Source organism: Chenopodium quinoa, unplaced genomic scaffold (assembly GCF_001683475.1).
Source record: "Chenopodium quinoa cultivar QQ74 unplaced genomic scaffold, ASM168347v1, whole genome shotgun sequence".
NCBI classification, from domain to species: domain Eukaryota; kingdom Viridiplantae; phylum Streptophyta; class Magnoliopsida; order Caryophyllales; family Amaranthaceae; genus Chenopodium; species Chenopodium quinoa.
The window spans coordinates 47,254-191,432 of NW_018743448.1; the positions used below are offsets into that span (position 1 = coordinate 47,254).

The following is a 144,179-nucleotide window of genomic DNA, read 5'->3' on the forward strand; positions in this document are numbered from 1 at the left end:
GGGGTCACTATGACTCCTCCCTCAGAACTTCCGGCTTTCAGGCCGCTTTGTTTCACTTCCACATCTGGCGCCTGGTCAGATGTTTCACTAATCGGCACCCTGTGGGAGGAGTCGTCTGAGTTTGAGATCCTGGCAGTCTTTTTTGTTCTGGCCATCATGTTCTGCAAAGACACAGATACAGTCGGACTTTGTATAAAGGGCAAAGATGGGTCCAGAAAAGGGCAGGCGGCACTCCTAGTCCTAGATTCAGCCGTCCCCGGTGACCGGCTGATCACTAACCTAGGTCGTGTCGTGTGCTTCCGTGGTGCCATTTCAAAAAAGAATAAAATAAAGAGAAAATTAAGAGTAAGAGAACCGACGGTGACCTGAACGAGTGACGATTGATGAAGTTCTGAAAATCCTTTGCAGTCGGCTTGTCAGAGCAGGCGGTAGGCAGAAAGTGTCCAAAATGTCAGAGCAAGTTCAGGGGTCCGAATGTTCTCTCACAAAGTATTCAAGTGTGAAAATGACCAAAGTCAACACTCCTTTATATAGGCGAAGTAAGAAGGCGAAGGGTCACTTCCAGAATTCAAAATTTTGGCGGGAGAATCTCTCGGCCTCTCGCCGAGTGACACCTGTAGCAGGCCGTCGCCTGTTACAGGGCGATACCTGTCACAGGTAACACGTGACCAGTCACGTGCCACCTGTGAGGGGCAAATTATTAGGGGATTTTTCCCCACCAATCACCATCTGACAAGTGGACCAATCAGGTTCCGCCATGTGTCCGTCACATGGGCCAATAGGAGCCTACCACGTGTCAAGCAATGATCTGTCCACCATGGACCAATTACGACACGACACGTGTCCTTCCCATGACACCTGGGATAACCGGTCACCTAGGCCCAACTTTCGAGGGAAGCCCAATCAGCCCAAGGTTAACCTAAACCTAGATTGGCACGTTTCCCGAGGTTATAAATACCTCCCTTAATCCTCATTAAGGGAGATAACAAGCTAAAAACGCAGATTACACACATTAAACACTCCCACCTAGAGAGACCCAATCACTTTAATTTCCGCATTAATTACTCCTTAATCAAGTACTAACTTGACCGTTGGAGGCGGAGCTCCCACCACCAGGAGTCTCCGTTGTTTTGCAGGTACAGGCGTCCGGTTCCAGTCTCGGAATTGTAACTCTCCCGCAGGACATCAGAAAACCCCGAAACAACTCTAGCTAACTAATCTTCCTCCTTCACCATTACTAAACACCCTCCAAGCTTCTTGCTCCAAATTCACACTAATTCTTTCCATCTATCCTCCAATTGCTCTAGGTGAACATGTAATTCGCCTCTAATAAATTTGTCTTTTAGGGTTTCTGAATTTTAGGGTTTTCAAATTTTAGGGTAAATGGATTATGATTTTGGTTGATTAAAATAGAGCTTTTGTTTTTTCTTTTGATCAAATTAAGCTTTCAATTATGCATAATATATGATTTTTCTTTAAATTAAGCTATCAACGAATTCTAGTGTGATCGTTTCTTTTCGGTCCTCCTCTTTCAGTGATCCCTCCCTTATTCTTCATTGCTCGAATTTCTGGTTAATTTTGCAAAGTAAACGATTTGTTGCTGAGCAGAAGGTTCGTGACACCAATTTGTAGAGTGTTTTTCAATGGAGGTTGAAGGTCAGACGGTTAAAGGGAAATTATGAGAGAGAAAGAAAGGAAAGGGGGTTTAAGTTTAGCTATGGTAACCATGGGTTAAGGGCATTTCAATTTTTCTTTATTTTTTGGGTCGTTTAGGGTTAAATGTGGGTTAAGGGGAATAGTGACGTCATAAATGATCTAAAGTGGAGTATGGTATTAAAATCAAATTTTAAAATTTTTTTACGGTAATAATTCACAAGCTTTTTAATTTCCGGTACTAATTTTCAAAATAACATTAATACGTTGTAGTAATTGAAAATTTTTTATAAACATTACGAAATGCATTGTTATTTCAAAAAAATCAAAACAAACAACATATACTAAGTTTGGGGGGTTTTTCATTCCATTCTTTCTTTAGTTCATTCCATTCCGTTTGCCCGTCAAACCAAACGCCCCCTTACTCTACTTGCATTAGTACAAAAATCGTGAATATTCAAACACCATTCTGTGATAAATTGCAAAAGAGGATATGAGTTATGGACACCAACATTGAGAAAGATACACCTTGCTCTTCTATTGCCGTTGAATCCATCGTTCGTATTGGAACAGTAAGCAATTTAGTTTATTTTGCTCTTCAATCATAATTTTGAACTTTTATTTTTATTTATCAATTTTCAATTTCTTCTGCATTCAATTTCAGGCAGGAGCACTCTGGGGTTTGTGTTCTGGATCATATGATGCTAACAAATTAGGTAATTTATCCAACAATTTGACAAATTGATCATGGGTTATTATATTTTTGATAAAATTAAGTATACCCTTTTATAAGTTTGTTGAATTAATTTGTTTGTTTGTAGTTGGATGGTTTATTTCTCTGATTTGTGTTTTTATTGTTGTTTTGGAAATTTGATAATTTAGGTCTTGCTGGCTATTCTCGTGCTTCGTTTGTGGTAAGAAATTTGATTTTGTTCAATATTAGAAAGAATGAAGAAATGGGCATTATGTTGTTTTTGTTCTGTTAAATTTATGCTTATATCATACCTCTTTATGTTTATAAATGCAGGCGAAATCGATTGGCGTAACTAGCTTTCAATGTGGTACTAATTCTATTTAAACTAAGTCTGTTTTTTTTTTTTTTTACCATTTAGAAATTACATTTTGATGCTGAATGTTTAAAAGTTGTTGTTCTTGTTTGTGTGTTGGTCTTTGTAATTTGGTTGAGTTAAGAGATTGAGATAAAGAAGGGCAGGATCTGGAATAGATGGTGGATGTAGTGAGATGGGAACCTTTCACTTCTTAAGAATTCCACGATGTTATTGCTTATTGCTTAGAATCAAGAAAGTTGCAAAGAAGGATACTAGTATATGATGGGTAGGGTTTTAGGGCATGTGGTTGTCTCATGATTGAAAAAGAGAGCTTTGAGAAGTAAATTCCTTGGGCTGTAATGACGACTCTTTTCTTATTGGTAGATTATTAGTTCACATTCTATGTTAGTTGATATAAAGGTTGTTTGATTATTACTTCCATTTCAGCGCAAACCTACAACTTTAGGTCTTGGGTAACTACATCGGGCATGGGTAATTGGGTATGTGTGTTTGTATCAGACCCAACTATTGTATGAAAGCTTTCCTTATAAGTGGTGTATAATTAGATGTCAACTGTCCGTAACCATGTTGGAGTATTGAGTAAAACTTCCAAGTAATCTAGATGCAAACATGATAGCTTACCTTGAGATGCATTCTTGCTCATAAGAATATAAGATATGGGTAAAAAGACTGAAGAACAATTTTTTTGCCCGATAACAAAAAATATATGATTAATTGGCAATGATGCGATGCTATCATGGGTCTGTTATGCTTAGTATAGTGATGATTCTCATAGGTTTCATGGGGTAGAGGTCTATAGTTACCCCCTTCTTTAACTATCGCGATAATTGAGATATTGTTCTTGTTAGATTTGTCTTGATGCACACCTTCAAAATACCTTTTATGATTTTACTTATTTATAATTGAAGATAATAGTGGTTAAAGTTGTGCATTGGATGTGGTGAAATTTTATTGTCGTAATAATAATAAAGGAACAAAGGAAGTATTTCTTATCCTCGTCATTGAGAGTTCAGATATTCGGTTGGAGTGTTTGTTGTGGAGTTGTGATACCTTTGATGATGTTGTGGACTCTTGGGGGACAATGAGAATCTATGTTCACCACTTTCTTGACTAATTGGTTTTGACTGGCTTGGTTTACGGACTAAAATTTACTTTCATGAAAAGCATGTGAGCTGGATCTTTGTGATTCACACTACATTGAGCTATAAGTTCTGAGAGGGCCAACTTTTTGAGATGAAGTATAAGTTTCTATATTAGCATTTTATTGATCCTTGTGTTCTACAAATCTGGGAAGTCTGTGTTTTTGTAATTAATGCTATTTGATTGACTTGTTAAATTATATAACCCTCCTTCATATGAATCAGTTTTCTAAGTTCTCTATAGTGTCTACATACCCTTTCTTTCACAATGTTTGTATGTGTAATGGGGTTTTTAATGATTAATGTTATTTGATTGACTTGTTGAGCTTTGCTATCCTCCTGATGATGAATCAGTGGGCTTCTGACCCATTCCTCTTTCTAATTAGGCAAAAAGCAGCAATTGAATCGTGAGAAACTAATTGTTAAGATTTATTTATCTAAAGATATGCAGACATATTTAAAAATAGCTCAGTGGCGCGAAAAAGGGGAAGAAATCCTATACATCCGTCACAGCCATTGTGCTGCAACAACAAATTTAATGTAGTAATTGCAGAGTTATTAAGAACTTTCCTTTGGTGACTTCTTAGGCAACAATGTCTTGCTTCTTGGAAGTTAGCTAGGTTCAGGAATATAATGACAACTTGGCTATGCTGCTGCTTTTTATGTCATTGATTTGAACTTGGCCTTGTTTTTTGATGTATTGATCCTTACTGTTTTCTGGCATATGATCCTTCTCAAAGCTTGCTAGTAATTTTTAATTAGTCTTATACTATTTTGTTTCCCGTTGGACTAGGAATGTTTGCTGGGGTTTTTTCCTTAACTCGCTGTGGAATCCAAAGTTATCGAGGGCGTGAAGACGTGGTAAGTAGTTTATGTAACATCAAATCCCATTAATTTCTCTTAGTAAGAAGGGTTAGTCCAAATTCTATTTTCTTATTTTTGGTTTCTGAAATCCATTGGATAACTAGATTTCAATTCATTCATTTATCAGAATGAAGTAGAAAATGTTACGGTGTACTTAACTTCAAGAATAATGACTGTTATTTCATTATTGGTTAACCTTTTAAAATGTTTTCTTATAGAATCTGCACCAATAAATCTTTTCAAAAAAGAATACTTATATCGGTCATGTTTTAAACGGAAGAAGGAAAAATCATGAAAAGTTATGTTGATATTTTCATTTTGGATAAAGAATCATAGCCTTATAATGTAAGAGATAAAGAAAAAGAAAAACACAAAACTTGTCAAGTGATTTTAAACTTGAGATTGCTGAACACTTGGATAGTTTAAATCTCTGGGAGGTTGGAATTCCTGTTCCAGTCTTGCAACTTACAACTGTATTAATCTTCCTCATGAATATAAACTGTGTAGTGGTTTCCTGTGGAAATATGTCTCTTCCAATTCTCCTGCCGTGGAACAAAATTTTATGTATGAAAAGAGCGGATTCTATTAGAAAAAAAATATTTAAGCCTGGTGGATGGCATGTCATCCCATATGAATTGACTGGGTCTTCACCTGCAGATAAATGCTGCAGCTGCAGGTGCTATAGTTGGGGCTGCTATTGCTGTCGGGACTCGTAGCAAGAAGGAGGTTGCTGGGATGGCTGCTCTTCTTTCCATCTTAGGTGCTGCAGCTGATTATTCCAGGACATTGTGACTTTTGACATTATCTTTCCGAGGAAATAAGATGGGTAAGGTTGAATTTTAAGTGTATTTTCCTTTCTTCCCTTTATTTTCTACTTACCTAATTGATTGTTATCTTGTTGAACATTAATTATTCAAGCTAGTGATTATCAATTTTTTTTAATTCAAGATTTTTACATCGACCAGTTATTATGTTAACTTTAACATGAATCGAGGTAACTGCATTTTCTTTAGTCAAATTAAATTAGATAAGAGTTAAGAGCAATGGCAGATCCCGGTTTCAAATAAACCCAGTGTATTATGTAAAGGAGATTAATAACAGCAAAACAAGCTATTGTCTGTAGTTAAATTATTAGTTCAAAGGTGGCTCATTGGTAAATTGGTAAACTTCCCGCATTCACGATGAGATTGACTCGTGCAAGTCATGTTCCCTTCTTCCATTTCTCATCCTCTATTTATCTTCTTTAATTGTTAAAGGTAAACAATACAATTTAATAATCAAATTTGTTTAAATAATTAATGTTCATAGAATGATAACATAGATGTAGGTGCAGATTTATTTGTTACATGGAAATTGCAACTATAGATAATACTTGGTAGTTGGTACGACAATAGTTTATATGAGACTAATTTCTAGTTTAGGGTAGTACTTTCATTGTATACATTTTTTTGGCTGATCTCGTACCTGCAGCTTGACTGTCTCTAATATGACACTTTGCTGCTTCACATTTGCACTATTTGCTTTCGCATGTCCCGTACTCCCAAAACAAATATCCAATTTTATTTAGGAACCCGATAATTTGCAGGACTTTCTCAAACTCGATGTTTTGTTGAAGGTCATGAAGGAACACATTTAAAATGAAAAATAGCCCAGCCTGTGCGGCCAATTGTAATTCACAGGTTGTTGTTCCTCTTACAAGAATCTAAGTGAATAGCGTCTTTATTTGCAAGCATTAGCACATATCATTAGTACTGTAGTTAGTATAAGATTAGCAAGTTAGCAATGTGTAAGAGCTGTGCTAAATTAGCATTTTACCGAAACATAACTGTCTCGGAATTTTAAAGCCTGAATTATCAGAGATTGAAAATGCTGTTGAATAAAAAGTCTATTACTTGATTAAGGCTATTGAAAATGCTGGTGGAGCAACACACTAGAAATTAGCATTCTGCATTTTACCAATTACTCAAATTAACAATTAGGCCCTGCCTGGATTGATGGTAATGGGCTGGAATAATACAAGGCTTAATAATTACTGACCATAGTACAACACCTGGAATAGGGGGAAATAATTTGGGCCGAATATTTTACCCCCAAAATGAGGGTAATACATTACCCAGCCTCCCCTTAGGGTAACAATTCAGGGGTTAAAATTTTTAACCAAACTTCATCCCTTTTACTGTTTTACATTGTAGCCGCTCACTCATTTTCTCTCCTTTAATTATTCTCTCTTTGAAATTCCTTTGTATTGTTTTTTTAAATCGAATTTCCTCAGTATTTTTTTTTTTTTTTTTGACGGGAATTTCCTCTGTATTTGGTTGAAGTTTAATAACTTTTCTTGATCATCAAATTCAAAGTTTGACAAATCCGTGAATTGTTATTTGATACTTGATCTGCTTCAAATGAATCATTTAGTTTCAAATTTATAAGATTATTTGGTTTTTGCCTGTTTTTTTTTTTTATTTGGATTATTAGATGTAGCTTTTTTTTTTCTTTTTTTTTTTTTTTGCATTGATGATAAATTTTAATATACTTCTTAACATTTTGATGTGATTTGTGAAGTTGCTCCGTACTATCCAGTTATATATGTCCAGAATTTCAATGCTACTAGTATTAATTTGATATCAAAGTATATTTAAATTTAATTAATTTTTTTTTAAGAAAAAGCATGTTCATATGAATCTTATTTCGAGTGTCTGAAAGAATTCATCCGTTTCCCATTATTTGTTTCACTTAAACTAAACCTTGTCTGATATTACTTCCTTGAAATCTTCTCCCTTAATTAGTCCTCTAGTATCAATTGCCCCCATACAATTTACCATTGTAATGAGTACCCCAAATACAGGCAAGGCCTTAGTGAAGCACTCGGATAGATAAGCAGCAATTGCATGTCCATCCTTTGTGCTTCAGATTATCTTCGAGCTGCTTGTGACATTTAAATTAGAATTACGGTGAATGATAAACCTTAGTTATTAATACAAGTGTAACCTTCGCAGGGAACTTATAGGTCGTTTACAAGAAGCCAAGATTAACGTCGAAGGAAGAAATTCAAGCTCAGCAACTGATGGATTAGCTAAATTTGCTAGGAGTTATCCTTGAACCAATAGCAGATGTAACTTGCTAACCACTCCTAGAGTGTATGGACATAGGTACTTGATTTTTACTATAATTATTATTAGAAATAACTAGTTTTAATCCCGTGCAATATTCTTCACGGTTTGATTTAATGAGGTTAGATGATTAAAGCATGGTGTATGATAATGTAAAAGTTAAAATGTTGCAATAAGAGGTAAATAGAGAAAATATTATTTATAGCAAGTATATACACATATTCGAAAGCAGTATCCTACATGGCTACATAATACTATAATAGAGGTGGTAAATAACTGGTGATTAAAGATCAGTCAGGCCTTTATACAAAATCTTGTGTCCAAACCCGCAAAATAGTGTTAAGAACTCAAGATTATCGAGCCAAAGTGAATTTTTGGGCCAGATTTGGATTATGAACTAAAAATACGTATTTAGGGTTGCCAAAACCCATACTTTTTTCAAGCTGGATCAAGTCATTATTGATAACCTTTAAATGCAGATTTTTGGTAGGATCCACCTAAAAAAAGATATTTTTGGTGAGCCCACCCTTTGAGTAACATACTTTAAAAATGGGTATTGGACTGTAGATGTTATTTTTGCCGATTATAAGACAATTAAGGCATTATTTTTTTTGTGGTGGGGGCCTTAGTTGACTGGCAGTAATTTCGTGACATGATATATCCGACTATCACTATCACATATCCAATCATATAACTAATCTATCTATCATATCATATATATATATATATAAAGTCGGTCTCACAGCCAGGTTACAAGACAGCGACATTTGACATTCTAGTTTTCGCCAAGTGTCGCGCCACGTAGACGACAAATGGGTATTATTGTGACACATATGATGCTAAAGTAAGAGATTTTTGAATATATTTTTTTAAGATAAAAATGTTGCACATAGTTTTATTATCACTATACTTCTAATATTTCATATATACACACAATTAATCATAACTTTTAATAAATATCTTATAACTCGGTTTTATTTCCATTATAAAATTCGTTTCAAAAAGTTCTTTAAAATAAGATTCATTTATAATATATTTAATTTAGTTAAAAAAATACTAGAGAATCAGTAAAAATAAGTTTTAATCGGTAGAAATAATTTTGGTTTGATAAAAATACTTTCAATTCAATAAAAACAATTTAAATTCAATAACAATAATTTCAAGTCAACACAAATTCTTATATGTGGCTGGCCACACGGTTTGACATGGATTATTTCGTTAGTGTTATAGTGGTTACTCAGTCCGTGTTATAGGGGTTACTTCGTCAATGTTATTGGGGTTACCAGATTAGTGCTATAGGGGTTACTTGGTTAGTATTACAGAGGTTACTTTATTGTTTTACAAGCGATCACATGGTATGGCTAGTCACACACAAGACGGGCTGTCAAGTCGTCATTAATAACATAGATATCTTATTTTATACTATTTGAATAATCCTTTTTGATAAATTAAATATATTTTTTTAAAAAAAAGTACACCATTATATAAATAAGCGATATGATAACGTATGTTAAATATCCTGTATTATAAAAAAGGATTATATGACCGTATTTAATATTCAAGCCAAAAAGTTTATACTAAAATTTTATAACCATCTAGGCATCGCCCACGCACAAAACTTGGCATTCCAGTTTTTCACCAAGTGTCGTGCAACCAGGTCACGAGACAACGACACTTGGCATTCCAGTTTTTCGCCAAGTGTCGCGCCACGTAGGCAACAAATAGATATAATTGTGACACATATGATGCCAAGTAAGCGAATTTTGGATAGATTTTAAGATAAAAATATTGTACAGAGTTTTATTATTGATATACTTCTGATATTTCATATACACAAAATTAATCATAACTTTTAATAAACATCCTAAACTATATTCTATTTTCATCATAAAATTCGTTTTAAAAAATTCTTTAAAATAAGTTCCATTTATAGTATATTTAATTTATTTAAAAAATAATAGAAAATTAATTAAAAAATAATTTTAGTTTGGTAAAAATACTTTCACTTCAATAAAAATAATTTAACGTCAATAAAAATAATATCAAGTCAATAATAATATAGATATCTATTTACAAACAAAACTACAAAAAAGTACACTATTATATAAATAAGCGATATGGTATCATATGTCTAAATATCTTGGATTATCAAACGGATAATATGATCATATATAACATTCAAGTCAAAAGGTTTATCCTAAAATTTTTCAACCATCTGGGCATAGCCCGGGTACAAAATTTGTCACTAATAAATAAAACCGGTCTCACAGCCAGGCCACGAGACAACAACACTTGGCATTCCAGTTTTTTGTCAAGTGTCACGCCACGTAGGCAACAAATAGGTATTATTGTAACACATATGATGCTAAATAAGCGATTTTTAGATAGATCTTTAATTTTAAGATAAAATTGTTGTATAGAGTTTTATTATCGATAGAATTCTAATATTTCATATATACAAAATTAATCATAACTTTTAATAAATATCCTATAACTCAAATCTATTTCCATCATCAAATTCATTTTAAAAAGTTCTTAAAATAAGATCCATTTATAATATATTTAATCACAAACTTTTATACGTAGCTGGCCAAACCGTGTCACCAACTATACAAGAGTTACTTCGTTAGTGCTATAAGGGTTACTTGGTTTGTGTTATAGTAGTTATACATAGGAGTTACTTAGTCACTGTTAGAGGTTACTCAGTTAGTATTACAAGGGTTACTTGGTTAGTTTTATAGGGGTTACTTTGTCCGACCAGATAGTGTGGCTAGCCGCATACAAAATACATTATTATTTAATTTATTTAAAAAAATATTAGAGAATCAGTAAAAAAAAATTTTAATAGGTAAAAATAATTTTAGTTCGGTAAAAATACTTTCAGTTGAGTGAAAATAATTTAAATTCAATAAAAATAATTTCAAATCAATAATAACATAGATATCTACTCCCTCCGTTCCATAATACTTGGGACGTTATGGTGGACACGTAGTTTAAGAAAACTACAAATGAGTCCATTTTAATTATTTGTTTATTGTATAAAAGATTATCTTTTATATTTTTATATTATAAGAAAACAACAAAGTGGGGTGGGAGTGGAGTAGGTGAGGAGAGAGAAAAGGTGGGAAAATATTTTTTTATTAGTGGTTTCATTCCATTTTTAGTAACGTGTCAAGTAGTGTGGGATGGGCGAAAATGGAAATTATGTCAAGTATTATGGGACGGAGGGAGTATTTACAAACAAAACTACAAAAAGTACACTATTATATAAATATAAGTCATATGATATCGTATGCCTAAATATCCTACATTATCAGAATGAATTATTTGACCATATTTAACATTCAAGTAAAAATGTTATCTTAAAATGTTATCAATCATCTGGGGATCATTGTTGGATAATTTAGAGTGTTGTAGTGGAGAGATCGCTCCACTTGTTAGCACGCTTGTGAAAAACAAGCGCGGACCGCTCCAAAAGCGCGACAAAATCGCGCTGGGTTTCTGGAAAATCTGTAAAGTTTAGGAGGCGCGCCCGCGACATGGTTTGGCGCGACCCGCGCCTAAACCGCGACAAAATCGCGTCAGGTTTCTGGAAAAGTTGGAATTTTGGAAGAACGAGGAGGAGCGCCCGCGCCCCATGGTGGCGCGCCCGCGCTGCTGTGGTGGTGCGCCCGCGCCTCCTCGCTCGTCTTCGGTTTTTGCGGTTATTTCCTTTATATCGTTTTCGATGTTTTGGTTTTTGACATACAGAACATAATATTCCTCTCTGAAAAACTCTCTCTTCTCTCTACAATTTTATTGAAGAATCTTGCAAACTCTTCTTTAATTTCTCCATCATTAAGTTTATTGATTGAGAATTTATTCATCTTATCACACATCTTTGTGCTTAGAGTGTGGTGTTGACTATTGTATCTCAAAGTGAGTTTCCGGTTTCAACCCAAGCACCGTGGTGGGGGAAATTATCACTTTAGGAAAGTGTATACATGCCTTAGTCAAGTATCCAGTATAGAAGACTCACGTGGTCATTGTTTTTCTCATGTTCTTGGTGGATATCGGCTTGGCGAGAGGCAAGTAAAGAACCATTCACATTAGTGTTATTTTTGTTGTAATTTCTGAATTATATTGTTAATTTAGTGCTTGGTTTGTTATAATACTTTAAGTATTTGGTGTTGTGTATTTAATTGAATTTTATACACATTGTAGGGTTTGTCCACCATTGTTATTTGATTCTAGTTGTGTAGAATCAAAGTAATAAACCCTAACAATCGCCTGGGAACAAAACTAGTCACTAATAAATAAATTAAAGCCGGTCTCGCAGCCAGGCCACGAGACAGCGACACTTGGCATTCCAGTTTTTCGCCAAGTGTCGTGCCACATATGAGATAAATAAGTATTATTGTGACACATATGATGCTAAGTAAGCGATTTGGATAGATTTTTTAAGATAAATTGTTGCATAGTGTTTTATTATCGATAAAATTATAATATTTCATATATAAAAAATTAATCATAACTTTAAATAAATATCCTATAACTCAATTCTATTTCCATCATCAAATTCGTTTTAATAATTTCTTCAAAATAAGATCCATTTATAATATATTTAATCACAAACTTTTATACGTAGCTGGCCAAACCGTGTCACCAACTATTACAAGAGTTACTTCGTTAGTGCTATAGGGGTTACTTGGTCAGTGTTATAGTGGTTACTCAATCAGTGTTATAGATAGTGGTTACTTAGTCAGTGTTAAAGGTTACTCAGTTAGTATTCCAGGGGTTACTCGATCAGTTTTATAGGGGTTACTTTGTTCGGCAGATGGTGTAGTTAGCCGCATACAAAATACATTGTTATTTAATTTATTTTATAAAAATTATAGAATGAGTAAAATAAGTTTTTATCAGCAAAAATACTTTCAGTTAAGTGAAAAAAATTTAAGTTCAATACAAATAATTTCAAGTCAATAGTAACATAGATATCTATTTACAAACAAAACTATACAAAGTACACTCCATATGATATCGTATGTCTAAATATCCTACACTATCAGATTGAATTATTTGACCGTATTTAACATTTAAGTAAAAAATTTATCTTAAAATTTTATCAACCATTTGGGTATCTCCCGGGCACAAAAGTAGTAATTAATACATAAAGGTAAACTTTTAGCCAGGACACGAGATAGCGACACTCGATATTTCAGTTTTTTGCCAAGTGTTGCGCCACTTAGGCGACAATCAATTATTAATTTGACACGTAGGATTTATTTGAATATATTTTTTTGCAAATAAGATAAAAAAGTTGGATAGATTCAGTAGGATAAAAAAATTATTTTAGATTTTTTTTAATAGTAAAATTTGGATAGCTTTAGGAGGATAAAAAAGTTATTTTAGAGTTTTGTTGTAAATAAAACTTTTGGTGTAGAATTTTATTTTCAATAAAATACCAATATTTCAATTCTATACAAATGACGGATCCAAAGAGGTATAAAAGGAAGAAAATAAAAAATCAAAGAGACCTGTTAATATATATAACCGTTCTCTTAAGTTTTAACATGCAACCAGCCTTTAATTTATCTAGATGTCCAGAGAAAATGAAAAGAGATGATTACAACTTTAGACAACTGTTCTTTTTGGTTGTATATTATTACTTCTATTTTTATTTAGATTTTCAAGTGATTATTAATCCATAAAATACCCATAAAAGGACAAGTCAAGTAATTATTAATCATGAGTAGAAAATTCAAATAACATATATATTTTAGATGAAAAGTTTTATTTTAAAATTCAATAAACAACCCGGGCATCGCACGGGCACAAAACTAGTCTATCTATCTATCTATCTATCTATCTATCTATCTATCTATATATCTATCTATCTATCTATCTATATATATACTATAACAAAGGGCGCCTAGATGCAACAATGACACATGTCACTCTGTCATTCAATATTTTTCCCACCAAAACAAAGGGCACCTAGATGCAAAAATGACATATGTCACTCTGTCATTCAATATTTTTCCCGCCTATTTACAAACTCCTAAATAACGAAATTTTTATAATATCTTTTAATTATAATTGCAATATATTTGACACCATTTGTTTAATTTTATTATTGATTTTTATCTTAAAATAATATCTTTCACATCTTTTGGCTCATTTTGGTAAGTACGATTATACTTTATTTAAAAAATAAAAAATAAAAAATTGTAACTCTCCCCATTTTTACAAAATGCAATCTATACTTATATACTAAAGTAATCCCCATTTTTACCTAAGTACATAAGCCAAAAAAATTTGTAACTTTTTTTTTGGCTATTGAAAGAAGTTTGTTACTCCCTCCGTCCCTAAAAGAACGACCCTTTTAGCCTAATTTTAGTCTCAAAATGTTCATCCTATTTGCATTAAAATACCCTCCATTTTGCAATAATATTCGTGCAAAATTAGCTTTTCCATGTAAATTTTGTCTTTTCCATGTATTTTTATTACTTTCTCTCTCTATTTTTTTACAAATCCATGTAAATTTACCTTTTCAATGTGCTTTTATTAGATTCCACATACACTTTGTACTTCCCACTTAAGTTTCTTATACCCGTGAAAAATGCCCAAAAGGGTTGTTCTTTTAAGGACGGAGGGAGTACTATATCTCATGGAGAAATTTTGGCCTTATTTTTAGGAAATGATGTCCAACAATAATAATTTAAACAAAATTAAAAAATATAGTGGTAAAGAATAATAAATGTTAAGTACAATTATAAAAATACTATTTAGGATTTCCTTCAAAAAAATAAAAAAAATAAAATACTATTTAGGATATTATCAAAAAGTATTATAATCATTTTTTTGTTATCAACAAGAATAACATGAATAATCAGTACTTTTTAATTAAGAAAAGAATATGCTTCATATTACAAATACTAAAATATTATTAATCCTTCCATCTCACCATTAATTGTATTGCAATTTAGACATTAAGATTAATCTTATGGTATATCACAATATTTATTGTACTTTTTTTTTACTTAATGATTTGTTTTGTACAGTTTTTAATAAACAAATAATATAATATTATTGTAAAACCGTGCATAGCACGGGTTTTGAACTAGTATTCTATTATAGTACGGAGTAGTATAGGATTTTTTTTTACTATTAAAGCTACAATCTACTTATCTACATCCCTACCAAAAAAATCAAGATGTGAAAGATATTATTTTACCATAGAATGTTTGACTAAAAGTATTATTGCACGGGCACATTTTATTGCATCTAGGCGAATATAATTTTTGAAGGAAATATGAAATAATTAGTCATATACTATATGATTATGTCAATATGGTTTTTTTTTTTTAACATATTATTAAAATTTTTATAAACATATATTATAAGAAATATATAAAAATAGATAATACTAACATATACCACATATAATAATTTACCTATCTACAATTTTTATAATTTTTACCATTTTTATAATAATCTACTTATAAAGTTATAATTGTAGATAATTGTAAAGATAATTGTAAAGATAATTGTAGATAATAAGTAATTATTGATAATACCTACATATATATATAAAAACCGGGGTGAGTAGAATCTCATACGTAGTACTTCATACTATATTACCCCCGTGCGATGCACAATTTTAATAAAAAAAATTATAGTATAGAACTCGTATATACAATGAATCCTTTCAATTTTGTCATTAATTCATTGGAAAGAGATTTCTTAAAAGAAATACAGTTTGAATATTTCAGAAAATTTCTGGAAGTTTGAATATTAGTGTTAAGGAATTGAGGAGAGGGAATGATAGATCTTTAAATCAAAAGAAAGGAATACAGTTGCTATTCAATTTACTATACTTCGATTTTCTAGATTAAAGTTGTTAAAAGAACTTAATTAGCTTGTTTACGAAGTATCACACAAAAAAAAAAAAAAAAAAAAAAAAAAAAACTATCACAAAATAATGACATCATAATCAATGGTTTAGGTGGGAAAAAATTTCATAAGAAAGCGACACGCATTCAGTTTTGAGGAGAGATGATGTCAGCAATGTTTTGTTTTATTATAAAATTATGGGAATTATCTACTTATAAAAATTATCTACAATTATAAAAATTTTAAGAATTATCTACAATTAAAATCTTTACAATTATCTACAATTATATGTTAGTATTATCTACAATTTTTATAATAATCTACAATTATAATCTTTACAATTATCTACAATTTTTATAATTTTTTTTTATAATAATCTAATTATCAACAATTTACTACTCCGTATTAACCAAACACATTGTATGGGTTTAAACCATTTGAAACCTATACCTCATGTATTTCATGAACCAAAACCCCCCTAATTAAATAGATATTCGTAACCTTTATTTATATATGTGTAACTTTTTTATCATTTAAGGATGATATACAATATGGACGATTGTAAACTTAATTTTAGGAATTGAGAGTGAAGGAAAGCTCAAGTGCTTATAATTTTTTAAGATAAGAAATTTAATTTAGAGTTTTATTTATAATAGGACTTCTAATATTCCATATGTATAAATAGATAAGCGAATGTAAAATTGATTTTTTAGGATAAAAAAATTATTTTAGAGTTACACTTAAAAACAAAAGGCTCTAAAATGAAAGTGTATCAATTTTTTTTAAAGGGGTGTATTAATTATCAATTTTTTTTAAAAGGGTATATTAAGTCAGCAAAAACATTTCGTATCTATAAATTAATTATAGCTTTTTAAAAAATATATCTTATAATTTTTATATATCTGCATCATAAAATTCATTTTAAAAGAAGTTCAAAACACCATTTATGATAATTTTAAATCAATTAAAAATAAAATAAAACTCATGATCAAATATGATTGTTACATTATACAATGTTGTTTCACTAACTTTTATATGTGGCACCATGGGGTTACAGGTTATTCTATCAGTGTTGTAGGGGTTACTTTACTATTTAAAGGTTACTTAAAGTATAATAGGGGGTTACTCCATCAGTATAATAGGGGTTACTCCATCAGTATAATAGGGATTATTCCGTTTTCTTCCAAGTGACCACATGGTGTGGCCAGACGCATAGAAAACGCGTTGATATTAGTTTGTAGATCCCAAAACTACTAAAGTTATATGTATATTTTTTATTTTACTAATACTATGTGCAGTACATTGAAATAATAATAACAATTAATAAAATTTGTTAAATCACACAAAACTACTTCACAAATATAATTATTTAGTGAGCATTAATTCATTAGTATTACAAAGAAATATATAGAAATTTCTTACATAGGAATTACCTCATTGTTTTTCTTTCCCACGAAGTATAATTCTATAATTATATACTAAAAGTGATAATTTGTCCTTTTATTGGATATGATGATTTGTATAAAAAAAAAGTGTTAATATTTGACGGTCGGGACAAAAACTTATTCAACAACCTTGGCAATTTCCCGGGCACAAAACTAGTTTGTTATAGATATTATATCCATAATTCATTCCAAAATAATTGATACTTGTATAATTTTTACTTTTTCCATTATTCACTTGTTTGATTTGATCGTATATTTATAATTCAGCCCTGTATACGTTAAAAAAATAATATTCAGTAAAAAAAAATTTCAATTCAGTAAAAATAATTTAAGTTCATTTCAATATAAATAATTCCAGTTAGTAAAAATAAGTTCACTTTAGTAAAAATCAGTAATTGTAAAGAAGAAATATAATAGAGAATCACTAAAAATAATTTCAGTTAAATAAAATTAATTTCAGTTAAGTAAAAATAATTTAATTTAAGAAAAAATAATTTTTGTTCAATAAAAATAATTTCACTCCAGCAAAAATAAGGTGAATTTCAGTTTACCTTAAAAATATTCCGTAAAAATTATTTGAGTTCAGTAAAATTAAATTATGTTCAGTAAAAATCAGTAATTCTAAAGAAGACATACTCCATAACTGACACAGTCAAGCTTTGCATACATGTCAATGCACTAGTTTGACCTTATTTTTACCTAGATAAATAATGAAAATTATTAAAATAAAAATTATATTAATTAATACCTATTTAACAACATATTTTATGATAAAATATGTTTTTATTATGTTAGTAAAAAAACCTAGTCAATGCTAATATATGAATAGTGAAAAAAGTCTAATGTATCAATTATTTTGGGATGAAGGGAGTATAAAAAAAAATCAGTAAAAGTAATTTCAGTTCAGTAAAATTAATTTCAGTTCACTAAAAATAATTTTAGTTTAATAAAAAAAAAGTTCATTTTAGTAAAAGTAATTTTAGTTAAGTAAAAAAAAAGTTCAGTTTAGTAAAAATTAGTAAATGTAAAGAAGATATATAATAGAGAATCAGTAAAAATAATTTATGTTCAGTAAAATTATTTCAGTTAAGTAAAATTAAATTCAGTTCAGTAAAAATAATTTAATTTCAGCAAAAATAATTTCAGTTCTGTAAAAATAATTTCAGTTCTGTAAAAATAATTTCATTTCTGCAAAAATAAGGTGAAGTGACTAAGACCAATTCACCTTATAACAAAATAATATTCGGTATAAATGATTTCAGTTCAGTAAAAATAAGTTCAGTTTAGTAAAATTAATTTCCGTTTAGTAAAATTAATTTCAGTAAAAATCAGTAATTCTAAAGAAGACATACTCTCTTTGTCCCATAATAACTGACACAGTCAAACTTTGCACACATGCCGATGTACTAGTTTGATCTTATTTTTACATGATTAAATATTAATGAAAATTATATAAAAAAAGTTATATCATCAAACTTTATATTAATACCTATCTAACAACCTATTTTATAATAAAATATGTTTTTATTATGTTAGTTAAAAAAGTACACTCAATGCTAAAGTGAAAAAAAAGTGCAATATATCAATTATTCTGGGACGGAGGGAGTATAATAGAGAATCAGTAAAAATAATATCAGCTCAGTAAAATTAATTTAATTTTAGTAAAATTAATTTGAATTCAGTAAAATTAATTTAAATTCAGCAAAAATAATTTCAATTCAACAAAAATACTCCCCCCGTCCCAAAATACATGAGACATTGGACTTTTTTCAATATTCATGTATTAGCTTTGACCATAATTTTTTACTAACATAATAAAACATATTTTATTATAAAATATGTTGTTAGATAGGTATTAATATAAAGTTTCATAACATAATTTTCAAAATAATTTTCATTAATATTTAATTATATAAGAATAAAGTCAAACTAGTGCATTAACATGTATGCAATGTTGATTGTGTCATGTATTTTGGGACAGAGGAAGTAAAGTGAAGTGAACATGGTCTTATAAGAGATTTTATTAAAGAGGACCTTATTGGACATATTTTTTATAGGGTAGGATCAATATGAGGTCAAAATCACAACCCAATAAGCTTATAAAACAATAACTATAAACATAAATAAATGAGAGTTGTATTCACTTATTAATATGTGCTCACTTTTGTCTATTATCTTTCTCCTTTTTCATTAATTGTTTATTTGTTCACTCACTATCGACCTGCCTAGCATTGGCACTTGCAATCTAATTTGTTATTTTGACATGTTACAAGTCAATTAAGGCCTTGTTCTTTTGAGTTGATTTGCTCTCCTCTGCTCTGTTGAGTCTTGATCTGCTCTACTGAAATCTGCTCTGCTTTGCTTAAAAATAATAATTATTAATAAAAATAAAAATTAATATTTAATAATAAGAATAATAATAATAATAATTAATATTTAATAATAAGAATAATTAATATTTAATAATAAGAATAATAAAAATAAATAATATTTAATAATACTAATAATAATAATATTTAATAATAGTAATAATAATAATAATTAATATTTAGTAATAATAATTAATTACTATTATTAATAATAATAATTAATATTTAATAATAATAATAATTAATAATAAAAATAATTAATATTTAATAATAAAAATAATTAATATTTAATAATAAAAATAATAATAACTAATATTTAAAGATAATAATAATAATAATAATAATAATAATAATAATAATAATAATAATAATAATATGTTCTGCTCTGCTGACGGCTGACCTCTACTCTGTTCCACTCTGCTTTTCCCAGAAGCTCAAAAGAACAGGGCCTAATTCATTACTAGACTTGCAATTGACCTTCATCGGTCCTTTTCTGATCCGCAAAATAACCATGTGTAGCTAGGGGTGAGCAAATCGGGTAACCGGTCAAAGTTTTAGAAATCGGACCCTGAATTGGTTGGGACCTGGTCCTAAAATTTGGAACCGGGATTGGAATTGGTTCAACCAGGTTCTACAATTTAGGATTTAGAATTGGAACCACATGGTACCGGTTTCGGTTCCAGGTATCCACTTATGTATATAATTGTTAAAATATAATACAAATTATAATACTTTTTTTGGTTTATATTCATTTTAGCGTATAATACTTATATGTATATATGCATTAAGCTATTTTATTTATGTTAGGTATTAAAAATATTTTTTTATATTACTAATTAGATACATTCAACATATTTTTGTTTTTTTTAAAAATATATTTAGTTTAATATATGTTGGGTAACCGGGTACCCAACCGGTTCCGGGTCCAAAAAATTGAGAATTGGAATTGGAACCAGTTGCAGCTGGTTCCTTAATTTATTACCCGGAATGGGAACCACTGGGTCCAATTCCGATTTCGGACCCACTGGTTTTTAGTTCCAATTCTGGATACCCGGAATCTTTGCTCACCCCCTAGTAGCTACGACACATGCATGAAACTTAATTAAATGACTTTAATAGTTATTCAACACACCAATTATAATTTTCCTCCTTTTAAAGATTCAAGTAAGGTAGTTGCTTTAGATTATTGCTCAATACAACTACATGCTCCAATAATGAAGCAAGTACTTATATTATATGTAGCAAGATAATTTCAAATTGCAACACATATCTACCATTGGAGTTACTCTAAAGATTGCACATTTTCCATTTATGCAATTTTTATTTTACAAATCTTCTTATATGTTCATGGTTTGTCTTTATATCTCGTATCACCTCATTAACTCTTTAAACTTAGGTCATGTTTAATGTGTTCACCTTATATTCAATTTTGTTTTTTCAGATTAGTTCAGATAAGGGTTAACAAGTTCATATATGATAAGTTTAATAAAAATAATTTCAAATGAGTTTAGATAAGTTCTAATTAAAGTTAATAAAAGATACCAAAGTTCAATTTACAGCTAAAATAAATTCTAATAAGATCAAGTTCATATAAGTTCAACTATGTCCGTATATGATCTGGTAAGTTCACTTAATTAAAATTAAAGTGAACAGAACACACCTTTAATTATAATAGTCACATTAGGCTAAAACAATTTGTTCAACCAAGATGTTTAATTAATAATTATCCAATGGCTAATAATTCAGATTTTGATGACACATCCACAATTTTTTATCGCCTAAAATTTCCAAATAAGTGCTGACACTTTTAAAAAAGAAGAAAAAAGCGTTTACGAGAAATTTATCAATTTTATTTATTTTTTTTATAAAAAAGAAAAGAAAAAATTAAAAAAAAAAAAAAAAAAAAAAAAAAAAAAAAAAAACCAACTTTATTTTTATACAACCTCCATTCCCAAACTCCCTCCCATTTTCCCTAAAAAAAAAAAAAAAAAAACTAAACTCTGCTCCCATTTTGATTTTATAAGACAATCATTAAAAAGAACATTTTAAAACGGAAAAAGTAATGAAAAATTTCACACCGTGTACGACACGAGACCAAACCCGTGTATGAAAGGTACAAAGACTAGGAAATCTTTGTAGCAAGGGAAGGGTATAATAAGTTATGGGCTCGTAGTCACCTCACCCCAAATTGGACATAACCCACCTGACACCTCACACTATATTTGGTTGTTTCTTTCAATAATCACTAGATTCTCTATGCTCCTTCCAAATTTCTATCCCTCGTTAAAAACTTCATATCTCCCACCCTCTTCGCTTCACATTCATCTCCAAACACTATTTTTTCTCTTCATTTTCTCCTTTTCATACCCTTAAATTTGTTAATTTGTGCATGGTTTTCTATTGATTGCCTGAAATTTTGACTATTTTTTGTTGGATCTTTCAAGATATGGAATTTGAGTACCAAGAGGTCGAATATTCTTCTTTATACAAAAAAATCTTGAATTTTTCCTGTTTTATGATTTTTTGAGCAAAATTTAACTTCTGGGTTTTGATTGATTTTGTGGTTTATGAAGTGGGTTTTGCTTATAATTAGATATAATGATGGTGTTTTGTAGGAGTACATTAGGAATTCAAGAGATGTCCAGCTTTTTACTTGTAGATGGTTGCCTCTCTCTCCTCCTAAGGCTCTTGTTTTCATCTGCCATGGTACTGCTACACTATTCTTTCTCCAAGATTTTAAATTTCACCTTCGATTTTTAATGTAATTCTAGTGTTTCGGAGTTCATGACAAAATCCCGTGTTGATCGGTATTATAGTAGTCTTCTGAATGTCATATTGAATATTGATGAGTGTCAGTTTTCTAAATGTCATAATTGGTATGCTGGTTTGCAGGGTATGGCATGGAATGCAGCAGTTTCATGAGAGGTAATTTAATGCTTTCTCACTATATTTGTCTCTGCTTTTCAGTGCAATTAAAGCTCAATTTTTGCTTTTGTTTTCCTTATTTATTTATTTTATTTTTTAAAAAATCATATTTTTGTTTGGTTGGCTTCCTAAATTGAAAGTGCACCATTCAGATATGTTTAGCACAATTGTTCTTGTTCTTTGTATTCTGTCACTGGGTTGGCCTGCCGGTTTTGACCTCATCATGGGTAGCTTTTTCTTCAACAACCAATTTTATAATATTAGACAACTTCTTTGTTCTTTCCTTTGTTCTTTTATTTAATTCAAAGATAGTGTTATTATACACTGATTTTCATATATGATGTGTATTTTAGCAATTGAAAAAGTAAAAGTGGGTTGTTATATACAACATGACTCAAGTATTTTTTTGTTAGGTTGGTACACACTTTTTTGATCTTGTAAGATCTAGTGCTTTCTTTCCATCTTTAAACTTTTTGAAGGACTTTTGGTCCTGATCCCATGGATGTCTAGTAGCTTCGTTGCATTTGGTTAGGATAAATCCGACTCTTAATTTCCTAACTTCTGGGATTTTTTTTTACTAACTAGGAGGGTGGGGAGGGGGGAACTAATGAGATATTAATACTGTATTTGATTAAGCTTTTAAAGGCCTATATCGAAAATTTGAGTTTTGAATCTTGTTCTACTTTTGTACCTTACTTGTGATTAATAAAGATAGAAAACTAATGGAGTCTCTAGTGAGGGAGGTGAAACAACAATTATGAAATGCTTATCCTGCTCTTGTTTAAGTTTCCAAATTTACTCTTACACAGATTACTCATACACACACGCGCACATATATTTAGATTTTTATTTTTAAAAATGGAGAAGAAAAGAAACCGTTGATAAGGGCTTAATGTCTGCTCTGATTATTTATATTGTATAAATTGTATCATGATATGTTTTCTTATAAAAAAAAATGAGTAAACAGAGTACTTTGTACATTTATGTTAGGGGTTTGTGTGTGTGCTGTAAAGGCTCTTATATGGCACATGTAGAATGGAACTTGGAAGTACATCAAAATGTGTTTACATCAGTTTGGTCAAACTGAGACATCAATCTAATATTTGATGAACTTCTTAATTCATGAGGTTGAATCCTAAAAACTTTTTCCAGTCTTTTATTCAATATTGATACTCTATGATGTACTTTGATTGACTTCCCCTCCGTTCCTTATAGATCTCCCCATTTGCATTTTGGTATGTTTCCCATATAGATATTAGACTTTTACATATTTAATTTCATAATTCATATTATAAAAATTTTATGTTTATATTTATGTTATGAATATTTACATTAAAAGGAATAGTAAATGGGAATATAAAAGTAGAATGGAGGGAGTACCCAATCACTGTTGTCTGTACTGTGTGTTGAATAAAATTGCAAAATGTGGTCTTGCTTGGAAACAAGGTAACATTAGGTATGATTTCATATGTATGCAATGGTCACCCATTATATTTTAAAAATTGAGCTAAAATTTATGTCACAAAGCGAGAATCACTAATTTTAAATTTGACTTTCCATACATACAATGGATTGCTAAACGATATTGAAATGGTTCGATATCAATGCATAGTTTTTGGCTTGTGAATCCTACTGTTATGTTTAACATACTATTTTCTTGTCAAAAGAAGGTTAATGTCCAACCTCCCCAGTCACCTAAATCTTATTAATGATTTTGTCCTGAATTCTTATCAAATTTGCCCCACCCCATTTAAAAAAAAGAAACATGCAATATATGTACATTTGAAGCTGTATGTAAACCACATACTGAATTGGGTACTGCATTTTTCACCTATTTGTGGTCAGCATCTTTTATAGGATGTTTTTTAAATGTAAATTGACTTATTTTCCTGATATAACATCCCCCAACCACCAGATTTACACCTTAAAAAACTTTTCTTTAGTAGTTGAGCTTTGTGTCATGATTCACATTATATGCTAGCTTAGAATTTTGTGTGGTAATTAATTGACAAATTTAATGTGTTAACCCTTTCTAGATTATCTTTGAATCACGTAGATATTTTTTCTTTTTCCCTCCTAACCATCTTAGTCTAGAAGCGAATTGTAAAAATATCTAAGCCAATATCTTTTTTTGACAAGTCCTTTTTTTGCAAATTTGCAACTATATGTATTGCCATCTTATCTTTTTCATTTCTCAATAATTGTTTTTCTCTTTGGTAAATTGACCTCTATTCTTCCTATATGTAACAGTGGGATGTTTTGTCCAACTTCAATTAAGTTCAGTGACTCTAGGGTGAAAGAACTTGCATTTGGTTGTGCTATCGAAGCTTTTAGGGCATTAGGGGTATAAAGGATGTTACAAAAATTGAAAAATGCTAAGCTTCAGTGCATGGGTTACTTGGTCATGGTGATTATGAAGTAAACTATTTACTTGATAAAAGCCTTCAAGAGGAGAAAAGATGGTAGAATTAGCCGCTTATCCTTGCCAAACTAGAGAGTATTTTCCTCAGAGACATGTATAACAGTACTAGTAGTAATATAGAATTGAATATTATAGTAATAGTGATATACCTTTTTGATTCAGTGTACTATCGGGTGAATCACAGTGGCTTTTCTCTTTTTAGCTTTTAGTCATTGCTGACATAATTAGTGAATTTTCATATCCTTGCATATTGCTGTTTGGTTTAAGTTGGTTGAACAACCAATTCTTGATTCATTAGACCAATCTTTCATGAGGCCCCACCAAGGTTTTTTGACTTTGAAACACTTGTTTTTACTTCTTATGGCTTTTTAGCCTACCATTTTGATTTTTTGGATTGGCAGGAAGGGAAATATGTTAGAGGAAATAAGTATTTTGAAATGAGGGAAGAAGGGAGTGGGAATACGACCGATTGGTTTTATTTAAGTAGACGACGTTATGTGCCACTCCAACTAACTATGATATGATATGGACTAATGACCTCAGAGAAATGATGCTGTCAATAAACTCAATATGTAATTATGTGATGTTATAGACATTTTACCAGAAATAAAATTTTCCTGTTGCGATTTTGAAAATTGTAGAATGGTGGTGACTATAGTTTTGTATTATGGTGACAGGATGTGGAATCAAGCTAGCATGTGCTGGCTATGCAGTGATTGGTATGGACTACGAGGGGCATGGAAGGTCCAAGGGTGCCCGCTGTTATATTAAGAAGTTTGACAATATTGTGAATGACTGTTATGACTTTTTCAAGTCAGTTTCTGGTAGGTTAACCAATTCCTTAAGTTGATCCATGCTCAAATTTCACATGATGTCTTTAATTGTTTTCAATGGTTCACAGAGCAGGATGAGTATAAAGGTAAACGGAGATTTTTATATGGAGAGTCGATGGGAGGAGCTGTTGCATTGTTACTTCACAAAAAAGACCTTACCTTTTGGCATGGTGCAGTTCTTGTCGCACCCATGTGTAAGGTAATGCTAGATTGCCATGGATGATTCATAATTACATATCAATGATGATATATGCTTCCTGTTTTTACTTGCCGCCTTAAATGATCTTTATATAAAACTGTTTCTCGTGGATCAGTTGTGCTTACTTTGGTTGTTAAACAGTTAAAGAATATTTGATGGTTTGGTATATGAAAGTATGAAACAGTGTTAACCATGAGAAAGGAAAAGGCCTTTCCTGTAAATTTTATTGGTAATCTAAATTGCAATGTTTCTAATACTCTGGTGAAACTGCCAGATATCAGAAAAGGTGAAGCCTCACCCTGTCGTTATTAATATTTTGACACAAGTGGAGGAGATTATACCTAAATGGAAGATAGTTCCCTCAAAAGATGTTATTGATTCAGCATTTAAAGACCCTATCAAGCGGGAAGAGGTTATCTTCTAATTCATTCTCTGATTCTCAAACCATTGGAAGTGAATGTGTTATATACACACGTTGTCACCATTTTTTTTCCTCCTTTTGAGATATCCTCTGTTGCCTGTTCTACAGATAAGGAGCAACAAGCTCGTATATCAAGAGAAACCCAGGCTGAAAACAGCTCTGGAAATGCTGAGAACGAGTATCAGCCTTGAGGACAGCTTACATGAGGTTAATATTATCTACTCTCAAACCATTCCTAAAACTTGCAAATTATGTTCTCATTCTTTGTCAGTCATGAGAAGACTTGCTAAGTTGCTATTCATACATTACTAAAAGGATTAATGTGATATTTATAAGTTATCCCTAATCTGAAGATAATTTTCAAATAATTCTAATAATGCAGCATGATTGATTGTTACAAACTTACAGGTAACCGTGCCATTCTTTGTACTACATGGGGAAGCAGACACAGTGACTGACCCAGAAGTAAGCAGAGCATTGTATGAGCAAGCCAGCAGCGTCGACAAGACCTTCAAACTATATCCAGGAATGTGGCACGCTTTAACATCCGGAGAGCCTGATGACAATGTAGAGCTTGTTTTCAGTGACATTGTTGCATGGCTTGACAAGCGCAGTGACATTGAATACAGTACATTGCACAACCAGTTCCTTGCTCATCGTGGGAGCGGGGCTCATGTTGTCAGATCTGCACCCACAACACCCTTGATGAACGGTGGAAGCAAAAAGAAGCAACAAAAACCAAGTGTGTACGGGAAATATTTATGTGGTTGGAAAGGACCTCGTATGCATCATCACTCGTCGATGTAAAGCCTCAGTTCGATTTGAACGGTCGTGTATGTAATTTCGTGTTTTTTGTGTGGGGGGGTGTGGAATCATCATTTAGTTGTAGTGAGAAAAGTCATAGTGAAAAGTATCTCATTTGTCACGAACTCATGATAAATGTCTGTAAAAATAAAAAGGGAAACTGAAAATTCTGTTAATATATACTGCTATATCAATTGACAATATGTAAAGCTCTTTGTTTATGTTTCTATAGATTATGTGAAGTAGTTAATACTAATTTCTAAATCCTAAAATTCCTAATGCAGTAATTGAATTGTTGACGACCTCCCCACCCAGAAATAAAAAGAGTAAAAGTAAATATGAAATCTCACAGTTAGGAACTTATGTCGTCTGGTTGATGAATGAAGAGATGGCACCCTAACTCAACTACTAGATGTGTACATCTTCCAATTTCGTACTCCGTAATATTTGTAGACCACTTAGCTAGGCGTGTTCCTGACTTTATATAGGCCTAGGGCAGGATAAAAAATTTGGGGCCCTTCAATCTAACCAATATTATCGAATATTTTGTCGCAACTTGTAACCTTTAGCATTTTCGAATTTTATATTGAATTATTATCAATTTTAAAAATCTTATCTAGTAATAAAAACAAACAACAACAATTATTCAATTATTCTTTTTTTTGAGGAAAATATATTATTATAATTTCATTAATTTTTCTTTCTTATAGATAATTTTCAAATGTCCATGTTTCCATTTTCCAACACAAAGAGTCAAGATAACTACGACTTTGCAAAGCGGCATGAGCAACATGAGATAAATCTCAAAATTTTGAGACAAAAATAGGGTTATCCAAGCTTTTTTCAGCTCAACATGGAAGTGATGGAACAACCTCAAGAACCTCTTGAACAAACCAACGCTGTTATTGTAAGTACTCCAAAACCATCCTTAAATTTATACATGCTTTTTACTGGCTAGGTGAGTCGATATTTTAGTCACGTTACTAGTTCAAATTACATTATCTATTTCTGGACTAGGGGAGTACGAGTATTAACCTGTATGTGAGTTTGATCCTATAATGATACATACAGGTGTATGAGAATGAAGAGAAAAGGCTCAAGCACTTGGATTTTGTGGAAGCAACGGTGGAAAATATGGTTGTTTTTCTAACAAAACTATATCAACTGAGCAAGGAGCATAGTGGTCCGTTCAAGGCACGAGTTGAGGCCATCGAAGAATTCGTGTTGAGAATCGTTGGACCTGTCTGTGACAAGTTCCACCATGTCCCCTTACAGCTTCTTGAATTCCTCGACCGCAAGGTTAGTTTTGAGTTTGATGTCACTCTTTTTTGGAGTATTGTGGACTAGCAATTGAGTGCATGTATCCGAGACTATTATAGGCACAATAGCTAAGAATGAAGATTCACTGCATAAATTAGTTGCTCTTAAGCTCCAACTTGTTATGTGATTTTCATTGTATTAATATACTCGCTTTCCCATGAAGTAGTTGTTACATTGTCTCAGCCACTTATTTTAAGTATATAACCAAGCAAAGTTTGATGGAGTTGGTAGAAAACTCACCTTATGACTTTGAACCTTTGAGGTCACCAGTTCAAGTCCCACCAACTACAATTGCTTGGGGGTAGGGAATTCCTTTATATCCCCCTCTACTCTCAAGCGTTGACCTGCGGAGCTAGGCTGGCTTAACCTTAAAAAAAAAAAAAAAACACTTATTATTAAGTATATGACATAACAAAAAATAATTTTGAAAATTTGATGCTTGTGCTATATCCTCACTCCATCACTTTAGTATGGATACAGGAGTACTATTTTGAAATTGCCAAAGACAACAGCAACATTGTATGTCCAAAAACATTGAAATAAATAGTAAGTGGATATCCCATATTTCTTGGGCTATTCTTTCATACCGTAGAAGTCGATGCAAGATATGAGACATGAGTGGCATGATTGATGGACCTTTGAAGTTCATTCTTCACCAAAAACATGTATGCAAGAACATCCAAGTACATCAAAGGAGAACAACCGCTGTCAGTCTGTCACTTGCAGCCATTTTCCTGCACCATTTCCCCTAACCATTTGAATAAAGTATTTGTTTCGTTGTTGGAAGGATCGTGTATAGTTCATAGGTCTCCGACTCAGCAACCACATTAGACACAGCTCTTATTACACATGCAAACATGCTACTAGGGGTGAGCAAAAATTTCGGGTACCCAGAATTGGAACTGAAACCGGTTAGGAACTGGCGATTCCGGAAACAAAATTGGACCCGGTGGTTCCAATTCCGGGTAATAAATTAAGGTCCCGGTTGTAACCAGTTCCAATTACAATTCTCGATTTTTTGGACCTGGAACTAGTTGGGTACCCAGTTGCCCAACATATGTTACACTAAATAAGTTTTTAAAAATAAAATTATGTTAAATGTATCTAGTTAGTAAAAAAAAATATATATATATTAATATCCAACATAAATAAAATAGCTTAATGCAGATATAAATACAAGTGTTAAACGCTAAAAATGAAAATAGAATAAAATATATAAGTATTATAATTTATAATATATTTTAACAATTATATACATAAGTGGGTATCCGGAACCGGGATCGGTACCCGATGGTTCCAATTCCAAGTCCTAAATTTTAGGATCTGGTTGAACTAATTCCAATCCGGTTCCGAATTTTAGGACCCGGTCCCAACCAATTCCGGGTCCGGGTCCTAAAATTTTGACCGGATACCGGTTTGCTCACCCCTAGATGCTACACAAGCAACACAGCACTAGCCCTATCAGGCTATTCGTAGCGAATGCCTTGTTCCCTGCACTGCAATCCATAGTATAAAGATGCATTATTTTAGTGAGTATTCCTGTTTACAGCAGATGCTGAACGTTTGTTTGGCCTTATATATTGTCTTAGATACAAATTTTATTAGCCAACATGATAATTCTACCATACAGCCTATTGTCAATAAGCTGGACATTATTTTTTAAGAAAATAACAAAATAAATAAATAAAAATTGTTACTTGCTATGTTTATTTAAGAACATTTACCCAAGAGGTATATAGGTGGACGAGTTCATCCACGAGATAGACTGGAGACAAGAGCCATTGCCAAAACTAATGACACATGTGACAAAGAAAGCCGCAGAGGTGACACGGGAGCTAGCCATGGAGATCCAAGCAACCGGCCTGCTCGATGCAACAGCTAACGCTGCAAAAGAGGCATACTTGACTTACAAGCCAGTGGCCAAAGACATGATCATCATGTATGAACCAGTAGCTGAGGAATATGCAGTTTGGGCATGGCAGTTGTGTAAACAAGTTCCGGTCCTTGCGCAAGTAAGCCAGTCAATGGTTCCAACCGTGGCATTTTGGGCCGAAAGGTACAACAAAATGGTGGATTTTACAGCAGAGAGTGGGTTACCAATGGCTCATTACTTCCCTTTGATCCCCCTTGAGAAGATTGCTAAAGTTTTTGCTGAGGAAGCTGATAAAGATGGGTTTCGATATGTTTCTGAGGATCGAATGGCCATTGCCTATTAATGTTCTGTAGTTTGCGTTATGTGTTGTCATTGTGATAGAATTTTTTCTGGATAATTTTGGGTTAAATTTTCTTGATGGTGAGTGAACTACCATTTATCCGAGTTTTGGAAGGAATCTTCTTTGTAACTTGACCGGATAATTGGCAATCAAATAAATTGCTACTCTATTTGGTATCAATTAATCACTTTTTTGCTATATTACTCGGACTTTTCATCTCACCTCAAGTACCCATGTCGGACCCTTGATACTCGGATATGGATAAGACGCTTAAACACTTCACGTTAGTACAAAATCATGGAAATATTTCATAAAATAGCCGAGTTGGACCACTCGGATAAATACCCATTCGAATATGGGTACCTGAGTCTTAAGTAACGTAGCTTTTTTGATCAAATTATATTGATAAAGTTATAATGGAACTTGCTTTATAATACAATAAGGCTCTATATTATTTGCTTAAGGTAAGAAGAACACGGCCTAAACAAGATAGTTGTGCAAAGTCAAAAGAGGATAAAATAATACAAATATCAATACCAAAAAAGAATGAAGTAGAAGTATGAAGAATCGACACTGTAAAAAACATAAAGAACAAAAAAAAACGGATTTTTCATGAAATACCATTGAGTTTTTCCAAAATTCACCATATACCACATAAAAAATTTTAATTCACCATATAGCACTAAGTTTATGTACATTAACAGAGAATGTCATTTTTTCTAACTGTCGTTAGTCTGCCGTTAACGCCGTTAGTAATTAAGGTTAATTGTGCCACGTGGCTTTCAATAAATTCGTTTAATAATCTAATTAACTCTTAATTAATAAAAAAAAATTAATTAATAAATTTTTTTTTATTTTTTATTTTTTCCCTTCACCTTCATCAATGGCTGCCTCTTCCCCTCCACCTCCATCCTCCCCTTCCCTCTCTTTTTCCGGCAGCTCCCTCCTCCTCCTTCCCTCCATTTTTCCGGCAGCCCCCCTCCTCCCCCTTCCCTCCCTTTCCCGGCAGCTCGCCCTCCTCCCTCTTCCACTCCCCCGTCCCCAACCTTTTTCGACCTCCCATCCCATTCCCGTCCCTTAAATCGATTTCCCGACCACCCCTCCCCCTTCTTATCCTTCTCCAGCCACCTTCCCTCTTCTTGAATCCCTAACCAGAAAACCCCAATTAACTGGTAAACCTCAACCCGAAAACCCTAATTAACCCAAAAACCCCAACCCAGAACCTGAAGAAACCCCCAACCCGATCCCTAACCCATAAACCCCTACCTTTAAAATTGATAACTCTGGCACCGCGAAACCCCCCCACCTCCTAAACTCCGGCTATTTGGTGAGGTGGTGGCGATTTGGTGCGATTGGTGGCGATTTGGTGTGTGTGGGTTCGCTTGGTGGTGGTGGGTTGTGGTGGCAGCAACTGCGGAGGAAGGTGAGACTTTGTTGTGATGGTGGTAAGGGGCAGCGGTAGGGGGTTGTGATGGTGGTGATAAAGGGGTGGCGGGCCGTTCCAGTCCGGCGATGAAGAGGGTGGTCGTACACGGGCTGGGGCTGGGAGATTTTGGGTTGGTTGTTTGCAACTAAATTGGGCGGCGGCGACGTGAGGGAGGGGGATCTGGGTCGCCGGCGTTGGATTTCGGCATGGTGGGTTTCGGCTTAGGTGGAAGGGTTGCAGGGGGAGACGTTTTGGGCAGATAGGAGGGAGAATTTGGGTTGGGTATGGTGGTTCAAGGGAGGGATGGGGGCACCGGCGCAAGGCTGGGTGAGGGGCGGCGCCGACGCAGTGGTGGTTCAAGGCTGGGAGCGGGTGGCGGGGGGCTGGCTGGGTGCTGGTTGGGGGTGAGGAGATGGCTGGGAGTTGGTGGTGGTTTTAATTTTTTCAATTATTTTTGTAAAAGTTTTTCAATTAATTATTTAGTTTTTCAATTATTTTTTTATTTTTATTTTTATTTTTTGATAATTAATTAAATAATTATTTTAAAGTTAAATAATTTAAAAGGCAACCAATTACAAGCTGCCATGTGGCACAATTAACGTTAATGACTAACTGAGTTAACGAAAATGGCATGTTGTGACATTTATGTTAAACTCAGTGGTATATGGTGAATTAGAAATTTTTGTGTGGTATATGGTGAATTTTGGAAAAACTCAGTGGTATTTCATGAAAAATTCAAAAAAAGAATGGAGGTAACATATACTTTGTTAGCTTGTTATAGAATGAAGTAAAATTATAAAGAATTGACTATGTAAAAAAACACATAAAGAATAGAGAATGGAAGTAACATATATTTCGTTAGTTCGTTATAGAATTATTTATCAATGCCAAAAAACAATGAAATAGAAGCATAGAATAATTTAAAAAGTTCGTTAGTTCGTTTTCGAAAAGCAAAAATGACAATTGAAACCAGACTTTCACCCTAAGTACCTAAGTTAATTACTGAATGAACTCCAGTATCAGTGCAAACAATCAAGAGAGTTATTTATTTACTTTCACATTATTTCAATTTCTTCTATAATAACCCAAAGCTCGATTCTTCCGAGTATGAAATCAACTTAAGCATATGTAGTAAAACAAGATTTTGTGTATATGTTTTCACATCACTATATTTTGTAGGTCTGTAACCATTTAACTGTTTAATTAGTTCAGAAGGTGGAACTAGATTATTATGAAGACCCTACAAGGGTAGTACAGCAAGTATCTCTTTACAGTACTGATACATTTTTGACCAACAAGTCTCATATATGAGGCATTAGCCTTTCGACCAGTCGAAAGAACGAGGAAGCACACAATACTCATTTGTCTGATTCAGTAATTATGAGCATAAAAGAACAGTTACAATTCTATGGTGAACTACTTCATCTGTTCTTCCTAAATAATAGGCCACATAAAACTAAGACTCGATCCACGGCCAAGGCCATAACTTCGACCAGCCTAAATCTAGAGGCTATATATTTCAATTTAAGATCATACTTGGATTGGGGGTAATATATTCAAAGGGTAATAAAAGTCAAACTTAAAAAAACATAAATAATTAGAGGAGTTGTAGGAGACAAGGTGTTTACAAATGAAATAAAGTAGTTTTGTCATAAGGAAAAGAGAGAGATGGAGGAATTATCATCCTCATAATGAAGATAATAGTTACCCACTCTCCCCCTAGTGTAACTATTACCCCCAAAATGAAGGTATTAGTTCCTCTTTCTTCATCTCATACCACACCATCATTACATAATTTTCTTTACAATCAGATTATCACTATCTCCTCCTTCCCTATAATCATTTTCATTTTGCTTAGTTTTGACTGTTATAACCTTAATAATACATCTCCCTTAATCCAAGCATGCCCTAAAAGACTCATTTCATTACATGCCATGACAGCAGATCCAAGATGATTTTGCCATGCAAAAAGATATCAGAAACATAAGAGGGCCAGGGTAGGGAGAGGGGTAGCAAGAGGATATTCAAAGAAATAAGATTGCCATTAATGGGAAGCAACAAAAGTCGATTTTCGTACTCATATTAATACATTGATAACCCGCATATGCTAGGGAGTGGTATATATCCCAAAAAAAAAACAAAAAAAAAAAAAAAAAAAAAAAAGAGCTACTAATGATGAAACAAAGCCTTTATTGAAAATGACAAAAGAAGCGACTCGAAAAGTAGTAAAGCAATCAAAATTTGATCACCATTGCAAAAGTAAATGACAGAAACCAAAAATGAAATGCAGATTTTAGTAGATAGAGTAATTCTCACTGACACTAGGCCTGAATTTCCGATAAATGGCAAGAGCAATTGGAATGAGACCAGCATATGCAAGAGCTACATGATCGGAGCTGCTTGTCCTCACTGTGATCTGCCCACTCTGTTTGTTGTTCAAGGCAACACGAACAGCCATCTTTGAACCCCGCCCAACAGAAATCTGGGACTGAAGGTTTCCTCCTATTGCCAGGTCTCCTCTCCATTTCATCAGTGACAGCACAAATGAGGACTGATCTTGGCCAATTGGATAATCTTCTTCTCTGAGACGTATTTCCAAATTAGCTCCATAAGCAGCATCTTTCTGAGAACGAACAGTACCTGTGCTCCCCACCAAAACAAGCCTCTTGCCCAAAGCAATTTGATCTTCAAGTTTTACCCCAGTGGCAACATTCTCCCCCAAAAATGTAACAGATACTCCAGCTGCTGTCTTGTTCTTCTTCAAGTTTTTAAATTTGCTTTCCCCTCTCACAATGTAGGCAAGTTGCTTGCCAATGGTTTGAATATCAAAGCCAACTAAGCTAGAACCATTTTCTCCATGCTTCGCTGAAACTGCAGAATCTAAGTGAATATTAAAGTCTTTCTTATCCTTAGTCACCTGTACAGTAACTGCAGCAGGGAAGCGTCCTGCAATCCCAAGATTTTGCTCAACATTGACACCATCATACCCACAGTCATGGTCCCAACCGTGTGTGTCCAAAACTGGCCGGGCCAAGAATTGCGAAGTTGGCTCCAAGAAACGATATCGATAAGCTGGAGTGTCACTGTCAAAAGAGGGCGGCAAAACCATGTCAGGTAAAGGAACTGGTACAGCAGCTGGGGCTCCATTCTCACCATCATAATCTTCTGGCATCTCACTGTATTCATCCACACTTGGTTTGCCGTTTTTCTTCATATCCCTCATTCTTTTGAGCTCCTCTCTCAACTGCTTTCTCTGAAGAAGCTTCACTCGGTAGTCATATTCTTCAAAGTATGCCTTCTTCTGCTCTCTACTAAGCTTAGCAATCTGAGTTTTCCTCAAAGGCTTAAATGGTGGGAGCTGATCATACTCATCTTCTTCCTGATCAGAATCGGACAAGTCATCCAAGTCAACATCAGAATCACCATTGTCACCACCCTGATCAGCTGAAAGTTTGGGGTGGGTACGAGGTTGCAACAACGAACTTAACAAGTATGGGAGAGGAGGCGAACGGGTACGGAAATTAAAAAACTTCCGGTGATCTACAGGATCTTGAGGCTTTGAGGTCAGACTAGCGTCAGCCAAAATTTTTAAAGAGTAGCATAGCAACATTAACTGTGGTCTCCAGGCCTGGCCATTAGGAAGTACCTTTAGCCCTTCCCGATTTTTCCGACATGCAGGGTGGTTCTCCACAAGGGAAACAGGGTTCATCATGCCTAGATTCATAAAACGCAAATCACCAACAGCTTGACCAATAGACTGCTGTATAACATGACTACGCTGTCCCACAAACACTTCATAGCCAATTGAAGTGCCAGTTGGACCATCTGGGGGAGCACAAGCAGCATGAGTGAGTGTGAGAATGGTACTCCGCCAGATGGAAGAACCAAGAGAGTTGGAGATTGTTCTCAACATGGGTAGATCATTTAGATCTCTTGTCTGTGAATCCAGCCGATCCACATAAAGTGTGAGATCTGGAGGATATCTCTTGGTGAACTTCTTGACTGAGGCTAAGACTTTACGGTTGAAAGCCTGCTCCAATGCAGAAGATTTAAGACCAGGTGCATCAATGACTCTGATCTTGACTCCGTCCACTACTCCACTAACCTCATTAACAGAAGTGGTTTCAGGTTCAAATGCATTAATTTTAACCTTCTCTTCACCAAATATAGAATTGATGGTGGCACTCTTGCCAACACCACTTTTCCCAAGAACCAACAGGGTCAAGGAAAAGTCTAAATCATCTTTCCCCTCAGCCTCAAGCTGCATAGCTGTCTGTTTTGCGTTATCAAGACTGAAGGACGGAACTGTCGTCCTTCCTGCAAGAATTGCTAGTTTATAAAGAACTTGTGATGATACAGATTGGTCTACTGTCTGGCCAATTCTTTGAACAAGCCTTAAAAATTTCACCCTCAAGTCCTGTATCTTCTGCAGCTTCTTCTTGTCTTCATCACTTAGGCTTTCCTCAGATGGAGCAGCAGCACTAGGCGTAGCAAAGATGCTGGAATTGCTTGAATTAGACGCAGGTCTCACGGAACGGAGTGACGTTCCCAAACCAGCAGGACGCTCAACAGAAAAAAGGCGAGATCCATCCTGAGATGTTATAGTGATTGGACCAGTATCTGAACCAGAACTAGTTGCCGCTTTCAAAAGAGCAGCTAATGCAGCAGAATCAATCAACTCTCTACCCTCCCCTTCCTCGTCAGAATCAGCTTCTTCCTCAGAGTCTGTGACAACCTGTCCATCAATCATCTCTGAACGATCACCAGAAACCAACTCCTCCATAAAATTTCTGGAAGAGATTTCACTCTTAAAGAATAGAGGTTCACCTTCACCATCAGAGCCTTCATCATATTCCTCTTGGGGTATATAAAATCTCTCCTCAGCTTCCTCTCCCTTATCCGGGATCAAAGTTTCAGTTTTATCATCCATCTTATCAGATGCATCATCATCTACATCATCATGCTGAAACTTCTCTTGCTCCCCACCAGAAACAGATAGCATTCCATCAGCAGACTCATGCTGCTTGAATTCAGCAGCTTCAGCATTAATCTCTTCTGATGCAGGTGTTTCTTCTTCATTTGCGAGAGTCTCTTTGTCAGAATTATCAACAATCTGCAAAGGCAAACCTAATTAGGCATATAAAAATGTCATTTATAGTTAGTTCAACATGATTATCATAAAAAAAGTACTCACCTCAGATGAATTTACATGATTATCATTGGCCAATGTCGTGTTTTCACCAGCAGGTGCTTCTACTTCCTTAACTTCAGCTTTCATCTCTGTTCCGGCAGCTCCAGAGTCCTCCATAACAGCAACTCCAGATTTCACGGGTTCTGTACCAACATTATCTTCATCAACAACCAAGTCTCCTTCATCTGTAACCTTTGCCTCATCAGTTTTCATGGATTTAGAATCCGTTTTAGCAGGTTCTTCTCCAACAGAATCTTCCTCTGTTGAAGCAGGTTTTTCAACAGCAGAATTGTCAACCTTTGTTTCTGCAGTATCCAAGTCACTCCTTTCCTTGATGTCTGTTTCCGTTCCCACATCAGCATCCCCCACAACAGCTACTCCAGATCTTACAGCCTCAACAACATCAACATTCACCGCATCAACAACAGCATCTCCTTCATCAGTAACCTTGGCCTCACCAGTTTCTACAGATTTAAAGTCCACTTCATCAGGTAATTCTGCAGCAGTATCTTCAATTATCGAAGAAGATTCTTCAACAGTATTTTCACCCACTGTTCCCGAATTCCCTGAGTCTTTCCCTTCCACTGTCGAAAGAAATTCTTCAACAACAGCATTTTCATCTGTTCCTGAATCCTCTGATTCTTTCTCTTCCTTTACCTCCCCAACAATAGCAGCTCCAGACCTAACAGCTTCACCAGCATCAACATTTATTGAGTCCACTACAGAATCCCCCTCCTCAGTTAGCTTGACACCACTATCTTCAACAGACGCAGAATCCACTAAAGCAGGTTCTTCGGCAACAGAGGTCTCCTCTTCCCCAACTTCAACCTCAGCATCCACCTCCTTTTCAGTATCCCCAGCAACAATATCCACAGATTCGACTTTCGAATCCTGCTTATTATCATCTTCAACCCCAACAACAGCAACTCCTGACCTTACAGCTTCAACAACATCCACTTTTATGGAATCCACAACAGCATCTCCCTCGTTAACTGGCTCACCATCACGAGATTCGGAAGCATTTTCCTCCACTTTAGACCCCATATCATCACCAACATCCTTAGTCTCCAAAGACTCAAGTTCACTCTTTTCTTGAGTGCCCTCATCACCCAATTCTTCTTTCGCCTCCTCAAACGACTCATCCTCCTCCTCCTCCTCTTCCTCACCCAAAACCCTAACTCTAGGCGCCTTTTCAGCACCATAAGACCTACCCATTCCATCCCCAACTACACCAATATCCTCCTCTTCACTATCAACCTCAATTTCATCATCGTCATCATCATCTCCATCACCCGAAACCTTCGCAACCGGCAAACCCGCCTTTGGTGCCCGAACACCCGGCGAACCTAATGCTGACCCAGATGCAGGGGCATCAGTTTCATCAACCTCAATCAATTTCTCTAGGGTTTGATTATCTGGGCCATCAATAGGAGTCTCAAACTCCTCCTCACCATTCACATAACTTCCATTATTACCACCACTACTCGCAAAACTACTACTAATACTACTATCACTGCTTCCATTACTACTACTAGTAATCGAATTCTTATTAGTTTCATCAATTTTATTCATTTGTTCAGGAGAATTATTGTTTTCAACAACTAATTCATTATCAAATTCATCATCATCATCATCATCATGAGAAGGTACAGCACGAATACCTGAAGGTTGTCGAGAAAGAAGCGACGTCCTATCCACTTGAGGTTCCGACTCCATTGATGCAAGCTTGAATTTGTTGGTTCCTTCAATACAATGATTGAAGGAACGTAAAAATAATTTGGGGGTTTAGGGTTTAATGATAATTTAGGGGTTTTGGGTGGATTGAATTAAGAGAGAGAAAGTGAGAAGAGAAGAGAGAGAAAGATGGCAGATAAAATGGTGTAAAACTAACAGAAAGATAAGGTAAGGTGAATAAGGGGATTAAGCTAGCAGCATTATAAGAAAGGTTTTGGGCCTTCATTCGTGTGTAATAAACTACTAAACTATACACCAAAACAAGTATCGAAAATACTCTCTCTGGCTCATATTAATTCTAGGGTCATCGTGTGACTTGGCAATTAAAATGAGAAAAATACAAGTTAATATCCTATATTAACAAAACTTGTTTATATTAAGGGTAAATTTGTAAATTTAGCAACCACACCAAGAGTAATTTTGTAAATTTAGCAGCCTTTCTCTCCCCTCTATCACCAATGCACAACCACTAGTACCACATGTCGCACCACCGCAGACCATTAGCTTCACCAGCTGACCACCGCACAACCACCAGCACTACCAGCCGACCACCGCATGACCATTAGCACCACCATTTGACCGCCGCACCACCGCGAGCACCACCTGAGCGAATCCCTTTCCCTTAGGGGTTAGTATGGCCCCACTTTACATAATTTGCTACTAGGGTGTCTTTTGTTCAGCCGGCCACCTGGTTTAGAGCCGCGAAAGTGGTCGATCATGGGCATGGCCATGGGAGGGGAGCAGAGAGAAGGAAATAGTGGCCATGGGAGTGGAGGAGAGAGAAGGATATATATCCATGTGAGGGGAGGAGAGAGCAATTTTGATATAAACATGTCTTGTTAATATAGGGTATTAAATGAGTTTTGCTCATTAAAAATATGCAAATGCAGATTGGATCGCTAATATAGGACATTTAGTTCATGAGATGATGGATATTGATGTTTGTAATTCCTTCTCTTATACATTAGCTAGAGATTCCTTCATGAGGATGGCGTCCTAATGTTTATTTTTATTACCTTTTTAAAAAATAAATTAGAAAGGGATGCAAATGAATCGAGTCATGTCTCATTGATCCGAAAGAAATGCAGAAGTCCAAGTTGAACACTAATTATCATACTATGTTCATTTTGCTTGTGTGATAACAAGCTCAAGACCCAAATTAGGTCAAGCTCATGTGTGGTTAAACTTGGTTTGTTTGATAACTATTGGTTTGAGCTTAACTTGTGAATGTTTCATTTAAAAATCGAGTCTAATTCATAATATGTTTTGTGCTATCATAGCTTTGTAAAAACTATGAAATTTTAGATATTTTAAAAGTATACATTTTTTTTTTTTTGAAAGAATTTTAATAGTATACATTAAGACCAATCTAAATAACAAGATCCAACTAAACTAGACTTAACTTTAGAAAAATCTGACTAGAACATTTTATTTAAGGCGAAAAGGACAAAGCCTAATTGCCATTTTCTATTTAAACATGAGGGCAAATGATAATAATGACATTTGTTTATTAGGAAAAATTGTCAAGATTCATACAACCTTTTACAGGTCTTATAGAAATAAAATGATCTTTTGACTATTCAAGAATAAAATGACCTTTGACACGCATCTTATCTTATATAGATTAAATAATCGGTGGTTAAATCAAACACGTGTCACATTGTGATTTGTAATGATTTTTTATTTTTTTTATTTTAACATTTTTCTTTAAAAAAAAAAAAATCCTCCCACTTCCCGTTCACCCCCTCCCTATCCAGCCCCATCCCCATTCGACAAGTCCATCAACCTCCTTTCCGTTTGATCATCACGTCATACCCCTCCAACCGATCCACCACCACAAGTCGCCGCGCACCAACCACCTTCGTTGATGTTTTGTCGGTTTTCGAGGTTGGTGGGGAGTGGGGTGGGCTCGATGGTGTTTTTGAGGTTGGTGAAGGGTAGGGGTAAAGGTTTCAGCGGTTGTGTGGGAGGAGGGGGTTTTCGACGACAATGAGGGCTAGATGGGGGTTTTCGACGACAATGAGGGTGGGTGGGGGGTTTTCAACAACAATGGGGGATGGGTGGGGGTGAGGTTTAATTTATTAAATAGGTTGACCGGTTACGTTCTATTTATAGGAGATGCATGTCAAAGGTCGTTTTCTTCCGAAATAATCAAAAGGTTGTTTTTTTAGAAGACCAGTAACATGTCATATTAATCGATCTTGGCAATTTTTCCTATTTATAATAGTTCAAAGTATTTATTTTCTTTAAAAACTTCACAAAATGTTGATGAGGATGGAACATATGAATATGCCACAATTCTATACTAAAATTAGGGAATTATGGGGTAAATCAACATTATAATCCCATCAGCACGATGAATTAAAAAATATACTCCCTTATCCTTTTCAATTTAGAATTTTTTTATTTTTTTATTTTTTATGTTTTGCCCACTTTGCTTAAAGGTGATCATAATTCTAGCCGAACAGGGCCTTAGCATGAAACATCATACTCAAACCCGTAAAAAGTGTTGGGCTTTCGGGACAAAGCGTGTTTTTCGGGCTTTTTCAGGCTGGACTCAGGGCATTAACAGAAAATGTGTTTTTAGGTTAGCTTGCTACACCACACTATATACTTTTTCTCCTTCCTTCTTCATGCAGTCTTCTTCCTACCTTCTTTCTTTCCTTTTTTCTTAATTCTTACATGTATCTCTTTTCTTAATTCTTTCCTTAATTCTTAATTTTGTTTGAAATTTTCTCTCTCTCCTCTATTCTTGACATTGTCTTATTCTTTTGACATTTCTTTCTCCTCTATTTTCTGTATTTTGTTGATTCGTGATGGATTAAATTGTTATTCCCGAAGAGATTGTTGATACAGATTAGTTTATGTCATTGATTTATAACTTATTTTAATTAGGTTAAATTTTTTGAAAATGTGATTGATATTACATCTATAATTTTTGTATATTTTGTCAATTTGTAATGATGTCATGAATTTATGATAAATATCAATTGATTGTAGTAATTTTCTCTGTCCTCTCCTTTTTTTTTGGTATTCGTTTGTTTCTTAATCAATCATGTTATAGATCGATAGTTATTTTCTCTATGATGAACCAAGATTAGATTTTAGGTGGATATTCAAATTTTTAGAGTTGGAATAATTACAATTGAACTTTTGTATAATTCCTGTAAAAAATAAACTTGTAGTACATTATCCATGAATATTTAGTTTATTAAAAATGAACATTTCGTACATAAAAATGGACATATTTTAAACGATTTATTTTATCTTTGTTTTTCGTCAATAATTATATACAATGAATTTTAGCCTATATAAATATATGAAATTCATACTCATTTTTAATATACTAAATGTTCATATTTTTTTTGACGTGTTCATTTTTTCACGTGCTCATTTTTTATTACTAAATGTTAATTTCTTTTAAATGGGTTCATATATATTTTTACTAAATGTTCATTTTATTGGGCATGGTCTAGCTATTTTATGATTATATAAAAATCTGTTCATTTTTAATATACTAAATGTTCAATTTTTTTTTACGTGCTCACTTTTTATTAACAAATATTCATTTTTTTTAACATGTGCATTTTTTGTTAATTACCAAATGTGTATTTTTTTTAATATGTTCATATTTTTTTTTTACTATATGTTATTTTGTATACTAAATGTTCATTTTTTTTTTACGTGTTCAATTTTTATTACCAAATGTTCTTTTTTTTAACGTATTCATTTTTTTTTCACTAAATGTTTTTTTTTGACATGTTCATAATTTTTTGCTAAATGTAATTTTATAGGGTGTGGTCAAGCAATTCTATGATTATATAATAATAATGTTCATTTTTAATACATTAAATGTTAAATTTTTTTACTTGTTAAATGTTTTTCTTTTTTTTTTGATGTGTTTATATTTTTCTTTTTTTTTTACTAAATGTTCATTTTATAGAGCGTGATCCAACTATCCTAACTGCACTAGGGTCCAGCAAACTTGCACTTTTTTGGGGCCAAGCCGGATGGGGCTAGCGGGCCAGGTCATCATAGATGATCAATTTTATTTTATTCTAGTTATGTTATACCCATTTTACCATCTTATCTTTCGTTTTTTTTTTTCTTTTTTTGACAACGATGCAAAAAGGAGGCTAGCTCCCAACTGACTCAAGACTACAACGAGACAATTTAAATCTCTTAACCAAACTAATACAAGAACTAAAAAGGGGATTGGGGTTACAGACGCTATGAACTGCTTGATAATGCAAATAAGGGGGTTGAGAAGATCCATCACCAGAACTAGCCCTAAGCTGTTCCAAATTTGTTACCTTGCGTTTCTTGAGCCTGTAAAAACAACAACTAGGATGCCTTTTACCTTTCTTGTTCTTCACCCTTGACTTGATTGCCCTTCCATTTTTTCTTGACATGGTAGAGAACATGAAGGTAGAGAGTGGAGGAGAGGGCTGCACATGGCCGGGTTCAACAGTCATGGGGTCGTCGTCATTAGAGCCTACGGATTCCACTTCATCGATATCAGTGGTAGTTAAATCTCTCGCATGTAACTCGTTCCCCTCCTCGAATTTCGAACCATCATAGTTTCTAGAAGTTAGGCTAGTAGGTATATGATCATCTAACAAGAAGTCCAACAGTGTGGCTAACCTCGGCGGAGTCCAAGGATCGCTTGGCCTTTTCCTTTAGGCCCTTCCTGTTGCGACACCTCTTTTTTGGACCCACCATCCTAGTAGGCGTGAGTAAGGTTTCAGGAACTTTGGATTCCTTTGCCTTATGGGATTCAAAATGCCAATTATAGGTGGTATTTTCCTTCACTCGTATAGTCATCCATGATACATCAAAATGTTTGAAGAAACTCAAGGTTTTCCCTTGAGTGAGATCCGATCCGAATAAAACAAATCGAAAATCTTAAGGGATTGATTACTTCTTAATCCGTTGAGGAACATATGAAATTTCCTCAGCCCCATGTCCTTATCATGTCTAGAATCCTGATTGTTCGGAGAGCTAGTAGCATCATTGTCTTCCTTTTCCAAAGGGGTAAGAACATTAGATGTAGTGATAAGGCTCTCTACCATCATCTCATTATAACAGAATCCATGATGGGTAAGGCCATGATATCAATCTGAGCAACGCTACTAGGCAACCCAAAAGAGTCTAGACTGATAGAGGGGTTGCTGATCTTCCCCTTTTTGTTGAAGATGGTGTGGGACAAGTCGGATTCCTCAGTGCCCCTCTTTCCCTTGATCTTGCTAGCTTGTCTTCTTAGCCCCTCCATCTTCTCCATCTCGCGAAGGATGTCCTGATTTTTAGGCTCAGTCTTAGTTGCTTTGCCAAGATCTTCATGGGCCTCCTCGAGTTGATAAAGCTTGATTTTGGCTAAAGCCCTTCTGTAAAGGGCTTTAGTATTGTTACCATCAAGCATAATGACTAATGAGCAGAGCTCCTTAGTTTGTTCGAAATCCCGGACTTTTAGGGCGCAAGGTACAAGGTTTAACTCAAAGGATATGGAAAGGTTCCATAGAAAGACACAATCATCTTCATCTCTTGGCAGACAAAAGCACAGAAGTTTCAACCCTCTGTCATACTTAGCCCCAGCAAGAACGACTTCACCTTTCTTGAAATAAGTATTGCCCTCCTCCTTCAATTCTTTTGCTTGATTAAGAATGTTTTGGGGGCAATTATTTTTGGAAAATTTGACAATACTTTCGTCAAAATCATCATTCAAGTGGGTGTACGTAAGGGCGCTAAGTAATTTTTGGCAGTCCATAACAAACTACTAACACCAACGGAGATTGACTAACAACTTCACGAAAAAGAACACACAAACAGAACCAAGGTGAAGCAGACCTTGATTCAAAGTCGCAAACTAATATTAAAGTCATAAAAAACATCACAGAGAAGGACGAAGCCCAGCATAAAAGATTAAAGTACTAAAACCTTCCTTAAAGATCGTGGGTGAAGATAACCCAATTAAAAACTTTTTTTTTATTTTTTTTGAAAAGGAACTGGGTAAAAGGCACAACGACAACCCAGCGGTCGGAGCTCGGGGCCCAAAAAGCAGCGGACTTAAAACGTGAAGGAGGCTAGGGCTGATGGAGGAGGGAAACAACTGTCCTCTGAGGCAACCCGATCGTCGCCGATAGAGGTGGGTGTAGCGGCTCAAAGATCAAATCATTGGTGGCGCCTTGGTTGAGCTACTAGATGGGGATGGGAGGTAACAAGGTAGTGGTCAGGACACCACCACCACGAGGCTCGTTCGCGAGAGCACGAGAGAGAAACTAGGTACGAGTGTGCGACGACACTTGATTAAAGCCTCCAATGACGACTTGCTTGGCTGGGGTTGGGGGGTTTGCCGACAATCGAGGAGCTGAGCAAGCCAACCCACTCAAATCACCGGTAGCCCGACGGAGTTTTGTTGAAGGGGAAAAGTGGTTTTGTAAAAACAGGGGTCAGTTGATGGTTTTGGAAACTTATGCTCCAAGCGCGTGAGGCGCATTCTTTTGTTTTCCTTCTCTCTTATTCATGTCACCTCATCTTATCTTTCAATCCTACAATAATTACACCTTTTCCTACTTTCTATCTTACTTTATTTACTTTTTTTTTTACACAAATTATTCTCATTAATACATTCTCACACACTCTCACATTTTTCAATAATTTCTTAAATTGCATAGTTTTTTTTTTTTTTTTTTGAATAGTAAATTGCGTAATTATAATAAGTAGGTAGAACATAAAGAACAAATATAATACAAATACTTTTAAATCGTGAGGGTTGATTCATGGTCATAATATAAAGTGTGTTATGCTGAAAATAGTTTTGTATATGTGGAATTGACATTAGAGAGTACTGTTTAATTATTTTTATTTATTTATGGTTAAAATAATACATTGATAAGTGTGTTAAGTTGAACGTATCTATTAACTAATACTAAAACAAAACATACTGACATCATCTTTCTCTAAATTTGTAGACATCTCGCTTTCTCATAAAAAAAAAATCGCCTAAATGCTTTAATGACATCATCTTTATTTTTTTTTGTTAAAGCTGAACTACTCTATTTTTATTAATTTGAAAACCGTTTATGAATTTTGACTAAAAAAAATCAAATAGGTGCTTCTACAAACTACTATACAAACTGTTAATTGTTGGAAGCTAAAATAATAATTTTGATGACATTGGTGCTAATTATATACTATATATTTTTTTTCTTCAGATTTCATTAATATGCATTCCGTAAATAATTTTCTTTTGACTATTTCAATTATTAATTGTAAATAATGTGGTTCATATATATTCTTAAATGTAAATTATTTTCATATCTACTTATAATCTTTATAGACAATTTAATGTAACAAAATATAAATTACAAGAAAGATTAAATCTAACCGTGCATCGTACGGGGATAACCTAGTTAATTATTTATAAAATGGACTATGGAGGTAGTAAATCATTGTCACACCGGGCTTCCTAACAAGAGTGACGGTTGATTATAATATGGTTTCTCCGCTTACTAAAAACTACAAATTGATGGATTTATGTGCACAAGTGAAAAGTGATAAGTAATGCACTGAGCTCATTATCATTCGATAGCCTTGATTTTTGGTTTCTAGTGTTGGATTTTCTACAAAATTATAGTTAAAGAACAAAATAAAATAAAAGATAAAAAAAATAACCTCAATAAAACTATTGCGTGTGGAATTGTAGTCCTCTAATCCCTCATCTTATCCCCTTATTTCGATACATAGTTGATTCACAAGTTGCAAGAGATTTGCAAATTGTAATCGTAAGTTCGTGACCTTCTTTTGTTTGTGTGTGCATCTCTAGAAAAATCTACACTATCTCAATTACACTAAACCAATTCCAAACCCATGTAACAATTTAAACTACGTACACGAGTAGTTTTCGTGTATGTTCTCGAATGTCAAGAGACTTAATATTCTTCAATGTTTAAAATCGAGTTATGATTATATGTGCATTTTGTTACTTATCATATGTGGTGTCTCATCTCTATTTTAATGACGAAAACAATTCTCACATATTATAATATGAGGTTTTTATTTCAAGATAGTCTAAATATTTATTGAAATGACTATCATATCTAATGATAATCATTTCTAATGATAATCATTTCTAAGGAAAGCTTGAATTTTACATTAAAACATGCTAATAGTCTAGCAACGCCACGGAAATCATCCTAAATTAAAGTTGTGCAAGCAATCTTGAGAATACAACAAGAAATGACGAGGAAAAAAAAACTTCCAAAATAAAGAGAAGTAATAAATATTCATGACAACATAAAGTTAACAAATTTTCTAAAATACAAACTAAATTAATGTATAATTAGATAGGGATTACTTTTTACTTTTTACTTGGACTTAACTATAATATGTGGTCATACCTCATACTATAAGAGTTACTTTCAAATACCTAGGGTGACTTATGCCTTTTATAATTAGTGAGAGAAAAGTATAAAGTTCTTCAGTCCCAAAAATTGCATAAAATAAAATCAAAGCATACATATTGAAGAGCTTATAGAGGAGTGTCAAGTAATGTAGTTGATTAATGTTTTAAAAGGTGGTATTCACAGCGTGGGATCAAATCTTGTCTACTTGTCCTTTGTAGAAAAAAAAAGAAAAAAAAAAAACTTATGAAGAACGTATTACCAGCAAAATGCTCATTTGGCAAATGATAATGAATGGTGGTAATATTTGTATTTTTTTTTCGACGTACAGAGAGCCACAAAGGCAAATAATATAGACGAGATCTATCCTCAAGTCTTGAGTACCACCTCTCAAGATTTTAACTAACCTAGCTAGTTGATCATCCACATGACATCTATATGAATTTCTACATAAATTTGTAAGAATAATCATTGTCCATAACCATTGTAAATATGGTATGGCAAGTTCATCCTAAATTATGTCTCTTTCATTTTTATCCATTACTATTTAAGGATGGTATCATAACTTTGTGAGGTAAGGGACGTTTATAAAGAAAAGGATGGTATCATAACTTTGTGAGGTAAGGGACGTTTATAAAGAACAACACAATTAATTACGGTAACATTGCATTACTTTGGACATTAGTATTGGAAGAAAAAGGGGATGAGAAGAAGAGGAGGCAGTTTCATAACGTAACCCCCTACTGTCACGTCTAGTAAAGTGTATGTGCAATATAAACTTGATGAGTAATGACTAGTCAAGTAGTCAGTATCCAAATGTATATGTTGAAACTTTTGTCACTATATTGAATAGGAGACTAGGAGATCAAGTGTTGTATGTCACAATGTTGAAGACTCTTTTTCTTGGACAATTACTTCATTTTCCTTTCCATATTAATTTTTAGAAAAGAAATAATTCAAAGAACACATCATTTTTTTTTCTAACTAAGAATTCATATTGCGTAATGTTATGAAGAATGAGTAACACGAATGCAATTGAGCCATATGCCAAATTTACTTCGTTAAACAATCTTCAAGTCCAAGTTCCTGTCCAACGCAAACAGACCAGTGCGACGACCAGTCGACCATGTATCCAATGAACCCACAAGCCAACAATTTCCAATTTGCAACAAAATAACATTTCAAAAAACTACAATAAAACAACGTACAAGAATTTTGGCAGCACCACTTCTGTTAAAAGAAGCCTAAAACAACGTATAACTATTTACATTTCCATGGATTGTCAAAAGCTCATAATACCGAGACCTGAATCATTTTCACTGCTTTAGACCAATCTTTTTACAATATAATCATTCAGTATCCACGAATGGTGACATTAACCGTAAAGGATACCAGTCTTTCCACAAAGGGACAGATTCAGACAGTAAGGTACTACGGTATCCATCATGGATCATAAATGGGGTTTGTTAGTGTTTCCACCTCCACAACATAATCAAGACAACAAAAGTGAGGATCATTCCAGCGAATTTAATCCAAGTATCAACACGATTCCGCCTCTCAATCAACCTAAGCACCGAGTTGGAGAGCCCCACTGTATTCAGGACATCAAGTAACTTGCGATGTGCACTCTGAAACAATGCAATAATGAAAAAAATCAACAATAAAGCAATGAAGAGAGGGCTACTCCCTTCATTTTCTTCTAATGTAATGGGATAGACAAGATTGTTCATAGCAAACATATAAAATCAAATTTCCCCAACACCAGAGTAAGCGGCGGGGTCAACATATGCCACATTGCCCTTGCAATAGCAGGGAAGTTTTTAATATAGTTCATACACAAGCAGGCTAAATCTTGCAGAGTAGCTGCTGTAAGTACTTTCCTTAGCAGCAATAAAGGAGAAACATGCAGATTTTAGTAGAAAAAGAGAGCCTAGCTTTCCTTTCAAAGTTTTAGTAGAATAACTGATCAAGTAGTAACTAATTTATACTTCGTATTTCAACTTCATGTGCCATGCTTACAGGACAATTAAAGGCTTCAACATATAACTATTAGGGCACTATATTAGATTTTTACTCATTAACGCATGGAGTCATACCTTATAATCATCAGATATGTCTGATTTAAAAGATTACATCTTGTCTTCTCCATTCTCTGCAATCACTAGCTCTTCCACCCCCCCCCCCACCCCCCTCTTCGCCCATACATTCCCAACTAATTCCGCCTCACCAGAACTAGTTGCCGCTTTCAAAAGAGCAGCTAATGCAGCAGAATCAATCAACTCTCTAGTCTCTACCCTCCCCTTCCTCGTCAGAATCAGCTTCTTCCTAAGAGTCTGTGACAACCTGTCCATCAATCATCTCTGAACGATCACCACAAGCCAACTCCCAACTAATTCCGCCTCACCTCAGCATGCAACTCCCTTTCCCCCAAAAAAATCATAGCACGCCATAACCCCAAAACAGCCATATCCTCCCCTCCATCACCATCCCTCGTTTCTCCACTCATTCTCCTCTCACTAATTTTCACCCTCTACCAACAACTCACAAAATCAATCCAACCTTCTACAGGAAACCATTCACCATTGCTAGACCTTCTAAAAACTTTAACCAAGAGCTTAAGATCAATATTGTGCATACCAAGCAAGCTAAAAGTCAGGACTCTATTCAACTCCCATTTCAACCCACATTGGATTGAGGTTGAATAGTCGATTAAGGTGGAAGACAGTGTTCTAGACATTACAATGTGGAGTATGCCATAGAAGCAAAGACCTGGAAACCGCCCCCCCCCCCCCCCCAAAAAAAAAAAAAAAAAAAAAAAAAAATTTGTGGCAAGAAAGGGAAATGAGGTAAAGCACTCTATACCCAACAGCTCACACCCTATGCCGCCACATACCACAATGGTTAATCCTATTATTCAACTCCAGCAACAAAAACCATTAAATCATCAAGCTGATCACCAAACGAACTTCCTTCCCTTACAATTCCAAAATTATCATACTTCCCCTATCCCAAATAGCCATTTCAACTCTCAAGAAGCTTTTTGTGGTCTTCAAAAGTTGATCTTTGCACATAAGTAACTTGCATGATTTAATAGATTAATTCACAAAATCCATATACCTATATACAGTATTATACTTTTGCAAATTCAGTTAGTTGCACAATTTAGAATTTTAGATCAATATAGTTTTAAGATGCTATTAATCAAAGTCTATAAATTTAGGGAGGGGGTAGGGAACTGCAAATGTCCTAAACAGAAGATGATGAAACCCACTGAGCCACAATAATTTATGGGTTAAATTTAAGATAGATCACTTGATTTACAACTTCCAAACTCTTGGAAAACCTGCTCGTGAGGGTATGATAACCACTTAACACCTTAATGGGTCTTCTGGCCTATCCCTACATGTTTGATACCAATGTACCATTAACTCTTATTCTTCATTTTTATTTTTAAGGATTATCTGACTTGTTTCTTCAACTTCTTTTTACATTGTTCCTTGATTAGATAGAAGAGATACAATGTGTATATTAAAAAAAAAATTGAGAATTACTATAATTGATCAACTCAAAAGTTCAATAAAGGAAAAAAAAATCCCTTATTTCTTCCCTTTATATTATCAATATTTTGTACCAAATTAACTGTGCTATTGATTGATGGCAAGAGATGATGAAGTAGGAGATGGTAGTCAGGGCCGATTGAGAAAATGGGGGCTATTAGTGGGAAGAATAGATGAACTGTAAAAAGGGTGAGGCAATAGAAATGTGGAAATGCAAAAATTAGAACCTAAATCAATAGCTTTGCTTAAAAGAGGGTATACATTAGTTTGGTCACTAGGTTTGTTCAAAGAATTTCAAAAGATAAAGATAAATTTATGACTCTAAAGATCCTTAAGGGGGAAAACACTAAAAAGTTTGCTGGTCTCTTAAAAAAAAAAAATTTCATCTTAAGTTTCCGAGTTGCACAGTTTTCGAAACAGGAAACATGACCTTAATGACAGTTTTCGTGCAACCAAGGTGGCCGTTAAGGTGGAAGATGGAGAAAAGAAAGGAGGGGATAAAAAGTATATATGTAAAGGGTGAGGTATGAGACAAAAGTACTTATGACCTGTTTGGTAATTGCAATGAGTTCAATATTCATGAATTGCAGCTCTATCCCCAACAATGAGTTTACCTTTGCAAAGTTCTATTACTACTCAATACCACTCCAATTATTGGTAATGAAGATTCATATAGACACCAGACAGGTATATAATTCAAGGTGGAGTTGCATTATCATGGACATTAGTGTGGGATATCATTGACACCATTAAGGTATATCTTTACAGAAATCCACAATATATTGAATGGATACAGTATTTTTACTTATCAGTCTAGATCATAATTACATCCAGTTCAGTAGCCTAAAGAGGAGGGGGAAGGGGGGTGTAGAGCCAAGGTTAAAATGGAAATTATTAGAGAAATTATACTCAATTGCTCACTAACAAAGTCCTACTGATATATACCTTTTTTATTCAGAGTACTGTATATATAATATGTCATGCACACAAAACCCTAATATCTATCTAGAACCATTACGTGCATGACAATCTTAACACACAACTTCAAACTCAAAAAAGCAAAGCTCATATTGGACAAGAACAAATGAAAAATGTATCCAGCTAAGCTGAAATCCAGCAATGCAAAAGAAGTTACCTTCATGCTTTCTCTTTGCTCAGCAAACTTTGAAAGAATGGCCACCCCGGTTGAATAAGCATCTTCCAACATCCTTGAAGAGTTGTGAGCTGACTGCATTGCTCGTGCTTCATCATCAAAGATTCTTAGGACATGAGAAGATTCCCCGTTCTAGAGCATGAAGCAGCAATATAAGATAATTAAGTAGTATATAGTAAACAAAGATATATCAACTAAAGTGCATATATTCAAAAGCTCTAGCTTAGACTACGAAGAAATTACGTACAGCTCCTCCCAGCAATTCAGCCCTCTCTTTTGCTTCCTGCATCCGTCTTTGGTTTCTCATAAAGTATTTGTCTAAACTTTCTTTCAATGAATATGCCTCTTCAGCAACTTGCTCAACTTTTCTGGTTAACAATAAAATACAATCATGCTCATGTAAACATCCTTGCACGAAATGACGAAATACAAAGCCAGCAGACAAGCAGTAAACTTTTCTATACAACAAAACTTATACAGTAAAGTTATAGTTAATATTTCTCAAACTGCAAATTCACCTAATGAAAAATCTCAAATGGACCGCCATTAAATTAGTTGCATTCAAACATGGATAAGCATTAGGATACTACCTAGTAATATCTTCGAGAAGTACTCTGTATCACAGCTAAATCCACATGACAATCTCAAAATACCACGATAGAACCGATTTACAATCTCAAATCCAAATAACAGGCCACAAGGCATTTCAATTGTGTTTCAAGAGAACTTAGTTAAATTTTGGCAATTTTGCAATACGATAAAGCATAGTACTAACAAAGAATTAAACAATTGTAGCAGATGCTAGCTTGAATTACAACATACTGTAGTAAACAACGGATAACGTCTTCTATCATAATCAAATTCCAAATAAAAATTAACACGAGCGAATTCCAAAATTCTGTACGAATTTAACCATAACTGTACGCAAAATTCAAATCAAGCAAAATTCCTAGATCAAATCAAAATCATCCAAAAGAAACTGAAATCAAGATCAATAGAACAAACAATCAACAAAAACAAAAATCGAAACCCTAGGAGAGAGAAAACATAAAAACCTTTTCCAGAGATCACGCTGAGATTTAACAGCGACGGAGCGCCAAAGATGATCCATATCAGAACAAAGAGAGTGAAGGTTGGAGATATCTTTCTTGACATCAAAAGCGAACTCCGGCGAGGTGGAGGCGGAGGAGGTGGACGATTCAAGGCGTTCGAGTCTTTCGAGGGAGTCTCTGATCTTCAATTGTAGTTTCTTCGCATTTTGATAAACCTCCGACAATGTTGTTCCGCCGCCACCGTTTGCGGCGGCGCCACCTCTGCCGCCGGCGCCGACAACTACGCCGTCCATTGATGGATTGGTATTGGGTTTGGAGAGGTTCGAGTGATCGGGGTTGCTGGAATTGCACTTTCTTTCTCTCTCTCTCCTGAGTTACCAAGTTTTTTTCTATTTTGGAAAGAAAACTGGAGTACCAAGTACTTGTAAATTTTTTTGTACGGTGTGAATTTTATTTTTTTTATTACTCTGTATTGTTTCAAGAAGGAAAAAAATATATATTTTTTTTTTTCTTAAATAATCCACATCTAACTATCTATTAAAAGGCATTCCCAAATTTGTGTATGTATCCCTTCTTACACCCGTATCACGCTAAGCAATGCATACAAAGAGAATTGAACCCCAAACAAACCATACGTATTACCATCTTAGCTGGAAATAAATCATGATCTTTTAATCCATATTTATATATAAATACATACAAGTATTATAATGTAGAATTAAAAACAAAAAAAATCCAAATAAGCTATTGTTGCCATTATATTTTAATATACCCATAAAAAAAAATAACATGTCTTTTAAAGCGTTTAATATAAAAATGAAATAATTCAAAGTGTCACTCACACACACTAGTTTATAAATTATACATTGAGACAATTCCAATTCATATGGTTTCAAAGTATATTTGTTCTTAAATAAATCATTAATGTTGGTACAAGTGGGTTATGTGAATGATGCAAAAGGTCAAACCTGTAATAAATAAGGATGTTAAAACCATGAAAATAATAGTGAAATTAGACAAAATTGGGATACATAATTGTAGATCTCATATAAGCTGTGACGAGTTTTACGACTGTCCTAGAAGCATATTTTGCCACCAAAGCTACGAGGCTCTCAGTGATGATTGCTCCCTAAGGGTAACACAACTACCTTCCAATTCACACCCCGATTGTAAGGCTAGAATTACTTCAAGAACTGCTCATATTTCTATGAGAATGGCAAAAGATTTACGGCACTTATTTGTCCCAAATTTCCTTAATCTTTGTGAGTAACATTTAACACTTCGGATATCGTGCCTAATCTCAAACAATACACATATACATATATAGCTTGGATTTCAAAACATATAGTGTGCACAATTATCATAGTAATATGACACCCAAGGTTTTGAGTATGATAAATTATCATATAATTCAAAGTAATAAATATTATAAGTTATAATTAAAAAGGAAAAAAATTGTGTAGAACGGACTCACCATGAGTCCGCGGCGTCCGCCTACACAAATACAGATTCAACACCAGCACAAAAGGCAAAGCCATAATTACTCAAAGTGGGATCGGAGATGGCAGTCGGAAGTGCAGCGGAGAAAATGGTGGCCGGCGATCGTGGAGCGACGGAGTAGAAGAAATTGTGTAAGTGGCCGGCGATTGTGGAGCGACGGAGGAGAAGAAATCGTCATTACATTGTGGTAACCTTTATTTACACTCTCCTTCCTTTCATCAGGTCAAATGTCGAGCAATGGAAATAGCTCGGTTAATAGATAATCGGTTAATAGATAATGAAGATGGTGTTGTAGCTGATGTCGATGCATTTCATCGACATTTACCCAATGAATTGCCGGTGCCACCTGCATCAATGGGAAACAATTGGGGTTGTCTTTTGCTTTTGTTGCCGCCATTGGAGGAAGAGAAGAAGAGGTAGTGATGGTCTGACTTTGACTTAGGTGGTTGAGGAGAGTGTGGGGAAGTGAAGAGTATTGGATTATAAATGAAGAAACCCCTGGAAATGTTAATGTTAGATATTATATTACTACTGTCGTATATTACAATATTATTGTCATATATTAGAACATTATTGTCAGATATTAGAATATAATTGTCATATATTAGAACATTAGATTATTAATGTTTAATGTTAGATATTAGATTATTATTATTATTGTCATATATTAGATATTATTGTTAGATATTAGAATATTAATGTCATATATTAGAATATTATTGTTAGATATTAGAATATTACTGTCAGACATATTGGACTCAAGGTGAGTCCGGTCTCACGCAAAACGTTTCCAATTAAAAATTGATGAAATGATGTAAATGATATAATGAGATAACTAAAACTAATTTAAAATTATTAGTATTTAACTTTTCATCGCGTTTTCTGTGTGGCCGAATGACACACGAGTAACCCTTGACCAAGTAACCCCTGATCAACTGAATAACTCCTGACCGCACGAGTAATCCATGACCGAGTAACCCCTCACCGACCGAGTAACCCTTTAACAAGTAACCTCGGCCACTGCACGTACACGGTGTGGCCAGCTACATATGAAACTTTGTGTTAACTTTTCAATGAGAAATATGCCTTGATTTACTTTTCAATGTACATGCATAAGAAATATGCACATCTATAACTAATACTAAAGTAACAATCGCTGATGTCATCTTTTTTTTCAAAGATGTACACGTGTCGCTACCTCATGAAAAGATTTCTCGCTCAAATGCTAATTAATTTTAAACGGGTAGTAGCTATTATTTAGCTAATTAATTAATTAATTTTAAAAAGTACCTATTATTTAGGTAATATATGTTGATATTAGGTTTTTTGAGTCTTTATAGGAGTTATTAGCATAGTTGATATTAGGTTGTACAATAAAATTTAAGTTTGTTTTACCTTGAAATCAATGATCTAAATCACCTAATACCCAGTAGCTTTTTGTTTGAAATGGAATATTTAAGTTCTTGCACCTCTAAAACGTACTCTATATACTGTTTTTAGTTCACTTATATGATTTTTAATTTTGTTGTTTTGATTTTATAGGTACACAAATGCAAAACGATTGAGAGGAAATTGTGATTTGCGAAGATAGGTTGTTTTAGAAGGTTTAATGTTTTTTGTTATACATAAGGCTTTAGAAGGGTTTAACTAATTTCATCTAATTGCTCCCTCTTTGTTTATGCACCTCTATGTTGTAAAATATTTTCAAATTTCAATATTCATAATTTACTCCAATGAAAATATAATACATGAAGCGTTGGACTTTTTATATTTTACGCAAACTTTAGCCAATTTTAATTGTGAAATCCGTGCATCACACGGGTGCTAACCTAGTGTAAACTATATCCGTTACTGGTCATGTCTCTCAATGTTCCCATATTTCCTAATCACAATCTTTCCTTATCATATTTCTCATATACAACACACTTTTAGCAATTGCTGAACGATTTTCCTTATAATTGCTCATATACAACACGCTTTAGCAATTGTTGAATTTAAGTTGAATAAAATCCATAAAATCACATCAAATCATTACACAAAGATGATGCGATTGTACCACAACTTTAGGCATAGATCTATATATATTAAAAAAAAAACCCTTTTATTTAAAAATGACATAGAAATCATCATATACGTCAACTCAGGTTTCAAACTACAAAATTGCAAAAGAAATGATACAAAAACTTAAGATTAATAGAAAATTTCAGAAATCAAAGATACTAAAAGTATTTAAATGTTTGATTAATGCTTTCAATTCTTCCTCATTGTCAATAAAAAGAAAAATTAATCATTGCTTTTCAATCCAATTTTACCATAATCAACAAAAGAATTTTCAATTAACGATTTTCATCTTTCTTTGCCCCATAACGATATTAGAATAAAAATCACCTTTTTTCCATTGTATTAAAAAAAGAGGTATAAATGCCCTTCAAATGTAAATAGATTCGAAACATTTTTAAAAAAAAAACACAGTTAATACGGTTGTAAAATAATCTGGTATTGCAAAAAATTGGTTAATCATCCAACTATTATAAAAAAAAAAAAAATTCATCTTTGGTCTAGAAAAGAATGTACGTCTATGACAAAAAAAATTTCTAATTGCTTAATGGACAAGAAAAGAGAAGACGGTAATTAACTAATTATTGCAAATAAACATTGAAAAAAATAGTGTGTAACAAAAAATGGAGTACAAAATTTTGGATATTTATAAAGATTTGGTTGAAACAAGATTTGGTTCCAAGTATTGTCACTTGGAGCAAAATTAAAGTAAGGGTAGATATTTGTTTTGAGTTTTTAACCTTTTTTTTTCAATTGGACTATATGGAGTTGGGTTAAAGTTTTGGTTTTGAAGGGTTTATAAAATCATAAATAATATTAGGGGTCGTTTGGTTGGGGGTATTCATCAAAGGGAATGGGAATCAACAGGAATCATTCCCTTTGTTGTTGTTTGTTAGGTCTTTTTTCCCATTCCCTTTACCCTCTCCATTCCCCAAAATCATTCCAAGTTGATCCCCCCCTAGGTATTTCCATTCCATTCCCTAGCTACCACCACACCACCGCCCTCCCCACCACCGGAACAGCTAGCCACCCCACCGAAACCCCTCGCCTCACCCTCGCCCACCGACGAAACCCCTCACCTCACCCTCGCCCACCATCGAAACCCTTCGCCTCACCCTCGCCCACCACCGAAACAGGTTTGGATGGAGATTTGAAATTGGGAGTGTATTTTAGAGTTGATGAGGGTCTACGGAAGACGGTGGTGGTGGTGGTGGGAGAGGAGGAAGAATAAGAAGTGGCGGCGGCAGCGGCAGAATCAATGACTGCCCACAATGCGGCGGCGTCAAGGTCTCTGTCGTCCACCGGAAGTGAAGCCATCAATCGCAAAGCTCAGTATTTGCCTTTTTCAGAAGTAATGAAATGGTGGTGAAGTATTGGTTACGAGGGGCGGCGAAGGGTTAGGGAGGGGCGGCGAGTTCCGGCGATGGGTTAGGGAGGGGCGGTGACTGGTGCGACAGGAATGTGGTGGCTGGAAAAGTGGAAAAATGAAGAAAGAGGGGGTTGTGTGGGTATGGTGGTGGAGTAGTGGTGGTGGTAATTCCCATTGTTTTTTTACGCCAAACAACATACTACATTTGAGGGATTTTCATTCCATTCCATTTCATTCCCTTTGTTCATTCCATTCCGTTTACCCTGTGCAAACCCAACGGCCCCTTATATAAATTATATGAAGTTTAAGCTAAGGGAGAGGCTGTCGTGTCCATTTAAAAAGACCTAAGTATCTTGTTAGCTTATACTACAATAGCAAAAAAAAAGTTAATAAATAAAAAAATTATTCTATGCTTTTAATTGCATTTGACTGATTCAATTATAAAGCAATCACATCACCAGTCTCCAATCAAATATGTCTTTGATTGATTCAATCAATGTAAACACATCACCAATCTCCAATCAAATATGTCTTTGATTGATCCAATCAATCTAATGATTTATAATTTTCTATTACATCAAATAACTTCTCAATTAAATAATTTTTTATAAATTCTCTGATTTAGTGAGTTTAAAAAATCAATAATCTCCCATTTTATTCAAATCACAAATTCTCTAATTATAATAAAATGATTCACTTCACTTATCAATCTACTTATCAACAAATTAATAATTTAATTAATCAAATTCTATAATTCTTCTTATAAATCCATTTTTTCACTCATTCTTTTAATAGGTATAAAAATACACATTAACAAATTTTTTTATTCTCCAATTCTATATTTTTTGTATTTATAAATATTTTTCATATTCATCTGAAAAACACTTTCACGATCGTCGAAAACGCCATTAACCATCCCCACCATCAACCACGACAATCATCGATTCATCATCACCTTTTGTGTCAACCTTACTTCCGTTACCTAATTCATCATTTTTTTCGCATACAAAATTATTTATAATTATTACATGTATTTTTGTTGCATGCTAGATTTTCCACTCTAAATTTTATCTCTGTTAATTTTCGTAAGATTGTATTTGTGGTTCTTTTTTAAAGTGCATTTTTTCGTCATTTTGATATTTTAATGTAATTGGACTATCTTTATTCTGAACTCATTAAATTTGGTTATTTTGGTTGTCCATTGTTTAAGCCTAATGATGTAAATATTTTAATTATTGTTTGACGCACACATTACGTGCATATAAAAGCTATTATTAACTAGGAAATTTTGATTTTACTACATTTAAAAAACACACTTTTGATTTTAACTACTCAAGAAAACCATTAATGGGGCTCATTCTCCACATGTGTTCCATCCTAGCATGTTGCTACCAAATACAACTATGCACTACTAGACTCTTACACTAGCCATATTACACACGCAGCACAAAAATCTTGGGCAACTAAAGAGGAAAGTTAGAGATCTATCTTTATAAAATTGTATGAGGACTAATCTACAAGCTAAAATTGATGAGAGAATAATATTTTTGACACAACATCTTGTAGACACAATATCCAACATCATATTGTAACTTGATAAATGGAATGCACATATTAGACATGCAAAAGCTTACCACAATTTTTTCAAAGCAAAGGTGAAGGCGAGCTAATCCACAATCAACGACGGATCTACAGTGGAGCCTGGGTGGTATATGCCCCACCAAAATCAGATTTATTTTTTTAAAAAAAATATTTTTATTTATGTAAGTTGCAAATTAATTTTTTTTTTTTTTGACAGAAAGTTGCAAATTAAATTAATTGCTTATTTATAATTTTTAATGCAGCACAGGACAATAAACTAGTTTTGTTTCATTGCTGATGCACTTACCTCACCTTTGGTCTTGGTTTAATCCTTAGAGCAATTATTTTTCTTATTAATTCTTTATTTGTTTATATTTTACTAAGTGCCCCTCCAAAATAAAATTTCTACATCGACCATTGTCCATAATAAATATTACTTCGTAGGAATTGAATGCATGAGATTTATGAGCCTCTTTGAATTCTTTGTTGAGCAATAATATATTTGAAAATATGAAACTCTTTAAAGATGTCTTGTAAACACACCAAAATGACTCCAACTGAAGGCACAAGCCATCCACTACCTAAGCCCCTAAACATGACACTAATTCAAATTGGCTAAACAACAAAATACATACAGCGCAATCAATTAGGTCAATGCCAAACAACATAACTTAAAGCTGAGTGCCCAAACCTATTACATAGACGTACTCATTTTTGGGAGCTAGTTGTACGGAATGTGATTTCAAATGTCAATATTGACTATAACTACGAGACACATACATAGCTACACCTTGTTGGTAGCATATCTCACTGAAATCACTCTTGAATGCGCCATGTGAATAACAACTTTAAATTTGCTTGACATAGGCCTAGGTGGAGGTTCACCCTTTGTAGCACTCACCTTTGGGGTCCTATATATACCTAAAAGTACATAAACCATTGAATTTATACTTCAATACCTTCTGAACTCACTCTCATCGACTTGAGTTTCCTTAAACCACATTAAGAGTAACTAACTTATATTGATTGTGTAGACCATCAAAAATGGAATAGAGACACTAATATGCTATAAACTAGTTCCTTAGTCCATACAACACCACCTTATGTGCATGTAGTTTTTCTTGTATTTGCATCTACTTGGCTAAGTTGTCGATGTAGGAGAAAGATTGGGGAAAATTGGATAGACAACGAGGAAAATCAAGAAAGATAAAATAGGGAGAAAAATAAACGGACAAATTGCCACCAACAATCTCAACTATGATCAATATTCTTTCAAAGGTCTCAACTATTGATTAACATAGGGCAATTTAGCTTTCGGAGTCTTTCTTAAAATTAACCCTCTCCCTCTCTTTACACCACCTTCATGTTATTAATTTTTTTTTAACGAAACACTAAAAATTAAACACGTGACAATTTTAACTACTTCTACGAAACGCATAGACTATTTTAAAAATGAAATCCATATAGTTTGGACCGGCATGAATCAATCGATAGTTGGGACCGTTTTAAAAAAAGTCCATAATTGGGACTTATAACATTAATTTTTCCAAAATAATATGTACTCCCTCCGTTTCTAAAAGAGGATTATGTTTGCCTTTTTTGGCGTTCCCCCTTAAAGGGTTACGTTTTAACTATTTCTTAAATAATATAATTAATTTTTTTTTACACATTTCCTTATACATACATATTTTCCATGCAACTAGAATGGGCCTTCTCCTCACCATTTTTTTTAAAAAGGGAAATTATTCTGTGTATCCCTTAAAACTTTCAAATGCACCATGTACTCCTAAGTTTTGTAAAAAAAATGCACCAAATACCTTGATCGTCTAACAAATGCACATATTATTGACTTATTAAACTAAAATCATGCTCACTGACTCATTTTCAGTACTTTATATTTATGAAGTAAAACCGCCTAAAAGCATAAATTACATCAAAAATTTGAACTCCATCGATCATTCTAAATCCTAAACTTTTGGGTGTTAGAATGTGATTTATTAATTAAGTTTGCTTGATAATTAAATGGTTTAGCATTACAATGTAATAATTTAATAGAATTTGATACTTAGGGGGTCTCAATTTAACAAAATTAACTTTGTTATGAGTTTAGGAGTATTTGGCGCAAGTTTTTACAAACCTCAAGGGTACACGGTGTATTTTTTAAAACCTTAAGAGTACACGGAATAATTTCCAAAAAATAAGAAATGCTCGTATATGGTTGACAATTAAGGCTTTTTTTTTTTTTTTTTTTTTTTTTTTGGAAGAAAGACAATTAAGGATTTTTTTGAAAGAAGACAATTAAGGATTTTTCAGATAAGGATGATTTAGACATTAAATATTTAAATATTTTATTTATATACTACCTCTATTAAATATTAGTTGCAACTTTGAAATATTTTATATCTCCAAATAATACCTTAAAGTTACAACTAATTTTTAAAGCTTATTTAAAAAACATTTCTGCATTAAGTAAAAAGAAATAAAACGGCATTTAGCAACACAAGACCTCTAAAAAATAAACACAATATAAAAAACTCACCTAAAAGGAACGCAGAACAAGCTCTTCAACTGATCTTCCGCAACTATTTTCATCTCTCTCTCTTAATCCGCCATCTCTTTCTCTCTCTAAAAACCAAATCCTTCAGATCAGAGGAAGAAGAAGACGACGAAAATCAAGAGGAGAGAGAAATTCCTTCGTAACCCTAATCATGGTGGAAACTCGCCGAAGTTCTTCTTCTTCCAAACGTCCTCTTGATTCTCCTCTTCCTGCTTCCAAACGTTCCAAGGTTTGATTTTTTGATTGGGTTCAATTTTTCGAAAATTAGGGTTTTTGGTTTTTTGATTTTGCTTTGGATTTGATCAATTGATTGCTTTGATTTGATTTATGGTTAAGGATTCGGAAGCGTCATCGTCGACTGAGGATAAGTCTGTTTCACAACTGCCTGTTGAAGAGGTGACGACTACTGCGGCGGCGGGTAATCAATTGGGGTCTGAATCGCGGGACCCACCTGAGGTTGGATCCGCTGATCTGCCGGCTACGGGTTCCGATAAACCCTCAGATTTGAATTTTTCTGAGAAATCTCCTGCTGTTCAAGTCAAAGGTAAGGATTTTAGTTGATTTGTATGTTTTGATTTTGTTGATTGAATTGGGTTTCTTGGGTTTAATTTGATGGTTTTTGAATTTGGGGGTTTTCTTTAGGGGGTATTGAGGATGCGGTGGTAGATGAGAAAGAAACAAAGACTGGTGTCAAGCGGCAACGCCCAAAGAAGAATGTTCGAACCGAGCCCACCGCTTGGGGGCAGCTCATTTCGCAGTTTTCTGAGGTTAGTGCTGTAAAGAATTGTTCTTTTGCTGGGGTTTTTCCGTACAAGAAAATAAAGTCTCTTTTTATCGTGGTTTTGCGGTGGCAAATGAATGTTATGTGTCATAGTTATGAATTGAGTTTCGGGGTTGATGTTTGCATCGTCTTTGTCGTTGGTGTACCAGTCTAATCACTTTAAATCTAAAAGTTGTGAATGTGATAAGTGTGGTTTTTGTTGAGTTGGATGAATCTATGGCTTACTGTAATGGGTGAAGCCAATTATGGGTTTTGATGGTGGCAAATGGACGTCTTGACTTACTTTTTGAATTGAGTTCTGGGGTTGACAATTGTATTATTTGATTTGTTTCTATGCTTGCTTATTAAAACATTTTGAACGAAATAGTTCACTATGGTTTTTGTTGAATTTGATGAGTTCATGGCTTATCGTAGCTTGTGAAGCCAATAATGGGTTTGTATTTGCTGAAGCTTAAATTTATTAAGGAATTTTTGATGATATATTAAAATATATGTTTAGCTAGCTTAAATCATTGTTGCAACAATTTGAATTTGAATGTTTTCAAAATCTTGAACTTTGTGCTACTATTTGACTATGTACATCCTGATCCATTGCTTATTGGCAAGGAAAATGAAAAAAAGCTCTATGCTGGATAAGTATATAAATTGCATAAAGAGCCTCTATAGAAGGAATAGTTTACTTTCCATGACTTTTTGATTTGTGTTATTATAGTAATATTTGCTGTTGAACTGTTGTGTTCCTTATCATCGAAGGGGTATGTGTCATTTTTTCCTTATATTGAAGGAAACTAGCAATGCCTAGAAGCTAGTTATTATAGTAAATTGAGGTTCAATGAAACCTATGTATTAGTATCATTATTGTCTTTTATTGTGCAATTTGTTGATTTAAATAATTATTTTACTTTTCATTATTACCATTTCTAGTTATTGGCCTTGATCGAGTTTGGGTATAAAACTTTTGTGATTGACAAATACTTATGTAATTTATACAGAGTACTACCTATGCTACTAAATGTTCTTTATTGTTATTATTTGTGCACAAATTAATAATAAAAGGAGTGTTAAAAGTGGGGTAGCATGTCTGCATGTGGTCATAAGTGGACAGAAAGTGGTTCCCTTTATAGGGCAAGGGGAGTGTAGCAATTCATTAACCAAAAATTTACCTAATAAGTGTGAAGAATGAGAAAGAATGGACATATGTGGAAAGTGTAAAATATCTTATGGAACGGATAGCCGTTTTTTTTTTGTTTTGCCACTTAAAAATGTAATATTTTAGAAACCTCCTGTTTTAAGGTTGGCTATAAAAAAATTACGCCATTCTTTTGGAATTTTCCGATGAATATGGCTCTTATTCCATTGTGGCTCTATTTGGAAAATTCTGAATTGCAAAGCTTTTTATTGGTAACCCTAACAGAGAGTTTCTGATTAACCAAATATGTTTCTAATCGTAATGTTGCTTGTCCTTCCAGTAGCAGTAATATTGATTATTTGTTTTGGCTATTTTGTTTTCTCAGAATCCTCACGAGTTTATTCGTGGTTCTCAATTCACTGTTGGTCCCACTGTTGGGATCTTCTCTTTTCACGCTTGCCGATGCATTAATATCTATTATCAATATGTAAAAATTATAAACATTAGATATTAAAATAGTATAAATGAATCTAAAAAGATCCCATATGACTATTTTTGTAGCTGAAAATAATCAAAGCTAGTCAAAGTAGAGCATATAAATAGTGTAAAAGTTAAACGATTGTATTACAAGCCCGTTATTTGTATTTTTATGACTTGGAAAGGGGATAGATGTTATGGGTTTGTTTTAGGGATTTGGACAATTGAATAATGCTTTTGATAAATGTACACAACTGTGTTCTTTATAGGTTTTTTTTTATTTATTTATTTTTTTATTTATTTTTGGCTTTTTTTATTTTTTTATTATGATATTAAGAAAGTTCCCCTTTGGCTATTAAGGTTGTTCAGCATTATGTTAATAGTTCTCAGGTAGTTACCCAAGGAGACACATTTAACGAATTTGGGGGGTAGATACAAAACGGTAATTTTATGAGAAAATATATCTTGCAAATAGGAGATGGTTACTGGCAAGCTTTTTGCTCCTTTCTTTTTTTAATAATTGGTATCCATATGTCCCATGCTATATTTCTCATTGTAGGTCCTCCCTTCAGTATCCACTTTTTACTAGTTCACTTCATAATACACTTCTGTTGTATAGTGGGACCATGGATTTAAATCAAGGATGTTCCTGCTAATAAAAGTTTTTTTAGTAGACTCAACTTGCTGTTCCATGAAATGTGTCAGTGTGGTGTAGATTGGATGATTAGAATTGAGAATCTTATTTGGTATTAGTTTTGACCTAGGAAATGTTGAGTAAATGATTTAAAATAAATTTCTTTTTTCCTTGGTTTTTATGGCTTAGGTAGGGTGTATCAACATCTTTAGCCGTTTTTAGTTTTTTGTGAGTACTTCTGGAAAATTGATGTTTTAGTCATATGTGAGCTTTTAAAGCTAGCCTCTCACCCTAACAGAGAGTTTCTGATTAACCAAATATGTTTCTAATCGTAATGTTGCTTGTCCTTCCAGTAGCAGTAATATTGATTATTTGTTCTGGCTATTTTGTTTTCTCAGAATCCTCACGAGTTTATTCGTGGTTCTCAATTCACTGTTGGTCATGGCCGTCAATGTGACCTCTGGTTGAAAGATCCTACTGTTAGTAAAATATTATGCAAACTTCAGCGCATAGAGGTATGGGCATTTTGAACACTTATTAGTCAATTTATATGCTAAAGACAGAGTGGAGCAAAGGAGTGACATTTTGTTTCATGTTTTGATTTCTAACACATTATATTTCTTAAATTTTAGCGAGGGAGTTCCTCTATCATCAGACTAGAAATTACAGGAGGAAAAGGAGCTGTGCAACTAAATGGGAAGGTCCATTGCAAGAGTTCCTCACCTCTTACTGTAACTGGCGGTGATGAATTGATTTTTGGCTCTGCTGGGACTGGGAGATATGCTTACGTATCCTTTTGGAATAATATATTCATCTTTAGTTTACATGGCAAGCCCTTTTTTTTTTTTTTTTTTTGGGATGTGGTTTTATATATTGTTACTTGTGTTTGCTATTGTTGTTGTTTGTGTGTCTGTGTGAAACTGATACTTTTTCCTCATAAGTCATAACAGCATATTATGGGTTTAGGTGTGGGCAATCTACCTTGCGGTTACCTTTTTTTTCTCTTGGTATAAGCTTTAACCTTCAGCAATTGATTTCTTGCTGAAAACCGAGGGAGTGGGTTGAGTGCTTGTTGCATAGCCAGTTTCCTTAATAAAGTTACAGATTTTCCAGCAACTCTCTAAGGACACTTTTGCTGCTCCTGGCTTACCATCTTCATTGGCCATATTAGAAGCCCAGAGTGCTCCAGCTAATGGAAACGATACAAAAGCAAAAGGAAGAGATTCGTCTTCATCTGCTGCTGCTGGAGTACTGGCTTCGTTGTCAAATAGCAAACGCCTTTCACGTCTTCCTCCCTCAAAAGGCAATGACGAGGACTCCGCTATGGGTTCACTTTCTGGGGCATCAGATAATGGTATATGTGACGTTGAAATGACTGATAGCTTGGAACATCAGGACTATCATGGTGTCTCCCTGAATCAGAAGGAAGTGGGTCCTGTGTCTGATGAGAATATGAATATTGATGATGCGGCAAAGGGTACTGGCTTGGACACGGAAGAAGGACCAGTTGCTGGATCGAATAATGAACTGAGGCCATTCTTGCAGCTGCTTGCAAGGTCGTCTACCTCTGATTTTGATTTTAGTAGCGGCCTCTCGAAATTATTGGCTGAGCAAAGGCAAATAAGGGATTTATTGAAGGATCTTGATCGTCCAACTTTTGTTTCAACCAGGCGTCAAGCATTTAAAGACACTTTGCGGAAGGCTATTATTACTGCTGGTGATATTGATGTATCCTTGGAAAATTTCCCATATTATCTGAGGTTAGTGACTTTAAAATTTGCTTTGCATTCCATTTGTTCTTCTCTCGTTAAGGATCTCCAGATTTGCTGTTTGAGTTATGAAGAGAACTGCTTTTTAATCTTCTCTTGTTTTGTGTGCTGTCTTTCTCCTTTGATGCTTGTAACCTTCATCTTATATGCTTAGACATTGTGTGTCATTAGTGTGAATTGTGAAAGGAGTGATTCTTTTTGGGCAGAGAAGGATATCTCAGTGGTTAGTGTCCTGTTTAACATGGGATTTTCCCCTGGTTGGATTTCTCATTCCCAATGGGAGTTCATACACGTTGCTTTCCTTCTCGTTAAGTAAATGAAGGTGATTAAACCATGCATGTAGGTCGGTATATATATAAACGAGAGGGAAAGAGGAGAGGAAGATACGTGATATAAGCTGATAGTTGGGGGTTTAGATCAGTAAATCTGCTCTTATTAGTCTTATATATGATTAATTTTGCAAACAACATAATTGGGAAGTCTATGCAATTTTTTTATTTTTTTTTATTTTGAAAATCAGTTAATATTTCACGAATGCTATGTACTTGGATGTTGCTCCATTGTCCAACTCTTAAATAAAGTTATTGATGTCTAAAACGTTTTAGCCATGATGTGATAGGCACATGGATATCATATTCTTTTCTTATACTTGTGTCTGGGGTAACATAGTGTACTGGTCAGTGTATTGTTCAATCAAATTGTTATTGTTGTAATTTTTTGTTGCTTACGTGTACAAGTATAACATGGTATATGCTGTAACTGTGTATCTTTTACATATATACCGCTTATATACTTACTACTTTCATTCACGTGCGTGTATGCTTGCACATGTATACCTGTGTGTTTGGGAAAATCCACACATACACTTGTTCATGAGTGTGTGTGGGTTTTTGTCTATGTTAATATAATAATATACATTCACATACACATTTGATGATTTATGTTTACATACTACTTCATTTTTCTCTAATAAATTCTATTTAGTGGCATGGGATAGGCATGAATGAGACCCATGATCCAAAACTAAGAAATGTTGCACTTATTTGATGATGGAGAAATCATATAATACACACAAGCACACACTGAAGAGTGATTAACTTAACAAGTGTGAGGAGATTTGTAGATTGCCAAATTAGCCAAATCTAATGGTTGTTAATGGTAAAGGTGTCCTTAAGAGATGTATTTTTATTCAACTTTTCTTTTGAGCTGATGAAAAATAATTATGAGGTTATAATGAAACATAAAAGTCTAGAAACCCTTGTCATGTTATTTGTTCTTCCCTAGTTCTGCTCTCTCTTGTTCCCCCCTCTCTCCCTTCTTTGAATTTTCGTTGTTCCTTTGTCTTGTCAAATTTTCACTTTGCCCCATCCCATGCTCACCACCAAAATTACCTATCACACATGCTCAAAACTAGCCAACAAAGGTCAATGGTCAAAGGACCTGCTAGCCTCATTCATTTGCCGTTGCTTGGATTTTATGAATGTTACTGATCCTTGACAACAACTAGATGGTTGTGATCATTGAAGATGACAGCTATAGCGGGTGTTTGGATTGCTTTTACAATATCTTTATCACAATTGGTCCAGGCTTTAGCACCCTTTGAGAGTTTATGAAAGGATCTTATTCTCTTTTTTCCGAATGGCTTTAATTATGAGGTGAAGTGGTTCATTAATTTCTCCATATCTTGATTGTGACTTGCTTAAGAGGATCTAGATCTGAGGTTGCAGTGTATGATCGAAATTCAACATCTGATCATCAATTGATTTATTTTACTAAATATGAATTGTGTGCTTTATGTGATGATCTAGGTGGTGAATGAAAAAATTGAGTCGTTTATTAGGCAGTAGTGTGGTGTTGGCAATGGAGAAAAAGGTGGCAGTGTAGTACAATGGCATGACAATGTGGCTGATTTAGTTTTTTTTTTTTTTTTTTTCTTTCTACTTCTGTATTCAACATAAGTTGTAGGTATTGTTCTGTTAGAAAATGATACTCTGATCCTTGCTATGTGCGTATTATAAGTACTTTTCTAATGTGATCCCATCCCAATGCATATGTGCTATGCATATGATTTTATGTATGTCAAGAAGTCTTATGTAGTATGATTTGGCCTACCACTGATAGTGCAGCCTTTCTTACGTTTTTTGTTAATCGATTTGGTCTTCATTCTTTTTGTATGTATGTGCATGAAGAGTGAGATAAGTGATTATCCAAACTGGGAACATCATGTCCTGTTGCCGTGCTTGTATATCTATGTTGTTTTTTCTTACATCATTCCTATTACTTTCTTTTCTAGCACTTACTGTATCTTGATGTTATGCCTTTTTCACTCTCTTCATAGTCAATTGGCAATTATTTTGTGAGCATGAGAACTGGTACATGTCTTCATTAAGTTCTTATAGAATTTTGTGCTGAAACAGCGAGACTACTAAAAATGTATTGGTTGCTGCTGCATACATACCCTTGAAGTGTAGCAAAATGCTGAAGTATGCGTCAGAGCTTCCCACTGTGTGCCCCAGGGTACTTTTATCTGGACCTGCAGGTACTGTAGCTTTTTTTTCAAAACACGCGCTCACAAACTTCTTTCAAGTAAATGCAAATGATTATATACGTGTAGTTACTGATTTTTGAAACTGATATAAAAAAGGATCTTCTGGGAAGAAGCTGATTGATTTGCAAATAGCATTAATTAGGTTATTTAGGTATCACTTTTATATTAGATAATGAGAATTGTTTATGTGTGATGATAAGATTTCCTGTTTTAAGTTACTTAGTAAAAAATTCTGAAGCTGCTATTGAATACAGTTGCAATTTATTGTCTGTATTTTATACTCTCGTATCATTAATGAGAATTGCATGTGCGTGTAATGATATTCCTGTTTTAAGCTACTTCGTAAAAAATTCTGAAGCTGCTATTGAACATCGTTGCTGATTTTTGTCTATGTGAATATCTTCATACTCTCGTGTCATTAATGTCCGAGTTATACATTTCAGGTTCAGAGATATATCAGGAAACTTTAGCTAAGGCACTAGCTAAGCATTTTGGTGCAAGACTTCTTGTTGTTGATAGTCTTCTTCTGCCTGGGGTGAGCTTTTTGGCTGCCGTTCCTTTTCTTTTCCTTACAATTTAAGGATTTTGTACCATGGTGGTTTGGCGATGCTTTTTTTTTTTTTTTTTTAATCTATATTTTTCCTTCCTTGGGGGAGGATAGGTATCAAAAACTAAGATTTTCACTGTCACAGGGACCAACTGCAAAGGAAGCTGATACTTCTAAAGAACTCTCTAGACCTGAGAAATCTAGTCTTCATGCAAAACGCTCATCAGTTGTGGCTTCTCTACGACAAAAGAAACAAGCGTCGAGTGTTGAGGCGGAGATTACGGGACCTGCTGTTGCAGCTCAGCGACTCCCAAAGCAAGAAGCATCAACTGCATCTTCTAGAAAGTACATTTTCAAAGAAGGTGTGTACTTCACCTTTTATTGTCTTGATGTTTCTTCTTTACCAAGATATCATTCTATTTGATTTAGGCTGGTTCTTACAGGTTGATTATGTAAAATACTAATGGCGATATCTTGCTCTTGATTTCCCTGTACATTTTTTTTCATATGTATCTGTTTTAGGCTGGTTCACTCATATAGACTGTTTTTATTTATAACATAATAATTCAGATAATTCTCTTGCTTTCTCCGTAATTTTTTAAGTCTTTTTTATGTCAATCTATTTTCTGAGTTCTCATTGTATGAACATTTTCTTCTTCCTGTTGGAGACAGTGTTGTAAGTATATTATTTAAATTGATATTTATCAGGCATGGAGGAGCCGTCTTATGGACTCGGAAGAGAGGGTGGGGGGGGGGGGAGGGTGTGAACACCTACCTGACCGCAGACCCCACAGAGACACTAGCTTGTACACTCTAATCTACAACCTGTCCAACTCTGTACTTGGCTTTGATAAGCCTCTATTGTTGAGGGCCTTGAGGCTGAAAAGTGATGTTATTTGTGGCCGAATTTGTTCACCACCTGCAAAGCACCATGTCCTTGAGGATATGAATTGTTAGCTGGTGTATTAGTTTGATAATAGACTAATATAACTCAAATAGTGAATCACTCTCCCTTACCCTTATTAAGTACTAAAGTGCACCATTGTCAAGGACTCAAATCGGAGCTGAGGTGGTGGCTGGCATCTGTTGGAGGGGTGGGGAAGTGGGATGGATAGAACATAGAAGGGTTAGTGATATGGTCGAATTGTTAGCTGGTGTAGTAGTTGATAATAGACTAATATAACTCAAATAGTGAATCACTCTCCCTTACCTTATTAAGTACTAAATTGCACCATTGTCAAGGACTCAAATCGGAGCTGAGGTGGTGGCTGGCATCTGTTGGAGGGGTGGGGAAGTGGGATGGATAGAACATAAAAGGGTTAGTGATATGGTTGAATATGGAAATGAGGGGGTTTTGTTATTTCAAAGTGAACATTAAAAAGCTCTAATGGAGGATGTCCCCCCGCGATTGCTAATCCGTGATTATAATTCCGTTCATATTTTATATTTTTGTTTGTCTAAATGAATCCAATGTTGTGTAAAAGCTTAAATAACCTGCTCCTTTGTATCATTAATTACACAATTGTATGAAATTTATAACTTACTGTGGATGACTTTATTCTAGCACAATATGACATACTCTATAGTAATAATATTGTTTTTGATAAGTACAATTTGACAATTTAAATGATGTAAGCAAAAGCTATGTTTTTATTTATTCATGTTTTTAAATATTGGTATTAATCATTTGAAGTCCAGCTAAAAAGTTGTAGGAGGCTTTGTTCTCTACACCTGATTTGTACTTAAATGGAATTTATTTTGCCTGGTTAGAATTGTTTATTTGCCAAGTAAAAATAATTTTTATTTGTTGGAAATTATTTTTTCTGTTTCTAAGCCATGCAAATATAATGAAGAATTGAATTGCCTTTTTTCGTTTAGAGTGTTACCATGTGTTGTAATTTCTTGTCTTGCCTTAGTCTAAGAATCTTATTTATAAATTTTTAATCATGTGCAGGGGATAGAGTAAAATTTTTAGGTCCAATGCCTTCTGGGGTTCCACCTTTATTGCCATTGAGGTATGTTCAAAGTAATTGGAGTCACTTTATTATTAAGCCTATGTTGATGTCTTTTTTTTTCCTTTTATTTGGTCCGGATTCTTATTGATGTTGACTCATTGCACTGTATCTTCTAGAGCCCTTGTTTTAATTGCATTTCATGATGTCTTTCAACTATAAGCTTGTACAAAAGTTTGAGACAGTGAGAGAGAGTGGCTGCACCATATTTTAATTTTATAGGAAATTGATAATGTAGTTGCCAATGACTCACAACCATGGTTCGAAAACTCGGCCGTTACGTCGTGAATCGGCCGAGATGTAACGGATTTCGAAGTTGCCGTTACGATATTTACCAATTCAGCATGCTGCTTTACAATACTCCGCGATTTCGGCCGATACGGCCGTTAAGAACTGAAATTCGGCTGCATCAAACGTTACCAGCAAAAATCCGAAGAAAAAACACTGAGTTTTAAGCTCTCTAAACTTTTTCCGGCGAGTGGTTCTGAATCTTCCATAAAAGTCTAGCACTTTTCTCTGGCTGAATAAAAAAAAATTTAAATAAAATGGGGTAGAGTTGGGGACAGCTGGTTATCAGACACCTCTTTTGAAGTTGACCGAACCCCACCCATTCTCTTTTCTTCTGCTTTTTTCTTATCTCACATCCCACGTGACCCCCCACCCCTTCTCTTTCCCTTTTTACCACCCAGGCCCCACACACAAAAAAAGGGAGTTTAATTCTAAAATATAAAGAGTAAGGAATACAGACTTACAGAGTAGTAGTAGTAGTAAAAAGGGAAATATAGCAGTATATGTGTATAAGAATATAAGATTTAAAAAATATATATATATGTAAAATTTTTAAAATTTATGAGAAAAATCATTGTAAAATACAGAGTTTAATACACAAATATATTGTTAAATTCTTACGCGACAACCGCGATCAACGCATCAATTCCGTTACCGAATCAGCGCGACCGCTTCCGCGATTGCGACCGATACCGCATTTTAGAACCATGTTCACAACATACCAAAGTTGAAACATGTTTAGTGTAACTGCCTTTTGAGCACTCTGACTACTGTAGAAAAACTTGCTTGTGCTATGTTTGCTATCGTTTTCGGTTTGATGGTATCATTCATTGATACTTCTAGCAACATCATCACCAGCCTTCTCATTCCATTCTGCTGCTAATGCTACAGTCTTGGCGTTTTGAATTCACCAAAATGTCAATTTCTTCAGTAGTTTATCTTTCAGTTTAAATTATGATGTCCTTAGTTCTAAATAGTTGGCACCAGGCGAGTCAAGGCGCAGACCAAAATGCCTTGCCATAGTGCATTCCAGAATGTGTCAGGAAGCGCACCCCTTGACCTTCTTCATCTTCTGAGAATGATGTTTGGGGAGGTATTTGGATTGTGATATGGGGGTTGCTACCATACGTGTTTTCTAGTTGTCATATATACCTCATCTGTTTTACAACACATGCACTGTTTTGACTTTAACGTTTACCAATGCACATCTTTGACCATTTTATATATATTTTATTTTTACACGTATATTCCTTTTTCTCCCTAAGAACAGTCACATTTACCTTTTGCACTTGTTTATAAGGAAGTTGAGTTAAAAATGTTGATAGTGTGGTTTTGTTGAAAGGTAAAATTTAAAAATATAAAGTGGGTTTGATTGATTGAAGGTAAATTGAAAATACAAGATAGTCGGGGTATGGCAATGGCTGGTTATTTGTGAATTTGAAAAGGTGCTAGTGATGGTTGGTTGATTAAAATATGAATAATTCAATTTATATGGGAGAAAGGAGGCTTTAATTTAGGCCCAAGATTAATAGAACTTTTATTTGGGGACAGAGGTAGTTGTAAATATTTTGTTTTGAATATATAAATTGAAACCAATCCAGCAATATATTACTAAGTAATAATTATCTAAAAATGTAGTCAAAGCAATGCGGATATTGTGAAACAGAGGTGATTTATAATTTCTCATTTATCATCAAATTGCTTTATGTTTCAAGTCAAATCTTTTGGGCCATTGCAATGAAATGACTAATATTTATGTAGTTAGTGATGGTTTTTGCTTCCAAATGTAATTGTTTATGCCTGAATTTTTCACTGTGTCTTGTATATTCTTGGTTGATTTTCTTCTACTTTTTTGTTTGTGTTTGCAGGGGACCTTCATATGGTAACCGAGGAAAGGTTGTCCTTGTCTTCAAGGATAACCAGTCTTCCAAAATTGGTGTCAGATTTGATGAATCTGTTCCTGAAGGTAACAATCTTGGAGGCAATTGTGAAACTGATCATGGTTTCTTTTGTCAAGGTGATTTTCTTTCTGGCACTCTTCTCTTGCATTTTCACTTAAAATTGTCTGCATTCACATTTGCTTCTCTCTATTTCGTTGGCTTAATGGTGGTTGATGGTTTACTTTTAGCTGATTCGTTATGCTTGGAAAATTCGGGTGGTGATGATGCTGACAGACTTGCAGTGAATGAAATTTTTGAGGTGAATATAATTTTTGTAATGCGGGTGTCTTTTTTCTTTCTTGTCATCATTTTGTAACTTGTTGATGTCTCTGTAGATTGCAAAAGATGAATGTAAAGATGGCCCTGTGATTCTGTTTCTGAAAGATATGGAGAAGTGCATGGCAGGGAATCCCGAGGCATATGTGGAACTTAAAAGCAAGCTTGAAAATCTGCCGGATAACTTGGTTGTGATTGCCTCCCACACTCACGCAGACAGTCGGAAAGAGAAGGTATCCTGTCATTTTATGTATCTGAGGCTGTTCTAAATACCTTTCTTGATGTTTAGTCTCTATTAGACATTTGTTAATTTTATGACATTTCCTTTTGTGAAACGCAAATGTTTTTGCAGTCTCATCCAGGTGGATTGTTATTTACAAAATTTGGCAGCAACCACACAGCTTTGCTTGATCTTGCTTTTCCGGTATGCCTGTCAAAACCTTCGTTTATTGATTATTATATCTTTTTTATACAACATTGGTGCGTGGTGTTTAAAATGGAATTCTTTCGTGTTTAGGTTTTTGGTAAAGTTAAAATTGATTCTTTGATTGTTTAACTCCAGATCTTCATCCTGAGTTTTCCATTTTCATGTCTGGGTCTCTCAATTCCAGATATACACTTGTGTACCACATATTCTTGTAACCCATTTTTGCCTCCTTGTTTAGATTTTGTGTGTTGTACGTTTTTATAGATATAGTCCCGCCACATGTTTATAACACCCCTAAAGGGCCTAAACAGATAAATTCACAAAAACCCTAAAACAGATAAATCTCGTCGTCGAATCTGCTTGTGCCTGCCTTGACCGTCACAAGCATGGAAGAACATTTGAATTGTGACAGTTCGTAAAGAATTTTTTTACATGTTTTTGTGTTATCTCCTGAAGTACCTGATTTTTTTTTTGAAGAAAATGATAGGGTTACATTCTACCGCACAAACTGCCGAACCAATAAGAGAAGAGTTATTGTATCTTGTTGATTAATTTTACTGGTTGCCCCTCAAGGCCCTCAGGTTTAATAAAAATGCATTGGGTACATTGTTTTTAAAATTCATAGGGTCCCCTAAAGGTTTATAATTTGAATTGAATACCAATAATCTATGAAATTATGAATTGAGTTTAGAGAAGTAATGCAAGAATTAACCGAAGAGGAGATTGATTGATTATAAACAGGAATAACATGCTAACCCTAATTGCTCATACAATATTTTATAATGCCAATCTCTTACTGATGCTCTCTTGTTTATAGGTTTACTGTATCTAATTCACCTATCTTCTTCCTCAAGACACTACTAACTGAATTATATTGCACTACCTTATATGCCTCCTCCTCTCATATCTATTCATAGAATCCTATCCTGTTTCCCCCTATAACACATATTAACTCAATGATTTCTCACGAACACCCAAAACACCCTACTGCCCTCTTTATTTCATCCTTTTCCCTTGTTCTCTATCAATTGATTTGGTGGAATATATTTAAAATTTAAAGGAGAAGAGGGGTGATGGGATTGAGAGATTAATTAGGTTGGAATGTCATTGGTTTTTTGAAAACTCAGTGACTACATGGTGAGTTTTTGAAAATTAGTGGGAGCTTTGTGTACAATATTTAAAAACCTTAGGGGTACCTTCTGAATAAAATTACTTCTTCAATATGTAAAGTTGAACTTAATTTTATTGCAAGGATTTTGACAGATAAGTTTTTGTTTATTGGAGAAAAATTGTTCAAAAATATTTATTCTGAAAACCCATATCTATGTTGTGATTTTTTTTGAAAATCTAGTATTGGGTATGTGGTGTCGTGGGGAATTTTTGAAAAACTAATGGTTACACGATGAATTTTTGAACACGACCAAAAAACCGAACATATTAAATATGTAAAATATAACAGCTAATATGACTGATTTCTGTACAATTAATTGTTGGTGCTTTTATTTATTATTTATTTATTTTTCTTTGTTAATTTCTTGAAAAGCATATCGGAGGAAAATTGCTTGAAGGAGTATGCTTTTTTTTTTTTTTTGTTCTGCTTTAGGTGATCCTTCACTGACATTTTATTTTTGTATTTTAGTATGTTTGGAAAACTTAGTTATTTTTCTGGAAATAGCAGTGCTCCTATATCCTAATGATCGTTTTAATAGGTTTAGGATGCAGGACTTTAGCACAAGCTCTTAAGTAAAGACATTTTCTTGGCTTCAAGCTGGAAAATTTCTTAGCTCAGCTTGTTGCTATGTTTTTCTCTCTCTTTCTCTCTGTGTATGTGTGTGTGCGTGTGCGTGTGCGTGAAATTGAACACGTTGCTAAGGGTAATTATCTCTTTTGATTCAGGACAATTTTGGTCGGCTAAGCGATCGAAACAACAAGGACACATCCAAGATAATGAAACAACTAACTCGTCTTTTCACAAACAGAGTCACCATACAGATGCCTCAGGTACTGATTGATATTCTCTTTTCATGGCTTCTTTGGATTTACCTTAGTTTATACAATCATAACCTTTCTGTTTTGTTATAGGATGAGAATCTTCTATTAGATTGGAAGCAGAAGTTGGAGCGTGACATGGAAACTCTAAAAGCACAGTCAAACATTGTTAGCATACGATCTGTAAGTCATGACTAGTGTGTTAGTTTGTATGAACCAATGTGTTTTATTAAAATAGCTATTTAAGCTGATAGCTCCTTGTTGCTCGTCCTAACTCATTCCGTATTAGTAATTGTTTCCCGAGTTAGTAGGCCTAGTATTCTAAATTACGCACAGAGAAAATCGATTGCTGTTTAGGCTAGGCTTGGTTTACTAATTATCGTGGTTTTGTGTAATATAGGTACTGAACCGCACTGGAATTGACTGTCATGATATTGAGACACTATCGATTAAGGATCAAGCACTTTCTAATGAAAGTTAGTCTCCTGATCATGATTATAATTATGTCTTGGTTAATTAGATGACAAGGTTTGTCTTATATTTGTTCTTCTGAATTTTCAGACGCAGACAAAGTAATTGGTTGGGCGTTAACTCGTCACTTCATGCATTGTGCCGAACCTTCTGTAAATGATTCGAAACTCGTTATTTCTAGCGAAAGGTTGTTATATTATGGCTTGCAAACTCCCCCACCCCCCCCCCTCCTCTCTCTTATGTAAGAGAGAGTTAAAAATCAGTTGTTTTACATCTCTAAAATCAATATCCTCTTTGTGAAATATTGAATTCCTTTTTGCAGTATTAGGCACGGGCTTAATATTTTGCATGGTGTTCAAAATGAAACCAAGAGTACCAAGAAGTCATTGAAGGTATCAGATGTGCACCTCTTTCCTGTTCTGTTGAATCTTGGCAAAAGAATGTTTTGAGAATGATTCGACAAGAGATCTGAACCTCCTTGGACGGTTCATTCGCTGAGATACGTGTGAATGAACCTACCAGCATATTTGTTTGGGGTGAAAGATTGAAAGATGGTTTTTGCATATTTATTTCCTTTTCAGTTAATCAGACTTGAACCAGTTTGTTTGTTTTTCAGGATGTAGTTACTGAGAATGAATTTGAAAAGAAGCTTCTGACTGATGTTATTCCAGCTAGTGAAATTGGAGTTACTTTTGATGATATTGGGGCTTTGGAAAATGTGAAGGATACATTAAAGGAACTAGTGATGTTACCTCTTCAAAGACCAGAGCTATTCTCGAAAGGACAATTGACAAAGGTTTGCTACTTAACAATATTTGTGTTTTCAAATTCTTTATATCCTGTTTCCTAAAATTTAAGTCACTGTTCTACTTCAGCCTTGCAAGGGAATACTGCTGTTTGGCCCCCCTGGTACTGGAAAAACTATGCTTGCAAAAGCTGTTGCTACAGAGGCTGGTGCAAATTTCATCAACATATCGATGTCGAGCATCACATCAAAGGTATATTTTTAAAATCATTTACTTGCCTGCACTTTTTATGCCTAATTTTTCATTACGATATTGATATGTTAATCTGTTTTTTCTGATAGTGGTTCGGTGAAGGAGAGAAATATGTCAAAGCAGTGTTCTCACTAGCTAGTAAGATAGCTCCCAGCGTCATTTTTGTTGACGAGGTCGGTTGAGATGTTTGTTGTGTTAAATGGATGAAAGGGGAATTTCCCCTCCCTATGTGTTCCCTGATTTTTTGTATGCTTATTTTATTAAATGGTTGCTTTAGGTTGATAGCATGTTAGGACGACGTGAAAATCCAGGTGAGCATGAAGCTATGAGAAAGATGAAGAATGAGTTTATGGTGAATTGGGATGGTTTGCGTACGAAGGATAGAGAACGTGTGTTGGTGCTAGCAGCGACAAATAGGCCTTTTGACCTGGATGAAGCTGTTATCAGGAGGCTACCCCGGAGGTCTTTTTCTTACTTCACTTTTTCATACAGTATTTTAACTAAGAAGAATAATTAAGTGGTAAATTGATGTGTCTGGTATTTGTTCTTGTGGCAGATTGATGATTGGCTTGCCAGATGCACCTAATAGGCAAAAGATTTTGAGTGTAATTTTAGCTAAAGAAGAGTTGGCACCTGTTGTTGATCTGGCTGTGGTTGCAAATATGACTGATGGATATTCTGGAAGTGACCTGAAGGTTTTGACTGTATACCTTTATTTGCTCTTTGTTACGCCTTTTGTTTGAAACTTGTAGTGATTTTGTTTTTTTTTTTTTTTTTTTTTTTTTTTTTTTTTTTTTTTTATTGTTGGTCAGAATCTTTGTGTAACTGCGGCCTATTGTCCCATCCGAGAGATATTGGAGACAGAGAAGAAGGTATTGTCATTTTCTCTTAGCATCAGAATCACTAATTTTATTTATAACTGTTGTGTGGATATCCAGTCACCCTATGATTTTTCGGTGCAATAATCTTTGACCCGGTATACTTGATACTATTTGGCAGAGTGATCAAAAGAGTATTGACTTTTTTAGAATTATTGAGACAATCAGACAATTGAAGATATTATATATATAGCCTACAATGTATTTAATATGTGTGAGGTTTGTTGATTTTTATGGTTGCTCTTTTTGCAGGAAAAAGCTTTAGCTTTAGCTGAGAGCAGATCACCTGTATTATACAGTGGTGATGATGTCCGTCCTTTAAATATGAGCGACTTTAAATATGCTCAAGAACAGGTAATCTGTCCACTCTGCTTTGAGTTGGTTACAATAATTAACAGCTTCAAAAAAATACTTTTTAGTAGAAGTTATAGTTATATGTTTATAGAGATTGTTGCTGATAATAACGTTGCAATGTTGGACTGCTGATGGCTTATATAGTTATTTATTGTATTTGTGATGTCATTATATGATCCGTCATTTATGAGATTGTTACTGATATTATTGTGATGGAATGTAGGTGTGTGCAAGCTTCTCAGCAGAGTCCACCAACATGAATGAGCTCATGCAGTGGAATGACTTATATGGTGAAGGAGGATCAAGGAAAAGAAGCTCCCTAAGCTATTTCATGTAGACGAGGTATTTGTCTTATATAGTGAGATGAAGATCCTTAATTTAGACGAGCTTAGCTCCTGCAATGGAATGAATTATATGGTGAAGGTGGATCAAGGAAGAGAAACTCCTGAGCTATTTCATATAGAAGAGGTATTTGTCTTATATAGTAAGATGAAGATCCGTAATTTAGATAAGCAGCCGCTCAAAATTTTCCCGTCATCTGTTCCCCGTTCAAATGAGACTGACATGGTGGCTACCCCCATCTCAAAAGGTCCTTGCACCAAAGCCTCTTGTATCCTCTTTGTATCATATTTAGCCAGATTTCTCTTCCCACCCTCCCTTTCCGGCCAAATGTATAGCAGTTGCAACTTATAGGTTCCCTTCTCTATCCCCCAACAATTTTTTGGCTTCAAAAGCGACACCTATTTGCCGTATATACTATCCTGAGCAATTTTAATAAGCGAATCTTGCATTTTGTTTGTACAGTAACGGCATAACCATTTCTCATCATCATATATTATTACTGTTGCTGTGCGGTAAACCGTGGTTTAGTGGCACTTGTAATCAATTGTAGTGTTGCTGTGCGGTTAACTGTGGTTCAGTGGCACTTGTAATCAGTTGTATGAAGTGTAAATTATGTACTCAGATACTAAGGTTACTTAAAGATAGTTCAAAGGATTACTTGATTTATATATATTCATATAATCATTAATCATATTTATGAAGGTTACAGGGCATTTTAATCATTTAATCTAGTTCTGTGGTTGCAAAATGGACAACATAAGCATATACCACCTTTTGTCCTTTTGTTGTACCATTGTTATTACATGTCGTGAGAAATGAAGTGATGAAATGGGTTATATTGATGTAAATTATGATTTTCTGCTAATCTTGGCCCTGTTTTATATCCTTGTTCTAAATGTCTACACTTTGTTCTAATTCTAGTTGCTTGCTATCCAGTATCATTACTTCCCCAAGCTACATATGGGAATTCTGCAGTTGGCTTGCTGTGTAGTCTTTCTTGGGCGATAGCCAAGCAAAGCACATCTCTCATTAGGTGAAACCGTCTTTGGTTGCTCCTTGTAATTTGCTAATTTCTAATTGCTCGATCTACCATTTGAAGGCCAGTCGGGTTTGTAGTTTTTTGATGGAGTTAATAGAGGTAATTGGTAGAAGTCGAGTTCCTTATTTTACCGTCGGCATAGGTCTGTTAACAGATAGGTGGCTTCGAGGGTTTTTATAATGTTGTTTTGAGAAAGAATATGGATCTAATACTTGAACCTTACAAGTAAGAATGTGGGTTTATCTATTATGTTCTGCTGTCAAAATTAATAAAGGGGTTTGTTCTAAACAGCGTCGTTTGCATTGTATTCCAAGTCTCAAGTGATGTTTTGAGCGGAAGAAAACCACTCTTTTTGATCTACATTAGTTGACACATAAAAACTAGGGGTAGCAATCAGGTTGGGTCAAGTTTGTATTCTTGACCTGTTTATAAATAGGTTGACCCGAATCCAACTCGTTTGACCTATTAATTTTTTAATACGTATTATTTATGGGTTAAAAATACTGGTGACCCGAATCTGATTTGTACAACTTGTTTTATTTTTTATGCATTAAAACATGTTAAGAACAAAATAAAGCAATTAAAATCATCAAATGGCTACCTTACAATTACCAAATTACAAAAATAGTACTTGATGAACTGCTTCACAGAAAAGCAAAAATAATAGTTTGGCAGATATTCATACTTGAGAGTTGCATCGTCAATCTCTACACAATTTTATGATCAAACTTACTGTACAACTTTTTTCTTCAATTAACTAGTCAAAAGGAACACACTTATGATGAAAATGTAACCACAAAATTGGAAGATACAAAGAAGGTACAACAGCTACAAAGAAAAATTAAAAACATAGAATATAGAGATAGAGAATTGAATAGAATTTGCATTAATCCGCCTGTTTATCTGTCTGAAAACACTCTAATTCAACACAAGTTAATCCGCCTCACTATATTCTTCTTGAAATATGTGAATAATAATTTTAACCACCCAATTTTTAAAGGTTCATATTAAAAGGTTGAATTGCTAATTTGATAAATTGTAAAGTAGGAAAAAAAAAACGTGTTTGTCAATATTAGTTACAGTACATAAATTGATACTATACTTTTGTTTTGTGGTTTATTTTTGGCAAATTGGTATACAAAACAACTACGTCAATGTAAAGCCAAATAAAAAAGTTATGCTTTAATATTTGAAGTGCCCTCCGTTCTGCATTAGTTGCCACAGTTTGTGTTCGACACTATTTTAGAGGCGGTTATGAGCCTGACCAAAATTTTCTGCTCAAAGCCGACATAATATCAGTCAGCCGGACCGGGCTCATCATATATTCGTATTAGAGAAAGTATTTTTTTTATTATTCATGTGAAGATTGCACTGATAACTGATGATTAATCACAATATTGACAATCATCTGTTTCCCATGTTCTTTTGTTTATTAATTGCATGATTCTTCAGAGTTCAGACTATTGCCGACACCTTCAAAGAATCGACATTCATGTCATATCATCTGTTTATATATATAAATATATATTTATTTTTTTTACATCAGCATTTGTTTATATTTTAACTTGCAACTAAATTAGTCATTGTACTAATATTATTAACGTTTTTCGAGGATTATCAATCTATCACATACTTCCTCTATTTTCCAATACTCCATTTGTTTTATAATAATCACAATACTAGATGTTGCACAACACAAAATTATAAGAAAGTTACAGTGTGGGGACCAAAAAGTGAATTTTATAAGGAAAAATTGGCCGGAAAAATCTGACCATTGCCTCATCCGCCCAAAATAATCCCATCTTTCGATTATTTTTTAATAATCCCACCTTTAATGTCAATCTGTTTTATATGGTCCCAACCGGTTATCTAACTTGTTATAACAGATTAGATGACACGTGTCGGCCTACGATAAGTAAAAAAATTAAAAAAAAAAATTTTAATTTTTTTTAAGAAAATTAAAAAAAAAAAATTAATTAATTACTTGAAAAACCACTCCACCAGCCCAAGCCACCTTCCCTGCCGCCCCCATCCCCGCCGTCCGATTTCCTGGCTTCCCTGCGCCTTTGGCTGCCCAGACCCCCGGCGCGGCGCACCCCTACCCCCTCTTCTGACCCCTCTTTCCTTCAACCACCCCGTTTCTTGAAATCTGTATTGGTAGGGTTTCGAATGGGCTTAGGGTTGGTGCCTTCTTGCCTTGGGAATGGTCGGCGCAGTCGGTTTCGGGCTGGGGGTGGAGTTTCGGTCCGATTAGGTACGGTCAAGTGGGTGTGGGGTATGGTCAGGTGGGGATGGTGGTGGCTCAAGTGGTGTGGCTTAGGCGGTGGTTTTTTCCCGGTCCGATTAGATTTTTTTTTTTTTTTTTTTTTTGTTGTAATTTTGATTGATATATATATATATATATATATATATATATATATATATATATATATATACACATATATATATATATATATTTTCTTTTACCAATCAAGGGGTGACACGTGAAAATTAAACTTTTAAAAAAAATTACCTCCTCAACCGGTTGCAGGTCACTTGAGACCATTTTAAGATGATTGGCATTAAAAGTCGGATTATTAAAAAATAATTGAAAAGCGGGATTATTTTGGGCGGATGAGATAAAGGTCGGATTATTGTGGACAATTTTTCCATTTTATAATATAAAATATAGTAAAATCGTTATCGTGAGTAGCAGTTTTACTTTACAAATTTAATAAAAAAAATGTCAATAATCATATCCAAACCAATGTGAATGACAAATTCGTAAATAAGTTTTAAATCAAAGCAAAAATGTAAATAACTTTTAACATAACCATCATATTTTCAATTGTATGGGGCCATACGGATTTGTAAAATTGCTTTGAGTTACGAAAAATCAAATATTGGACCCATCGATTATGCCATAGTTAAAAGAATTTCATGCTACTTACCTCCTTTTCATATTTTGTGCATCATTTGCTATAAAGGGAAGGTATATTGCAACAAACTAAATTTCCCTTATATAGTACATTTTTTAAAATGAAATCAATAACATACCCTTACTTAAAATTCAATTAACTTAATTCAATTATTATTTTTAAAAGCAAATAGTAACATAACTTAATTCATTCCTCATTAGAAAATTTAAAACCCTAACTCACATTCTCCGTTTCAGGATAGTTAGGTAGGATTTAGGTCGGTTTGTGGTGGCTTCGAGGTGGGTTTTGGGTGGTTAGGGTGGATAGGTGGTGGTGTTGCCTTGTTGGTGCCCAATCCTCACCTTAATTAACGGGCTTTTAAGTAAATTAATTGACTCTTTACCTTAATTAATCCCTCCATAAATAAGTTTTAACATAGCTATAGTTTTGTCAATCGCTATGGGGCCATAGGGATTAGTAAGATACTAAAATACTTCTTCCATTTCAAATTAGATAACAAAGTTTGATTGTGTGTACTATTTATATGACTTGCTTTGACTTTGTTTTGTGATTTCGTGATGAGAAAAAACATAATTATATGGGGTCTTGTTAGATTCGTTGCAACATCTAGTTTTTAATAAATATCACATTTTTATAATTTTTGCTAATATATAATCAAGGATATTTGCATTATAAAGTATGTATTGACATGTGCCTAGATAAAATGTGTCATTTAATATGAAGCGGAGAAAGTATGAAAATCAAATCTTAGACCCACCTATTCCGCCATAGTTTGAATAATTTCATGCTATATTCATTCATTTCAAACACCTCATTCTAGTATATTTATTCTATTCATTCATTCATTCAAACATCACTTTCTCTTCTACAAAAGCCATTGACAAACACTAGGCTGATCTCCAATTTAACAACAAATCCCAACAAATTAATCCACTGAAATTTCTCATCATTATTATTACAGTGATAATAATATGGAAATTATGCAACACTCTTCCTCTTTTCTTCTTCCACCAATTCCGGGTTCTTCGCTAAAATACGCCATGGTAATTCTTAACCAGCGTCTCCCTCGTTTTGCCCCACTTATTTGGGACCATGGTACGTTTTCTTCCTCCAATTCTCATGGGTTTTATTTTGTTTTTCATTTTTGGCGGTTAATTTTTGATTTGGGTGTTTTATTTGTGTATAGTACAGCAAAATTAAGAATTTGTGCAGATGGAGGAGCTAATCGTTTATTTGATGAAATTCCCCAATTTTTCCCTCTTGAAAATCCCATTGATGTTCGCAAAAGGTTAATTTTAATCTCTGCATTTCTAAGAATTATATATATATATATATATATATATATAATATGATAAATATGAATTTATTTTATGTAAATTTTACTGGGTTTATTTTGTAATTTTAGGTGGATTAAATGGTCAATTATGTTGGGTTGAGTTTGTTGATGGTTTGTAGTTATAAAAATGATTGAATGCTATATTAATTGGCTTGAGTAATGCGCCAAAGTAGCGTCTTCAGGTTGAATTTTTATGCTACTCCATTTTTCTGAATTAGTTTATTTCTTCCTTTATTTCTAAGTTTGGTGTATGAATTTGGTTCAACTTGGCTTGGCATCCGCATACCCGGAGTCTCGGACTACGTGACGTATTTGTAGAAGTTAAGCATAGTCATTGCACTGTTTGAGTTGCTGGTGTGGTGGGAAGATCTGCTTCATTTGTTACCAATTAGATTCATTTAATACAATCCTGAAGAAAACTGCTTGGCATGAACTTGCCTGTTAACAGCTCATAGGGTTGAGATGATGTTTGATTGTTGTTTGGAGAACAGTGAAACCCCTATTTCAATTAGCGTCTTTGGCCACTTTATTTTGTCAAATGTCTTAATCCTTTCAATTAGGCTAATTAGTATGAACAGCATACCTAAATGACCTCGTTATTATTAGTGAACGGTGGTTTATAGAGTGATAAATGTGTGTTTGTTGGGGGTTGATTGAATATAATAGCCGTGTATATATTTACTTAATGTGGCATTTTGTCTGCATCGAGGAAAAGAGTCTAACAATTACTATAGCGATTTGACTTGCTCATGTATTTCATGAAAAATACTTGCTGTCAATTATTTGAAATACAAGTTATAATAAAGCTAAGCGGTTCTTAGGGAACTGTACTAGTATAGACCTTGGTTCAAAAATCGTGTGAATTGATCTTTGATATTGGTTAGAGTTGGTTATTATCTCTTAAGTAGGTTAAGCTTTGAAATGTGTTTGATCTCTGAGATGTGTATATTATGATAGTGAAAAAAGAGAAAAGGGGGGGGGGTCTTATTTTGGAAGAAGGAAATGACATGTTACTACCACACCAGTCCATCGTGCAATGGGTGCATGATTATGGGACAGTAATACTTTTAGGCATATAGCTATACTTAATGGTGGATGTGATTTACTTATGCTCGAAATGTTTTGTATTGGTTGGAGTGTAATATCATGAGTAGTTGTCCTGGTTTCGAAGACACTAAAGGAATGATAAGGATAGAAAATGTTGAAGGGCAAGAAGATGCTATTTGCTATCATTTAATTTGAACCTGGGGAGAATACTTAGAGAACTGTGATTTAGGCCTTTAGCTGTTAATTGGAATCGAATTAATCAATATGGATCAACTTTGAAGTTGCCTTGTGTGTGTGTGTGTGTGTGTGTGTGTGTGGTGCTGAAATGGAACCATTTATGCTTGCATGATCAAGACATTCCCTAAAGTTCTAAAACATTTCGTATTTATCATTGCAGTGCTACCATTAATCATGCAAATCCTGTTATTTTATTTAGTTTTATTTCAATTATACAAGCACTGACAAACATGGTTGATCATTAGCTACCCTTTGAAATATAGTATATGTACCTGTCGTTTTGATTGTTACTTGGATCTTTTATTTGTGTTTGTAGCCACTTAAGATTTTGTTTGCATAAATTGATTTAAGATTTGGATTGTTTACAGGTATATGCCAGATTTAATTAAAGGTGACATGGACTCCGTCAGAGCAGAGATTCTGGATTTTTATACAAATCTGGTTAGTGGTTTTATCAATAGGGTCATTTTAAGAATAATGCTTTAGAAAAGGTTGTTTGCTTTCTGTATATATATATATATATATGCTGTCACCAGTTATAGTATATAAATATCTATTTATCTTTCATCTAATGGGTTTGATTAGGTGTGGAGAACTTAGTTCATTTCCAAAACAAAAGCTTACATCATAGTGGTTTAAATAAATACTTCGTACTATCTAGACTTATCCTTTTGTTCTCAATTAAGGGTCTACGGAAATTAGCATCTTTGACTGCAAGCATAGAATTAATTTTATTTTCATACCTTTACATTGTAGCTCTGTGCTCTATGTAATTGATGTTGTCATATGTGCTTGTGTGCTGTGCATGGGGATAGATTGAACTAAAAAAACTATAATTTTCCTTGTTATGAATGGGGTTTAAATTTTTACTCTCATGTATTCATGCCTTTATGGCTGCAACGTCTTCAATTGTATCTTTCTTTATTTTGTTTTATTAGTTTATTTTATTTATTTTGTGTGTGTGTGTGTGTGCCCATGTCAGAGACCTCATGTTTCAACATAGGTATGTTGGGCACCAATATATTGGACCAGAAACATGCAATAAACCCCCAAATAACCAATATTTGCAGCTGGACACATATGACATATCGGTCCCTGATACTGATTACCACGACTGAGCTCCATAGCTTCTGTTCCCTTGCATGGTGACAATCTGCTTATATAGAATTGCAGTTGTTAAAAGCCATTACTGTTTTGCTTGACCCTGTGTTAGACATATGTGATTCTTGATTTCTGCGTTTTGGATCGTTTTTGTTAAAAAAAAAATTATTTATTTATTTTTCCCTTTTAGTACGCTGCTGCTTATGGCAGTTGGTTGAGAACATGAGCTAATACTTTTTTCTGCTATGTACTTGGATTTTACTTGGATGTTTAGCTGTGCTATGTGGTTCACATTCTTTTTTAAATGTGCATGATTCTCTTGGTTTATGCGAATGCTGACATTGTTGCCGGTTTTCTGCTGTCAGGGGTGTGATGCAATAAATGAATCTCATGACCAAGATACCACAGACCTTCACAAGTGTATATCACATCTCAGTAATCTGACTCCAGAATCTGAGAAATCAGATGTAAGTTGGCTCAAATGCTCTTGAGCTGTTGAGCTTCGCATCTTTTTCCTCCTCGTGATTACTTTAAAGCTATTGCATTATGCTATGCCTGCATCCTTATCTGTTTAGGTGCAATAGGAATATATATTACATACTATATATATTTCATTAACTTGGACAATGAGCCAAATACCGGGGTTTTTTCTCCGCAGTTAGAGTTGATTGTTTGATTTACTTACCTTGCAGCTATGCATTCTTGTAACCGGAGCACTTGGTGGACGCTTTGATCATGAAGCTGGGAACATTAATGTTCTTTATCGATTCTCTAACTTGAGAATAATCCTTCTTTCAGATGACTGCTTGATCCAACTTCTCCCTAAAACTCATCATCATGAGATCCATATTCAGCCTTCTGTTGTTGGGCCGCATTGTGGATTATTACCAATTGGAGTGCCTGCTTTTCATACCACAACCTCTGGCTTAAAATGGAACCTCAGTAAGTAGATGTTTGTGTGCTATTTGCATAGTTCATTTTGGCGTTTAGGTTTCTCTGTTATTGTTTTAATTAATTTTTGCTGAATTAATATTAACTGGTTGGTCAATATCTTCTCATTCAGTTCCCTTTTCTTTCCTCTTCTCTTGCATTTGTTCCTGTTTGCACCCTTATATGAGATATGAAGTATATTAGGACGTACATTATTGAAGAGAAAATCCATGAACTTTGCAAATAGCAGAAATGTTATTCGTATTAGGTGTACAAATAACTCAATTGATATTAGCCCAATCAAGACCCTCAAACTTAATAGCATGTCAATCAATTTGCTACATTCATTTGTTCCCTTAGTTTTGTATGGCCTTTATGCCCTCCCAATTTGATAACTCTTAGATTTGCTCGAATATATCTAATATATGAAGATTATGAACTATTAGACCTAATTCGAACTTGTATGAATTTTTTTGCTATGTCTAAACTTACTTTAGTTGCGGATTGAATTTATTAGCCCGTATTAGAACTTTATAACCTTATTAGCTCTTATTTGACTTCTTCTTCTTCTTCTTCTTCTTCTTCTTCTTCTTCTTCTTCTTTATTTATTTTTGTTGACAAGTAGTATGTATCCTCTTTAGGTGGTGTGTTTGTTTTACGTTTAACATAAATTTCCTATGATTATTTCAGATGACACGGAGATGATGTTTGGCGGCTTGTTAAGTACATCAAACATAGTGACTGGAGATATAGTATCAGTTCGTTCTGATGCAGATCTAATATGGACAATTTCCATTAAAAAGTGACACGAGTCTCATGTTTATGCAGTCTTAAGAGAACATTGTATACCGCCATTTCATTGATTTTGGAAAACAATAAAGGTGTCAAGAAAGCTTTACACATTAGATTGTGTAGTTAAGCCATAATCGTTACTCAAGTATAATTATATTCTAGTTTAGAGCATTTGCAATTAATTTATCTCAATTCATTCATTATAGATTTTAAAGCATTAGCTTATCATTTGTATGATCTACAATATCATAAACTCAGTATTCTTAGCATTTTTGTGAAGGTCATGACATTTTTTTAAAATCTTAATCCCTTGCTAGCTTAAGATTATATTAGTTTTTAATCCTGTCTATTAGTTCATAATTTCAACATTATGTTATTGTATGAAAACAATTGATTAATTGAAATAATACATAATTTCTCAAATGTGCTTTGGGTTCGTATTAGAGTGTTCATTGGTAAATGTGGGCCGTTGAGATTATGATGGTGGTTGGGTTGTTTAGGTAGTTGCTGGGACTGCAACGGTGGGCTGTGGATGGATGGTGGTAGTTTCGCGAGAAGAGAGAATAGAGGCAGTAGCACTGAAATTAGTGGGCAAGTTCACTTTAAAAACATTTCCCTTACTTCCTTTCCTTTTTATTATCTTGAGTCAAAGTCAATATTATGATACACTCCCTATCTAATTTTTCTCCACAATGACATACCTATTAACTAGCTCTAACTTTGATCAATCTCACACTGTTTATTATCTCTCTGTGCCTGAAGCTTGCTTCATATTTGTGACTATAAGGAATAAGACTCATAACAGCCGGTATTGGGATCTTTACAAAAAGCTTTATAACGTCTTTTTTGTTTTAGACGCGAGCAATCTACGTTTGTGATCTCGTATATTTGCTAATAATTATGATCTTTTTAGTTTGTATAAAGAATTAGTCGAAGTAATGACATCTTAATTGATAAATAACCCTCTATCTCTCTCTCTCTCTCTCTCTCTCTCTCTCTCTCTCTCTCTCTCTCTCTCTCTCTCTCTCTCTCTCTCTCTCTCTCTCTCTCTCTCTCTCTCTCTCTATATATATATATATATATATATATATATATATATATATATATATATATATATATATATACTACCTCCGTTTGTAGTTATTTGCAACAATTACTAAAATTGGGTGTTTCGTATTATTTGCAACAAACAATTTTATTTCCTTTTGTAGTAAGTTTTATAATGGTAAAATTACCATATTACCATTATAAAAATTTGATTATGTACTAACCTACTATCTAACTATGATTAATCAGATTCATCCTTCCAACCCCAATCAACCCCTGTATTTTCATTCTCACTTATTTCTCACCATCTCCTTCAACCATCTTCTTCAACCATCACCTTCAATGGCAAACACCACCACCAGTCCACCACCACCACCACTACTACCACCATACCGATCTCCACTCTATCTCCATCTACCCATAAATTCCCCCTCTCTTTGTTCATCTCCCCTCAAATTCAACCACCACCTTCGCCGAAAGTCGTCGTCGCTGTCATGCTTGTCGCCGTCTCTGCTTTCTCTCTCTTCCTTCTCCTTTTGTTTCAGTCTTGTCACTAAAGCTCAAATTTGAAGGTTTTATGGTCAAATTTAACCATGAAAATTCTAGATCTAGAATTTTAATGGTTAAATTTGACCAAATAAAGCTTTAATTGATGATAGAGAAGGTAATGGTTTTTCGTTTGTATCTTTGGGTTGGTTTTTTTAGGGGCGCGATTCATGGTGTTAGATTTTTCCGGTTGGAGGTGGTGGTTTTTGGGGTGGGTACGACTATTTGGGGAGGGTAAGGTGGGTATTTTGAGATGGTGGGTGAGGTTTTTTGGAAGGGTTTATTTGGTTATGGGTGGTTTCTCGGTGGTTTACGAGGTGGGGCGGATGTCGGGATCTTGGTGGTGGTGTGGTGGGTCTGTGGCTAAGGCTCGGTTTGGTGGGCGCCGGGCGGCCTGGTGCACCGGGGGTGCATGGGTGGCTGGATGGGACGATCTGGTGGTGGTGGTGTGGGCGATCTAGTGGCCTGGTGGGTGGTGGTGTGGGCGGTGTAGTGGCCTGGTGGGTGGTTTGTGGGATGAATTAATTAATCATCCACTTTACCCTAATCACATGCCCCACTACCCATTTATCCACTACTAAACAACTACTAAAACTTTTGCCTTGGCATGCGTGAAAAGTACACTTGTTGCAAATAACTAAAAACAGAGGTAGTATAAATATTTTCGGATACTATGGGAATTGAAAAGAGAGAAAGGTAGAAAATTGAGTGTGATAACTAGAGTAAAGCATAAAACAGACCCCTAACTAGACAATGTAACAACAAACCTCCTTTAGTTTCAAAAGTGGTGGCAAATTGACGCAGCCAGAATTAATGGAGGAAAAACAAGCGCAATTCCTAATACAAACAAAACGTTTAATGTCAAAACTGATTTCTAAAAGACGGCTATAAAATTTAAATAGTCTAAACAAAGCCCTAATACGAAAATTAAGCAAAAATAAGATTCGGAAAATGTTTAAACGTTGTTTTCAGGCCCTAAATGAATTCTAAATGAACTCAGATGGCTTAAAAAGACTATTGCCCACGACATAGTTGTAACTTGGATTCGTTGGCCTTTTCCATTTTCAAAAATATATTTTATTAAGTAATCAGACTCCGTGAGCCCGACTAGTAGAAATCATTACTACTAAAATATCAAATCAAGTCTTTCGACGGAACTTCTTCAGTTCTTCGTCGAACCGTGCAACTAAGCCCTTTTATTGGCCAGATTTTACTTTTCTAATGCATTGACAATTAAAAAAGAGGGGGAAAAAAGTTTATAGCCTTATATTGTTTTGGATAAATCTTAGAAAGGTGTTTTTAGGAATTTGTTAAAGGTTTTAAGGGGTTTTAGTAATCAAATCTACCAAAAGAAAATAAACACAATCTCCAAATGAATGAGTTAAGAGCAATAAAATAATAAAACTATAATAATAATTCTAAATTGAAGAACAAAGATCAAAGTAAAAGCGGCATTTCTGAGTAAGGACGAAATAATTCTGAGTAAGGACGACATAATACAAAGAACATCCTATTTATAATGATTTGTAAAATCTAACGAAGGTAATTATTGAAGAATCTTTATTGTTTTCCTTGATTCGCTCCTTCAATCATGGGACTTAATTGTGCTTGTTGCCCAAGCCTTCATTACGCGTCATCAAATGGTCCGAGCTTTGAAGGGAAGCTGCCTTTCTCGGAAAAGCGTAGAAAGGCGGTCGACTTACTCAGAAAGGTGCAATTAAGTTCGGACTATCTATACTCAGTTGGGACCACTATGCGAATAATATTTCGTCAATCAAGTGATTCGTTTCCTAATTTAGCTTTACTTGATTGATTCTATAGTCTTGATTGGTTTCATAAGATCTTTAATTGATAGTTGTCTTCTTGATTGGATCAATCAAATCCTTTGATTGATGAGCTATGACTTTATTGATATCTTTGACCATGCATATTTTCCTTGTTATGTACAAGTAAAATCAAATATTGTATTCTATAATTGATCCTTTGATTGATCTTTTCCTAATTTGTAGGTTGCTAGAATCCGCTCCCAACATAAATGTAAGTTTGTTAAAAGTTTAGGGACTTTATTTAGTGTCCATCCAGTTTTAACAATGTTATACAAAGTACATATAAATTGGTCAAAGGTAATAAGGCATGTAGATAGTGCAAAAAGTCAAAGAGGGAACAACTAAAACTTTAATTACAGAGTAATATATATACAGTCACTGGTTAATGGAATTTACAACTAAAAGTCAATTTACACAGTAGTCAATCCAATCTTGTATGACTTTTATCGGAATCGCTTGTCCACATTGCTACGTATTGTGCTAGCCCGCGAGGATTCAGATACATTCATCAAAAAACTGGCTCCTGCTACGTATATAACCCAATAGTTTTTCCACAGCTTTCCATCACTATTGTTTGTAAAGTGATTCCTGCTGTTCTGAATACCGGAAGAATAATGAAAAAACTGCAACTATATGCTCCAGTTGATTAACCCCATATACAATGCTGCCTTCCTGGTCTACTTCCTTAGGGATGTAAGTTCTTGATCCTCATAACCTTGACCAATTACTTGCTTCATTTTTTCACCAACGTTAGACATGAGTTTGGGCAAATTTGATGCCTCAATGGTATAAAAAGCAGGGTTATCAAATATTCAACACATTATAAATGCCTGACATTTTCTTAAGAAATATTGATCAAATTATCCATGCATGCGGATCCAAGAACGTCATCTTTACAAAACTGTACACGGCAACTGACAAAATTGCATCACATTGGTTGAGACAGGAGAGATCAATACCACCAATGTCCATCACAAACTAGTAATTTCCGGATTTTCTCTCTCGTAAATTACAGCCAAGTTGACTAAATGGCGCATGGTCGGTCTTCCATGTGGGCAGTTCCATGGAGACTTCAGTTCAGCCAAGTGTTCAAGGATCTGTTATTGTACATGAGAATCACACAATGAAACATATAACAAGAAATACTAAAGCTAATATCATACAAACTAACTATGCTGCAGCAGGGAAGGGATAAATTCAGCATTTTAAAAGAGAATTTAGCTTCATTCAGTTATGCCAATGCAAGAGAAAGAAAAAATCACACCCAATCTCAACCTTAAGAGGGAGGGATGGGGGGAGCACCAAAAGGGCTGGGCTTTGCTTTAGTGATAATTGTTGCGGTTTGAAAAAATTTTCTTTCCAGTATAATCTCTTGAATATTCGGTCTCTATACAAATAAACAGATTCTGGGAACCCACGCAGTAAGACTATCTCTCATGGAAATGGGATGTGTGAGTTAAAATATAATGGGCATATTTCGACATTATATCTATGACCACGAAAATGGCTGTCTTTCTTGCTATAATTGATCATCCCATAATTGCCAGATGAAGAGGAAGAGTCCGACAAGGCTTTTAGATGAGGTCTTCTGCTGTTGGCATGCCTTGCAGATTCCTACCCAGAACCAATTCGCAGTCAAACAAAGACAGGTTTAAGTCCCCTTGTGTCCACTTATAGGCAGGTTGCATTATACTGGTATTCATAGAGTAATATACAGGTGATGGCAAAGAGGAAAAGAAGCATTTAGGATAGAATGGCTTGCCACTGAATAAAAGGAACTCTTTCTTTGCCTCTGGTTAAGCCTCTTCCTATGTAGTACATTGCAAGCTCCTCGCCCTCTATATGGAGCAGCCCATTAAATAAGTATAGCAAGAATTTAGAAATCCTTATATAAGATACATAAAATATAGGGCCTTCAACAGAGACCATGGCCACAACCTCCACCAGTTGATGTGTCTAAGACTTTCATAAAGTATGTAAAGTGCTTGCTTCAGGAACCCCTGAGTGGGGGCATGCCCTTGTTTAAGAGTCCATTAAAATGTAAAGGCATCTTCCCCTTGTTATTAAGAGAGTTTATTAAAAAGTAAAGGGGCCTTCCCACGGGAAGAATTTCGTCCAGGGAACCCGCACTAAACGAGATTTTCTCTTGCCTTTTAGTCGGCCTGCTTTGAGCAACCTTTGTATTTTCTGCTTGAAATTCCTAGGAACCACAATTCTCCTATTATAAAGTAATCTACCCTCCTCTAGTGTAAACTCGCTTACCATCTTCAGAGATCTCCACTTCCTACAAAATTGCAGCTACAAAATTGCTTCCACTACCTACGAAATTACAGAAATTTGTTTCCGCTTCCTACAAAATTGCAGCTACCCAGACCGCAGTTTGGCAGGGTCATCATCCGTCTCAAATATTATAAGTTTAAGGTAATACTCGTGTTAAGTGTTAAGTCCCAGCAAAGAAATATTAAAGAAACAAACATCAAAGAGAATTCACTCTCAGAAGATGGCAGACATTACCTTTTGCATTTCATTCCTTCCAAGTGCATCACCAATCATAATTGATGACCTGCAGGCACGTGATGCTAGCATTGCACGTACTCTCGAGGGGCAAATTGAGTCAGAAGTATCCATCTTATAAGTACTCATAATTGAGCATTCTCCATGACCATCCGAAAGAGTAGATATGAGCTCTTTTACATCTGTACTAGAATAAAAAAAGCACATTATGAACATCCATAGCGACAAAAGCTGCATCAAAAGAAACATAGAAACAGAGATATACACATGTCAAGCATTATTCTAGAGTGATAAGAAATCATCCATTCATTCTCCCAATATCTGAAGGCATTCATTAGCAATTGACGTTTTTTTAAACCCAGAAAATATTGCTTGAAAACTAAGAGTACTCTTTGGTTATAATACAGCTAGCAGAGGACAACATTTTCTGTCTGCCATGACTGGTTATACAGAACATGGCAACAAGAATAGCACTTATTATATCCAATGGATCAGATAAAAGCTTAATTGACATGACATTCAAAACTTTACTAAAAACTTGGAAAAAAGATTTTGAACTTTCCAGAAACATAAAAGAAATTCAAGCACCAAGCAATATGATGCTGTGTCTACTCATCAGTTTAAACATTCATGAGGTATGATTAATGGAGATTTTTTTCTTAGGGTGCAAGCCTTGTAGGATTTTAGTTGTTGGCTTTAAGATGATGTTCTCATCATCTAGATAGATAAACACATATCAGCTTTTTCTTAACATAAAACTTCACACTTATTGAGACCCACGGGGGGGGGGGGGGGGGGGGGCACAAGAATTGAAAGAATATGCACGGTTATCTGGTGGCCAAAGAAGTACGTTACAAATACAGGTTTCTTGTAGACTTAAAGCAAGAAAACAGGCTGCTCTTGGCCTAGATATGCTATTCTCACAAAGCTATGTTCTGTTTGCATTCGATAGAAAGAAATTAACTCAAGTTGTACTGAGACAAGTAGCATATGAAGAGGATACTGAACCAACACAGACTGCCATTGATGATTTTAATAGCTAAAGACCATGTTCAGCAGCGGCAAAGGTGGGTACAGGAGATAAGATGACTACTTAGCATGAAAACAGCATATAACCAAGTATTGCAAGAGTATTTGGAGGTTCAATGGAAGAGTTCAGGTAGTTGAACGACAATGTTGATAATGCAATAGATAATCCTAATCAGAAAAGACTTATGGGTGGTTAGAGACTAGAGAGTGATGTACTCATGTACTGATGATCAGATTTCTTCTGAAAAGGTGGCAGAACAATGGATGTGACAATTTATCCTACAAATGCTACTAATTGAAAAGAGAGACATTACAAACTACGATCAGTTTACATTTGCTGAACTTGATTTACTGATGTAATTGCAAAAGACCAGAAATTTCACAGAATCAACAACTTCATGTGGCATGATTCAGAGATGAAAGGGGTACTAAAGCTGTTCAGGAGGGTAAGAGCTTGATCATTCATTGAGCTCTTTTTGGGAATCCGAGCAGAAAAGTTGGAGGTCTTTATCTAAAAATATGGACTATAATTCAGCTTATAATAGTCTTGAGCTTCTCAGTTCTATATCATCGTTGTGTGATTGTGTTTCTCTGAGTGACTAGTATTGATTTGATCTACCAATGAGTCAAATCTAGTCAAATACCACGGTAAATATAATAGTCTAAGCAGTAACTCTAATAAGTATCTATGATTCTTAATACAATTTATAATTTGTATGATATATTAAGAGCACTTGAACCAATAAATCTTGGATGCAAACTCTCGCAAATGATTAAAGTTGCAGAAGCCTGCTCAAAGAAGAGCGTATCAAATGAAATAATAAGTACCAAGATCTACATCCTTTAAAGACATGACTTAGCCATTAAATAATTAACACTAACAATAATCTAATAATTCCCTGACTTAAATCAGTAAATTAGGTCTGGTCAAAGTCAGAATAATTTGCAGAATAAGAACTTTCTCACTTTTCTTTGTTTAGTTTCTTTAACTTTTCACGGACGAATCCTAATGACAATTCATGTTAGCCCAACGTAAATTATTTTAGGACTAGCTTTGTTGTTGTTATAGAGGAAAGCATTATACGGTATAATGCTGTCAAAAGCTAACCAGACCCGAAAATTTTACCCGAACCCGATCATGACCTGATGTGTTTGCACTCAAGAAATTGCTGACCTAAACCCGATATGACCCGACATGAAACCAACCCGAGACCCGAGTTAACCTTAGGATTCGTGACCCAAACCCGAACATGACCCGACCTGAGATGACCTAACCCGAATATAACCCGTCAATTATTGACCTGAACTGAATTCGAGCTGAACCCGAGATTGACCCAAACCCATTCTGAACCGTTGAAACCCGAAATCAACTCGACCAGTTACTAACACGACCTTAATTCAACCTGACCTAAATACAACCTCAACCCGATCTATTTTTAACTCGACCCAAACCTGATGTAACCTGACCCGAATAGTAATGCAATTAACTCAAATTGCCTGAACAGCTAACTCGACCCAAACACTCAAATTGACAAATCTAGCTTCAACATTAAAAGTAAGCAAATTGAAAGGTGAATGACAGGTTAGAAGACACTTCTCCAATCATAATAGAAAAAAAAAAGGTTATTGCATCTCGGAAAGTACGAATACATTACCTTCAACTCCAAATGTTATATTTTTACTGAAGGGCACAGACTTTAATTTAAAGCGGTTGCCTGGGGATGAATCTAGATCCTCTTCCAAGATAAAACCATTTTTCCTACAGTCATCATGATTAAAACGTGAGATAAAGCGACAAACATGTCCTGCTAAAGAAACACATAAAGTAAGGTCCTAAGCATACAAACAAACCTCAAAACTGTAAAAAGACAGCAAGATGAATAGACATTGGATAGTAATCCCAATTTCTAAGGTACATAAAGAAGATAATAAAAATAAGTGCACTCAATAGTTACATACAAATGCAACTATGCCAGATTGCCTGGCTTGTTTAATCCTTAATGTCTAACCCTATATATAGAATTTTTAGAGACCAATTATTTAAGCATAAATTGCTTCCCTGAACACAGAGTTATGTCTCCGATGAAACTATCGATTATCCCATGCCTTAACATAAATTTTTCTTAGGTCTCACACTCTCACTTTCACCAGCCTAAACTTTAAGAGCAGCAAGTTTAATGGCCCACTACTCACCAATTTCCTACACATCAGTGTAATGAGCCCCACATCTCCAGTTTCTTTCCATGGAATATATCAAAATCCTTCCAAAGTGAGTAAAAGTTCAATGCATTAGTGATATTCTATGCTCTAGCTAACTGATCAACTGAGACAAAAGAGTGTTGCCAAGTAGTTTTCTTAAACTGATGATATTATTGTCATATCAGCATGATCATAGGTCTTGTTAATTTTACACTCCTTTTCTAAGAGCTAGTGTAGATTTAAAAGCCAGAAGGTCCAACTCCATTAACTCTGAGTTTAATAGGGGCATAAGGATAGTTTGTGGTCAATAGTCAGATTACAATTCATCACAAAGATGATAAAATACTAAGGGAAATCCCTAAAATAGTGTTCATTGCACCATTGCACAGTTTGGGTTGGACCATTAAGTCTATAATGGGCAAACATCTATCCAAAATTCCAGATTGGGTTGGACGCATCTTAGCCAAAGATTACATTTACCAACTCAACCATTCCCACCCCCCAACAACTCCCATAAAATACTTAGAAAGCCCCTAAAATAGTATACATCATAGCCAAGAAGGATATGGATCAACCCTTAAGCAAGAAGAGGGTTGACTGCCTAGTGCCTATTATTGATTTGCAAGGAATTGGTGATATATTAAAATTGAGTTGAAAAAATATACATGGCACTTTATTTGCATGGGTAGATTAAATGGAATGTACAAAAAAAACATACAGCCAGTGAGATGAGGATGCAGAGGCAAGGTATAGATATCTAGGTTACCTAACTATGTCCATATGCATTGAGGTAACTATTTCCTCTTCTGGGGACAATTCCAACCTGACTGGCCTGCATGTACAAAGAGATAATACAAGAAATAGCTTAATATAGGCCTTTCATATGTACATTGAAATTTTAAGGAAACACAAGTATAGCCGGGCAATAAAATATCATTTAAGCTTCAATCATATACATCTGCATATGCACAATTATCACCTGAAATGCCAACAAGCACAAAAAGGAAAGAAGAGAAAGGTAAAAGAACATGTCCAAGATGAGAAAAATAACAATAGGAATAAAAGGTGGGAAGAGGTTTCATGGAGCCTGCTTTAAAGGATAGAGTTCAAACTTCAAAGGCTTCTGCAAGTGAGATATTTTGACTTTCTAAGGGTATGTCACACACTGCTCAAATAGTGAAACTATCTACGTCTTCTGTTGATATACCACAAAGTATTAGTGAGAAATATGCACTTTATTGGCTGCTGGAGTCAGTAAAGGGGTGCAAACTAGTTATCAGGAGGAAATAATTAGTGTCCTTTGCAGCCCATCAAGGATTTGATATTATACTGCTGTTGCAATGGACTGTGACTGCAGGCAGGAGGTTCAAGAACTACTCTACTAAGTAAATAGAGCAGAGTCTTTGACTTAGATAAAATGGGAGAAAAGAAATAATAAAGAGAAAAGGATACTGAAACTCTTGAAACAAGATACAGTTGGTAAAAGCTTGATGCTTGCTTCTGAAAAAGCTTTCACAATTCAAAAAGCATAGCGGCTAATTTTAAACAAATGCACGTAAAACATGGGAATTATTCTCAAGATACCCCAATTTATCAGTCTCACTATCCAAGGACCATTACAAAAGGAAGAAAAGATTACCGGAGTAAAGGCTGCTGGTTCATGACTGTTGATTCTGAGAGGCGCTCAAAATTGTACTTCTCATCAGCTGCATGCTGGTGATTGAATGTATATATCATTAATCCAGTAGCATGTTAAAACAAGAAGAAACAATCTATATATCTTATCTTGCAGCAAATTAGAAGTAATAATACAGATTGAAATAACAAACAACTTTGGGTCTGTGGTTATTCTAATGACAGAGTAGAAGAAAAGAGATATAAAGTCCACTGGCCAAAATTACCTGATCCACAATAAACAAGTCTTCATCTAGCTTCCCGATAATAAATCCCAAATTGAATTGTCCAACTACCTAAAATTGAATCTAAAGGGGTTATATGATACCGTGAAAATTGAAAATCAACCATGATTAAACAAAATGCAATGAGCTGCCTGCAATATGCATCACACCCGATACTTTTAGGGAAAAAAAAAGCTAGTGAGAGTTCCAGCCTGCTACAGTATTAGAAATACCAATTGGAGTTTGGAGTACTGTAAAGCAGAGGTAAGACGTAACATAGCATAGCCTTGTTCAAGCAAGCAGTTCTACATTAGTTGAAACAAAGTCAATGGCATAGCTTTCACATAGAAAGACAACAACGGGTAAGCTAAGGGGATGAGGCAGATTAAAGGTTGCAACACCAGAGAAGGCCATCGTACTCTCCATTTCATGTCAGAGTTGGCATATCAGTAGTTTAAGCTGTGTTTAGAAATACATGAACTTAGAGTTTGGGTCAATCAAGAGGCTCAATACCACCTACGTTTTTTTTTATTTTTTATTTTTAATATCAGTTTCAAGGCAGGTCAATACTATTTCTCTAATAAATATGACAGTTGTATTGGCATCAAATAAAACAATACAAAGGGAAGAAATTGAACTGGGTACGCAATGGGGAGAGTTTTAGTCATTTTAAACAATCACTGCTGTAATTATTGTATTGATAAGCCACTAAGCCAGCAAAATAATATTATTAAAATTTGGTTTTGAGTCCTTCAGATTAACCCGTTTGTAACCCTAACCCACAGGATTCCTCATTTATAGGATTCAGATAATTGGGTTTTAAATTCAAATTTTGCATCAAACCCCAAAGCCTCCAGGTTAGCTTAGGCATGTTAGTCAGGTCACATAACATAAGTAACATAGAGTAGAGTATAGGCTCACTTTTCTCTTGAAACCAAGCCAAACATGACTTCAAACTCACATGCTCACCGACAGGATTTCATGCTAACAATGGACAAGAATAAAAAGCAGTTGCTCCTATATCCCATCAAACACATAGGCAGGTTGTTAGCAAACTTTGAAGGCTGACACTTTTAACTCTACTGACAAGGCTATCAATTTCTTTACCTTCATCCTGCCGAAGTCTCTTTTCCTGAAAAGCCTTTCCAGTTCAGTGGTTGCAGCAGCAAGAGCCCTAGCTTTCCACTCTTCATTATCTGCTTGAGAAAGCTCTAGCGTCGCAGCAGCATAGCACCTATATATCATCAACTAGATTAGTCTCGTGCGATGCACGGTTTACAAAATTAATTTGAATTTTTTTTAAGACTCGGTAGTAAGGTAAGCTATAAAAACACATCTATAAGATTAAAATATATGAGCAAGTGGCAATTTGATCTAAGGCTATAAGATTAAAAAACATGAACAAATTAAACTTTTAACTAAATAATTATGTGTAGTTTGAATGTGTGTTTACAAAATTGTGAAGAGATCATCATAATTAATGCTCTGTAATTTTTCTTTTCCAAAAATTAGAACCTCGTCACTTATGAGGGAAAAAGAAAAAAAATAAATAAAGCTGACATCATTAGTGCATTTAGGCGGGAAAATTTTACATACTAGAGCTACACATGTACAATTTTACAAGAAAGTGATGTCTGCGGTTTTTATTTTAGTTATAGTTATAGACTTATAGATTACTTTATAAAAGACAAAATAAGGAAGAAAACTTATTTCCCAAATTTGATACTTCACAAACCTTTTGGTGGTTGTCCTAGAAAAAGCATCAAAGCTCGTATGAGATATTGATAATTTCTGCTTCCTCCTTTTCATGAGATCCTTCATATTGAATTGCAAAGTAGAAGAGGCCTTTGGAGCAGATGAAGGAGGAGGGGTACCTTGTAACGACTGGGATCCAAGTGGTGCCTCTTCTAGTTCAATTTCTGAGATTCCACTCCTTGATTCACTTGGTATGATCACATCTGCAGCAGGCACTCTTTTTTTTTGAAGCTGATTGTCCTGAAATTTAAGTGAGGTATTAAGGTCCAAATGACCAAATAAATAAACAAGTTAGCAATCCAAAAGATCAACTAAACAAGTTAGCAAGATCTTCATTAAATCTCAGTAACAAACCAAGCCTCAGTACAAGAAACATCTACAAGACTTGCGCAGTCATTGAGACAGGGAAACTCTTGGTACATCCTCTAATGCCATAACACTGATCTGATACCATATTGCATTCAGAACACTATATTTAGGCAGAGCAATTTGACTCAGTGATACCATGATTTATCTAGGCAATGAACTCCTAAGAATATCTAGTGAAATATAATTGCCTAAGTTCATTATGCAGAGATATAATCGTTCTACCTGAGCATCTCCTCTGCTACAGTATAAAGGGGAACCTAAATCCTTTGAAGGCAATAAATCAATTTTAAATTAATCAGGTTAAGGAATAATATTGGACAATAGGTCCAAGGTAGCTGCCAAATGATAAATACTTCAATTTCGATAGTATGTAGCATCTTTGGACCTTTCAACCATGTGACATATAGACATTTGGTAAACAGAAAAGGAGCAACTTTTGGTTCTAAAAAAAAAAAAAGAAAAAAAAAATTGAGCATATGCCTATCAAATATTATAGTGTACAACTCCACCAATCCCCCTTACCTTATTAGCTTCATCACCTACTGCAAGTTCCTTTCTCCTTCCCGAGCCACCTTAAATGACAACTTCACTTACTTCACAGCTTATACGCAAGATATAGACGATAAAGATATAGTCATAATAATGTCATTGCACATGTCGTTAGTGGCTATCTGCCACTTTACCAAACATCTAAACATTTTTTACAAAAATTTAGGTTAGGCTTGATAATCTTCCAAACTAAAATTCTCAAACATGTAGCATGAGTACCACAATTACAAACCAAAGAGCTTTCTCTTACAGTTTAGTGAGCTAAAGAGCATGGTTATAGGAGTAATTAAGTTCACTAGTACTCATTGTAAAATTCATATTTCTTCAGATTTTAGTGAAGCAAACATTGCAACCCACTCCACAAAGACGTGTTCGCAAATTATTAATGACAACAATAAAAAGGGAACTTAGTTCATCATGAAGTAAAGGACACACACAGTTGGTGAGACTTGCACCCAATTTTATTAGAGTGCCACTTAGGTCATGGTCAACAAGTGATTAGATTACTGGTGCTATATTTATTAAGACATAGTCAAAAGAATAAAGGTGTGTTTGGTTCGGGAATTCTAAGAAAGGGAAAGGTAAACAACTTCCTTGATTTCCTTTACCCTTGTGATTACCCAACCTTCTTCTACTCTCTACATCCCCCCCCCCCTCCCCCTCCCAAGCGAATCATCCTAAGCCCCAAACTCCTCAACAACCAATTACCTTTTGACCCTTGACCACCACAATAATCAAATCTTATAACACAGCACCACCACCAAAGCGAAATAACCCTCCCGTCCTTTCCACCAAAAATCCCACCACTGCACCCAAGATCACCACCATCTCACCGACAACCCTACCATCGAAGCCAATATGGAGTGCACCAATAACTCCAAAGCCTCCAATCTCATGTTTAAATAATCCTACTTTCTATGCAGCTACGTTTTCTCTGGGTGCAACTAAAGCTTTTAAATAGTACATGGCTGGTCTTCCAAACTTATGATTCAAACTATCAACCGAGGAGCAATCTGATTAGCATCAAGAACAAAAGGTGTCATTACAAATAGGAGTATTTTTCTTTTTGTGTGTGTAGATTTTGAATTGTTCACAAAAAGGTTCATCAAGAGTATATAGCATACCTCTATTAGCCCTTCCATGCAAGCATCACCATCATTCAGAAGAGGACTGCTTGTTTGACACAAATCTGTTGCTGTTTTAGAATGCTTGGATGTTTGATTCTCATAAAGCCCAGCAGAGTCGTGAACCTTTGTGGCTGAGCTTACAGCAGCAAGATGCAACAAATCATTGCTTTCTGACTTACGTTGAAGTGGTTCATTTCTTAAGATAGGGGCTTCAGATAAGGGTGTAGATAAGTTTTCATACTTCCGCTTTTGCAGAGTAACAAACTTGGTAAGTGAGGATTGAATCGAGGATGGCCTATTTGTCAAATTATTGTTGATTGCAACATCCCTTTCAGCCTCTTTAAGGCATTCTTGATCAATATTAATACTTGTATTATCATTTTCATGGCTTGGTGAATAGCTATAAGTCTTTTTAATTCTGTGGACCCTGAGACCAAAATCCCTGTCCTGTGACTTTTGAGCATCACTGCGAAGACCAAAAGATGAAAGATTGTTGCCCTTCCCAATAGAACCTGATATCATGTTATCTTTATTAGCTTGCTTCTCCTCACATACTTCTTCAGCTTGAGCTCTTTTTGGAGATGACTTGCACTGCTCAGAGGGCAGCTGCAATCCCACAGGGCGCGGCGATAAGTGATCATCTTTTTCATCAGGTGCATCTATATTCCTAACATTGTAAGTGACAGAACTGGCTGAATAGATCATCCCCAGAGCTTCTCTCAGAAATTGTAGAATAGAGCCTTCATCAGAGAAAAAAATCTTCCTCTTATCTGGTGTCACATTTACATCATATGCCATAATTGGAACAATGAAGTTCAGAATCACAATGGGATATTGTCGTGAGTTAGCACCTCTATATAACTCATTCACAAGTTTACCTACTTTTGGCATATCAACAGGCCGACCATTAACATATAAGAATTGCCTGTCACCCATATTTCGTCCGCTGCCATAACCTGATTTAGAGACAAAGCCCTCAACTGTGCAGTTACCTGGCAAAGAGATACTCAGTGGCTCTAAACATGTAAATGTGCTCATGCCAAACAGTGTTATGATGTTATCTTTGAGCGATCCACTTCCTTGAGTTTTCAGGACCACGGATCTTGCACTTTTCCCAGACATATTGGTGCAGACAAATCGAACTCCTTTTGCAATAATAGCATAGGCCTGAAGAAACAAGGTTAAGAAACATTAAGTCAAAATCAGTCAGACCATTCAGGATTTTCATGTTGTATACGTGCAGTTGAATTATATTAAATATAGTTTCAATTTCTAGAGACTCCAAGATCATACTACAAAAGACCAAATAAAAGACAGAAGCTATTAATAAATTTCCCAAGCAAATGATGGGGGAAGGAGGTGAATCTTCATACTTCAAATTGCATGACAGCTTTAAATTGTCATTTATTATCCATTTTAACAACAATTAAAAGCAATATGAACATCTTTTACTCACATTCAATAAAGATACAAGTTTTCCATATTCCTTACGGATATTACGACTGAATTCCTTGCTACGCACAGGCAAATTAGAAAACAGCTTCTTTACAGTTACTGAAGTACCAACGTTCCGTGCTGTCTTATGTTCAGCTACTAATTGGCCAGTGTTGTCAAACGTCAAGTGTGTAGCAACAGACTCATTTTTTGTTCTAGTTTCCACTGTCAAACTCCCCAGCGCACAAAGGGAACTCAATGCCTCACCTCTGAAGCCAAATGTTGTAAGAGACTGAAGGTCAGGAAAATCAGCCAGTTTTGAAGTATGATGCTTAAGAGCAAGAACCTACACCAAAACCAAAACATTAAATAAAAATTTTCATCATCTGCATTTAAATTGAGGCCAGATTATCACCCAAGTACTAATCAACTTAATGGATAGAATGAAAAGTGCCTTAACAAATAAAATTCCTTGCAATTTTACCAACATATTCATTTTATGCGTAAGGCATTCTTAAGATAAGTAAAGGGAATGTCAGAAGTCATGCCCTCATCTCAGCATTGGAAGAAAATTGATAAATCCTAGTATTAACTAGTAAGCCATCACATAATAAGCTGCAGAATGGCTCTCACAAAGCTCTTGCCTACAGAATAAAAAATAAAAATAATACCAAATTACAGCTTTGTCCTAGTAAATAGTAAGTCTAAAAAAAGTTGGTTCCTGTGAACTCTTAAAAAGCTAGAATTCCACTTCAAATTTTTCATATGATTAGAAAATGAATTTAGTCCATTGTAGTTCTAAGACGGAAATAATACCAAGTGTAATGAACTGGGTTAGCCCAACACCACAGCCAACTATCTGGGTCTATGCTATAAGGAGGAAGCAGCCAATTGAGGTGAGGGAACAACATGACAGTCAGCAACAGCCAATAGGAGAGCAGAATATTTCAGCAGAAGACAAAGCTAATCAATAGAGCACTAAGAGGAGGGGAACTCGGGACTGATTGTTGCAGTAGCAGAACAGGACAAATCCAATTACGATTAGGGTAGCTTTGTATGGGAAGAGGGCTTGGTATATAAACTTAGCAATGGAGCAGTAGGATGTTATGTGAACTTTGATTGATGTATTGTGAGAGAATTGTAGCCTAAAGCTGCTAGTGAGACTGATAGCCTCAAGTTATTACTTTTGGATCCTTCTTTATCCTTCAATCAAATATCAAGCTCTTGCCTTTAAATTACAATAGTTCAATATTAATCTTATCTGTGATAATTTCAGTCTATTACAAATAGATACTCTTTTTCGTTTGTAGAAAGAAAAATTTTAACCAAATAAATCTTATCAAATATATCAAAATTAGCAATAGGGTTCTTCATATGTCTGTCACTTCATGGCATTCTTCTAGCATAATGAGCCCTTTCTTTGGATTAGTTTCCCCATTGCACTAATGCTCCATAATGATGGAAGCTGTGCGAGATACATACTAGACACTTTGGCAAGCCCAATCAGAGGCATGTAGGTTTTGATAAAAATAAAAATGTACCTCCCAATAAGCTTACTACTATATAACCTTTTCCCATGGCAGATGTCCAGAACCTTTGCCTCAAAGAGCTCCCAAAAGTCAAGATATATTCTTGGAAAATACACCATATGGCAGAATTTTCTGCCCAGGAATGTAATTTACCAAGTAGTACAGACATTATTAATGGCAGCAGCAGAATGAGAAGTTCACAAGGTTTCTTTGCTTGATTACAGATATGAAGACCATAAATCCCTTCTCCCCCTCCACCCCTCCAACGCAAATGTATCTCATTACCAAGCCAGGATATCTATAAATAAATTTGTAAAAATAAATTATCAACAAGGCATGCAAGAGAAACAAAGATCCTTTATTGCAAAAGAATAATAGCTCCATGCTTCCACCACCATTATTTGCATTTGCATATGAAAACCTTTACTTCCTCTACATTAATATATCCTTCATGTTACGGAGTAGCATTTAGACATTGCCTACACTACAACCAATATTGTTATTGCTGTAATACAGAACCCTAAAAAACAATGGTGTTACAATAAAATGAAAGACAAGGAGAGTCAAAACTTGAGATCCTCTTCACACAACATAATTTACTCACCTTAACAAAATTTATTCATCAACATTTTCAGCTAAATCACCAATAATAATTCCCAAGCCAAAGCCACTAAGAGTATTTATGCAAGAAATTGATCCACAACCTTTTTCTTTTTTTAAGTATAAAGATTATAAAAAGCGGCATCATCCCCATTATATGCATGCCATGTGTGTCAATTCATTTGATAGAATTGACATGTTCACATGCTTTTCACAAGTTACTCAGCTATTCTTGCCTATATATTAACATATTTTCATAGTCTTCAAATAGTTATGGTTTACTAGTTGATACTCAACAGTTCAATAAGACCAAGACCTGACTGTTATTCGTGAAGAGGGGGAGGGGAGTGGGGAGACATTTTTTCCACCCTTGGGTACATAAAACTTCAGAGTTTACAACGTTGGCTATTGCTTGAAACTTTCCTCAAATTAAGCTGATAAATCATTTCTGAAACATATAGTTTATCCATAAATATCATTCATAGATTATGTATCTTTTCTATTTTATGTACCCACTTTCCATCTTGAGGTGTTTATTATGCACTCACTTCAACTTTATTCTATTTTTAGCAAACATATCTTACCATCTTACCTCCTTTGATACACAATATTTATACCTTTTAACTCTCTCTTACTTTATCCACCTTATCCTTACACCCACCCAACTTTTTACTTTATCTTCTTACTATATCCATCTTTTTCTTATAGCAACTCTCGTCTTTACTTTCTCTCTTCCTTAACTCTTTTATAAACAAGAGTCTATAGTACATGGGTTCATATAGGAAAAAAGGAGGGGAGTGAATTTTAACTTGAGAATATAGTATGACAATCCAAAGTAGCCTAACTTTTGGTACATGGAAAAAAAGGTTGTCCTTCTAAATTTCAAAAGTAGCACATCTTGATCAAGCTTCATTAACTTTCACAAATCTCTTGCTATATATAAAACAGCTAAAAAAATCGATCAATTAGACAGCGACAAATGACAACTGTGACATAATTGACCAATCCGAAACTAAAGATCGAGTGTATTTTTTCACCTATCCATCCTACATCCAGGAGGAGGAGAGATGGGAAAATCATAGAGTTGTAGGATCAATAATTGTAGCTCAATAAACATATGAGACATTAAAAGAATAAACCTACAGGCAATGAAAAAGCTTGTATACATTATAATTGCATCATAAATCAAACAAAATTGTTCACATCCCAAAGTGGGATAACAATACACCCTTGAGTTAATATTGCCAATTGAAAACAATGAGACAAAACCTCCAAAATCTTTATGTGTACATAGCATTCACCATCCAAAGAAATGACTTAGGTGTGTTTGTTTAATGTTCATGAAGTGAGATTTTTTTATCCAAATTTGAATTAATTCCCATGGTTATAAGGTGGGGATAGGAAATGGAGGTGGGTTTGGGAATGGGAATGGGAAATAATGGCCTCGACTATCATGTTATTACTGCCTAGAGGATAAAATACCAAAACTGATAAGGAAAGGTCAAGTGAATTATAAGAGCGTTTGGTTGAATTTGTAATGTATCTCCAATTTATTTCCTTCACTACCCAAACCATTTAAATGAGCAACAATTCAACGAATTCCCACCCACAAATTTGCATGCCCAATCACACACTATAATCCTCATATTCTCATTTCCACATACCAAACGCCCGTATAGCATGAATACGATTACATGAGCTATAAAACCTGAGTGAAATACCACTACCATAATGACATAAATAACCATTAATATCACAAAATTTAGTAAAGATACAAAGAAAAAATAACCATAAAGAGTTAATTATATAAACAAAAAAAATTCAATACTACAACAATTAGCAAGAATTCTTACAAACATTGAAGAAATTAAAAGGCAGACCTTAAAATTGTTGGGGGAAATGCCGCAACCATTGTCAATAACTTGGAACCACTCTTCGCCGTAATCCTTGAGCGCGATCTCGATGCTCGTTGCGCCAGCATCCAAGCTGTTCTCAACGAGTTCTTTAATGGCAGAGGAAAGGTCCAAAATTACTTGTCCCGCACAAATTTTATGCACCACGCTCTTATTAATTGGCTTGATCATCGGCGAATTCGCCATTACTGGAGCTTCTCCTGCTATTTCCGCCATTGAAACATTCACCGAAGATTGGAGAGAGAGAAGAAGGAATTTGGGGAGGAGCTGAGACAGTGGAAGTGTAAAAGTGATGGAACCCTAACTAAGTACGAAGTACGGAGTGTATGAAGAGCAGTTGGAACGTTTTGCCGCCAAATATCTATACTTTTATAAAAGGAGAATTTAGGTTCATTTTATAGAGAAAAAAAAATATATATAACCGTTTTTTTTAATAAGTTACCGTTTTTTTTATTATCGTTTGAATAATTTTAACCGTTGTAAATGTCAACTAATTACAAAACAACAAATGTCAGCAAAAGCAAGCAACACGTGGGCCCCTGCCAGCCCGGCCAGCCGGCAGGAAGCTGCCACGTCGCTCTTGCTTGTCCCCTTCCCCACCTTTTCCAATCCCCTTCCCCATCTCTTCTTCCTCTTCCCAAAGAGGATTTACCATATTCCTCTTCCTAAGAGGACTCCCCATTTCACCTCTACAATGAACGGGATTCCTCTTAAGAGGAGAGAGAAGGCTAAGAGGAGGGTGAATCCTCTCCATTGCACATGCTCTAAAGGACAGTTTTACAGTAGAAAGATTTTGCTAAATTTCATATATGTCCTATTAGGGCTGGTAAAAACTGACCCGACTCGAAAACCCGATCTGAAAATAGCAGGTTTGGGTTGAGATTTTCAACCCGAAAACTTAAATGGATTGACACGAACCCGACTCAAAATTAAATGGTTTAGGTTAAGGTTGAAAATTTCAACCCGAAAATGACCCACTTAACCCGAAATTATTTTGGGGTCAAAATCAGGTCGGATTCGGGTCGGGTCAACCCGAACCCGACCTTAAAAAAAAGTCTTAAAAAAACACTAAAACTACTACTAGCCCAAGGCCCCAAACCCTAAGCCCAAATCTTTAAACAAAAATAGTAAGTCTCTTATATTAAGCTAGAAACCCTAACACTCACTCTCACTCTCATTCTCTCAGCCTCTCATCTCAGTCGTTTTCACATTTCCCTCTCTTCAAAAATTTCATTCTCAATTTCTCTGTTTCTCCTCAAAACCCTAACCCTAAATCGTTTCAAGCAATCAAGCTTAACGTCTCAGCTCTTAATAGATCAAAGGTAATTTTTAAACTTTTAGTTAATTGTTTTTGTTTTCGTTTCGGTTGTTTTTTCGATCTCAAATCCTCTATTTTCGATTTTTTTGAATGATCACCAGTTCTCCAACTTCTCCTCCAAGCCGTCAAAGCTCAAAGGTAATTTTCTGTTAATTGTTTTTGTTTTAGTTTTGATTTTTTTAATTTTTTAAATACAGTTTTTGCTGTTTATTTTTGTTGTTGTTCTTGCTTGATAATAATCTTAATATGCGTAATATTTTTGTTGTTAATTTCTATTTTTGATTTGTTTTTTTTACGGGAAAGGGTAGATCAGTAGATCGATAAATTTGTTGTTGACTTGTTGTTTAATTTATATTTTTGTTTTCTTTTTCTAACATTTGCAAATCAGATATTAAGATTAACATTTTTTGTTGTTGTTGATTTGTTGTTCATATCCTCAACTAGACTTTTCGGTCGATCTGCAATTCTCCATCTTTAAATCTTTCACCTTCATCTTCAAATCTTCCTCTGCTTCTAAGGTAATTTTCTATTTTACTTTTTCGTTGTTTTTTTAAAAAAAAAAAATTATTTCAGTTTTTGTATTCGATTGTGTTGAGGTTCTTGGTTAATAATCGTAATATGATAATTTTTTTGCTGATTTGTTGTTTGACGGGAAAAAGTATTGTGCATGTCTTTTTAATTTTTGTTTTGCGCTGATTTGTTGGTGATTTGTTGTTCTTGATTCTTGCTGATTTTTGCTGATTTGTTGTTGATTTCTTGCTAATTTTTGTTGCTTTCTTACTGATTTGTTCTTGTTGTTTTGGTTGTTTTTCCTGAGATGTTGTTGATTTGTTGTTCTTGATGATTTGGTTGTTCTTGAGTTGCCTTTTTAATTGTTTTATTTTGTTATATTTTTTTTTTTGCAGCAGTTATGGACACCCATGACCCATGTACAACAGCTTTCTTCTGGGAATATGAGAAGATTCAAGAGATTGTTACTTTAAATACATTTGTTTCTTTTTAATTGTGTTTTGTAATTTGTTAAGACTTTATTTCGGTATGTAATAGTTAATTAGGCATTTAGACTTGTTATACTTTATTTGGTTTTCTTGAAAACTTTAAGTTTAAAAATCATGTTTGAAAATGTTTCGGGGTTTTTTGATGTGTCCTGCGGGAGAGTTACAATTCCAAGAATGCCCTTCGACGCCTGTGCCTGCAAAATCACGAAGACTCCTGGGGGTAGGAGCTCCGCCTCCGACGATCAAGTTAGTAAAGATACGGGAGGTAGAATGCACGTAATGTAGAAGTTACTTCTCGCGTAATGGGAGAATTCTGCAATTAATATTGCTCGGGGTAAGTGTTTTTCTTTTTGAGGAGTATTCAATGTGAACAACAAATGTTCCAGCCTCCCATTAATGAGGGTCCTTCCACTATTTATAGTGGGGAAGGGATGGTTTCCCTTTTAGGGTTTAGAGGACACGTGTCAGCAGAGGATTGGAGCCCTGCTGACCAACGGCTGGATGCCACGTGTCACTAGGCCATTGGGCCACGTGTTTAGGGTATTTTTACCCCAAACATTTGCCCCTCACTGGTGCTGACGTGGCAGGGTGCCACGTGGCGCCGGTGAAAGGTTTTTTTTTTTTTTTTTTTTTTTTTTTACAACTCTTCAGATTCTTTTTGAAGGATGGAAAAGCAGAAGGCGAAGAGTCACGACTTTTCACCTTCTGGGACAAATTCTATAAATAGGAGAAGATGTCCCCCGAGCTCTCATTTACAAACTTTGCCAAATTTCTGAAAATTTGAGAGCAGCCGGCAATTTGAGAGTTAGAGCATTCGGAGTTGAGATTCGTTGAGAGCAACCGGTCTACAGACCGTCTGGGTCGTTGTAAGCTAGCCAAAGGTTTTCGAGAGGGTAATCAGAGAAACCCAGCCGGATTTTGAACCGCCTGCGTCTTCGCAAGCATCCCAAAGAATTTCCAGATTTTCTTCTAGGTACCGTCTCTATTCTTTCTAGCTTTTTCATGTATTTCCGTTTGAGTCTTTTACTCGCATTTTTGTTCATTGGTCCCATAAGTAGATGGACCCCTTATACCCATACCCGGAACCTAGCTGTGAACTCAGCCGGTTTATTAGTACGGCTGAGTCTAGAACTGGGTCTGCCGCCTCTGTTCTTTGGGACAACCCTTTTTCAACACCCATATCGACCGACTCTGTGTCTGTGCAGGACACAATGGCCAGAATCCGGTCTACTGCCAGAGATCCCAACTACAGAAGTGGGAGCTCAGATGAGCAGCCGCCTGAGGTCCCAGCTTCAGGCGGTGAAGTAGAGCAAGGAGAGGTAGAGCAGAGAGGCTCACCCGGGGGCGCTCCTAGCACCCCGGGTGATAGCATTTTAAACGAAGAGACTGCTCCCCTCCAGGAGACCAGAGAGCAGGTAGGCTCTGATAAGGAGGTCTCCAACTCCCCAGCCGGCTCTGATGCCGGTCACGTTCAAAGTAGCAGTAGCAGCTACTTAACCGAATATGAGGATAGCGAGGAGGCGGAGAGGTCTTCTTGGGATAATAGGAACGATCCTCTCATGATCGCCGTCTCCTCTAAGGACCGCGAGCTCATGCGGGCTGCGCTGCCAAATTTTATCAAACGGCGGCCGCTGGGGGGTGACTATACAATAAAAATCCCGGCTGCTCTGGGAACAATATGGTGGGAGGATGGACAACCGAACGCGAACGCTTGGTTCGGGTGCTACGAGGCGGCCTTCGTGGCCGGAGTCCGCTTCCCTCTCCACGACACAATAAAAGCCATACTTAGGGGGTATGGCCTAGGTCTCTGGCAATTAACCCCCAACTCATGGGTAAATATTTTAGGGTATATCGCCGCCTGCGAGATGCAGGGCCTCAACCCCGGCTGGGAGGCGTTTGCCCACATGCATTACTTGAGTAGGAGCCCAGGCGGCTGGAGAGCCTGGTATACCTTGACCACCCAGCCCAAATACCTTATGACCTTGGACAAGCCATCTAAATGGTCGGACTGGAAGCACCGGTTCTACTTGGTTAAGGCCCCAACTACGGCAGAGAACAGAGAATTCCGGATCTACAACCGGAAACCAGAACTCTTGGGGACCAAGTGCTGCCTGCCCCCTGTCCCGGAGGATGATAGAGAGACCATCCTTGACTCCGGGTTTTTTGAGTTAGTTCCTGACACCCTCTCATCCGGAGAGATAGTAAGGGTACCTAGAAACTGGGTGCCCAAACATGAATTTTTTAGGGACGAATGCTTCTTGTCCGCTTGTGGTCTAAGCAGCATGTTTAAAAAACGTATGTATTCGGAACTCAGCCGGTTTCTTTCGAACCGGATGATTTTATTTCCTTGCTTATTCATTATTCTAACCGTGTCCCTTCCTCTGCAGAAGAAGCCAAGAAAATGCTGCCCACCGAGAAGACACCGGCTAGGTCGGCTGCCGACATCCGGAAAGCCAATCTCGAGAAAAAACTTGCTGCCCAGGCGGCGAGGAAGGTATAACCGTCTGATCCTTCTCGTTTATTTCAATCCTTTTATCCCATAACTTATATTTTTCTCGTTTACAGGACGGGAAGCAGATGCCCCGGTCCCTTCAAAAACAGGTCAGGCCTCCGCCGACCCAACAAGAGTCTGCATCCAAGGTGCAGAAGACAGCCGACCGGCAAACTACCGGCGGCAAATCAATAAAGGTCCCAGGCGGGCCTGGATCTGCGGATGTGCTTTCTGCCATCCCATTGAGGACCGCAACCGGTCCCTCTGAAGGCCGTTCGGGCCGCCAAGGTAACTTCGACCTTATACTGCTTGACCTGCCCATGCGGGTCAAGTCTTATTCACAGTCTCGATCGCAGCCGGGGGATTCTCCAATCAGCCGGCAATCTATAGGCAGAGCATATGCGAGTTTCTCACCGTCTGTTTCTGGTGCAGATAATTCTCCCCGCTGGCCGGACGGGGCACAATATGCCCGGGCCATGCTGAAAGCCGTCCCCAGGGACGAGAAGGAGGCGATCCCTGGGATCAACTCCTTTAATGCCGACCGGGTGCTGGTCGACCTGGCCGACGTATGCTCCAACAACCATGCGGTAATTTTCTTGACGTGCATTTTTAAATATGCAGTATTAACCGGCTGTATTTTTGCAGGCTATGCTGCGCGTAGAGGGGCTCAAACGAGCTTATACCCGCAAGTCTGAAGAGGTAAGGAGAAGCAAACGGGCTGTTGATGACGCCCATAATGTTGCTGACTACTCTTTGTACATGCATGGCTTAGAATCTAAATCTATACGCATGGAACAGGCGGAGAAGACCAAGGCCCTCCAACAGCAGATTGATCAGCTGAAAAACCAAGTTGACCAACTAAAGGCGTCCCTGGATGATGCCAATAAAAAGTTGGAGGAACAGAAAGAGCCCCTCCAACGGCTGAGCAAGGCGGAGACTGAAAATGGCCGCCTTGCCAAAGAGAATGAGCGCCTGCGCAAAGAGGCGGCTGCTGCCAATGAGAACTTCAAGGCCACCTTGGAGTCGGAGCAGGAGAGGCTCATTGAAGAGAATGAGCATGACTGTGCAAACCGGATGCAACGGGCGTTTTCCCTCATCCACCCGGAGGCGGACTTCACCGTCTGGGAACTCGCCTTCAAATATTCTGATCTTGCCATTCTGGCCGAGGAGGCGAATGAGCCGGGGCCCGGACCCTATGACGCTTGGGTTAGGGAGGAGATTGCGCGACGGCAGGCGGAGGCTGCTGAAGAGGAAGAAGTTGTTCCTGAAGCCGACGCAGCCGCTCACCCTGATCCAACCCATAACCAACCGGAAGAGGACCGGTTCACTGTTCGCCTGGAGTAGCAACTACTTCCCGGCTGCACGCCTTGCATTATCTTGTAATAGCACCGGATGAGATGGGCTAAGCTGTAATAATTTTTATTTTGAATATTAACATTTTCACCGGCTGAGCCGGCTTTTGAATGCTTTTTATGTTTCTGCACTTCAATACTAGAATTCTTGTTATTTTTTTATACATATTTCTGCGAGGATAACCAAAAGAACCCCGCCGGTAACACTACCGCTTGGGTCTTCGCAAACAGAAAAGAAATTTGCAAAGGTTGCCAAGAGGACCCCACCGGTAACACTGCCGTCTGGGTCTTCGCCAACTAGGCGAAGAAATTTGCAAGGGTTGCCCAGAAGACCCCACCGGTAACACTGCCGTCTGGGTCTTCGCAAACTAGGCGAAGAAATTTACTAGGGTTGCCAAGAAGACCCCACCGGGAACACTGCCGTCTGGGTCTTCGCAAACTAGGCGAAGAAATTTACTAGGGTTGCCAAGAAGACCCCACCGGTAACACTGCCGTCTGGGTCTTCGCAAACTAGGCGAAGAAATTTCGACCCAAAACCAAACCGGATGGCGTCTGGGTAATTGCCCCTGGATAGCGGTCTGGGTCTTTGCAAGCCAGGCGACTATCCATATGATATAGCTCGAATATACACTAAGTGCCAACATTAGATTTGGGAGCCAGTCGGTTTATACTGAATTACCGGTCGGGACTTCGCAAAAGAATCACGCCAGATTAGGATGTCCATTCACCGGTTGGGCTTTTGCAAGCATACCCCTGAATGAATTATGGCCTAGACCAAATGTTTTTAGGCCTGCTCTTAGAGAGTCAGGCGGCGGTATTGAGTACCGGCTGTCCTTCCAAGTTTGGGGTTGCTAGCCTGCCCTTTTTTGGTGCGAAGGATCGTCAGGCGGATTTGTCCGCCTGTGTGATCGCTTAGAACAATTTACCACCCAAATGGGAGATGTTCTCTTCGATGAATTCACCCGTATGGGTGTCACCGGATGAAAAAATTAGTTACTGGTGCCGCTTGTGGTAGGCACAAGACATGGCGGATGTATACAAAATTGAATGTAATTCTCATTAATCATTTGAAAATTTTCAAAAGATGTATTTTTTGAGGTTATCTACATTCCAAGTTCTAGGCAACTTTCTTCCGTCTGGAGTTTCCAGGCGGTAAGTGTCGTCTCGTACTTCTTCAAAGATCCGGTAGGGTCCCTCCCAATTTGGGGTTAATTTGCCTTGTTCATTGGCCCTACCGGTTGCCTCCATTTTGCGAAGCACAAAATCTCCTTCTTTCAAAGGTCTTTTACGAACCCGCTTGTTGTAGGCTCTAGTCATACGCAGACGGTAGATCTCATGACGCAAGGCAGCATTCCCCCTTCGCTCTGGAAGAGCGTCTAATGCCAACCGCATGGCTTCCCAGTTAGCCTCCTCATCATATAACATAATGCGTAGAGTAGGCTCATAATGTTCAATGGGAAGAACTGCTTCAGTGCCGTATGTCATGAGAAATGGGGTCTCACCGGTTGCCCCCTTTTCGGTTGTCCGGATAGCCCAAAGGACATGAGGTAATTCCTCTGCCCATAGTCCACCGGCTCTTTCTACTTTCTTCTTTATCCCGTCTGAGATCAACTTGTTAAAAGCCTCAACTTGACCGTTTGCCTGAGGACGGCCAACGGATGCAAAACAATGGGAAATTCCTTGGTCTCCCAACCAGGTCTTCAGGACAGGCGTTTCGAACTGCGGTCCGTTGTCGAAAACCATGGACATTGGAACCCCGAACCGGGTGATGACGTTTCTCCAGATGAAAGAAATCACGTCTTTCGTTTTAATCCCTTTTACCGCCTCTGCCTCAACCCATTTGGTGAAGTAGTCTACTGCTACAAGAATGTAGCGGCGACCGTCTGATGCAGGCGTATAAGGTCCCAAAATGTCCATGCCCCATTTAGAAAACGGAACCTGACTATGGATTGCTGTGAGTTCTGTTGCCGGTTGATGTATCAACTTAGCGAATTTTTGGCACTTGTCGCATCTCTTTACTAGATCCATGGCATCCGCTTCAAGAGTGGGCCAGAAGTACCCTTGCCGTCTGGTTCTTCTGGCCAGGGACCTGCCGCCAATATGCGAGGCACAAAACCCCGCGTGCAGATCTTCCAAAACTTCTCTCCCCCTATCCGGGGTTACACATTTCAAAAACGGCTGCAGGTATCCCTTCCGGAGGAGTTCCCCTTGATGCATAACAAAACTTGAAGCACGCTTCTTGAGCGCTGATGCTTCTGAAGGGTCATCCGGCAAGGTACCATCCGTCAAAAAGGACCGGATGGGATCCATCCAGGTAGCAGTTCTGTCCAAGAATCCAATGGGATAATTCTGAATACTTCGTTTTTCAATGACTTCCCAAAAGACCGTCCTAGGAGCATCACCGGAGGCTGATGATGCCAACTTTGAGAGGGCATCCGCCTGATTGTTTTCAGACCGGGGCACCTGTCGCAGATGAAATTCATCGAAGGACCCAGCCTCCTCTTTGACCGCCTGCAAATATTTGATCATAGCCGGATGGGTGGCTTCGTAGTCACCAAGGTATTGGCTAACGATCAGCTGTGAATCTGAGCAGGCGTCGACCTTTCTTGCACCGACTGCCTTACACATGCGCAATCCGGCTAGCAGGGCTTCATACTCTGCCTCATTGTTGGAGGCTTGGAACTTAAACCGTAGTGCATATTCAAACTTATCCCCTTCCGGGGAATGACAGATAACACCTGCACCACAGCCGTTCACCGTAGAGCTGCCGTCTACAAATAACTTCCAGACCTGATCAGGGTTTTCCGGGTGCACCGGCCTAGTCATCTCGACAATAAAGTCGGCAAACGCCTGACCTTTCACTGCCCGCCTGGGTTCAAAAGTTATCTCAAGGCCTTGTATTTCAACAGCCCACTTGATCATTCTACCGGATGACTCTATAGCAGTCATCGTACGCTTGAGCGGCTGATCTGTGTATACCACAACCGGATGTGCCAAAAAATAAGGCTTCAACCGCTTGACTGCTACGAATAAGGCCAACCCAAATTTTTCGATCATGGGGTACCGGAGCTCAGCATTTTTAAACACATGGCTGATGAAGTACACCGGCAGCTGAATGCCGTCTCTCTCAGCGAGGAGAACGGCACTAAGGGCGTGATCAGAGACGGCTAGGTACATGTACAGAACCTCCCGGGGTAGGGGGCTCACTAGCCTTGGCAAAGAATGCAAGTGCTGCTTAAGCCTCTGGAATGCCGCCTCTGCTTCTTCACCCCATTCAAACCTTGACCTCTTCCTGATTGCCTGGAAGAAATAGAGGCACTTGTCACCTGACCGGCTGAGGAACCTCCCCAATGCCGCCAGACAACCGGTCAACTTCTGGACCTCTTTTACAGTGCGGGGAGACTTCATGTCAATTACCGCCTGTATTTTTTCCGGATTAGCTTCGATGCCTCTTTGGTCAATCAAGAATCCGAGAAACTTCCCAGACTCAACACCAAATACGCATTTCTTTGGGTTAAGCATGACCCGGTGCCGCCTGAGTGTGGTGAAGGTTTCTCGCAGGTCTGCTAGGTGATCCGTCTGTAGCTTGGATTTGACTATCATGTCATCGATATACGCCTCTACATTCCTGCCAATCTGGTTGATAAAAACGGTGTTTATCATGCGCTGGAATGTAGCCGGTGCATTCTTCAACCCAAACGGCATCACCGTATAGCAGAATAACCCCTGATCAGTGACAAAAGTCGTCTTCTCCTGATCTTTCTTCCAGAGAGGTATTTGATGGAATCCGGAGTAAGCATCCATAAAGCTCATTAACGCATGGCCGGCTGTTGAGTCGACTAGGCTGTCAATCTTTGGAAGCGGGTAGCTATCTTTTGGGCATGCTTTGTTCAGATCTGTGTAATCCACACACATCCGCCAAATACCGTTCGGCTTCTTTACTAGAACGACATTTGCCACCCAATCCGGGTAGTAGCATTGCCTAATGAACCCAGCATCCAACAGCTTTTTGACCTCAGCCGCTGCCGCTTGAGATCTTTCTCCACCATGATCCCTCTTTTTCTGCCTAACCGGCTGCTTTTTGGGATCTACGGCTAGCTTGTGGACAGCAAGATCCGGGCTGACGCCTGGCATCTCTTCCACTTCAAAGGCAAAGATGTCTTTGAATTCCTTCAGCAGCTGGAGCAAGCCTTCTCCCAACCGTTCGAAGGCTACCGTCCCGACCTTGACTGTTCTTTCAGGACGGCTGTCATCTAGGATGACATCAAGGCAGTCACCAGCCGGCTGAGGTCGTTGGTCATCTGACCTTTCCCCGGCTAGTGATTGCTATTTCTCCTTTTTGACGGGTGCCAGTTGGTCCGCCTTTCTTTTCATACCGGCTGCCCTTGGAGCCGGGACTGCTGGGTCGCAGTTATCAATATCTATGGGCTCGCCCTGGCCGGCTGTACCCATAGTTGTCTTGACGTCAGAGAGATAGCACTCTCTTGCCGTCTTCTGGTCCCCGCTTAGGGCACCGACTGTACCATCATCCTTTTGAAATTTGACCAACATGAGGGACGGGATGATGACAGCCTTAGATGCGTTGAGGGTAGGATGGCCAAATATCATGTTGTAGGCGGACAGCTCCTCCACAACTAAAAACTTGACTATCATGTGGCGTCCTTGCCCCTTTTCACCCAGCCGGATCGGAAGATCTATGCTTCCGACCGGATGCACTACTCCACCCCCAAAACCGACTAGTGGGTGAGGAGCCTGGTGCATGTTACCGGATGTGTACTTGAGCTTGGTCAAGCACTGATAACTGATTAGGTCAGACGAGCTCCCGGTGTCTATTAGGATTCGGCCAACCTTCTGGTTGGCAACCTTGCATTCGATGACGATGGGGTCATCATGAGGCCGCCTGACCTTGCCCCGGTCCTTTTCAGAAATAAGGACCTCAGGAAAGATGTCTTTCGACGCCTGGCCCTCATCCACTGAGTTGACCAGCTTCCTGATGTTGTCTTTGGTGCCCCGGATGGTAGGACCCCCTCCGGCAAAACCGCCTGCTATTGTGAAGATGGTCTCTTCATCCGTCTCGGAGTTTGCTGGGCCGGTTTTTGCCGCCTGCCCTTTCTTGGCCTGGGTATTACCCTTAGCCTTGGGTAGGTAGGATTTTAGGGCCCCCTCATCTGCCAGACGGTCCAATAGCCGCCTGAGGCTATAGCAGCCATCGGTGTCGTGGCCGACATCCTCGTGGTATTGGCAATACTTGCTCTTGTCCCGTTTATTCACGGGGCTTTTCATTTCAGCCGGTTTGTCGAGAGACATCCGGTCTTTGATTTCCAGGAGGATGGTGGAGCAATCTTTTGCGAACTCGTATTTGGGAGCATACGATTCTGACTTCCGCCTGATCTTCTGGGCCGGCTGTCCTGATCGGTCAGCTGCCCAGACCCCTTTTCTCTTTTCTTCCTTTCTTGCCGGCTGATGCTGTTGCCGGCTCTCTTTTTTGTCAGACTTTTTATAATCTGACGGCTGCTTGACAGCACAAAGCTCCGTCGCCTGTATATAGGCTTCAGCTTCAATTAACGCCTCTTGGAGGGTAGCAACCCTCTTCCGGACGAGGTCAAACTTAAAGGTCGACCCATCCTTCAGACCTCGAAAGAAGTCTGTATAGGCCACTTCGTCTGATAGTCCTGGAATCTGAATTCTCATCAGATTGAACCGTCTGACGTATGACCGGAGGCCCTCCCGGTCGCCCTGCTGTATTGCCCCTAGGTCGAGGCTAGTCTTTTTGGCAGGAATATTCATTGAGAAATTTGACGTAAACAAGTACGCCAAAGTTCGAAAGCTGTTGATGCAACCGGCTGGTAGGTTACCAAACCACCGCTGGGCTATGCCCTTGAGGGTAGCCGGGAAGCATCGACACCAGACGGCATCATCTAACCCCTGGAGGTACATGAGGTTAGAGTAGGCCATTAGATGGTCTTCTGGGTTGGTGGTGCCGTCATAGGCCCCCACCAAAACATTCTTGATCTTAGGCGGCTGTGCCGCCTGGGTTATCTCTGGTGAGAACGCCGTTGGCTGTTCCCCCAAATTTAGCAGGCGCAGCTGCCAGTCCGTGGGTTGGAACGGCTGCTGCGCTTGCCCACCGAAAAGACCCGGTGACATAAAAGGGGATCCACCCAACCCATTCGGTGTGCCGAATAGGCCAGGCTGGATCACTTTGGGTCCAGACCGGGGAGAAGCTTCGCCCGTCTGGCTCCCAAGGTTCGTTCCCGTACGCCTGTGTGAGACGTCATGGAAACTGTCCGGGAAGGTCGACGTTGAGGCCGACGCAGACGCCTGACCTCGCTTCTCTTGGAGAAATGTGCGGGCGTCTGAGAATGTTTTCTTGGAGCCATCCGGCTGTACGTGCCGGATGGCCTTTCGCAGCTCCCCTTGAGGAAAACGGAGTCTGCTTGGATCAAACCTTAAGCCCTCCCCCTCCTTTGGCTTGGGATGAGGGGTAGGAACTCGTTCTTTGACCGCCTTCTTTCCAGAAGGCTTCTTGGCCGGTTGACCCTTCTTTGGAGTAGCTGACCGGATGAGGCTCTTGATCTCACCCTTGAAACTATTCATGAAAGACATGAGTTCGTTTCTTGTAACGGGGGCTGAGCCCTCCACCGTTTGGGCAATTCCAGCCGGTTTCCCGGCTGGGTTGCTGGGAGCAGCTTGGCTGATTTCCCGTTCTCTTCTATCTTTAGCACGAGGGTGCTTCGTTCTGAAAGACCCATCCGGGGCCACATATGTTTCAATTTCGTCTCCACTTTCATGGTCCGTCTGGACCTCAGGCTCGACCACAGGCCGTTTGCCCTGATTCGGTGACACAGTATCAGAAGTCATCTTAGAAGTACTCTCCCCACAGACGGCGCCAAATGTTTCGGGGTTTTTTGATGTGTCCTGCGGGAGAGTTACAATTCCAAGAATGCCCTTCGACGCCTGTGCCTGCAAAATCACGAAGACTCCTGGGGGTAGGAGCTCCGCCTCCGACGATCAAGTTAGTAAAGATACGGGAGGTAGAATGCACGTAATGTAGAAGTTACTTCTCGCGTAATGGGAGAATTCTGCAATTAATATTGCTCGGGGTAAGTGTTTTTCTTTTTGAGGAGTATTCAATGTGAACAACAAATGTTCCAGCCTCCCATTAATGAGGGTCCTTCCGATATTTATAGTGGGGAAGGGATGGTTTCCCTTTTAGGGTTTAGAGGACACGTGTCAGCAGAGGATTGGAGCCCTGCTGACCAACGGCTGGATGCCACGTGTCACTAGGCCATTGGGCCACGTGTTTAGGGTATTTTTACCCCAAACAGAAAACATTAGGTAAAAAAAAATCAGGTTTTATTAACTGTTAAGTTGTCAAAAGCTCAAAATCAGGCTAAAAAATCAGGTTATTTAGGTCAAAAAAAAATTTTAAAAAATAAAATAAAAAATTAGGTCGTTTTCGGGTTGACCCGAACCTGAAAATATCAGGTTCAGGTTGGGTTTTCAACCCGAAAACTTAAATGGATCAAATTCAGGTTGGGGGTTAGCTAACCAGAAACTCGAACACGAACCCGACCTGACCTGATCCGTTTGCCACCCCTATGTCCTATACTGATTTCGGTTGTTGTTGCTTTTCCTTTTTTTTTTTTAATTTATCTTTATTTAGGGATTTGTCTTATGCTATATTGTGCATGTAATAGGATTTACACGTGAATGTCTTGTGCATGTAATTAGCTTTTCCTTTTTTTTAAAAAAAAAATTATCTTTATTTAGGGATTTGTCTTATGCTATCTTGTGCATGTAATAGGATTCACATGTGACTGTCTTGTGCATGTAATTGGATTCAAAAAATCTTGGGTGGACCTGGTCCACAATAAACTTATTGTAGACCAAAGGTCTCACGTGCCAAAGCAAGCAGCAAAACACACTGAAATCTTCCCAGCCCAGCCCAATAACCCTTAAACCGTAAAATCCCAAACAATATAAAAAACGTTGAAATCTCTTCTTTCCCAGCCCAACCCACTAACTTCTTTCCCTTGCTTCATCTTCAACGCCATTAACAAGTTTCTTCAGAGCTCGAATTTTTTTCTCTCTCCTTCTAATCAATTATAGAGTTTATAATTCCTCCATAATTAATCAATTTCTGCAAAATTCATGGAAAATTCTCTTATACAATCAATTGAAATTGATCTAAATCGAAATATACAGGACACTATTGAAAACTTTGATATTAATGTCATTAATTTCAATCTGAACGATGAAGCTCAAATTGAAAGCAACTACGAAGGTAAGAATTATAAAAATTACCGATCATCTATTTGATTTTGATCAAACTGCACAAATTTATTGATCATTGTTTGATTTTTCAAATATAGAAAGCTTGTATCATCATCCCATTCAATTCGAACTTGAACAAGAAGATGAAGCTGTTGATGATGTAGAACAAACTATTATTGAAGCTGAGGATGAGAATGAAGTTCATGAGGAAAATCAACCTCTAATGCAAGCTCAAGGTATTATACGATATATATGCAATTGATTTTAGAATTTGATAATGTGAATTAAGCGATTATGCAATTGCAATTGTTTGTTTGGAAAATTAAATTAGGCATTTAGGTATTAATTCGTATAATAGTTGTGCGTAATTTAGAATAGGTTTACATAAAATTGAAAATTAAATTTGTTTACAGTAGTTATAGACATGCAAAGCCACTTTTAAGTAACATAGTTGCCTTTAGTGATAGTATAGTGATCTATTTTTTAAAATTTATACATGGAACTTACATGATGGTTGTTAGTGCTTTTCTGATATGCCTGTTGTACTTTAGACTTTAGAGTGCAATTGCCATATCTCCAAATTGACCTATATAAATGATAATTATGGATGGTGCAAATAAATAACAGGTGCAAGTAATAATGACGAGATTAGTGGTTGATTAGTAGGAGAAACTCGAGCAACACTTGCGGAAATACATGAATTGTATTGTCAACATGCTGCTGCAGTTGGTTTTAGTGTTAGAAAAGCAAAACAGACAAGCAAAACCGGAACTAAAGACATCATCACCAAAAAGCTCTTTGTATGCTCTGCAGTTGGACTAAGAAATTCTGGTAAAAAGAAGGAAAAATTTCCAGAAGAACTCTTGACAGAGGAAAGTTCTTCGGTTAGAAATAAAAACAAGGCAAAGTAGGAGAGTTTCAATAACAAGGATGAACTGTGATGCTTTGATAATAGCCAAATTGAATGAGGAGGGGCAATTTGAGACAGTTCAGTATGTGTTGGTGCACAATCATCCACTCACTAGACCACAATGGAACCATTTCCACCGTTCAGAGCGTGCAATGACTGAAATTAAAGGGCAAGCGATTGAGGCCAAGCAAGAATCTGGACTAAGACCTATGGAATCCTTTAATTACATGTCAAATGAAGCTGGAGGAGAAGATGCTATTGGTCATACAGTGAAAGACCACATGAATTATTGTTATAAACTGAAAATAAAGGCCATTGAAGGAGGAGATTCTCAAGTAGTTTGTGACAAATTACAGGAAGCTTATTCTGAAGACCCTAACTTCTTTTTCAGAGTAAGGTTGGACGTAGATGGAAGGGTTTGTAACTTTTTTTGGAGGGATCCTATGATTCTTGAAGATTACAAAATATATGGGGATGTCACTGTAATTGACACCACATATAGGACGAATCGTTACAACCTCATTTGCGCACCCTTTGTAGGAATAAACAACCACTAGAAGAACACTATGTTTGCTTGTTCTTTTATTGGTGATGAGACCATAGAGTCATTTGTGTGGCTATTTGAGACCTTCAAAAAGGCAATTGGTGGTAAATGTCTTTTCTCACTGTTTACAGACCAAGATGCAGCCATGGCAGCAGCAATACCCAAGGTAATTACTAATTTTGAAGGAACTTTTTGAATACTACTACATCTAAATATGTTTGTACTGAAATTATATTTAGTTACCTCTATTTTAAATGCAGTAACCATTTGTGAAACTATAGTAACTATATAAAAATGTACAGGTAGTTCCAAACACTAGACATAGACTATGTCTATGGCATTTGATTTCAAATGCTGTAACAAGATTTGGAGTTTTGAAGAGTGATGACACATTCAAAGCTGCTTTCACGAAATGCTTGAGTGGTTGTATTATCTAAGCTTAGTTTGAAGTATGTTGGGATTCAATGACGACAAAGTACAAGTTGAAAAACGATAGTTGGTTCAAGAGGTTATACTCACTAAAGCATAGGTGGTCAACAACTCTAAGTAAGGACTTTTTCTCCGCGGGAATCTTGTCGTCACAGAGAAGTGAGAGCACAAATCACGTAGTGGGATTCAAAGCAAACAAGAAGACAAGTTTGACAGAATTCTACAACATATTTCAAAAGACAGTGAAGACTTGGAGAAGGAATGAGGATTTTTATGAGTTCAATAGCACAAAATCAATTCCTACTTCAAGTTATCCGATGTCTGCCTTACTTAAACATGCTGCTGAGGTTTATACACATACATTATTCAGGGACTTTGAAGAAGAATTCAACCTAGCCATTGGATCTCAAACTAAACTGTTATTGATTAATGGAGGCAAAATGGTTTACCAAGTGTACCTTGAAGGCAGAGATGGCATAACTCAAGCAGTAACTGACGATCCAGCAAACCAAACAATTCAATGTCCAAGCAAGAATTTTGAAGAGTCGGGTTGGTTATGCTTCCATAGCCTTAGAATCTTGCACATGCATTTTGTTGAAAAAATGTCATGTGGACTAAAATTGCTAAGGTTGAAGTTTGGAAAAGTAAGGAGGCAGAGCAAAAGAAGAAGGGGACATTACACAACTTCAAATCCTGGCGGCTACACATGGTGAGGAAGTATTATAATCTAATAATTAAGAGCCGCAAGTTTGAACAAGCAAGGAAAGTCTTAGAAGAAAGCTTCACAAAAGATTCAAGTGCAATAGATCAAGTTATTTCTGCTATGAACTCAACTAACAACCATTTTGAGAACACTACAGGTGTAGAAGAGAATTCAGAAGCAACTTCATCTACTGTTGTTCAAGTACTGGACCCAGCTTGTGCAAAAACTAAAGGAAGACAATCAAATAAAAGGATTCCAGGAAGCTATGACTACATGAAAAGGGGGAAGAGGAGGAAGCTTATAGAATTTGGTGCCAAAACACCAAATATTAATAATAAGCATATGCTCTGATAGTCTAAAGACATCAAACTTTGTCTTAAGAACACCAAATTTTATCATAGTAACCTGTATTGTTACATGGTTACCTTTTATTTGTAATTTCATTTTTGAAACTTTATATCTTTTAAATACTGATTATTATGATATAGTGTCTTTTATGATTGACATAGTAACCTTTAATTTGATCTTTATTCCTAAATAGTAATCTTTGATCAGAGCATATTATTTATTATACTTAAGCCTTTTCAAACAAACAAGGAATAAAGCAGATGAGTATTCTAATACCTTATAAACAGATCCCCAACGCCTCCTTCTCTAAACTTGTTGTTGTGTGAAAAATAATTGGTAGCTTGCTCTACTACACCGAAGGCTCCTTTAGTTGTTAAACGAAGTCTCCTTTTAGTTGTTAAGGCTTTCATGTTCACCTTCCCTTGTTTCAATGTTTCCTGTGATCAACAGATAAGAAATCAAGAAAATGAAACGCTCAAATCTTATAAATACTGATTATTATGACATAGTGTCTTTTATGATTGACATAGTAACCTTTAATTTTGAGATATAAATTTTTTGGAATAGTAACCTTTTTTCACAATATAGTGATCTTTATTCCTAAATAGTAATCTTTATTTCATACCCTTGTACTGTCAGTTTTTCACCATTAATTAGCATAGTCCATAATTTTGACATAGTTACCTTTATATTTGGAATAGTAACCTTATTAATAAAATAGTGACTTATTTTAACATATAGTGACCTACGATAATTACCATTAATTTAACATAGTCCTTAATTTTGACACTATACAATATTGAAAACGAAGTGACCTTTTTTTAACCAAACAAAGACCTTATAAATAGTATAGTGACTTTATTTTAACATATAGTGACCTATGATAATATAGTGACATTTCATCGCAAACCTTTTCAATATATATTTAACCTCTAATATTAACATAGTTACCTTTATTATCACATAAAGACCTTTATAAAGATAAGTTTAAAATAACATTTCACATTAACATAGTCACCCGTATATTAATATAGAGACCTTTTTTTTTAAGAGACCTTTTTATTTTAATAACAGAGAACATTAATAATTGAATTAAACAAACAATATACCATTTTCATAAAATGTTGGCAAATTCTTGTTTACATAAAATGAATATTTTTACAATCTTCAATAACCTACACAAAAGTTGAATTAATATAATTAGCTATACAATGTTCAAAGTACTTTGCTTAGCATCAAAAAATTATGATCACAACTAAGTAAACAAATCAGTTACACAATGTTCTGACATCTTAAGCCTTCCCCTTTCCTTTCTTCTTCTTCTTGTCTTCAGTCGACTTCTTCTTATTCTTCCTCTCTTCAATCTCTTTCTTCCTTCTTTCTTCAACTAAGTAAACAAATCAGTTACACTATACAATATATTTTTTAAGACACTGCCTATCAGGTTTGAATTCAGCCACCTTACCAATTATAATTGATCAACACCAAAGATGCAGCAATTTGAACCCGGAGAATCTTCCTATTTGAAGCCTAAAAAAGTAAGTAATCAATATAAGATATTGTGATATTAATAAAAAGAAATAAAAACAAATAATTTAAAAGGGAAAGAATCATAACTGTTTTTACAATTTCACATTTAAACTCATCAGCTCCATTGAATAAAAGCATGCTCATTATAATATAAACACCAGAATCTGAATTATCTTTGCTAGATATCCAATTCAAAGTAGGAAACTCCAAAGCGTAGTCAGCCATAGCTCCAGATTGAGTAAGCCTTTAATCAAAGAATGTACCGGTCATATCACACTAGCAAAAAAGCATATAATCAGATCACAGTCGCATTAAACGATCTATTAAGAGTCATTATAACAACCATGTTGCAATTTTATGTTCACTATCAGCTACAATGTTGCCTAACAAAGTTCAGACCACACAAATTGCAGATCAAGATCAAGGGAGATCAGATCCTAATAACAAATCAGATGATAGCCATACTCCTGCTATCACAACAGCCACAGAAGCAATGAGATAGCAAAAAGAAAGGGTCTTAAAAAGATGATAAAAAGTGATTTAAACATTTATAAAAAGTTGGTTTCTTGTTACAAGTTCTATTGACTCATCAACGTGTAACAAAATTATATACAGCCGTAAAATTCTACAAGATTAGCAACAAATAAAAACAAAAATGCCCGAAATAAACTCCGAAACACCGGACAAGAAAAGAGTTAGAATATGTGGCTCACTATAAACAAGTCAATACAAACAATAAACAATAAACAATAAACTTAATTGTGAAAATATGGAAGAGTGAGAAAGTAATACTAGGAGACTAGACAACTTTTTCAAAAAGATACGATTATCCTCATCATAATTCAGATTATCAATAAACTAAATTTTTCCTTTAGTCAAATTCACCACAAATAAGCAATAGTGATTGCCCCAAAGACAAGATAAAAATATCTGCAACAATAATACCACCATTAGTCAGAATAAAAAAAAACACATATAAATTCCATTTTTGATATTATAGTGACCTCTTTTAAAAATATACTTATGCAATTTTCAATAGTCACTCTCATTTTAAAAAAAGGTATCTATAACATAAAAAAAGGGAACTATATTTTTCAAAGCATAAAAAAACAGAAAGTATTACCAGCTCCACTTATGACAAATCAAAATCTTTGCAAGCTATTTTCATCCACTCCTCCAAACCTTGATAAACATTGTCCATTAGTTGTGAATTGCCATCACTGGAGGCAACTTCTACTATTGTAACCTTCATAATATTTTAACAAATCAAAAAAAGTAAAAAGTATAAACATGTATAAACATTGAAATAATTAAACAACTCACACTAATTGAAGAACCAAAGTACAATTTCCGAGGCCCATCCTTCGAATATTTCTGATTTTCATTGAGAAGCAATGCCCAGCAATCCAAAATATTACTGCTCATGATTTCAGAAGGCTCTCCTAATGTGTAGAATTCTAACCTTTGAATCAAATGCTTTTCATGAAAAAATACAACAGTTCACTGAGTCAAAGAGTATAAAATAAGAATTAAAAAGGTGTTTCTTAAATAAATAAATAAGAGAAAATCAATGTAATCAAACAAAATATTACTTACTTAGGAGCCAAACAAGAATCAATGATAATGTAATAGTCAACAATCTCTAGGACTAATGGATCCAATAGCTTCATTTCCTTGTTATTTGACTTCAAAAAGTGTGAAATGAGTATAAGCTTTTCATCAGATTTTCAATCCAAAGAAAACAAACACTTGGACCCTCCATTTGCAAGAATATTTTCAAAGCCAATCACATGAAAATTGCCTCTAATTGCCTCCCTCCCTCCATTTGTTTTGTTGTGGTCAAATGTAGAAATTTGATCCAACACCTCGGGTAATTTTGTCACCCAATAGCAAGTCCGTAGATCTCGTCAATCACATATTGAACTCGAGGATCTATAAAAAACGAATCATTCTGGGACAAATTAATACCAGGAGAGTTGTTGGCCTCACCACGTGAAAGAAGAATCTTTGTTATCTTGTCATTGTAAAAACAAGAGATCACATGCATATCTTTTTTCATGAACAAAAATTTCTCATGAACGGGATGCAAAAACATTAAAAAAAACATGTATAAACATTTAAATCATATCCAATAATAAAAATAATAACATAGAATAAAAGTCAGCTACTCCTTACATCAATAGCAGCCGAATGGATCTCTTGATCTGACATCAAACATGGTGGGAGAATGAACTGTATTGTACCCTGGGAATCAGGCACATCAACACTGTCCCCGACATTCCTCACAACATTATCACTGCCCCCAACATTCCCCATACTTCCCCCTGCAGTACCCACAACATGTCCATCCGAAACTTCAGTTTACCACTAACAGGATACACATCAGAGAGTAAAATCCCACACCCATAACTTTTGGACAATTTTTCCTTCTTAATTCTATCCCTAATCAACTCATCATTCCAAAGTTAAATTAAGGGTAAAGAATTACTTAATTCAACATTCCTAAATTTCAACCTATGGAAGTAAATAATCTCCAACATCAAAATACAACCACAACAGTGCTGAATTTCTCCTTTTTTGTAACTTTTAACACCTTCACACAGTTTTTCAAGAACATATTTACACCAATTCAAATTCTTAATTTGTTCAACATCATCAAGTGCCTTGACAATCCTAAGATCAGCGTTTCTGTTAGAAGTAGGAGCTAAAAACGTAGATATTGCATGCATAACAAAGAGTTGCTTAAACTCATCTCCACCTTGACCTAAAGTAGGTATCCTAGCTTCTAACAAATTAAGTGGAATTTGATCATTTCCATAATGCAATCTCCAATTATGTTTGAAAACAAAGTCTGGATTATTTTATTAGCAGATCTAGGTATCTCCTCAACATTTTTGGGGCTTAAAGGAAGGCAAAACACGTCATACACATCATACTCAGTCACCACAAAGTCCTTATTATTATCGATTGAAAACATGCAGCTACCACAGTCAAAAGAATCAATTAGCCACCTGTAAATACTAGTAGGATTCCTTTTCAACTTCAATGATAACAACTCTCCAAAACCGATTTTATTTAAAGAATTGTTTTGATCAAGAGTAAAGTTAGACATCATGTCAACCAAATGCAAAGGCCTATATCTAGTTTTAAATGGCCGCAATCTGCAAAATAGAAATAATAATGCTATCAACATTAAATAAACATCAAGTTAACAAATCAAAAAATCAATGCAGTCTGACAAGTTCAAATTAGTGGCAATAATTAAAGGTAAAAGAAGCACAACTTAACCACAATCCAGTCCCAAATTTGCATAGTCACACCAACATACATGTTGAATCTAACTTTTTGAGAGCACTCCAAAGTAAATAAAGTTACTTATGTAGGTACATCACCACCAGCTTCACCAACTTCAACTATTGATTTCTTCGTTCTTGTCCTTGGCTTCTTAATACAAACAAGAGCAACAGCTTCAGCGTCAGGTTCAGGTTCATCTTCATTTGTTCTCTTATGACGAGATGAAGGTGAACCTTGATGCTCATGAACCTCTTTAGGAACATCTTCATGAAACTCTACAACAACACTCTTTTTCTTGTTAGCTCCAATTTTCTTCTTCAAGCCTTTGGCACCATTATTATAGAAAAGAAATCAAAATGTAAATTATAGTGACCTTTTGTGAAACAATAATGACCAGAAATTTAAGACCAGAGAATCATAGGAATCAACCCTCAAAAACAGAACCATTACATATTACATAATGCAGGCTAGTAACCAAAGTATCCAAGCTCGAAAATGCGGTAAACTTCATTTAAACAACAGTGACAGAAAAACTAATGAATTAACAGCGAAAACATCATCGAGCACAAATCATCATCGAGTACAAAACATTATCAATCAAAATTCAATGAGAAAACAAAAATCAATCTAAATTCAACGACAAAACAAACATCTAAACAATTGAAACAAAATTCAATCGAACATTTATTGTGGTTTTATGTGTTCAATCGAACAATAAACAGAGAAAACAATCGAACATCGAAAAACCCTAGATCTTCAAATACCTAGATCTTTAAATAATCTTCAATACGAAACAAAATTCAAACAAAAATTCATGCAAATAGTTTCAAATAAAGAAAAACAATTAATCAGCTCAAAATTGCAGAAATCAAACGATAAACAAAAATTATACCAGAAAGTGGTTGATATACTTTTGTAGCTGAAGAACGAAGTCCTTTTCTTCGGTGAAATGTGCCACCACCTCGAGTTCTCGCCATAGAAGAAGAATTCAAGCAATTTGACAGAAATGGCAAAGCTGATTTTGAAGAGAGAGAAAATGGAAGAAAGGAAGCTTGGAAGAGAGAGAAAGAGTGAGGTGCGTTTTTGCGAAAAGAAAGAAAAGGGAAATAATTTGTTGTATTAATTTGTAAGAAGCTTGGTAGTAAGGGAAGTAAGCACGTGAGAAACTTGGTCCACAATAAATTTATTGTGGACCAGGTTTATTTAAGAATAATTGAATTGGATTTATACGTGACTATTGTGATGACATTTTTTTGTTTTGTTTTTTTTTTTTTTTGGTTTAAAGTTATTTTATATTTTTTTAACGGTTATCTTCATTTATGTTTTTACCTTATTTGTTGTCGTTTAAGGGTCAGAGCTTATCTTGTGCATGCAATTGTATTAACACGTTATGGCTATTGTGGAAGTAGGTTTTTTTTTTATTTTTTATTTTTTTTTATTTATATAAATCGACCCTTTAAAAAATTGCAGATTCATTTGAAAAGCAGTTTGTCCGTCTTTAATTTTTTGTACCATTTGGTGTATCGCGGTGTTTAAGACCTATCATGAAATGATTCCATTTCCATTTCCAATTCCAAACACTTAAAAATTATAGAAATTAAATATCAATAAAATATTCGATGGGACGAATATAACAATATTTTACATGACTATATTATTTAAGTAACGTAGGTATGAGTATGGTTGTTTATTTTTAAAAAGGCTATGTCTATCAATTTAATCGGTCTCTTTACTTTGTCAACATAATTATGACTATTATTGTTTATTTTTAAAAGCCTCCGCCTATTAATTTAATCTAATGCTTCAATTTGTTAACATAATTATGCTTATTACTGTTTATTTTTATAAGGCACCAACTATCAATTTAGTTAGACACTTCTATTCCTATTTCTAATATTGTTGTAAATTATGTTATGTAACTATATTTATTTTGTTTGATATTTTTTGGGTCCGTAAAGTGTACATTACTTAAATTTTAATTGTTTTGCTTGATAGTTATCAAAGTACTGTACATCTATTGGCATTTCTTCTCTTTTGATATATAACATGGTTATCAAATTGCTGTGCATGTTTTGGCATTTTTGTTTTGCTTTTATGAGTTTATCCATTGCACTGTTCATATTTTGGATCTTATAAAGATGTGGAATTTCTGCATAACAACTCATTCCACTTTCATCTACAAAACATCTACATATATCTAAGTACCAAATTGTACAGCATTCGCACTTCTCTTCGTTCTAAAGCTCAGCTAGATTCACACAATAAGGTATTATTAAACGCTTATTGTATGAATTTAATACACATACTTATGTAGGAATTTAGCAATTACTATTTTTAGATAGCCTTAATATATGATTTCTATATTAAAATAAATAAATTTGTAATGATATACTTATGATTATTATAAATATAAACAAAAGATAAACCTTATTTTAGTAACAAATATATAAACATTTTATCTTGTAAATTCGAATATGTGGAAATTGAGATTAGAAAAAGAAAATATTAGATAAAACTCAAGTGTAAAAAAAAAAAAAAAAAAAAAAAACGCTTTTGTCATAGATATAGTGGCATTAACGTGCCGTTAGGAACATTATTTTCAAGTTCATATCGAAGGAAGTTATAACTTTTTAATGCATGAATATTAGTTTTTAAACTAATAAGATAAAATAATCAATTAAGTGGCAATAGGCATGCATGCATCTAATCAAGTATTAATCGAATGACGCCTAAAGTTACTCATCATTGTGGACCTAGATTAAGCAATATGAATAGTTTATATTATATTTTTTAATACCAATATGAGTAGCTTATATTTTCGTTTACATATTTTATTTAATTTCTATGTTATACATGATTTGTATAGGATCTTTGTGCATTGAAGGTTATTACCACAAAAAATCATTTCAATGAAATTTTTGCAGATTAAGTTCTTTAAGTTAAGTTTTTTTTAAACATTTTTTTTCTGTTGATAATATGATTAATTTTGTTGAATATTATACCTATGGATTTTTTTTTTTTGGTTGGATAGCTGTTACCTATTATTATGGTTATATATATTAAATATTTGGCTGATTGTTTCTTAGTAGTGATATAATCTTTAATTGTAATTTGTGTTATCTATTTTAAAATAGAAATTTAATGACTATTGATTACATCTCTTTCCCTTAATGTTTATTCACATGACAATAGAAAGTTAATAAACATATAGAATATAATTAAAGGACAACAGGTTCCCAAAAAGTAAAATAAAATAAAATTATAAGGCAAAATGACGCATGTATAATTGAAATTAGTAAAACATTGAACATCTTTGCACATGCCAATCACTTTCACCTAACAATTTTGTAGGTAAAAATGCAAAAAGGATATAGTTGACATTGAAATTAAAGTTAAACCAAGAGAATTTTATGGTGGCAAAAAAAAGAGGAAAACAGATGAAAAAATAGCAAAAATTAGTACATTTATAAGACAACCAACACGAGAAAGCAGAGTTACAAGAAAAGTGAAAAAAAGGAAATTCTAGATGGTGGCCTCCAGGCTTCAACTTTTCTACGTGGAAGACGAACTTTTTTCCAACTCTTTTCAGTGGCACCAAGGTTTAGAAAAATTAACTATAGTGACCTTTTTTAGGTTTATGGCTAACCTTTATGGTTAAAATGGTTAACCTTTAAAAAAAAAAAACCCAAAATTCAGCCACCACCAACCAAGCCCCAGCAGCCCCTCCCCTCCAACGTCCACCAGCCACCTCTCCCCCACCCCCACCAATGCCAGCGCCCAGCTCCACCTTCGCCGGTGCGCCGGCCTTCGATCCCCCACCTCCACCTCCTCTCTTTCTCCCAATCTCGAACCCCCACCACCCCCCATTTCCCTCACCGCCCCACTACCGACCTCAACCCCACCCCATACCACCCCGAAAATCGGCGTACCTCCTTGTCGACCCCCCTCCCTAGTTCGCCGACCCAAAAACCCTTAAATCACCCCAAAATACCAGAAAATACCCAATCCCGTTTAGAGTTTCGAAACCAAACCAGGAAACGGGTTTTGGTTTTCTGGTGGTTTTGGGTGGGTTTTAGGGTTTCTGTGGTCGGCTCACAGAGGAGGGGGTTTGTCGGGGAAGGGCACTGGTTTTCGTGGTGGTTTGGGGTGCGACTAGGGCCTGGTGGGCGGCGGTGGGGGAAATGGGAAAGAGAGGAGGTGTGGGGCGGGCAGCGGTGGGGGAAATGGGAAAGAGAGGAGGTGCGAGGCGTCGCCGGCTGGGGGTTGGCCGCCGGCAGTGGTGGCTGGGTTGGTGATTAGGGTTTTTTTTATTTTATTTTATTGTTTATAAAATAATTTTTTAATAAAAATATCAAAGGTTAACCATTTTAACCATAAAGGTTAGCCATAAACCTAAAAAAGGTCATTATGGTTAATTTTTCTAAACCTTGGTGCCACTGAAGAGAGTTGGAAAAAAGTTCGTCTTCCACGTAGAAAAGCTGAAACCTGGAGGCCACCATATAGAATTTCCAAAAAAAAATGATGAATTGTTCCACAAATAACCAAAGGCTAGCAATATGGAATTATTACAATATAAAATAAAATAAGTTTTATTATTCTTCTTTAAAAATTGAATTTACACTAACACCTTAATGATTGTAAATCATTAGATCATAATTATAATAACTATACTAAAGTATATAAATACTTATAATTTTAGGTTTGCATTAAAAATAATATTGCATGTATTTAAACAAAATTGAAATATTAAATAAAATGTGACCAACAATAAAGATTATCTGAGTTGGCATCAAATCTTTCAAGAATTGATGCATTAAAATTATTAAAATCTAACACATTCTTCTTCATCAATATTGCTCTTCCATTTCTTTGCTTTACTACAACCTTCTGAAATTGCAATAAAATATATCTTGGCTTAAACTTTTGCTATGTTGGAATATGGGTACTTTCTTTCTTTTTTTTTTTTTTTTTTTTGTGCATTTGTATATAGAAATGGTAATTTTATAAATATAGTTGTTTGAATGGTTTTGGAAAGCTTGTGGGTTTTTCAAACGAAAGAATTTTTTTTTTTAAAAAAGGGTTTTTTTAAAGGACAAAGTAGGTGCCTAAGTTGATAGGACAATGAAAAACAGGAAAGAGAAAGATCACTATAGTTTGATAGATTAAAGTTGCTGCATGCAACTACAAAAAGTACTTTGACTAATGAGATTAGTGAGAATAGAAATTAATACAACTACAAATAGCTATAATCTATAAAAATAAAAAAAAAAAAAAAATTGATGATGCATGATGCACCATTACTGAGAATAGAAACGAATACTTGCTTAATCATTTACTTCCTGATTAATGAAGATCTCTTCAATTTTAGTGATAGGTTTATGAAAGAAAAGCCCACGGTAAATTAAAATATAAATTTTAATTTATTCCACAACTATATTATAAATAAAATATGTATACTAGTATACAATAAGTTTCCAAATTTTCTATAGTTCAACTAAGGGAAGTAATAAATTGATAAATTATATGAAAAATTCAACTAGGAAACTATAGATTTTATAGAGAAGTTAAACGTACTATACTACCAAAACAAATACTTACAAATTTATTAACTATGAATTTTCATCTCACCAATTTGCAAATTAAACTATAGATTCGGGCATTGTATAATGAGTATTGTATATTAGGAATAAAATAAAATGTCAAGTAATAGGTAAGAAATATAAAATAACAAAATAAAAAAATAAAAAGAGAGAATGGAAAGAAAAATTTTGAATTGAAAAGAGTACTTTTCATTCTTAAATATAAAAATGAGTTGGAAAAGATACATTATATGAAAATAAAATAAAGTACAAATGAAGGTTGAGCATAATTTTATTAGTTATTAGTTATTTAATCTTTGTTCCTATATTAACAACATGATTCTTGTTCACGTGTTTGCAATTTGACATCTTATGTCAACATTTTCTCTTTCAAGTGTGTCATTTCCTAGGCTAGAATGGTGGCAAAAGACAAAACTCTATTGGAACCCTTTGCTGATTTTTTCTTTTCAAATAAATAAAGAAAAAAATTGAATAATTCAATTTCAAAAAGGGCCAACAATCAAGGTTAAACATAATTTACATGAATAATTAAAGTGTGTGTATAAACTAATACTTCAAATTAGTTTATATATATATATATATATATATATATATATATATATATATATATATATATATATATATATATATAAGCTCATCTGATCATCTAATGAGCTTTTTCTGTTTCAAAAAAAAAAAAAACTACTGAGCTTGGTCTATTGAATTTTTTTAGGATATTGTTTTGGAATAATACAGGCCTACATCTACGCCACTTTTACATATACTTTACAAGTAATAACGGTATTATTAGACAATTTGAAGGCCATTATTTTGTTTTTTCGTTTGTTAGTACTTTTTTTTAAAAAAAAATTAACAACGGAATGTCCTTACTTTGTACAGAAATTTGTTCTTTTATGTGGAATATTTTGTGATTCTCAAATTTTTGCTATGTATTGTAAATTAGAGTATTCATTTTTTTTTTATGTATAGTATTGTATTAACTGTTGTTTTAAATTTATTTATTTTGTTTTTAGTTTTTTTTTGTAACATATCAAAAATTTCATAGACATTCCAATCTTCAAAGCCTACCAATTTACTTATCTACTGCCAAAATATGGTACAAAAAAGATTTTACATATATAAACAAAAATTGAACAACCTGAAAAATAATTCATATACGTTTACAATCAAAATAAAAATCATAACGCGTAATCAAGATGTACATAATCCACACCAAAAAAAAAAATACGTTTTATATATATTAATATGATTAGACTTTGTAAAAGCCACTAATAATGTAGACTCATAAAAAAGTTACTTTCTAACCACTGTTTTAGGAATGTATCATTCAATAAACAAACAAAATATTTAAATAATATCAAAGAAATTAACTTAAACGCAAATACTTTAAAGAAATTAATATAAATGCTAATACATCTTTAGATTATTGTAATACCATCTTTTACAATTGAATTAGTTTTTTTTGTCTACCTAATTAAATTAGATTTGTTTAATGTCTTATACATAGTAAACTACTTATATTGAATAGGCTACACAAATAAAAATGATTGTGAACAATTGCATACTGATTAGGGGATTTTTATCCACCAAGCGCCGTTTGACAAGTGGACCAACCAGGTTCCGCCACGCGTCCTCCACGGACCACTTAAGACACGCCACGTGTCCACCCATGCCAAATGGGACAACCGGCCATCAAGGCCCATTTCAGTCTAGAAGCCCGTTCGGCCCTAGGTTTACCTTAAACCTAGAGAGTTGCACGCTTCCCAAGGCTATAAATACTCGATTAATCCTCATTAATCAAAGGACCGAATAATTAACAGAACAGAGGAGAAACATTACGGAACACACTAATAACCGGCTGATCTCGCTAGCAAAGCAGATTACCTACATTAAATACTCTCACCTAGAGAGACCTTATTACTTTAATTTCTGTATTAATTACTCCTTAATCAGGTACTAACTTGACCGTTGGAGGCGGAGCTCTCAGGAGTCTCCGTTATTTTGCAGGTACAGGCGTCCGGTTCCAGTCTCGGAATTGTAGCTCTCCCGCAGGACATCAGAAAACCCCGAAACATTTGGCGCCGTCTGTGGGGAGAGTACTTCAGAGATGGCATCCAAGTCTGTACCGACCCCAGAAGAGAGGCGTCCCCTAGACGACCCTCAAGTTCAGTCGGACCATGATACCGAAAGTGAATTTGAAGTTGAAACTCATACAGCTCCAGACGGGACCCTAAGGGCCCGCCGTACCCGTCATACTGAAATAAGGGAACGGGAGTATCTTCAAACAGGAAGCGAGCCAGCAGGCGCACCGCTTGCTCGGCAACAGCCGACTGATGGGTCTGCTCCCATCACAAGGAACGAACTCATGACCTTCATGAGGGGATTCAAGGGGGAGATCCAAGAGTTGATCAACAAAAAACCGCCTGCTTCAGTCAAAGAGCAGGCGGCCAAAAAACCTTCCACCTCACTGAAGAGGAAGCCAGTTCAAGGGCGAGAGGCGACTCCCCATCCTAAATCTAAGAAGCGGGAGCCGTCTGCTCTTGATTTCACAAAACTCCGTTATCCTACGGGAAATAGGAAACCGGTTCGTCATATTCAGGCGGATGGGTCAAAGCAAACGTTCACAGATGCTCGGCACCTGCTAGAGCAGAAGAAGAGTGACCGATTATCAGAGTCGGCTTCTACTTCAAATTTTCAGGACAGTTTGCGAAATGCCTCGATGAGGCCAACTCAGTCGTACCATGAGAGTCAGTCAGGCGGCACCTCCCGTCAGTCTGGCTTTCATAGTGCGCAGGCGGTACCAAATTTGCCATTTGTGCCGCAACAACAATATTTTATGCAGCCACCTCCATTTGGTGGACCTGCAGCAAAAAACGTCCAACCTATGGACTGGCAGCTACGGCTGCTTAGACTTGGTAAACAGCCGTCGGCCTTCTCCAAGGAAATTACTGAAGCCGCTCAGCCGGCCAAAGTAAAAAATGTTTTAGTAGGCGCCTATGATGGCACTACTAACCCGGAAGACCATCTGATGGCATTCACCAACCTGATGTACCTTCAAGGGTTGGATGATCCCACTTGGTGCAAGTGTTTCCCAGCAACTCTCAAGGGAATTGCACAGCAATGGTTCGGCAACCTGCCGACTGGTTGTGTAAACAGTTTCAGGACGCTTGCTTACTTATTTGCCTCCAACTTTGCAATGAACATCCCTGCGAAGAAAACGACCCTTGATTTGGGAACAATTCAGCAGGGTGAAAAGGAGGGGCTTCGTTCCTACATCAGGCGGTTCAACCTGATGAGAATACAGATTCAAGGGTTACCGGATGAGGTAGCTTATACTGACTTTTTTAGAGGTCTCAAAGACGGGTCTACCTTCAAATTTGATTTAGTTCGAAAAAGGGTGGCGACTCTTCAAGAGGCCTTGATTGAAGCAGAAGCCTATATACAGGCGACTGATCTGTGTACAATGAAACAGTCGGACGGGAAGAGGTTCGACAATAGAGAAGGACGACAGAAACAGTCGTCCAACAAAGATGAAAAAAGAAAAGGGGTCTGGGCGGCTGATTCCTCTAAACAGCCGGCCAAGAAGAAAAAGGAATTCAAACCATACTCCCCAAAGTATGTGTTTAACAAGGATAACCAGTTTATCCTAAAAGAAATAAAGGGACGGCTCTCAATTGAGAAACCGCTCCCCATGAAGGGTTCTGCGAGCAACCGGAACCAAGACAAAATCTGTGCTTATCATGATGACATTGGTCATCACACCAACGACTGCATTAGTCTCATGCGGTACCTAGACCGCTTGGCTGATCAAGGTGATCTTGACACTTATGTCAAGAAATCTACGGGGAATACTTCCTCAAAAAAGCAGTCGGCCAAAAAGAATCAACAGGCCGACAGTTCCGATACAGATGATGCAGTCGTCTACACCATTGCAGGCGGCTTCTCAGGAGGCGGCCCCACTATTAGGGGCAACAAAGATAATATAAGGCGGTTAGATGTAAATTCCGTTCACCAAGAACGACCGTCCAAATATACATTTCCTGAGATTGTCATCACTGAAGAGGATCTAGGAGGAATAAGGGGGCCGCATGACGACCCTCTCGTTATTGAATGTAAAGTGGCCAACCAGAGAGTTGGTCGAATCCTCATAGATACTGGGAGCTCTTCAGATCTCATCAGCAGCAAATGTCTGTCAAAACTGAAATATCAGACGGACTGCATACATCCGGCCTCCCACCCTTTAATAGGGTTTGGAGGAGGAGTCGTCCACCCACTGGGACGAGTTGATCTACCCGTCCGCCTGGGCGAAAAAGGGGAAGGACGACACATGGTAGTCCGATTCCTAGTTGTAGAGGAACTCTCTGCCTACAACATGATTCTGGGTCGCCCAACCCTGAATAGTGCCAAGGCTGTTATAATCCCGTCACTTATGCTGCTTAAGTTTGAAAGGGACAATGGAACAGTCGGCTCCCTAAGAGGAGATCAGAGGATGGCCCGAGAGTGCTATCTCTCGGATGTCAAACCCACTGCTAAGGCCACTGGGTCAAGTGGAGAAAAAACAGACCTTGACAATGTCAAGGAAAGTGCGCCTGTTCAAGAAACAGGCGACAGAAAAAGAAAGGCGTCCCAGACAGAGTCCGCCAGAAAGGCAAGAAAATAGCAATCATTGGCAGAGGACCGGCCGAATGAGTTCCGCCCTCAGCCGGCTGGTGAGCATACGGACCTGATATTAGACGACTCCCGCCCTGACCGAACAGTCAAAGTTGGGACGACTGCTCTGAGAAACCTTGGTGATGACTTTCACAACCTGTTGAAAGAATACAAGGACATCTTTGCATTTGAAGTCCATGAAATGCCAGGCATTAGTCCTGATCTGGCAGTACACAAACTCGCTGTGGATCCGAAAAAGAAGCCGGTACGGCAAAAGAAGCGGAACCATGGTGAAGAAAGAGGTCAGGCGGCCGCCGCCGAAGTCAAAAAATTACTTGATGCAGGGTTCATTCGGCAATGTTACTTCCCAGATTGGGTTGCAAATGTGGTACTTGTTAAAAAGCCGAATGGCACCTGGCGAATGTGTGTAGACTACACAGACTTGAACAAGGCGTGCCCCAAAGACAGTTACCCTCTGCCCAAAATTGATAACCTGGTCGACTCAACAGCCGGCCATGCCTTGATGAGTTTTATGGACGCCTATTCTGGTTTTCATCAAATTCCTTTGTGGAAGAAAGATCAGGAGAAGACGGCCTTCGTCACTGATCAGGGATTATACTGTTATACGGTCATGCCGTTTGGTCTTAAGAATGCCCCGGCTACATTCCAACGAATGATAAACACAGTGTTCTTTGATCAGATTGGGAGAAACGTCGAGGCATACATTGATGATATGATTGTTAAGACTAAACTTCAGAAAGATCATCTGACGGACCTCCGAGAAACTTTCGCCACACTCAGGCGGCACCATGTCATGCTCAATCCCAAGAAATGTGTATTTGGAGTTGAGTCTGGGAAATTTCTCGGATTCCTTATCAACCAGAGAGGAATAGAGGCGAACCCTGAGAAGGTACAGGCGGTCATTGACATGCAGTCGCCTCGTACCGTCCGAGAGGTTCAGAAGTTAACAGGTTGTCTGGCGGCCTTGGGAAGATTTCTAAGCCGATCAGGCGACAAATGCCTATACTTTTTCCAGGCAATTAAGAAAAAGGCAAGGTTTGAATGGGGGCCGGATGCTGAGGCCGCCTTCCAGAAATTAAAGGTTCACTTGCATTCCTTGCCAAGGCTGGTCAGCCCTTTGCCCAAAGAAAATCTCTACATGTACCTGGCCGTCTCTGATCATGCGTTAAGCGCGGTGCTCCTTGCTGAAAGGGACGGCTGTCAACTTCCGGTCTACTTTGTCAGTCACGTACTGAAAAATGCCGAGTTGAGGTATCCCCTAGTGGAGAAATTTGGTCTTGCACTCTTCATGGCTGTTAAAAAATTGAAGCCCTACTTTCTGGCACATGCAGTCGTCGTGTATACCGACCAACCGATCAAACGGCCCCTTACCACCATGGAGTCCTCCGGACGAATGATCAAATGGGCCATAGAAATGCAGAGTCTCGAAGTTACTTTCGAGCCTAGAAAAGCAGTGAAGGGGCAAGCCTTTGCTGACTTTATTGTAGAGATGACTCGTCCTCCTGTCTCTCAAGTTCCAGACCAAGTCTGGAAGGTATATGTGGACGGAAGCTCTACTTCAAACGGTTGTGGAGCAGGCGTCGTATGTCAATCTCCAGAGGGCGACAGGTTCGAGTATGCTCTACGCTTCAGTTTCCAGGCTTCAAACAATGAGGCAGAATATGAAGCTTTACTAGCCGGGATCCGCATGTGTAAGGCGGCCGGGGCAAGGAAAATAGACGCCTGTTCTGATTCACAACTGATAGTGAGTCAGTACAATGGCGAATACGAAGCAACACATCCGGCCATGATCAAATATTTACAGGCGGTCCGACAAGCAGTCGGCTCCCTTGAGGATTTCCATCTGATCCAAGTACCGAGATCAGAAAACAACCAGGCAGATG

The 144,179-nt window shown here is 35.9% G+C and overlaps 9 protein-coding genes and 1 long non-coding RNA gene across 13 annotated transcripts in view; 7 read left to right on the plus strand and 3 right to left on the minus strand.

Moving 5' to 3' along the window:
• Nucleotides 1-2,022: 2,022 nt before the first annotated feature.
• Nucleotides 2,023-8,044, plus strand: LOC110739211 (outer envelope pore protein 16-4, chloroplastic-like). The gene is made up of 7 exons (XM_021919665.1): nucleotides 2,023-2,225; nucleotides 2,318-2,369; nucleotides 2,536-2,567; nucleotides 2,681-2,714; nucleotides 4,656-4,723; nucleotides 5,384-5,552; nucleotides 7,720-8,044. The coding sequence occupies exons 1-6, from the start codon at nucleotides 2,154-2,156 to the stop codon at nucleotides 5,516-5,518; spliced, it is 393 nt and encodes a 130-aa protein (XP_021775357.1). The 5' UTR covers nucleotides 2,023-2,153; the 3' UTR covers nucleotides 5,519-5,552; nucleotides 7,720-8,044.
• Nucleotides 8,045-21,436: 13,392 nt separating this feature from the next.
• On the plus strand, nucleotides 21,437-27,379 carry LOC110739213 (caffeoylshikimate esterase-like). Its single transcript, XM_021919666.1, has 8 exons — nucleotides 21,437-21,989; nucleotides 22,138-22,228; nucleotides 22,415-22,447; nucleotides 25,547-25,693; nucleotides 25,771-25,901; nucleotides 26,176-26,313; nucleotides 26,431-26,529; nucleotides 26,731-27,379. The coding sequence occupies exons 1-8, from the start codon at nucleotides 21,969-21,971 to the stop codon at nucleotides 27,127-27,129; spliced, it is 1,059 nt and encodes a 352-aa protein (XP_021775358.1). The 5' UTR covers nucleotides 21,437-21,968; the 3' UTR covers nucleotides 27,130-27,379.
• A 482-nt stretch (nucleotides 27,380-27,861) lies between these two features.
• LOC110739214 (stress-related protein-like) lies at nucleotides 27,862-30,857 on the plus strand. The gene is made up of 3 exons (XM_021919667.1): nucleotides 27,862-28,033; nucleotides 28,198-28,425; nucleotides 30,186-30,857. Exons 1-3 carry the CDS (start codon nucleotides 27,980-27,982, stop codon nucleotides 30,660-30,662), a joined length of 759 nt encoding a protein of 252 aa, XP_021775359.1. The 5' UTR covers nucleotides 27,862-27,979; the 3' UTR covers nucleotides 30,663-30,857.
• A 3,251-nt stretch (nucleotides 30,858-34,108) lies between these two features.
• Nucleotides 34,109-39,202, minus strand: LOC110739215 (translocase of chloroplast 159, chloroplastic-like). Its single transcript, XM_021919668.1, has 2 exons — nucleotides 37,280-39,202; nucleotides 34,109-37,198 (listed from the first exon to the last, which is right to left on the minus strand). Exons 1-2 carry the CDS (start codon nucleotides 38,990-38,992, stop codon nucleotides 34,379-34,381), a joined length of 4,533 nt encoding a protein of 1,510 aa, XP_021775360.1. The 5' UTR covers nucleotides 38,993-39,202; the 3' UTR covers nucleotides 34,109-34,378.
• Nucleotides 39,203-48,583: 9,381 nt separating this feature from the next.
• LOC110739216 (membrin-11-like) lies at nucleotides 48,584-53,595 on the minus strand. The gene is made up of 4 exons (XM_021919670.1): nucleotides 53,175-53,595; nucleotides 52,367-52,487; nucleotides 52,102-52,251; nucleotides 48,584-49,037 (listed from the first exon to the last, which is right to left on the minus strand). Exons 1-4 carry the CDS (start codon nucleotides 53,462-53,464, stop codon nucleotides 48,876-48,878), a joined length of 723 nt encoding a protein of 240 aa, XP_021775362.1. The 5' UTR covers nucleotides 53,465-53,595; the 3' UTR covers nucleotides 48,584-48,875.
• Nucleotides 53,596-62,178: 8,583 nt separating this feature from the next.
• On the plus strand, nucleotides 62,179-80,823 carry LOC110739217. 2 transcript variants are annotated; one of them, XM_021919672.1, is made up of 28 exons: nucleotides 62,179-62,465; nucleotides 62,573-62,780; nucleotides 62,879-63,003; nucleotides 65,656-65,772; nucleotides 65,890-66,045; nucleotides 66,362-66,813; nucleotides 66,928-67,017; nucleotides 69,444-69,565; nucleotides 70,018-70,109; nucleotides 70,267-70,483; nucleotides 72,076-72,136; nucleotides 74,290-74,438; nucleotides 74,550-74,620; nucleotides 74,697-74,870; nucleotides 74,990-75,061; nucleotides 76,961-77,065; nucleotides 77,147-77,236; nucleotides 77,454-77,529; nucleotides 77,615-77,711; nucleotides 77,847-77,916; nucleotides 78,141-78,320; nucleotides 78,400-78,522; nucleotides 78,612-78,695; nucleotides 78,800-78,984; nucleotides 79,079-79,217; nucleotides 79,335-79,394; nucleotides 79,653-79,754; nucleotides 79,978-80,823. In XM_021919672.1, exons 1-28 carry the CDS (start codon nucleotides 62,388-62,390, stop codon nucleotides 80,089-80,091), a joined length of 3,609 nt encoding a protein of 1,202 aa, XP_021775364.1. In that variant the 5' UTR covers nucleotides 62,179-62,387; the 3' UTR covers nucleotides 80,092-80,823. The 2 variants fall into 2 exon arrangements, with proteins under 2 accessions (XP_021775364.1, XP_021775363.1); XM_021919671.1 differs by having other exon boundaries at nucleotides 66,362-67,017.
• A 3,998-nt stretch (nucleotides 80,824-84,821) lies between these two features.
• On the plus strand, nucleotides 84,822-89,662 carry LOC110739218 (thiamine pyrophosphokinase 2-like). 2 transcript variants are annotated; one of them, XM_021919673.1, is made up of 6 exons: nucleotides 84,822-85,148; nucleotides 85,245-85,341; nucleotides 87,042-87,114; nucleotides 88,140-88,241; nucleotides 88,467-88,716; nucleotides 89,395-89,662. In XM_021919673.1, exons 1-6 carry the CDS (start codon nucleotides 85,025-85,027, stop codon nucleotides 89,508-89,510), a joined length of 762 nt encoding a protein of 253 aa, XP_021775365.1. In that variant the 5' UTR covers nucleotides 84,822-85,024; the 3' UTR covers nucleotides 89,511-89,662. The 2 variants fall into 2 exon arrangements, with proteins under 2 accessions (XP_021775365.1, XP_021775366.1); XM_021919674.1 differs by having other exon boundaries at nucleotides 85,057-85,148; nucleotides 85,240-85,341.
• A 3,582-nt stretch (nucleotides 89,663-93,244) lies between these two features.
• LOC110739219 (DNA mismatch repair protein PMS1-like) lies at nucleotides 93,245-110,427 on the minus strand. 2 transcript variants are annotated; one of them, XM_021919675.1, is made up of 11 exons: nucleotides 109,799-110,423; nucleotides 105,812-106,135; nucleotides 104,353-105,522; nucleotides 102,291-102,550; nucleotides 101,663-101,789; nucleotides 100,559-100,627; nucleotides 100,297-100,370; nucleotides 99,424-99,489; nucleotides 98,114-98,217; nucleotides 95,430-95,611; nucleotides 93,245-94,012 (listed from the first exon to the last, which is right to left on the minus strand). In XM_021919675.1, the coding sequence occupies exons 1-11, from the start codon at nucleotides 110,045-110,047 to the stop codon at nucleotides 93,887-93,889; spliced, it is 2,751 nt and encodes a 916-aa protein (XP_021775367.1). In that variant the 5' UTR covers nucleotides 110,048-110,423; the 3' UTR covers nucleotides 93,245-93,886. The 2 variants fall into 2 exon arrangements, with proteins under 2 accessions (XP_021775367.1, XP_021775368.1); XM_021919676.1 differs by lacking the exon at nucleotides 100,559-100,627 and having other exon boundaries at nucleotides 109,799-110,427.
• A 597-nt stretch (nucleotides 110,428-111,024) lies between these two features.
• Nucleotides 111,025-112,220, plus strand: LOC110739220. The gene is made up of 3 exons (XR_002514755.1): nucleotides 111,025-111,153; nucleotides 111,272-111,667; nucleotides 112,058-112,220. It is a non-coding gene; the product is annotated as an uncharacterized LOC110739220 (long non-coding RNA).
• A 21,968-nt stretch (nucleotides 112,221-134,188) lies between these two features.
• The window catches only part of LOC110739221, a 34,444-nt gene continuing 24,453 nt past the window's right edge, over nucleotides 134,189-144,179 (plus strand). Inside the window, exon 1 of the mRNA XM_021919677.1 lies at nucleotides 134,189-134,291. The gene's annotated coding sequence lies outside the window, so the exon portion shown is untranslated. The remainder of the gene's footprint in view (nucleotides 134,292-144,179) is intronic.

Bases quoted from the DNA above. Each gene is read 5' to 3' on its own strand.
- LOC110739211 (XM_021919665.1), top strand. From the start codon at position 2,154: ATGGACACCAACATTGAGAAAGATACACCTTGCTCTTCTATTGCCGTT. The intron at 2,226-2,317 runs GTAAGCAATTTA...ATTCAATTTCAG, and splicing joins CCATCGTTCGTATTGGAACA to GCAGGAGCACTCTGGGGTTT. The intron at 4,724-5,383 runs GTAAGTAGTTTA...CTTCACCTGCAG, and splicing joins ATCGAGGGCGTGAAGACGTG to ATAAATGCTGCAGCTGCAGG.
- LOC110739213 (XM_021919666.1), top strand. From the start codon at position 21,969: ATGGAATTTGAGTACCAAGAG. The intron at 21,990-22,137 runs GTCGAATATTCT...GGTGTTTTGTAG, and splicing joins TGGAATTTGAGTACCAAGAG to GAGTACATTAGGAATTCAAG. The intron at 22,229-22,414 runs GTACTGCTACAC...GCTGGTTTGCAG, and splicing joins TCTTGTTTTCATCTGCCATG to GGTATGGCATGGAATGCAGC.
- LOC110739214 (XM_021919667.1), top strand. From the start codon at position 27,980: ATGGAAGTGATGGAACAACCTCAAGAACCTCTTGAACAAACCAACGCT. The intron at 28,034-28,197 runs GTAAGTACTCCA...TGATACATACAG, and splicing joins AACAAACCAACGCTGTTATT to GTGTATGAGAATGAAGAGAA. The intron at 28,426-30,185 runs GTTAGTTTTGAG...AGAGGTATATAG, and splicing joins TTGAATTCCTCGACCGCAAG to GTGGACGAGTTCATCCACGA.
- LOC110739215 (XM_021919668.1), bottom strand. From the start codon at position 38,992: ATGGAGTCGGAACCTCAAGTGGATAGGACGTCGCTTCTTTCTCGACAA. The intron at 37,199-37,279 runs GTGAGTACTTTT...TTGCCTTTGCAG, and splicing joins ATCATGTAAATTCATCTGAG to ATTGTTGATAATTCTGACAA.
- LOC110739216 (XM_021919670.1), bottom strand. From the start codon at position 53,464: ATGGACGGCGTAGTTGTCGGCGCCGGCGGCAGAGGTGGCGCCGCCGCA. The intron at 52,252-52,366 runs GTACGTAATTTC...TTCATGCTCTAG, and splicing joins CTGAATTGCTGGGAGGAGCT to AACGGGGAATCTTCTCATGT. The intron at 49,038-52,101 runs GTAACTTCTTTT...GCATTGTTTCAG, and splicing joins AGCAAAGAGAAAGCATGAAG to AGTGCACATCGCAAGTTACT.
- LOC110739217 (XM_021919671.1), top strand. From the start codon at position 62,388: ATGGTGGAAACTCGCCGAAGTTCTTCTTCTTCCAAACGTCCTCTTGAT. The intron at 74,621-74,696 runs GTGAATATAATT...ATGTCTCTGTAG, and splicing joins CAGTGAATGAAATTTTTGAG to ATTGCAAAAGATGAATGTAA. The intron at 75,062-76,960 runs GTATGCCTGTCA...CTTTTGATTCAG, and splicing joins TGCTTGATCTTGCTTTTCCG to GACAATTTTGGTCGGCTAAG.
- LOC110739218 (XM_021919673.1), top strand. From the start codon at position 85,025: ATGGAAATTATGCAACACTCTTCCTCTTTTCTTCTTCCACCAATTCCG. The intron at 85,342-87,041 runs GTTAATTTTAAT...GATTGTTTACAG, and splicing joins CCCATTGATGTTCGCAAAAG to GTATATGCCAGATTTAATTA. The intron at 87,115-88,139 runs GTTAGTGGTTTT...TTCTGCTGTCAG, and splicing joins TGGATTTTTATACAAATCTG to GGGTGTGATGCAATAAATGA.
- LOC110739219 (XM_021919675.1), bottom strand. From the start codon at position 110,047: ATGGCGGAAATAGCAGGAGAAGCTCCAGTAATGGCGAATTCGCCGATG. The intron at 101,790-102,290 runs GTTTGTGAAGTA...GATGATATATAG, and splicing joins TCTAGGACAACCACCAAAAG to GTGCTATGCTGCTGCGACGC. The intron at 100,628-101,662 runs GTAAAGAAATTG...ATTCAATTTTAG, and splicing joins GAGACTTCGGCAGGATGAAG to GTAGTTGGACAATTCAATTT.